Raw genomic sequence first — 144179 nt, 5'->3', positions numbered from 1 at the left:
CTCTGAACGCCCCAAAAAAGGCAAGGGAAAATGCAGTACTAAACAACAGAGTTTCATAATCTGACTTTGTAACACTAGCCAGCGCAACTATCAACTGCCTCAATAGACTCGCCTCTATAGGCCTATGATGATCCTCAACTGATGGCTGCTCCCTCGCCCACCCTCTCATGGCCTTTGATATAAGAAAACCCTTTGTTACGTCATTAAACCCATATAAACGGGCCATAAAGGAGATGCCCGCTAACATGGAGGACATAGCCGCCTTAGATAAACCCTCCTTGAAACGTTCCCAAATAAAAGCGTCCATATCCTCTTTCTGACCTCCATCTTGTCGACCCTTTGATTCCAGAAATCTACACCACTGCTGCCAGGCTGCATGATACACTCTCCTGGTAGAAGGGGCCAACGATCTTACAGCTAGATCTTGCAAGCCTGTTCGACAATCTGCCAGGTAGATGGGGACACGGGGAGCCAGTGAGCTTAGCCTGAGGAGCCAAAGTTCTAAACCTTGCCCATTGAAAGCGCGATAAGGCATCTGCTATGTTATTGTCTACGCCTGGAACATGCCTAGCGCTAAAAGTGATGTCCTTGTCCAGGCAGCGCAGTACCAAATGTCTTAGTAAGGCTATAGCGGGAGGAGATGAAGAACTCTGCTTATTGATGCATTGCCCCACCCCCAGGTTATCACACCAGAAAACGACTTGTTGACCTACCAGCCTATCAGACCACAATTCCACCGCAACCACAATAGGAAAGAGTTCCAAGACCAGCAGGTTTTGAACTAACCCTCTAAGCCGCCATAAATCGGGCCACAATGCAGCACACCACTCCCCGTCAAAGTAGGCTCCGAAGCCTGTCGAACCCGCTGCATCGGTGTGCAGGTTCAGCTGCTCATTAGAAGCGATGGGACTGGGCCAAATACGAATACCGTTAAATTTAACCAGAAATGACAACCAAATGCGCAAATCCTCCCTAATTTCCTGCGACAGTGTCACCCAAGCATGAGGACGAGTGAAACCAATGATTGCCATTTGCAGCTTCCTGCAGAAAACCTTCCCCATAGGTATTATTCTGCACGCAAAGTTAAGAGACCCCAAGAGAGACTGTATGCTCCGCAACTTCAGGGACCTAGACCGCATGGCCATTTGAATTAAAGTCGTCAGCTTGGTAACTTTTTCCAATGGCAACCGACAACATCCCTTAACCGTGTCAATCTCTATGCCCAGAAACGACAGGCAGGTCATAGGTCCCTCAGTCTTGCCCTGAGCTACTGGAACCCCTAAAACTGAAAACAAATACTGCGCATCACGCAATACGTTGGAGCAAACTGGGGAATTGGCCGGCCCCATGAAAAGGAAGTCGTCCAGGTAGTGAGCAATACCCGGATGACCAGATCCTGCCTGCACACACCAGTGAAGGAAGGAACTGAACTTTTCTAAATAAACGCACGAGATAGAACACCCCATCGGGAGGCATAAGTCCACATTTATACCGTCTGGAAGCCTAAAGCCCATATAACGGAACGACTCTGGATGCAGGGGTAACAACCTAAAAGCCGATTCTATGTCTAGCTTTGCTAACAACGCCCCTTCCCCAAATGATCTAACCAACTCCAATGCCTCCTCAAACGACTGATACAACACTGAACTATCTTCCGGGTCAATAGCGTCATTAACTGAACTTCCTTGGGGGTGCGACAGGTGTTGTATCAATCGATACCTCCCCGCTTGTTTCTTTGGGACTATGCCTACTGGTGATAACACTAAATCCGCTAATGGAGATATTTCAAACGGACCTGCCATGCGACCTAAAGACACTTCTTTTTGAACCTTCTCTAACAAAATCTCGGGAAAAATATAGGCAGACCTCAAATTCTTTGCAGCCTGAGCGCACACAGCACCCTTGATGGGTAAACTAAAACCATAACTAAATCCTCTAAATAAAAATTCTGCTAACTGTTGGTAAGGGTGAAGGCGTAACCATCTAGTCAAAGCTTGCACCTTCACTGGTGAACGTGCTTTACTGCTTAGCACCTGATGCCTGCCCTCCTCTGCCTGCCCCTTCTCTAATTCTTGTGCAATCCCGAGCCGGGTGAGTCCCTCTGCATAGGGTGCAAATGTGTTTGTATTTGCAAGCGACTCCCCTTGTACATGTACCGCTATTGAAAGCGAAGCATTTATTGCGAGCGGGAAAGGAGGCCCCCTGCCTCCCCGGCCCTGGAAACCTGGGTACAGCGTTACTTCTCAACTCTGAGACTGAACGTCTAACCATATCCATCCATGTTTCAACATCCTTGGTACCAAACGGGATGTCCCTCTTACCACTTAACCTTTCTCTGAACACTTGATCATACTCTCTCCAGATAAATGGGGCGTCTGACTCGTACATTACCGTTATCATATGCAGATAACGCAGAATATCACGCATGGCATCCGGTCTGGTTTCCAGATATACCGCGGCAAATGAGCAGAAACCAGAATTCCACTTGGTAAACGTTTTGTATGCCTCCTCACCCATACCTCCTTTACTTGCCGCTTTTTCTAACTCTTTTTTAGCACGCCCCGTGATTGAAAAAATGTCTACATAAAAACCTTTGTTTATTCGGTCCCTTATGCATGGCCTAATACCGGTAGTAAGCCCTGTGTTAGCGCAACGCACCTTGTCACTGCCATCACCTCCTTCTTCATAAACGGGTACTGCGCCTCCTGAATTCCTAAACCCTTTTGCTCCGCCAAAATGCTGCTGCAACACTTTCATGAGCTTGCGCGGCCCAGCTTCTGTGTCAGATTCGTTGCTAACCGAGGAGGACATGGGAGGAATACATGAATGAGCTATCGGAGAAAAACAATTTAAGTACTCACCGCTGCTTGCTGCTTCCTGCCTGGACGCAGGCGACGCCTCCCTGGTTCCGTGCGACGTTGAAGTACCGCCCTGTGGACCCGACTCGACCCGACCACCAGCAGAAATGCACTCGCCTCCTGGCATACTCTGTAATACTGAATGACAAGACATATCAACAGCGGGACTGCTCCCCTGTAAATTCACCCCCGCACCCACCCCCCCACTGTCAGAACTGAGAACTTGACCTGGGAATGGTACTAAGTTGAAACCAGGCGGCATTGGGAATTGGCTGGACGGTACTTGTGATTGACAGGCAGAAGTCTGCATCATTTGAAGGTGGGCACTATGTACGGTAGCGGATATCGTGCCAGCATAGGGGGTAGGCAAAGACATGGGAAAATTAGGAGGGGGTAAGGGGCGGACCATTCCCCAATGGCATCACCTCTGAGCGGCATTCCTTGCTGAGACTGTGTCTGCGTAACGGGACGAAACTCTACCTGTGTGGGCTGGGGAAATGGGCCTCGTAACGGTAGGTTAGGTAGGAACCGGGACCAACTAATGTCTGAGAAGGCATATACCATGTATGCGGTTGGGCCTGACTATGAAACACATTTTCCACGGGACCTAGCTGTGGGAACCTTGTCCCGTTACTGTGCCAGCCTGTCGTGTGAACCTGAGGGATGGGCTGGGGAGGGGGGAATGGGGTAAATGAGGAACCGCTAACATCCCGTGAGAATAATAAAGGAGACATTCCCTCCGCTTGATAGCTAGAGAAGGGGGGCTGTGTGTTAAGAGCTGCCCTCTCCCTGGCCTGATTCTGAACATCACTGTCCTGTGATTGTACGTTTTGGTTCAACCTGGGGTCAGGTATCTGAGCAGGCAAAACAAGATCCCTTGCAGCCTGAGACACAGCGACTGGCGGTGGAAAACATACCAAAGACATGATAGGGGGGGCGCTGTTGGGCCTCGTGTTCTGCGGCTGCCTCTGCCTCACAGTCCCTACTTCTGACCGGGCATATGATGGGCTAGCTCCATTCCCCTGTTGCCTGTGAGCCACGGGCCTCTGCCCACTACCCCCCGCCCCCAACGGGTTAATAGTGTAACCGCTACTGTTCTCAGCAGACCGAGCAACCACGGGAGAGGGGGACCCTCTCCTCGCCGCGCTCAGCCTGACCCTCCCCGAAGCTGTAACGCCGGAGACAGGTGGCACGGCCTCTCTCTCCGGCGCGTGCGTCCGCCTACCAATGGCCTCCGGAGTTGCGCCACTCCCCCTTGATGAACGGCCGCGGCGGGAAGAGCGTCTGTCCCTCTCTCTTCCCCGCCCGGCTGCCCACGCTGCTGTGCGCTTCGCCCCACTGCTCCCTCGGCGTGCAGCCATAGTGTCAGCGCCGGAGGAAGCAGTGGTCTGTGGAGGAGGCCAGGGGGACATTACGGGGAGGAGAACCAGCGCCCTCCGTGAATCTAGAGGGGGCAGGGGCGCTTCTCTTCGGGCGGGACATGTCCTTTTAGTAAAAATGCAATATGCAGGTGTAGAACTCAGCAAGGGAATGATTAAAGGCACAATGAAGAAATAAACTTATATAGGTAATGGGGAGAAAATTTAAACACAGCTAATCGCCAGTAATCACAGAGAAACGACAGTAAATACAGTCACACTGTTCACATAAGTTTAAATGCACACCACTACAGAAAAGACAGCTAAAATGCAGCTAAATCACAAAATGCAGCTGCTCAGCCTGACACAGCTACTCCCTGAGGATTTCTGCGACGGAAGAGCCTCAGCATCCTCTGCGTGAGAATATATGGGCACACAAACCTAAACACTCCCACAGGATTCTATTGGCTGGAGATGACCAACAACTTAACCCTCAATGGGTAAGTGCTATGCTTCTGAACATGTGGATAAGTTTAAGGACGTTTGGCTTTATGTGCCTCACTTCTCAGTAAAGGCATGCCAAACTCGAGCGCACGCAGCCACTTTCAAATCAAGCTTTGGGCATTTCAAATGTACTAGTTTTTCTGCCGTATCTCTTGCTCCAGCTACAGGGCTTGTCAAAGTCCCTATCAGTAGGGATGGCAGATGCATATGCATGCTATAACATGTGTTTGCAATCAGGAGCAACTGTAAACATGTTTTGCATGTTCGGTAGACATTAAGAACATCCTAAAAATGTATTTCATGGAAAAAATATTTTAAAAAGACACTTTTTTTTAACTGTTTTATCATTAATGCCTTTATTATTAACAAGTAACATTAATTGAATAGGTTTTTTTCTCTGTGCATTCTTTTATGAATTTATATCCCATATAGGTATTGGACGAATCCTGCAGTGTCTTGTGTTACTACAGCTGAACAGACCTACACCTGAATTCATCAGCGTATATACACTATATGGACAAAGGTATTTGGCCACACCTGTTAATTATTGAATTGAGGTATTTCAATCAGATCCGTTGCCAGAGTTGTATAAAATCAAGCACCTAGCTATGCAGTCTCCATTTGCAAATATTTGTGATACAAAATGAGTTGTTCTGAAGAGCTGAGTGACATCAAGCGTGGTACTGTGATAGGATGCCACCTTTGCAGTAAGACGGTTTGTGAAATTTCATCCCTGCTGGATATTCCACAGTCAAATGTAAGTGATATTATTAGAAAGTGGAAGCGTTTAGGAACAACAGCAACTCAGGCACAGTGCGTAAGACCACGTAAAATCACAGAGCGGGTCAGCGACTGCTAAGATGCATGGTGTATAAAAGTCGCCAGCGCTCTGCTGATTCCATAGCTGAAGAGTTCTGAACTTCCACTGGCATTAATGTAAGCACAACACTGTGTTGCGGGAGCTTAATGGAATGGATTTCCATAGCCGAGCAGCTGCATGCAAGCCTCACATCACAGAGACCAATGCCAAGTGTCGAATGAAGTGGTGTAAAACTCACTGACACTGGACTGTGGAGCAGTGGAAATCTGTTCTGCGGAGTGACAAATCACGCTTCTCTGTTTGGCAGTCAGATGGGCGAGTCTGGGTTTGGCGTATGCCGGGAGAACATTAACTGCCTGACTGCATTATGCCTACTGTGAAGTTTGGTGGAGGAGGGATAATGGTATGGGGCTGTTATTTAGGGTTTTGGGCTAAGCCCCTTACCTTCGATGAAGGGCAATCTTAATGCTTCAGTCATTTTGGACAATGCAATGCTTCCAACTTTGTGGCAGCAGTTTTGGGAAGGCCCTTGTGAAGATGGTGGTTCCCAAATCACTCAGACACGGTATTAGAGGAAAAATAGAAGAATGATTTATTCTGTAGAAAATCATTAAATACAGCACGGCTCCCTAATGATAGCAGGCCCAACAAGTGAGGAAATCAGTTCAAATAAATCCAGTGGGATAGGTACAGCATGGTCCGTTTAACAATAGCAGGTCCAACAAGTGAGGAAATCAGTTTAAATAAATCCAGTAAATAGGTTCCACAGAACATCTCTGGCCACCTTGGGAACTGCCAGCCCAGGGGAGTTGCAAAAAGTCTCGATTTGTGGGCTTCTCACACTATCCAGCCTCCTCCCCTACCTTTCCCAGGTGTCTTCCCTCAGGTGACCACTGCTAGGTCTGGCTCCTGGCTGCCTGTATAGCTCACTAGTGGACAATAGGGAGAAAACAGAAATAACAATGGTAGCTCAATTCACTCAGTGTTCCCTGTGAAGGTGGAATCTAAGCCATGAAGTACTTTTCCAAGGAGATCTAAGCCACAACTCCTAACAATGGACATTTGAGACAAGTGGTAATTACCTTAGCTAACACAAGCAAAATAACTTCTGTTGTCCTGTCATTTTCACACAATATGGCAATATTCTTTGTATTTCTAATACATACAATATTGTAGGTAATAGCCAGGCCCTCAGTCCAGTAGCACCACGTTTTGTGACAGCCCTTTTATATTCTAACATGACTGTGCCCAGTGCACAAAGCAAGGACTACAAAGACATGGTTTGATGAGATAGGTGGAAGAACTTGACTGGCCCACACAGAGCCCTGACCTCAACCCAATCAAACACCTTTGGGATGAACAGGAACGGAGACTGCGTGCTAGGTCTTCTCGTTCAACATCAGTGTCTGACCTCATAAATGATCTACAGAATGAATGGTCACACATTCCCAAAGAAACACTCCTACACCTTGTGGAAAGCCTTCTAAGAAGAGTGGAAGCTGTTATTGCTGCAAAAGGAGAACCAACTCCGTATTAAAGTATATGTATTTGAATACAATGTCATTACAGTCCCTGTTGGTGTAATGGTCAAGCGTCTGAATATTTTTGCCCACATATTGTATCTTCAGATCCGCTCTTTGTTGAATTCAGGTGTGTGTATGCTCAAATTCTTTGCTTTTAAAACAAAGCAAGCATTGCATTCAGTATGTGTGCCTTGATGAATCAGACCCTATTTAAAGCAGCAATCCCATGAAAAAATGGGCTGTATTTTTTTAGATAAATCTTGTGCAGTGGCAAGCTATAAGAAAAAGCAATTTTTCATCAATACGTCTCTGCAGTTATTAATAATTTATGATTATACCTAGTCTCTGCAATGTCATGTAACTACCATGGCAACCATAGTCACATGGCACATGGAGGACCAAGCAGATCTGGACCTATCTAAGCTCTGTCTGCATGGTAAAATCCTTCCTCTTCTTCTCCCTCCTCTTCACATGACATGCTGAGAGTTTGTTTGTGTGTGTGAACGGTAGCCATACTTGTCTGCCCTCCAGAGAGATTTTGAAAAGGAGATAATGATTTGTTGGAGGACAGCTAATAATAAATACAGATGCCTGCTTAAAAGCTACTTAACTTATTATTTAACTTTTTAAAACACTACTATTGCATGCACACCATTTTCGTGGCCAGCAATAATATTTGTTACTGGAACACCTTAACTTATGTAATGTTGCTTCATTTGTAGATAAAAATAAATTAAACTAAAAAATTATGACATATTGGATCGATATAAAAAATGAGCTGTAAACATTAAGGGGCTGATGCAGAGTTAGCCACAAAATAGTAGTACATTACACAATATATTTGAATATTTCCACTCATATGCAGACCTGTACACATACCGAGAAGTGTCCACCTCCACATCAGCAGCATATCCGTCTCGTTTACAATAAGTCATCATTATTAGTGAGTATTTGCACCTGCCCTCTAGCAGGTGCAAGGATATGCCTCATAACAGGCGTATATGTATGTTTCGGCAGGTCTGCTTAGGCCACATTTGCATAAACACACCTTTACTTTTCTAGGCGATCATCAGAGCGCTTTGCATCCTCTGTCCTGCCTCTCCATGAGTAGGCAGGCATAAGTGCCAGAATTGTGCAAGTCTGCATGGGCACATATGTGTGCACCTACTTTCTGGGCATGTTCAGAGGGATTCATGTAAGATACGCTATGCAAACTGGTCTACGTCCCAAACTGCATCAGCCCCTAAAAGCTATATGGCCCAAAGCAGTGCATTTCAATATATACATTTCAGTATATTCCAGTATATCTGCATTATTATACCAAAGGTTGTCACACAATAACGTATTAAATAATAGTATATCACAGTAAAAAAAACTGCATAGATTGTATATCATGTTGTGTGAAACACAACTACAACTTCAATAAACTTTTTTCTCTAGATTACAGGGATTTTTAGGTTTTGTTTTGATTACCATTAATCTTTTGGGAAGAACTAGAGATGAATAAATTTGTGGCGGAATTTCATGGAAATTGATTATCAGGGTGAAGCAAAAAGCTGTTTATCAGAGTTGCAAAGTTCCACCAATATAAACTATGAGCTATGCTTTATACCGTGGAATGGCATTCTGCACTGTATTTTTAAATTCTGGATTTTGCAGAAGTTATGATGCCGGTGACAATGCATTCAGCTCTGTGGTGTGGTCTTGGTAGGAGTAGGGAATCCCACTTGGACACTTGGGGCCTGATTCATTAAGGATCTTAACTTAAGAAACTTCTTATTTCAATCTCCTGGACAAAACCATGTTACAATGCAAGGGGTGCAATTAGTATTCTGTTTTGCACATAAGTTAAATATTGACTGTTTTTTTCATGTAGCACACCAATATCAACTTTAAATTTCAGTGTACAAATAAGCTATCAAGTATTTGTGTGCTACATGAAAAAACAGTCAGTATTTAACTTATGTGTCAAACAGAAAACTAATTTGCACCCCTTGCATTGTAACATGGTTTTGTCCAGGAGACTGAAATAAGAAGTTTCTTAAGTTAAGATCCTTAATGAATCAGGTCCTTGGAAGTCTAATCTGCCAGACAAATTTGCAGAATGAGGTGAAAATTCCACATAGCAATTTTTAAATTCCATTTGTTTCTAAGAACCATAAATGTAATTGTAAGTAATTTGCAGTGAAAATAGATTTATTGACATATTTAATAAGTAAATCATTGACAGTATTGAATAAATGTTTTGCAGATGCATCAGACTTTATTGCAGTAAATAGTACACCAAAGCACAGAATATGTTTGCAGCCAACTTAAAGGTTGCAAGTTATTTACATCTAAACTAATCAAAAGAATCGGACAGTTCTCCATATAATGCTTAGCCAAGGTGCACCATTCCCTACATTAGACTAAGCTCAATTTATAAATGGTTAAAATAAAGTCTCGCAGTAGCAGCACATGCCAAAGTTTATAAACATGATTCAGGAGTCAACCTCCCATGTCTTACATTAAGGAATAAAATATCATACTAACTAGTAATAATTTACAAAGATATTAAAACCACAAAGTCACAAGAGATTTGAATGAGTCACTATCTTGCGCTTTTCCTGCTAGTTACTCTAGTATTGCAGTATTGTACCACATCGCATATGCAGTGACTCATCATTGCTATGCCGCCATGGCTTATAGTCTCTGAAACACAGGTTCTGTACAGTTCTACAATTGGTAGCCCTCCAGGAATCTATGTTTGCCAGTACATACATCACTAGTCGAGCAGTCATTTAGTGATTGCAGGTCCATCTGCCTCAGATTTTTGTTGGGATTATCATCACGAGACATACTGAAATGTTTGCAGCTTAAAACAATAGATGATGTGCATGATTTCACATCGTCGGTTAACCTCATAAAAATATGCTCTGGGATTTTACCAAAAATACTGTAATCTTCAAGTTAAAATAAAACAGCAGAAAGAAAAAAAAATTAGCAGCTCAAAAAGGAGACATTTCTAACAATGACAAATATACATGTAAATGTATCCAGACCTTGCATGAACCCAAAACATTTGACCTGTTTGGGTAACAATTTACCTGGGTTTCTGTCAATTGGATTGGCCATGGCTTTCCATCTCCTGGGGGTATATTTACTAAATAGCATGTTTGAAAAAGTGGAGATGTTGCTGATAGCAACCAATCAGTTTCTAGCTGTCATTTTGAAGATTGTACTAAGTAAATGATAACTAGGGGCCTGATTAATTAAGGATCTTAAATGAAGAGGTATCTTATTTCAGTCTCCTGGAAAAAAACATGTTACAATGCAAGGGGTCAAACTAATTTGGAGAATACAGTAGCTTGATGAGAATGTGTCTGGTTGTCAGGATAAAACATGTAAATTGCTCCAAAGACAGAAACAGCAACAGCACCAAACTGTAGGTTGGATAAAAACTATGGGCCTGATTCATTAAGGATCTTAACTTGAGAAACTTCTTATTTCAGTCTCCTGGACAAAACCATGTTACAATGGAAGGGGTGCAAATTAGTATTCTGTTTTGCACATAAGTTAAATACTAACTGTTTTTTTCATGTAGCACACAAATATCAACTTTAAATTTCAGTGTACAAATAAGCTATCAAGTATTTGTGTGCTACATGAAAAAACAGTCAGTATTTAACTTATGTGCAAAACAGAAAACTAGTTGGCACCCCTTGCAATGTAACATGGTTTTGTCCAGGAGACTGAAATAAGATACCTCTTCATTTAAGATCCTTAATGAATCAGGCCCTACAATCTGATTGGTTGCTATAGGCAATATCTCCACATGTTCAAACTCGCAGTTTAGTAAATATACCCCCTGATCTAGTTTTTTGGGTGTTTAAACTGTAATGTGTCCTAGATAGTTATTGGTACAGTATATATACACCTTGACATAACACTATATGTTAGCTTACCAAGACAGGCACTTTTTACTAATTTATGCTTTCTTATCTTGTTCCTGTAAGGCAGTGGTGCCCAAACTCAGTCCTGAGGAGCCACCAACGGTTCAAGTTTTCAGTATTTCTTTAATCATGCACAGGTGAGTTAACTTATCTTACTGGGTCAGCAATTATCCCACCTGTTTCTACAGACAGAAATCCTGAAAACATGACCTGTTGGTAGCTCTTGAGGACTGGGTTTGGGCATCTCTGCTGTAAGCCATGCTTGCCAGCTGTTGTGAACCTAGACTTACTTGCATACTTTGCTAGCCTTTGCTGGGATTTGTAATATCACAACAGCTGGAGCCTTCCTCTACAATACTATTGTCACCTTTTCCTACTTTTAAAACTTGGTATATTTTTTGTTACCATTTTTTATTGTTTTTTTTATGTCTTGTCTACTTTTCAATTTTTTGTACTGTGAGTAGCAATATAACATTTAGCTTATCTGCATATATAATACAGCAGCCCCTTCTATGGAGAATATGTGTACCCATTTGTCATTGAAAGTTATACTATTGCAGTATATTTGTCTAGATTAACCTGATGCTGTTGTTGGCCCACATAACATTTCCTGCAGTTTGCAGCTGAATTTTTGATGAATAGAAGCTGATGAGTTATTTTAAATAAAAGTATCTTATTTTTAATGATGAACATTCTAAAATGTTAATAATGATAGTCAGATCCACTGGAGAGTCTTTATTCACCTCATTTCCTCTGCATAGGCAATACAATACGTGCTTGCTACAATAAGTCTGATACTTTAGCTTTGTGTATATCCCACAGAGACAGCTGACAGTTAGGCCATATTGCAAAGGAAGTACATCTGTCCGTAAAAGCATAATTAGTTTGGTTAAAATAAATGGGGGGACAAGTTATAATATGGATACAAATAGTCAAGATATGTTTAAAACCAAAATCCCAAAAAAACGAAAGGTGATGCTTTCATACGTGCCACGTGATTCGTGTACGGATTCAACTTGCAAGCAAGTTGCGTTTTAAAATAGAGCACGGAACTTGAGCGTAGTTCCGACCGTATTCAAATCAAAGTGGATCTCAAGGTACATTTCGATTTTGATTTCAAGTACGCTCTGCCTAAACGTTACTTGCCGTATGCTAACAGACAGAACAGACTGCAGTATACGCACAAGCCTATGTGCAATATAAGGTGACATTAGAACGCATACAAAAAATATTCAATTCTAAAATAATTACTACTACAACAATTTTTTATAGTATATCTTACTTGCATACACATTCTGTGCTAGTCAGTGGCACGCATTCGTGTAGTTTTTAAAACAAAGACTATGCCGTGTCAGTCATCACTATCAGTCGGCACTTACCCCTGACCTGTAGTGGACGCAAATTATATGTCTGAAACCAAACCTACTTACAATAAACCCAAGACATGAATCAGCCACATCTGTGTCAGAACACCCTCGACACACCCTTACTGTATGTTACTACGCCTCTTCCCTTCCCATTCTGTTCTTCTAGTCATAGGCTAGGGTTTCCCAAACCCAGTCCTCAGGGCTCCCTAACAGTGCATTTTTTCCATATCTCCTTGCTGGAGCACAGGTGTATTTATTACTGACTGACACATTGTAACAGATCCACAGGTGGTCCTAATTATGTCACATGTGATCCGGAAAACCTGCACTGTTAGGGAGCCCTGAGGACTGGGTTTGGGAAAACCTGTCATAGGCTATTTTAAGTGTCATGGTGGTGAATTTATTTTGCTGTTCGGTGTGATTACAGCAGTATTGAGAACAGTTCAGCCAAATTCTGCCTACATTTAAAATTTTGCCAAATGCAAAATGAGAAAAATATTTTGCTAAACAGTTTTGTCAATTTCACTTATATCTACAGTATATGTGAGTAATCACAACCAATCAGATTTGGACTAGCAAATTGTACAGAAAAATAAATAGTCACAACCAATTAGATTTGGAATAGCAAATTGTACAGAACTACAAATAGTCACAAGCAATCAGATTTGGACTAGCAAATTATACAGCAAAGAAATAGTCCAGTGTGGGAAATTTCTGTCATTTCTGTCTCGATAAAGCTTGAAAATGCACCACCCGTCCTGAACTGGTGTAGAAGAGGATTTGTTTAAATGGGTGAATGCAAATAATATTAAGTACATTCAGTTAAGTCTCTCAGATATGTAACTAGATATTTTGTTGCCCTGGGCAAGAGTGACTGGTGTCCCTTCTCCCTTCCCACACACACACGGGTGCTCACCCCCAGAAGGCTTAGTTGCTGCTTTGCCAGAACCTGGAACATTGGGGTCCTGTTTGGAAAAGAGATAGCTACTAGTATTCACCTAATGGAAAGTATGATCATTATCTAAACACTAGGCGACCCTAACCCAATCTGACCAATATTAAATCATTGTGTTCAATAAACAGGCCATCTTGCACTCAATCAGTCCCAGAATGTATTTAATAGCATTCACATTTAACAAATATTTTTATTATCCCCCCCATATAGCCCCAACATTAAATTAAGTTAATAGTATCCATGTTTAATAATTAGGCCTACTTCCCCCTAACCAGCCCAACATTAAATAGTGTTTCCTGTTTAATAAATCAGCCTCCTTACCCCCATCCAGCACCAACATTAAATTAATAACATTCACATTTAATAATCCAACCAATTTCTCCCCCTACCAGCCCCAAAATTAAATTAATAGCATTCCCATTTAGAAAACAGACCCACCCCATCCCATCATCCCTGTCAATATATTGGTTGCATTCTCATTTAATTAACAGACTTATTTCACCCCTCATCAACCGTGACATTAAATTAATAATTTTCACATTTTTTAAAATGACCGATTTCACCCCTCACCAGCTACGCCAGTATTCCCATTTACACAGAGTTCATGTGGGCCACCCCAAGCTAATACTATGAATGCATATATTTGCAGTTTCATATGACTAGTAATTAGCTTGCATATGACACCTCACCGTTCTAGAGGGTGTCAGAGAAATTGTTACCTACATGACAATTTTCACTGCTCATCTGACACAATGCTTTCGATTTGACACGGTAATCCATCTGCATTACCATGGTGGCTCCCTTTTCTGCGCTAAACAGTAAAAGTATATTGCTGGAGACAAGGGCGGTGCAAGGTTTCTCTGCACCCTAGGCAAATTTTCAAACTACCTTTCCCCCCCACGCGCGTGCGAGCACGCACACACATCCGCCCACCCACACACACCCACCTCTTGCACACCAGATACCCACTTTCTAGACCCTCACACACATGTAAAGAAAAAGAAGACAAAAAGATTAGCCTTACCTCCTCCAGCAGTCCAGATGCACTGATGTTTGATGCAGAATGCTGTCCAGGATTTCTAGAGGGGAGGTATCTAGTTGTTTGATTGCAGAACAAAAAATTTGACACAATACACTTACAACAGACAATTTTTAGTGGTGATTTGAGTCCTAACATGTCCCTGCATCACATTCCTGCCCCTGTGTCACACTCCTGCCCCACCTCCATCACACTGCCCCTCCCTCAGCACACAGTCTCAAATCCCCCCTTGCAGCACAATCTCCCCCCCAGGCACCACAATCTCTCCCCCTTGCAGCACAATCTCCCCCCCTTGCAGCACAATCCCCCCTTGAATCACACTGTCCCCCCCTTGAATCACATTGACCGCCCTTGAATCACACTGCCCCCACCTTGAATCACACTGCTTCCCCACCTTAAAGCCCACTTCACCCCCCACCTTGAACCACACTTTCCCCCCCCCCACTTTGCAGCACATTCTTCCCCTCCTATCGAGCACTTCACTTACCTGGCTGGTTTCTTCATGCAGCTGTTCCTCTCCTCACTGACTGTCGGGATGCGATGATGGCATCAGTCCCGACAGTCAGTGAGTGGAGAAGGGGAGGGGGAGAGGGGGGGTGAGCGAGGAAGGAGGGACAATTATTCCCTACCTGCCCTCACACAGAACAGATAGTGCGTCTCTTCGGAGGGGAAGGGGTGCAGGCAGTGTTGCTGCATGTCGCCCCCCTCCTCCTGCGGTGGCAGGCAGCTGTGGAAGGTATGTTCGGCAGCCGCCGCCACCCAGCAATGTAGAGGACATCGGTGGCACCCTCCAGAGCACGGCGCCTTAGGAAGCTGCCTAACGCTGCCCAATGAAAGCGCCGGGCCTGGCTGGAGAGTGACGCTCCACCTGAGCAGCTTCTCATTGTCCCCAACCACCTTGTGCAACCAGCTGATAGGTTTGTGGTCTGTGACCTGCTCATGTGGATCAGATGTTCCTTCCAGATCTGGCCAAACACAGCAATGTCATCTTGGTAGGCTACTGCATACCTCTCTTGGCCCTCTAGCAGGCTATCAACAAGTCACTGGCAGAAGGCAGGAACATTTTTTTATGCCAAAGGGCATGACCAGAAACTTATACAGCCCAAAATGAGTGATAAATGCAGACTGCTCCTCAGCCTCGGGCATCAGAGAGATTTGCCAGTACCCAATACACAGATCCATAATGGTTATATAGAATATTAGCTAATCCTTCTAGCAGTTAATCTATCCTGGACATGGGATAGGCTTCAAGCACAGTAGCCTCATTTAACCTCCTATAATTCACACACAACCAGGTGCCTCAGCATTTTTGGGGAGATCAGCACTACTGGGGCAGCTCAGGAGCCATGGAAATTGCTAATTACCCATAGTTCCAACATTTCTTCAATCTACCTCTTCATGTCTGCCTATACCTCCAAGGAAACCAAGGCTGTCTGTCTGAGGGGAGACTGATTGCCTGTCTTTACATGATGGGCAACTAGATATGTCCGCCCTAGCTTCCTTGTAAAATGATTCTGATGGGGCCTTAATGTCACAAACAGCTGGCCCATCTGCACTTCTGTCAAAGTCTCACTACGCTGAGTGTCCTCTATCAATCCCACCCATTTAGCAGGGGCCACTAAGTCTAGTAAGGGGTCTGGCTCCTGGTCATCCTTAGGTTAGCTGCATAAAGCTAATACAGATGCCCCTCTTTCGTGGTAGGCCTTGATCATCTTCACATAATTTATCTTGTGCTTCTTCTGTCCCTCATCTATTGCTACAACATAATTGACATCATTAATGCATTGAGCTATTGAGAATGGCCCTCCCTAGCAGCCTGTAGCTTTTAATGTAGCATAGGGACCAATACCAGAACTTTTTGTCCCACTTTGAAAATACGCTCCCTAGCACTGCAGTCATACCATTGTTTCTGCTTATTCTGGGCAGCCTTAAAATTAATATGCACAATCCCCATTAGGGTTTGCATTTTCCCCTGAACTGCACCACATAATGAACCACTGAGGCTTCAAGGGTGATACATTTCCCTTTCCACTACTCTTTGATCAGACCTAAGGGATCAAGCACCCTGCATGTATAAAATAGTTCAAAGTTGGAGAAACCAATGGATTCCTGTAGCACCTCCCAGTAAGCAAAGAAGAGAGGAGTCTCAGTCTCTTCCCTGGGACTCCACAAAGGTTCTGAGCATCTGTTTGAGGGTTCCATTAAAACACTCACACCAACCATTAGTCTGGGGATGGTAAGAATTGCCTATGAGGTGTTTTACATGCATCTTTTTACAAAGACTCTGCATTAAATTAAACAAAAACTGTGTGCCATGATCAGTTAACATTTCCTTGGGAAATCCTACCACAGATGAATGTGGGTATCTGCCAACTTGTCTGCCCGTATGGATGAGAGGGCCATTTCTCATCCATATTCTCATATCTCATTTATGCATCTCATTCTTCAGCTTCTTTTTTTGCTTGCTGCTCAGCTTGGCATTCTGCAGCCTCCATGACAGCTTGTCTCTCTGTAGCCTCAATGGCAACAAATTCATCTAAAAAAGAGATTGAAATCAGTAGAAATGGATAAAATATAGTTGGGGTATGTGGCCAGTCATCCTTAAAACATGTTTTTTTACACACAGATATAGACACAACATACATCAGTGCAGCAATATAAATGTTATATTGTTGATGGTCTAAGCAGTTATGGTCATGTTTCCTCATGAGAATTCTTCAGAAGCCTGCATTCCTCAGTGGTGGTACTGACCTCTTCATTCGGCGTCAGTGGTTCTCCCAGTGGGAAACAAGGGTCTACATTTGGTGTTAGTTGCCCACATAGATTTTTGAAATAAACCTCATTAAAAATATACAACCTGAAGAATGCTATGCCTGCATTACACTTCTAAGCTATACCCAAGCATATTATCAGACAGAAGAGGTGAGGAAAGATGGTTTGGCATTTAGGAAATAGCCTTGTATAGATATCTATTAATTTTAGATAAGGAGGTTACTTTAGTTAGCAAATGTTTGAAGAGGTTGTTAATCTTCACTAATAAACATGGCCAGGTCTTCTTACAGACACTCAGTCTGAGTGGCCCAGCCATGGGCGTAGCACAGGTAACAGAGTGAAAATATTTTGCAGATATACCCTGTCAGTTTATACTAACTTCTTTTCAATGTCATGTTTTTCTGACTGTGTGGTGTCAAAAAATGTAAAAATATGTTGTTACAGTGAGCAAATGATTCTGGAAACCTTACAACCCAGCCTGTCTCTGCACGTCTATAGAGAAAATAAAAACTCTACAATAAACAAAGTAAGCAGAAGTGAATTACCAGAAACTGCAATGTAAACAATGTCCAGTTTGTGTGTTGCTTACATAGTTATGTAGTTAGTAAAGTTGAAAAAGACACAGGTCTATCAAGTTCAACCTTTCATAGCTTCTAGTTGTGTTGATCCAGATAAAGTCAAAACAAAACCCCTGTGAAACAGTTGCCAATTTAGCCTTAGCGCAGTGGGAGGGGAGGACTGGGGGAAACCTTTTGCCCATCGAATTAGCAATCTGATTAAATATCTGGATCACTAACTCATGCCGTAAGGATTTCTATAGCTGAATCAACCTTATAGTAATAAACCCCTTCCTAAGTAAACCTTCTTTCTTCCATTTGAAATTAATCACCCCTTTCTCCTCTAAAAGATTTTTGTTGCAAAGTGGTTCTTGGAACAGTTGATCAAATTGGTTTTAAAGTTTGAAAATTTAAATTAAATTCTCAAACTACAGAGAGATAAACATTTGAGTTAAATTCAAACAAGGCAAACAGGTCAAACATGTTGAAGTTCAAAATTCAAAATTAGAAATACTATACAATATAGATATTTCAGCTTGAATTCAGTAATGTCTACTGTTCAAATGAAAAAGAAAATGTTAAAAATACTATAAAATGTAGCCACATAGGTAACACTATATAATATACAAAAAGTATTATCTCAGAAGCGCTTTCCCTGTATTAATAAAATGTGGAAAGAATATAAAATACAAAAATACCAGTGTACAGAAAAATGATTGTTCAAAAAATACCCCAAAAACTCCAAATAAAGTCATCAAAAACAATCTCCAGAAAAACGATTCCTTCCTTACTATGGCAATCACTTTTGCTTCAATGAAGTATAAAAAAGAACAACGCAATTTACAGTTTTGGAAAAATATATCTCAATCCACCAGTGAAACAATAAATATAATAAACATGTGAAAAACCCACTACCCGTTGTGAATACACTCACATTAAGGTTTTCACAAATTAGCCTGTAGCATAGCTTTATGTTGATTACACCTCCATATTCAGGTAATACAGGCACAGCATACAACCATGGTGAGTCTGTTTTTCAAAGTGCTACCTTTTCAGTATATTGGTTTTAAGAATATAATGCAAATAAGTGGAAGGAAAAAAGGAGGATTTAGCGTAATACATTTTAAAATGCAATAAAAACAAAAATGATACTGCACTCACATTGTAACACTGAAATGTGCAGATAATTTAAAACATAAAGAGTATCCATATCTATATGAATTAGTCTCCTACCAGAGAATGATCACATTCTCAAATATGCAGCAGCTGAGATGGAACCTTGTACAGGCTGTAGTGTCATAGGTAGAAAAGAAAGAGGAGGGGTAGCAGTGTTCTTCAAATTCTCCAGTGACATTCAGGAGAGCTCCATTGCTCCATTGCTAATTGTCATTGCTGAAATAGAAATAATAGGTCTGGCAGGCTTGGTCTTCTAAATCTGCAGTCACTTTGTACTGTGTTATCAAAATGGATTCACAGCAGTACACAGAAGACCAGGAGCCCCAAGCAGCTGCTGGCACCAGTCATGATGATAGTAATCCCTCTACGTCATATGCTAAAGCCTATGTTAAAGTGCATAGTGTTTTTAAGTCAGGGAAACAAAAATGTAAAAAAACACCTTTTACCTTGGTCAGGAAAAAAAGACCTGTAATCCATTCAAAGTTATCTGCAGAATAAAATAAAATTGCCAACATGCCATTCTACACACTCAGTGGCAAGGAAAGAATAAGGCCTTCGCCTTTCTCTATAAGTGCTAGTTCTGCAACTGTCACTGAGGCATCTTCTTGTAAGGTCAGTCATGGCCAAGCAAAACCTTGTCATTTTGACTCCAAAAGTGGTGTCCAAATACTTTTACGTGTAAAAGCTGAGCTGGAAGACAACAGTAAGCCATTAGAGGAAAATGTATGTTCAGATTCAGAAAGGACACAAATCCCTGAGGAGAGTCTATCCACGAGTGCTATGTGTAATCCTGACCTGTCTGATAGTATACCCATAAATAAGGCCCCTTTCAGCATTTCTGCAGATGTGTGCATGAACAGCCCAATTGTAGCCAGTAATGCACAAATTGAGGACGCCACCTTGAAATTGCAACAGGATGAGGGGGATATTTGTGTAGCCGACAACGGCGCTAATTAGGATGAGGATGATGTTTGTGTAAGTCCTGCACCAGTGGAAGCAGTTCTTGCATGTGATAAGAAGAAAGACATTGTCATGCCTGGACATAAGATCAAAAAATCCACCTATTATGTAAGGAATTATTTTTACAGAAATCCTGACAACAGTTGTCTAGCCATTTGTAGCGTTTGTAAAGCCACAGTAATGAAAGCATGGATGTCTAAATAGACGTGAATATGTATTACCTTCCACTTTGTTGATGTTTCATCAGTATTGCACAAAGTGTTTGCAATCTTTACGTCAAAGGTACATAACTATATTATATTTTTTGGGGAATTGGGGCTGATTCGAAGCTCAGTGATGAACTTGCTTTTTGCTGTGAATTACAATGGCTCTTTTTAGTGCATTGTCTGGCACCCTGGATTGGTCTGGGTCTGATAAAAGCACGCATCCGGGGGAGAATGGTTAGCGCTCGTCGCCATGTATTAGCTGTAGAATTACCACAGTTATCCAAGGAATGGGTGGAGCGATCAAATGAACCATAACTGATTTCATGATCCAAAGACAATTCCATCTTGAACCGCTTTTCTTTTCTGCCACTGCTGTGTGGCAATATTTCCCTGATGTGCTATGAACTGCCGTGTGGTTGTGTCATTGTTCTGTCACTTAGCATCCAGCCAATTTGCTGCAGTCTTTGTTTGAAAGTGTATGAAAATAATATTGTGACCTGTGAGCTGGTCAAAATTGATTGCAAATGATTTGAATTTAGTGTTATTGAGGTTAATTATAATATAGGGGGGAAGCAAAATATGTGATTTTAGCAAAAACAAATAGGAATTTTAGAAAAAAAAATCGGGATCCAAAACCAAAAGCAAAACACGCAAGGGCGGTTTTGCCAAAACTAAGACAGGAAGTTAATCCAGATGCAAAGCCAAATCCAAAACCAGAACAAGGAGGTCAGTAAACATCTCTACAAATAAGTAATAGAAACACCTATTTTTATCTAGAATTCCTCCACTTCAAAGCTCTTTGTCTGAACTATCCTTTAATGTCAGTTGTTTTCCCCTCTGTCCCAAATGGTAGCTTCGGGCTCCTGTTCTTTCTCTCTTCATGTTGTCTCTCTCTCTATTAGGAATCTAATCCTAATTTGCATGTGACCTGCAGTTCCTCTATGCTACCAGAGGTGCTGCTGTTTTGCCATTGGACATTTTCACCTCACCTGCAGGAGTTAACTTTCTTCCCTTATCATTACCTCAACCTTTTCCACTGCCTTATATACCCGCCCTAAACATTGCTTCTTGCAGTTCATCAATTTGTTTGTTGCTTCTTGTCCCTGTCAGTACTCCTGTGAATTGTGCCTGTTGCTCTCCTGATTATCTAACTTTTGCTGTTTTGCATCTTTGTTATGACCCAGACCCGGCTCCTGTCAACTCCCTGGTATTTTTTGTAGAGCTCCTGGCTACTGACCTTGACTTGCCTGACTCTCCTTTTGCCTGATTCTTCCGTGGATCATCCAGTGCCTCCGGACATCCATCCTCTGCAGTCTACTGTTTAACTTGGAAATCCAGAGTCTGCAGCTTCTCAGACTTATCTGGCAATCCAGACATCCAATATCTGTAGTCCACTATCTAGCTGGGATAACCAGAATCTCCAGCTTCTTAGCTTGATCTGGCAATCCAGACATCCAATATCTGCAGTCCACTAACTTGGAAAACCAGAGTCTCTAGCTCCTAAGCCTTATCTGGCAATCCAGACGTCCAATATCTGCTGTCACCTGTCAAACATAGAAAAGTAGAGACTTTAGCTTCCAAGCTTAACCTGGCAATGCAGACATTCTGCATTACCAAGTCTTTAGTTCCTGATTGATCCAGTGTGCCTTTGTCCCATGACCTGATTCTGCCAAATACATTCTGCTGTGAGCTCTTCATTTAATCAGGCAAGTGTAACACTATTTTGTACTAACCCCTGCCTGTCTGATTCTGAGTTCTTCAATACATCTTACCAACATTATCTGTTTTGCCTATGGACTTGTGATACCTGTATTAGCATTGACTGCATTTTGATATTACCTGTGTGACCTGTATTCAAAATAAAGACACTCTGTTTGCAGTACCTAGTAATACTTTCTGTTGTATTCATACTGGGAGCAGTAATACTCTCTCACTGCTTTGCTGCTATTTTTTCTGCTTTAGCTCTTCTTTTCTCTCCTCTCACAACCTTGGTATCTTCCTCCCATAGCTGCTCCACACACTTCTCTTCCATATCACTCCTCACAGCCACTGTCACAATAGTTAATCATCATTAGGTTCCCTTTGCTTAAAAACAATTGTGTAAGTTCGATGTCTACAGACCTTGTGGAGCCAACACTGGCAGGGGACTCCGGAGAAAGATGGCTAATCTATCAACCCCTGTTTACGCCCCTGAGAGATTAAGGCTGCCAACTGGGTAGCCAGCAGTGATAGCACCTTCTGTGTATCCAGAAGCATGGGAACTGGAGCCAGTATAAAAGGCCATACCCGGAGACCAAAAGTTAGATGCAGTGGGGAGATCATGGAAGCTAGATGTCAGAACTGGCTAGGGATTAATGCTTCTGCTTAAATAGTCATAAAAGCTAGTGCAAAGTGCTGCGAGGAGAAATCTTCTGCCTTCATCCTCATTTCATGTGGGTCTTGTGAATCTGTGTATCCACCAAAAGCAGGGTAAAGCAGGACCTGGAGACGAGCCTCTCTTTCAATGAATTGAGACAGATACCCCAGGATTAGCTATAAGGAGACCGGTATTGTATTGTACTGTTTTCCCTGTGTGTTATATTACAAATTTTATACTGTGATTTAACCCTTTCATAAATGTGCTACAGCTCTGTTGATAATTTCTGTTAAATAAACGTAAGAATTCTTTATTCAGATATTTCCATGGCTGCGAAAATACGTTCTCATGTTCACTGTACTAGGGACAGGTGACTGGACGTGGGAGTCTTTGCCAGGTAACTCTGCATCAGTTGGCGTAGGCAAATAGCCTGTGGGTGATTCAGCATATTAACAATATGTTCCATGTATAACCCTGTTTCTTATATCTTTCAACTAGTTCTCTAGTCATGTACACACTTTTCCCCCAAAACCTAATACCCTCATTGTATGGAACAGACTGTAATGTTGCAAATGCTTTAGCAAAATCTATAAGTGTAATGGTGCTTTTTTTTTTGCATTAAATTACCTAAAAAAAAATGTTTGCTTCATGAATAAATCTTACCCATACCTGCCTACTCTATCAGAATGTCTAGGAGACTCACAAATTTTGGGAAGGTCTACTACTGGATGAGTGTATCAGACTCTTTGAAGGGTAGGTCAGCCACCTGTATCAGGCCTGATGTACTTGTGCAGTCATGATACTCTAGTGATGCGATTTACTGCAAATTGTGTCATAGTGGCCATGCCACCAGCTGCGAGATGACAAGAATTGCGACATTGCACAGCGGGGGTTGGGGCCATTATGGCAGGAATTGCGCCAGCACTCTCCCCACACTTGCCCCTTGGACCCCCCTACAATAGGTATAAAATTACAGATAAAAAAAATAATAATGTGAATTTCTGTCACAAAAAGCAGTATATATATATATATATATATATATATATATATATATATATATAAATATGTGCTAACAATCAAGCATCCTAAATAAAAACTTCCATTACCATGTTGCTCATATATCTCATATATATATCATAAACATTTGTTTGTATAGCGCCAATATATACAGTAGCACTTTGCTTTCTTTAAAGTGCCAATGCATATGTGTAATTTCTACCGCCCATAAGATCAAATCCCGTTTGTGCATATCTTGCACAAACTCAGTTCTGCCATCAAAAATATTGACTATTCCATATTGAAATATTGAATATGACTTTCATCCCCAAATCCTTTCACATTCAAACCCCCTCCCATCCCCTTAAAACGAACATCAATTTTGCGTGCACTTAACAACCTTCACTAGCAGAGCAGTCCAAGCTATCCTTGCAGTCAAGGGTAGGACAGTCACCCAGAATCGGGACTTTCCCACCAGAATCAGGACAGTTGGCAGACGGCCCTGCACTCTCTTACATGTTAGCTCAGTTGTTGCTTGTCTGGATAATGAAATGTTGGTCCCTGTTTGGAAAAAAGGATAGGTACATGAAATATGGAAAGTCTAGCAATGAGAGTATCCTCTAGACCTCCCTCTCCTGCACCTGCCCTGATGTTAAATCAATAGCATTCCATTTAATAAATGGGTCTCCCTCTCTTGTAACCAACCCAACATAAAATTAATAGCATTAGCATTTAATAAATAAACATATTTCACTCCAAATAGTCCTGACATTAAATAATTAGTATTCACATTTAATAAATAGTCTTACTAGCTGCCCCCTTCCCAAATAGCCCAACATTAAATTAATGACATTCCCATTTAATAAATACTCATAGTTCTCCCTCAAAGAGTCCAGACATTGAATTAAAAGCATTCAGGTTTACGAATTAAACCCATTTCCCCCCATACTGCTCCAGATTTAAATAATTAGTATACACATTTGAGAAATAGCCCTCCTCCCCCTAAACTTGGCCCCAAGTTAAATTAATAGCTCCAAAACCACCACAAAATTTAATAAATAGTCCTATCTCCCCACTTAAAATGAATAGGCACTATCATGATCCCACTAATAAATTTAGTAGCCCCACTATTAACATAATTGTCTCTACCAATAAATAAATATGTCCCACTTCATCATTAAATTACATAGCCCAGTCTCCACCGCATTAAAGTAACAGACTTCCTCAGACTAGTTCTTCTTCCTTCTTCTATCTTCTGTTCTGTTATCTCTATGCTTTTTCCACTTGGTGCAGTGTTGGAGAGGCAGACTCTTCTGCCTGCCTCTCTTGTTTCCTGGGAGTGGGAGAGCTTGCAGGTCATGTGGTGTGCAACCCACGTGCTATTGGATGTCAACTAAGGTGGGGAAGGCACATGCTTTGGAGAAGGAAGGAGAGGAATGGATGTACAGATCCGTTCCACTGCAGATCCTGATGCACAAAGGGGCAGATTCATTTAGCTGTGTTGTTCTTTTTTTTTGTTTTTGAAAATACATTTTTTATTGGTTTTTACAAAGTAAAAAGGTGAGTATCAAAAATAAGCCAACAGGTATAAAGGTACATTGGTTATCAACAGGTCAGGATTAAAAATACATAAATAAAGGCTTTATACCAAAGTTTTTAGAGAAAAGACATACAAAAAGCAGGGTAGTCGAGAAAAGATAGGGGAAAAGAAGGGCAAATGCAAGAGTAGAGGAGTGATGTTGATCAGCAGTGAAACTTTAATGTTGGGACGGTGGTTGGGGAGAGTGTAACAAGCGGGAATATGTTGTGGCTAGAGGAGGAGTAGTTTCATAATGAGTGGTCCAGGATGATCAGACCGCTTGGAAAGTTGTAGGTGTATCATGCAACTTGGGTGTTGTTCTCTCCATACGATATGTGGCCCATATGTTCTGAGTAGTACTGGAAAGAGAAGGTGGGGAGATGTTTTTCCACTGTGCGGCTATGAGACATGTTGCTGCATTTATTATTTGACAATCAATTTTTGTGAGTGGTGAGAGCTATCAGGGATAGGCCTGGGCAACAGTGTGTGTAAAGCTGATGGGGGCATGTTGACGTCAGGGATGGTTATTATGAGTGAGTGAATTTCCTGCCAGTAATGGCGTATTTTCAGACAGGTCCACCATATGTGCGGCAGCGTGCCTCTCTATCTGCAAGCCCGCCAACAGAGATCCGAGGACAAACTGAGCGAATTCGGGTGGTGACCCAGTACCATCTATAAAAAATGTTGTGAGTGTGCTCTTTGATCCAAACTGATATCGACATTTTAGCCAGATTAAGTCTGATTTTGGCCCATTCTTTCAGGTCCCGCACTTCCTCCGCGTCATGCTCCAACACCAATTCGTGGGGGTCTTTTGGGGGCTGGTTTTGTTGGAGCAAATCCTGATATATAGTGAAAATAAAAACAGCAGAGAGTTTCCAGTGGAGAACATTTCTCTGAAACTAAGGGGAGTTTGAAGTAAGTAAAGTAGTGTCGGAGTTGAAGGCATTGGTAAGATACCTGTTTGGGGAGTTGCAGTGTATTCCTGAGGGCTGCCAAAGTGGGAAAAACGCACCTGGGAGCGAGATCTCGCACGAAGAGCAGGTTGTGTTGCGTCCAGTGATTTAAAAGTTGATGCTGTCGTCCCGGGGGGAATTCAGGTGAGTTCCAGAGTAGGGCGAGCAATGTGTAGCAGTGCAGTTGGTAGGTGCGTGTGGCTACTTCCCAAGGGAGAATTTGACCGTGGGAATGTGGTTGATTGCTTTAGGTCTCTGGTTTGAGGGTGTCCATAGGAGGGAATATGGTGAATAGTAAACTAATAAATCTGATTCCATCCTCTTTGATGTGGCAGGGAGTGCCAAGCCAAATATGGAGAAAGGTGAGTAGCCAGGTAATATTTCCGCAAGTGAGGGACTCCCAGTACCCCCGACGTCTGGTGTTTATGCAGGATTCACATTCGTATTCGAGGTTTTCACCCTGCCCAAATAAATTTTGTTAGGGATAGCTGCAGATTCCTCAGGACAAGAGCTGGGACATAGATGGGGAGTGTCTGCCAGATATAGAGTAATCTAGGTAGGACATTCATCTTAACACTAGCTATGTGCCCAGACCAAGAGATGAGGTGTTTGGTCCAGGAGGTTAAGTCGGATGTGATAGAGTCTATGAGGCGGGAAATATTGGCTGCGTATAGTTGGGAGTAGGTTTTAGAGAGGTATATTACTAGATATTTAAGCTTCTGAGGTTGCTATCGAAAAGAGTAATTTGCCTTGAGAGTTTGTATGAGAGAGGCAGGTATGTTTAGGTACAGAATTTCAGATTTATCTGCGTTTATTTTGTAATTGGACAGTTCGCTATATTTTTGGATTTCTTGGAAAAGGTTTGGTAAGGCAATGTGGGGGTTGTGACAGTTAAGGTGGTATCATCTGTGTATAGTGCAATTTTATAGTTGCGAGTATCCCAGTGAAATCCGGGTTCAGTCTAATGCGGGCTGCTAAAAGCTCCATGATTAAGGTGAAGAGCAAGGGGGATAATGGGCAGCCATGGTGAGTGCTATCACAGATAGTGAATGGGGCTGTGGGGAACCCATTTGCTAGTACTGAAGCTGAGGGATTGTGGTACAGTACTCTATAGAAGGCTCCCTGTATCCCCATGCTCACTAAGGTGCACTGCATGAACAACTAGGCCACTCTATCAAAAGCTTTTTCTCCGTTTAAGGCCACCACCAGAACAGGGAGAGCCGAGCAGGAGGCAAAATGTATTAAGTTAGTAAGCCTGCTGATATTATCTGAGGCCTGTTTATTGGACACAAATCCCACTTGGTCTGGGTGGACTAGCGAAGGCTGAACTCTACCGAGTCTAGTGGCCTGTATTTTCGCAAAGAGTTTCAAGTCACTGTTTAGGAGCGAGATCGGTCTATAGCTGCCAGGATCTGTTGGGTCACAATCCGGTTTGGGGATTACCACTATTCCCGCTCTGGTGGTAGCCCCATCGAATTTCTCGCCAGCAAGCATAGTACTAAACAGGCTAGAAGCACAGGGACATGGGACCCCTTGGAATTCTTGTAATAAAGGGCAGGCAATCCATCTGGTCCGGGAGCAGAGCATCGTTTGAGTGTTTTAATAGCTTGAAGTATTTCCTGTGATGTGATTTCCGTGTTTAGGGATTCCAGTTGGGCTCTGGTGAGTTTAGCTTTATGTTGAGCGGGGTCATTTGTTGCTGTTGGAAGTTTATAAAGAAAGGCATAATAATCCCTAAATCTTTGTGCTCTAAGTTTCTGATCATATGCTATGAAGCCGCCTGTTGATTTCAGGGCCATTATAGGATTGCGGGTGTGTCTGGCTTTAAGTTTTCGGGCGAGGAGGGTGTTGGCCTTATCCCCTTTCTCATAATAATGTTGCCTCAGCCACTGTAAAGTAATTTCTGCAGTTTTGGAAAGCAATTCATTTAATTGACCTCTAAAGGCTATTATCTTGAGGTAGGTACGTTTATAGGATGTGTGTGGTGTAGGTCTGTAAGTTCCTCTATCTGTTTTTTTAGGTCTCTCACACGTTCCCTCTAAGCCAGCTTCCAAGTCACAGCCAGTTTAATCAAAATACCCCTAAGAGTAGCCTTGTCAGCCTCCCATAGCATTGCCTGCGAGATCTCTGGTGTTGCATTGTTGGCTACATAGTCTGATAAGGCTTGTGTTACCTCAAGGATATTTTTGCTATGAAGCAATATCGACGCGCTGAGGCACCACTTGGGACGAGCGCTAGGAGGCTCGCACAACCATCTCAACTGCTGAGTTGTTGGACCAGGAGATGGGTAGGATCTGGAGGCCAGTAATAGCTTGAGTTGTTGTGTGATCTATAAAGAATTAATCAATTTGAGAATAGAGATTGTGCTCAGCTGAATAATAGGTGTACATTTTGATCACAGGATACAAAACTCGACACGCATCATATAGGTTGTGTAGAGTTAACTGCTTGCTCAATTTAGATGATTCTGCTATGTGACTTGATTAGATGTGAGCAATGGATGATAGACCTAGAGTAGGGTCTAGGATTGTATTAAAGTACCCATTTCCAATCCGTATACCTGTAGGGGTTGGAGTGAGGCGCTAAAAAAAGTCATCATAGAAGGCATCCTGCTGCACATTAGGGGTGTAAACTAAAGCCAGAGTTATTGGGGTGCAGTCTAGTAAGCCTGTGAGGATTAGAAATCGGCCCTGTGCATCTGAGATCTCAGTAGTGATAGTGAGCGGTAGTCTATTGTGAATAAGTATGGCTGTACCTCTGCGTTTGGTGTCTAACGTAGAGTAGTAAATGTGAGGGTACTTCTTTAGATGCTAAAGAGGGGTGGGGTGTTTTGAAATGTGTTTCCTGGAGAAGAATGATGTCTGAATCTTGTCTATGGAAATATTGGAGCACTATGGTGAGTGTAGTTGGCAAGTTAAGGCTATTGACATTAAGTGACAAGAGTTTCAACGTCATGGTGGGAAGTGTGGGTGGAGCTGCTGATCACATAGGCAGACAGTTGATTTCTTTAGGGGTTTTCGGGCAAAGTGGGGGGGGTTGTAAGTGGAGAGAAAAACACTAGGGAAGTTCAAGAAGGAGGAAAGGGTGTAATCTCATGTCCAAAGTGGGGAGAGGGTCACGGTACAAAAGGAGTCAGTGCACAAAAAGGACTCTCCTTTAGAGTGGGAGGTAATGATCTGTCACATTCGGAAGGCGTGTTCAGCATGAAAAAAAAGTGACTGCAGGGGGGAGAACATGTGCTTTGCTACACAAATGTACAGTTTAAAACAGTAAAAACAGGAGAACCATAAGAATAATGCATGAAAATTGAAAACAGTAAGTAACAAAGGGGACTCCTGGTCCGGCCGTGCCACTAGTTCAAATAGATAAATCTAAGAAAAGAGCCTGAGCATGAATATTATCAGACAGATTTACATTGATGGAAGCAAGAGCCATAGTTATGGAATATGTGAATTTGGACCTGTGAAATATAGCTACTGAAAATATGAGCGTCTGAAGGTCGTCCCTAATCCTCAAGCCTGCTGCCACTCCATTGCGGGACCTGGAGATCTAGCAGGTGCAACTGGAGCTGCATGACATCGATCCGAGGAAGTATCTGGTAGGAGCCGAAACCGTTTGAGGATATCTAGTGCCTGTTTCAGTGTCTTCATAGAGAGGTGCGGCCATTTTTAGTCACAATTAGTTGAAAGGGGAAACCCTATTTGATTTTACTGAGTGATTACACAAAGCCTTTATAACAGTCATTATGTCTCTGCACTTTTTGAGAGTGGAAGGCACCAGGTCTTGGTTAAGTTGTATTTGGGAACCAGCGCAAAAAATGGAGGAAATATTACGTGACGAAGCCATGACTTGTTCTTTCATTTTGATAATAATGAAAACGGATGACCACATCCCTAGGGGGTTGATTTGAGTTCGGCTTGGGACGAAGCACCCTGTGCGCTCTATCCAGGTGAAGTGAGTCCTTGGTTAAATCTGGAAGCAATTGTAGAAACAGTTCCTCCAAGTATTGCGGGAGGGCATCCGGGGGGACTGTCTCCGGAATATTTTTAATTCTAATGTTGTTGCGCTGATTGCGATTCTCAAGATCATTAAGATGATCTCTGAAGGAATCAAGCTTGGTTTGCAAATCCGATGCCTCCATATCAGTGACTGGCAGACGGCGCCATGTTAATTCTGTATGAACGCCTATGTCAGAGCGCAGTTCTGACACGATTACCCTCATTTCAGACTAGATGGTTTTCGCTACAATTGCAATGACATCATTATCCGTCAGTGGCGTGGTCGCCACAGATGTCTCATCAGAGTCTGAGCTCATGTCTGTGGAATCCGCGTTGTTCTTTAAACCAATGCAGCTGTGCATTGTTATCGCTACTATGGTAATTTTTTGCTCGCAGCTCTGTGAGCCACGAGAATAAAAATCAGCAGAGATTTTCTGTCAATTCCAGCGGCTGTGTATCTGCCCCAAAGTGCAGTAGCTGGTCATATGATACTCGTCGCAATGCTGCAGAAAAATGTACATATATATAAAAAGGTGGTGGAGCCAGGCAACGGTGGGTCCCCCTAGTCTGCCGGGATCCCTTACACCTGTTCCTCCCCTAACCCCTGATAGCGGCTCATTCCCTAAGAGCTCCACAAAAATAAGAGCAATGTTAAACAATACTTTTCATTAAATACAAAAATATATATTTTTAACACTAATGTTTATACACCTGAAAAGCTTTATTTGCACCTATATTAGTAGAAAATAATTTTATATTTAAAGATGTCCCACAAGGAACATTAGCAGAGTTCCATTGGTTATTGTCTTTTCATTTCTGGGAATGCCTAGATGACACTGGCAATTTGGGTTGCAGATTAAAGCAAATTAAGAATTAAACTATAATTAAAAAAAGCAGTTTTGAAATTGTAATATGATTAGGTATTTCGGATAAACTGGAACGCTTTAATTAATGATTAAAGTTTCATGTTAATTGTACCATATAAACCAAACTGAAAGTGACGCATTGCTGAAAGACCTTACACCATAGTTTTACATCCATGTCACTTGCAGCTGCTAAAACAGGACTTTAGAAATGCTTGCATTGCACGCACAGAAAGGGTTAACTGTTGCCAATACCATGCATCATGGATGGTTCTTAAATGTAGGGAGGTACAACATAATTTCAGATTTTTTTTTTTAGCAAGTTACCGTAAGCTTAACCAAACAAATACTTCAGACCTGCTGCAATATGTCATTTATAAACCGAGCAGTCAACATCATCTTAAATTTCATCTTGGCCGATTCCTGCATCTGGAACAGCCGAAACCACCAAGAAATTTCCTCACGTCAGTACCACTTTTCTTTGTTTTGTTATTTCTTCTTTTTTTATGTATTTAATCCCTAGGCCCTATGTCTAGCGTTATGATGTCAGCAATGGAAGTGTTAACCCTTCACAATCTACAATTGATTTACGGGAAATACAAGATTGTGCATTAAAAAAGCTGACATACCAATAAAAGTTAGATCTGTAAAATATAATATTAACCCCTTCTCTGCTAACATTTTCCTTCATCTCTGTGCAAATCCTGTTTTCTCACTTTTGCGCTCATCCAATTTCAATATCAGTAATCTTTCTGTGCAGTGCACACACAAACCATACCTTGATGTTTTCTTTATAACCCAAGATTAGAATTCACAATAATTTCCAGAAAGCCACAATAACAAATCTAGACAACGTACTTCATAAAATAAGGAGGCAATTACCTTTATAACTCAAACCTGTAATGTACAATAGTTTCCAGGAGGTGGCGCAATAGGGAAAAAATGTTCACATTGTTAATTTATTTACTAAATGTAAGTTGAGCCAGTTGATAAAGAGAGTTTGTCAAACCTTTCTGAATAATACTTTTATTTACATAAATATGTGTTTCAATAATCAAAAGACAATAAATAGCAAGAAGCTCCCAAGAGCACTCAAGCTTTAAAAGGGGGACTTTCTCATTCAGAACAAGGGTGCCCCCAAGTTTTTCTGAGTAGGGATACAGAGATCAAGGTGCTCATATGCAAAAATCTGCCCCTTGCTTTTTTTAATGTAATTTCTGCACAAATTCACCTATTCATTAGTACATTAATCTGCACATCAAGATGACAGCTTCTGTAGATAGGTCATAAATGCCTACTCTGCTGGAATTTCCGGGAGGCTCCCAAATTTTGAGGAGTCCTCCCGAAATCCCAAAAGAGTAGGCAAACTCCCGGACAATTGTGGTGCCGAGGCTTAAGTCCCATTGCCACTATTCAATGCCGTGAATTTCAGCTTTTTTACAGTACAGCATCACCATGCCCCTTACACTTGTCACATGACAGGTTTTAAAAGTTGGCAGGTATGAGATAGGTGTAAAATGTTGAAATATTTAAAAATATCTGATGGTAGGAAATGATGAATTGGAACGTTCCTAACTACATACCATTCAGATACGTTTGATGGGAGAACATTCAATTATATGCACACAAATATTAATGTTATATTAAACACACTAAAGTGACACAAGTAATAAAGACAGTCTCACTGGTCCTCCTCACTGGTATAATGATCTGATTGTGTAATGAGCAGTATTTTAAGAGAGAAAAAATATAAGTTGTAATTATTGAATGGGGTGGTCTTAAGGTGATAGTAGGCACAGTTTCGGACTGGGGCATGAAGGGCGCACCCGGGGACTACAATGCTAGGAGCCCACCAGAGAGGGTGTGGCCAGCCATAATAGAGGCGAGATCAGACACTGGAGTGGGAGTGGTCAGCCCACGAAGGACAGCTAGCCCATAGTGTAGTATATAAAAAATGCAGTATGTATATAAAGAGTACACAGTCTTGACTTGCCCCTTAGATTGGGCAGAACAGTTACCAAAAATCGGGATTGTCCCACTAGAATCAGTACATTTGACAGACTGTCCTGCTCTCTCCAACCTGTTCTTGTCACTTTCACCACCTGTTGCTGCTGGTTTCTTTAGTTGCAGCTTGTCTGGATCCTGGAATGTTGGGGACCCTATTTGGAAAAAAAAATGGGTACATTTAGAAAATTTCAATGAGCTCGGGGGTTAAATCAACAGGACCCACAATTAATACTAAATACTTCCTCCAGCCCCAACAATAAAGTAATAGTATTCCCATTTAATAAATAAACCTATTTTCCTCCCTCCAGTCACAGCAATAAATTAATAGCAATTGCATATAATAAATATACCTATTTCCCGCAACCGTCACTGCCATTAAATAATTCATATTTACATTTAATAAGTAGTCCTCATGCTCCTCAAACTCAGCCCCACATTCAATTAATAGCCCCCAAACCACCTCATCTTAAATGAATAGTTCCCGCTATAAAATTAAATTGCCCCACCGTCACCTCTGAAACCAAACCCACCCGAACTTTGGGGATCCGAGTACCGAAGTCTCGCGCCTATTCGGATTCCAAAACGAGGCAAAACGTCAATGTGACATCATCAGATCTCGGATCTTGGATCTCGCGAGCTTTAGAATCAATAAATACCCGCCTTCACAGCGATCTAGCACCATTTGAGAGAGGGACAGAGAAGGGTTAGGTCACAGTATAGAGCAGGAATAGAGCAGTATAGAGCAGGCATTTTTCTGTATTTGCACTACAAAGTGTTTGGGGTCTTATATACCCCCTTCTAAAAAAGCTGTATTTTCTGAGTGCTGAAATTCTAATATAGCACTGTATTTTTCTGAATTTGCACTACAAAGTGTTTGGGGTCTCATATACCCCCTTCTAAAAAAAAACTATATTTTGTGAGTGCTGAAATCCTAATATAGCACTGTATTGTTTAGGGAGGGCCTAGCATGGATTAAACTGTATTTTTCTGAATTTTCACTGATAAGTGTAGGGTCTAATAAACACCCAAAGACGAGTGCTCAACACTTATTGTTACACTTTATTGTACCATAGCTCACTCAGAAACAATAGAGGTGGCAGGGTTCAGTGCTGAAACAGAAATTGTAATAATAGGGCTGTCAGTGTTCTTCAAGTCTCCGTGACATTGTATTGTGCCATAGCTCATACATAAAGCCTATGTTGAAGTGCATAGTGGTTTTAAGTCAGGTAAACAAAAATGTAAATAAAAGCTTAGACCGTTTTAAAGAAAAAAAATAACCTCTCTAAAAAAGGTGAAAGTTTATTGTAGAAAAACATAAAATTGCCAAGATACCATTCTACCCAAAATATTACCAGGCATACCAGCATTAGGTAGCTCCCTTCTCTTAGCTAGATTTCAGCACCTGCTGCAATCTACACTGTCATCATATTCACCCTCATCATTGTGTACATCTTCCTCAAACAATACTAATTCATCCCTGCTGGAATCCACCATCATAGAAGTCTATGTACTTTGATGTCATAGCCGATAATGGCCTTCCTCATGGAATTTGTATTCATTTTATGGCAGAGCTGACATGATTTTTGGGCAATTCTTTTAGAGCAGAGCAAATATCAAAATGTTGTGCTGACTCATCTGTATCACCACTGGGTATCTTGGGAAAGCTACGTTTTTTCCGACAAGCAGTTGCCTGAGAAACTGAAGGAGTAGACGTTATTACAATATGTTGATAGCTCTTGGATCCTGGTGAAGCAAATTAAGTACTTAATCTACAATTACAATATAGTTAGCAGATTTACTTTGTTTTATTTAATCCGTAAAATTTCTCTAGCTGCTTCTCAAAAAGTATAATTAAGGCAATCACTTGACTCAAGCTAAACGTGTCTGCACTTTCTTCACAGGTGGCTACTTCGCTGGACTAAAGTACATTCCCCTCAAATGCTAGTCTTCTTGCAGCTGCTGCATTCTCCTACATGCTATTGCAGAATCCTGAAAATGACCCTAAATTTTTTGGGACACAAACAGCATCTCCTGCATGTCATTGTCATTTTTTAAAAGTTCTGTAACACCAAGTTCATTGTGTGAGCAAAACAGGAAATTTGATGGAATTCCCCCCCCCCACTGTAATGCTCTAACAATATTGGGGTCGTTATCAGAAATCACATATCCTCAGGGAAGTCCAAGCAAGATGAGCCATGTTGAAATGACATCCCTTACTGTTTGTAACAGATTGTCAGCTGTATGCCTCTTACTGAAGCCGCTGATACACAGAGTAGCCTACTTCTGAAAAATGTGACGTACTTGGGTACATGCTGCTGCTGTTCCTGCTGGTGACCCAGTGGGTTGTCACAGTTATATAATCTTTAGTTTGCCTAGTTCCACTTCTCCATATCTGTGGTTAAGTGTACAGTGGGTAGAAATGCAATTTGTTTCCCAATAATTACATTTTTATGAACCTTCTGGTAGAAGTGAGTAATAGCTTTTTTATTAAAATGGTATTGTGATGAAATTTGGTAATAGGGACAGAGGACCTCAAGTAACTGTCTAAAACCAGCTGTATTAATAGTGGACATCTAATACTAGCATAGTCCCCATGGCATCTCTGATCCGCTTTGCGACTGGGTGACAGCTTTCTTACTTTATTCCTCTGGCAAAGGATTGTTTAACAGTCAATTGTTGTAAACTACTACTAGTCTTCCACCCCCAGCAGCAGCAGTGGACTACCACTCAATAATTCTTCGGAGGAATCATGGTTAGTGGAGGAGTCATCTAGAATTAGGAACTTGGATGCAGGACTAACTCCCATCACTTCTGGGTATATTGATGATGAAGGTGTTGGGGGTGTAGATTGCAGGTGCTGGGATCTAGATGAGTGAAGGGAAGTAGATGATGCTGGACTGCTTGTTGTTATTTTTTTAACATAAGTTTCTGATTTTCCCAACAGATTTCCATGACCTCGCTTCAAATGCCGTAACATGGATGAGGATCCTAGATGGTTAAGGTCCCTACCTCTACTGAGTGTGGCTTTAAAAACACTACCAATGGCTAGACAACTGTTGTCAGGATTTGTGTAAAAATAATTCCACATTTAAGAGGTGGATTTTTGGTCTTATGCCCAGGCATGACAATGGGCTTCCTCTTATCACTGGCAAGAACTGGTGCAATCTTTGTTTGAAAGTGCATGAAAATAATATTGTGACCTGTGAGGTGGTCAAAATTGTATGGAAATATATGGAAATTAGTGTTAGTGAGGTTAATAATAATGTAGGTACAAAATAATACCTAAATTATGTGATTTTAGCCCAAAAAATTTAATTTTGAAAAAAATAGGAAAACAAAACCAAAACCAAAACAAGCAAGGGCGGTTTTGGCAAAACCAAAACCAAACCCTGAAGGTAATCCATATCTAAAACCAAAACACGGGGGTCAGTGAGCATCTCTACCTCAAACAAAATAGCACTCATTATTTAGCCACTACCTACCACACTCACACATTACATTGCCACAAGCCCGCTGTGCCATCACACACACATTACTGTGCCCCTTCATAACAAAATGGTCCCCTCTTATGAGCACACTGCGCCCCCATGCTGCTTTTGTTCCCCCCTTCTCTTAGCCCCCCTTTATTACACTGTGTCATGCTGAATTTTCTCCCCACTTCTCCTGGCCCCCTTTCATCACCCTGTGCCATACTGCTTATGCCCCCTATTCACACTCTGCCATGCTACTTTGGTCCCCCTTCACACTCTACCATGATGTTTTGGGCCCTCTTCACATGCTACCATGCTGCTTTGGCCCCCCTTCACACTCTGCCATGCTGCTTTGGCCCCCCTTCACACTCTTCCATGATGTTTTGGCCCCCCTTCACACGCTACCATGCTGCTTTGGCCCCCCTTCACTCTCTGCCATGCTGCTTTGGCACCCCCTTCACACTCATGCCTCATCCCTCTTTCATACCTCATGCCTCCTCACATATCCCTCTTTCATTCCTCATGCCTCACCCCATATCCCTCTTTCATATCTCATGCCTCATTCCATAATATCCCTCATTCTTCTCTCCTCATCCGTCTCTGTTAAAAGGACAGGCTGGTTGCGCACTTATTTTCTAAACTGTGCAAAGAAATGGCTCCTGCATTCTACCTTCACACTTCTCTGGGCAGCTGGATATCCGGAACTCCTTCTCAATGGGCGTCTCTTCTCATCTCCCATGCTCAAAGTGAAAAACACACTACCGCGCAGGTGAAGAGAGCCCAGACACGGCTCTCTGCACCTGCACGGTAGTGTGTTTAACGGAAGTGTTAGGGACTTGAGTCGACAGTCGGCTGTTCTGTTAGCTCTGCCCTGAAAACGGAAGTGGCAGTGCTATAACGCGGCAGGGTCAGTTCAAGCCTGAGTAGGCAGGACTTTGAAGTGATGTTTTTTCCTGTTTCCTGACAGACAGGGCCTGATCAGCCAATAGGCTGACCAGGCTGCAGCCTGGGGCGCTGGAGCCAGGGGGGCGCAGCATCACCGAGATGTTTTTGTTTTTTTCCCCTAAATGTGGCAAGCGGAGTCATCGGGTCCTCCCCTGGTCTAAAGGAGCGGTCCCGACCGTCACTATCACATGACAGGCAGTCTTGGCAGCGATCGCTGCTAGCTGCCTGTTGGTGTGGCCGCGGGCGCTTCTTACTCTGGTCACGTGAGATCAGGACTTCCACATCTCACGTGACCAGAGTAAGAAGCGCCCGCGGCCACACCGACAGGCAGCTAGCAGCGATCGCTGCCAGACTGCCTGTCATACACAGCGCTGAAGAGAGGACTCCACAGCAGGTAAGTCCATTCTAATGTCTCGGGGGGAGGGGCGGCAGATGGGCAGGTGAGGTAGCTAAAGGGGGCAGGTGAGCAGGCTGAAGGAGGCAGGAGAAGTGGCTGGAAGGGGGGTGGGGGCGCTACGGCTGAAATAGCCTAGGGCAGCCGGAACCCTTAATCGGGCCCTGCTGACAGACCTTCAATATTACAAAAGTGTGGGCAGGCTGATTCTAATTGGGGCAAATCCAAAAACCCTTTCAGGCCACCTCTAATGTAATATCTCAATGAGCTGGGTGCCACTTTTCAGAAACAGACAATGTGGGAAGGGTCAGCTGACTTGTTATTGTTGAGTCATTTCTGACAAATATATAGATTGATAAAATAGTGGCCATCAAACGTTACTATACAACATCATGTAGGGACACGTTTGCTAAGGCAAGCTGACATCTATAAAACAGGTCATACTTCATCAAGCTAAACTCTTAAACAAGTATGATATTTAGATGAAAGATGAATTATACAGATTAGTGAAATATTCAAAACTGTTCTGAAGTTAGATGTAGAATTTTGCATGCTTCTATGGCAAAATTTGTTCATAAGTGTTCTATATAGACTACATATTACTCATAGCACAGAATTTACAATAAAGCGTGGAAAGGTGAATTTCAAAATTCGATTGCAACTTCACTCATCTTTAAAGAATCAGTCCTTTATTATATTGTAACAAGGCAACAAGTGCAAGGAGGATTAATTTGCTTGTTGTATGCTTATATCTGAAGTCTCATGTTTATTAAATGGCAAGGGATTGTTCCGAGGCTGTGATCAATAAAACTATACCCCACTCTTCTCGTGACAGCGGAAGCACCAGGCAACAAAAGACACACTTTTAATCAGCAGTTTCCTTTCCTTTGATCACCTCTGCTCCAGCTGCTGAATGCCTGCTGGACCAGGAATCATGCTGTTACTTGTTATCAAACTGTAACCTCCTGTCAAAGACGGAGGTTAGGAGTCTGACCTTGAATGCCCCCAAGAGGTTCTTTCAATCTGGTGATGGTGTTAATTAGAGTCTAATTGAGTGACTAACATGAACAATTGCCCAGAGAATCGATGAACTGTCACTGGCAGACAACTCAATTTTTCTGCTTTGCTTGAAAATGTGGAAGTCAAAAGTACGTATATATTGAGTAAGTAGAACTGTAGAACGTCATTAAGAAGGGTAGTATGAATGGTATTTAAGATTAATTCCATACATTATTAATTACATCTTAAATATACACTATAACATACAACATTTTACATTAAATAATATTAATACTTTTGGAAATGTCCTTTAAAAAATGCACACACCCCCCTCTCCTGGGACCCCATCTCCTACACTGGAGGGGACCCCTGAAGAATTTGATCCTCCACAAAGAGTAGTGTAATGTTCTGTTGCGCCACAACATCATGTCTCGGCTTCATGTCAGCAAAATAATGTGATGTTAAGTGGATATGTCCTTTCATGTGGAATTTCCTTTATTTAATAGTGCCTTCTAAGAGGTGCAGTAAAATATTTTACTGTGGGCAATATCTTTGGTCAGCAACCAGCATAGCAATCTATAGGTGTGCAGGGCCAATATATGAAATCACAGTCATGGCAGAGAAACAATTTATTTAGGGAGTATTGAAAAGGTTTGCAAAACTGTAAGGGTTGTTTCTGAATAATATTACAATTAAATGCTTTCAGCTTAACATTTGTGAGAAAACTATTTATTTAGAAATATTCTCATCATTTTAATTTTTGATATGAGAATCATTAAAAAATGTATGGATTTTTGTTCAAGTGACCAGTGTTTATTTTTTTTGTTATAATATTGTATCTGCTAGTTCTACATTATGTGCATTTTTACTGGAACAGCTAATTAAACTTGTGCGGCGACCAGGTATGCCACAAAGTTCTTTGAAGACCCATAGTCCGGCGTCCAAGCTAGCCATATTTGTAGTCGCTTCTACCATGCACATAGGATAAAATTCGAAGTGACACAAATTATAACCATGCTGATGTTGGAATCACTTAACAGTTGAAGTATACTTAATAATATATATAATACATAGAAACTGCTGTGTGGATATAAACAGGATAAAATGCAATACTTAAATAACAGCTCTGCCATTAAAAGCATCAAAAAACAGAGGAAAAGCACTCAGGATTTGCTTTTGAAAATGTAAATATAAATATAATATACATATTAAATAGCTTAAAATTAAATCATTTCAAGTTATGCCCAGTAAACAAATCAAAAGTATAAACCAATATATTGTGTGAGTCAGGTTAACTTACAGAAGACTTCACCATAATGATTACACTTAGAGGTGAATGACACATCAGAAATTAAGCTCACCATGATGCCCCCAGTTTAAGGTCAAAATTCGAGAATCATGGCAAATTTCTCAATCTTGGTGTTAGTACTACAAACCAGGGGGAATCAGTGATTCACAAATAAAACAGAGAAAAATGTTGGATTAATTATTTATTGTACTATAAGCAGACAGTGGTAGTCCTGTGAATCCAGGAGACAAGATGGAGTGGGGGGGAGCTTGTTTTGTTATCATTGTGGTATCAGCTTCAATAGGAAATATTGGTACAGCACTAGTGCTTCAGAGATAGATTGTTGCTGGTCACCACTGCTATGTATAGAGTCCTTACAATATACTAGACATGAGCCACTCGGATTCCTTGGAATCGAACTAAATCCAACGTTGGGGATCTGAGTGAAATTGAGTCGTGTCTCAGTTTCTCCCGCCAAACTTGAATCTCAAAACAAGGCGAAATGTCATTTCAAGCAATTTTCTTCAGTGCCATTTTAGAACAGACAACGTGTATGAAGGAGGTTAGCTGCGGTGCTCTGCACATAAAATAGTATGTAAGTGGATTGTAAGTGGATATCTCATTCCCCTTATTATTGTAAGCAATGAAATAATTAGGAACCAAACTACTAACTATATTATTTGCCACCACTGGTAGCTACTTCAGTGACGTCAGCTGCTGACGCAACCCGACATCCCTTGAGAAAGTCTATGGAGAAATGTACATTGGGTTGTGTCAGTAGCTGATGTCACTGAATCCAGATGTAGCTGCCGGCGGTGGCTGAATAGCTGCTTATATCGTCAATAGTTTCTCTGTCTTCCAACATTTTCTTTTACATAACTTAGCTCTATTTGATGGAAGGGCACTCCCTATGTGAAATATTTGGAAATTTACCTGTGATTATCACAAACATTGGATGTCCCTATCCTTGTGTAATTTCAACTCTATGTTACTATATTGAATGTGTTGAATGTGGCTGAATTTATCAATCTGTCAAATTGATCTGTCCATCCATATTTATAATTCATCCAATTTATGACACTAATGCTTAAATTATTTAAGTCTCAGAAATCCTTTGAGAACCAATACATAAAGGACATAGGATGTTACCCAGTTTGGCAAACCACTGCCTCACAATCCAATTGCCAGTAATGTACAATGGACTGAAAGATTTCTGAGGAACTCAGCATTGAGTTCTGTCACCTGTGAAAAAAAGTCTCGGATTTCAATCATTCCTGTTTTGTTCCTAGGCATATAAAGAAACAGTCTAAGTTAAAGTTTAATATTACAGTCCATTTCCTTGATGACCTGTCCTTTTCCATAAAGAAGTATATTCAAATCCTATAAATCAATTATAAATTAATTTCAATTTATAATCGATTTATACTTGAGATTTAGAGCATGAGTCCCTATCAATGTCACCAATGTAGCCTGAATTAAAGTGCAAATGAGCTACACCGAGCATGAATAAATTAATGGTTAAATAATGGAAAGTAGCTAATGATGCACAAATTAAAACAAAAATATGGAACACGTAATTATTACAGTCCAAAGGGATGAGGACCCAGGTACTAACCCTGATTGACGCTGGCAGGTCTAGAGGTGCGGAGTCTAACAGATTCCCCGGTATTCACTAAGAACCGCCGCTAGGCAGGATGGACTTTGCTGCCGGTAAACCGCAGGTCGCGGCCCTCCAGGATGCCACAGGGAGTAGTACAGCAGAGACAGACAGAAGTACGGTACGCAGAGTGTAATCAGGGATGAGGTCAGCAGAGAGAAGTCAGAGCGAGGACAGTAGGCAGAGGTTCGGTACATGAAGAGTAATCAGAGCGTGGTCAGCAGGAAGTGCTGAGTGGCAGCGCAGATAGACAGCGCTGGAGCGAGGGCTAATAAGTAATACCTAATTTTGAAAAACACATCCCGAGCTGCCGTCACATGAGCCGCCACCCGGAAGTGTCGAGAAGAGAAGAGAAGAGAATTGATTCAGAAAGGCTTTAGAAGACATATATGAAACACGTTCGGAATGCGAACGGAAGGTGGCAATTCTAATCTGAAGGCTACCGGGTTAATGATCTCCGAGATCTTGAATGGCCCAATAAATCTGGGTGCCAGTTTCATACTATGGACTTTTAACCGGATATTCCTAGTGGACAGCCACACTAAGCCTCCAGGAGCCAATTTAGGAACCGCACGCCTTCTTCTGTCAAAACTTGTTTTGGAGCGATTAGAAGCCTCCTTTAAATTTCTTTTGCGTTCTGCCCAAATAGAACAGAATTTGCGGAAAAGAGGATCCACTGCAGGCACTGGAGATTTTGAAACATGGGATAATGTGGGAAGTTTAGGGTAGCATCCGTACATCACGAAGAAGGGGGAGTTAGAAGTAGCCTCATGAAGGTGATTACTATGGGCGAATTCCGCCCCTAGGAGAGAAATTCAACTCAGAGACATACATCCGCAAATATTTCTCCAGTTCCTGACTGGTTCTGTCGGTTAAGCCATTAGGTTGTGGATGGTAAGCGGACGAAAAATCAAGTTTAATTCCCAGTTTGTCGCAAAGAACTCTCCAAAATTTAGAAACAAACTGTGCACCACGGTCAGATACAATGTGAAGAGGGCACTCATGTAATCTAAAAACTTCTTTAATGAACAGGTCCCCCTTTGAGGGGGACAAAATGAGCGGCCCTGGAGAAATGGTCCGTGATTACCCATATAACCATATGTGCTTTAGAGGGAGCCATAGACAAGTGGGACCAAGGAGTGTCAGGAACAGGTAAAGGTATGAGAGGGCCTCAAGGTTTTCCACGAGGAACTTTATGCTGGGCGCACACTGCACAAGTGGATACAAAAGCCTTCACATCTTTGCGTAAAGAAGGCCACCAGTAATTATGTGAGAGAAGCTCCCATGTCTTCCTGATTCCAGCATGACCAGAAAAACGGGAGGCATGAGCCCAACGAAGCAATTCAATTTGTAGATAAGGAAGAATGAAAGACTTCCCGGGGGGACAACTGGAGTTCACGAGTGGAGTGGTAGCCAGGATACAATTAGGATCAAGAATTAATTTGTTCTTTTCGGGAGGTTCACTGTCAGAAAAATCAAAGGACCTGGAAAGGGCATTGACTTTTTTTATTCTTGGGTCCAGAACAATATGTTAATTTAATGTCAAACCAGGAGAAAAAAAGTGAACATCTAGTTTGTCGGGAATTCAAGCATCGTGCTGAACGTAAGTACAAGAGATTCTTATGGCCTGTAAAACTGGTTCCTTGAAATAAAGCCCCCTCCAAAATATGCCACCACTCGGAAGGAGGCAATTTAATGGTTAGTAGCTCTTTATCCCTGACTACGTAGTTTTTCTCAGCAGGCAGAAACATACAGGAGAAAAAAAACACAAGGACGGAGTCTACCCACAGAATCCCACTGAGACAGGATGGCACCAACACCATAAGAGGAGACATCAACTTCTACGAAGAATGAACACTGACAATCGGGTTGTTGCAGAATGGGTGCAGAGGAAAAAGCAGCTTTAAGTTGCTTGAAAGCCTTGACAGCTTCTGGGGTCCAAACTTTGGTATTAGCCGATTTTCTGGTTAAAACCGTGATGGGAGCAATGATGGAAGAATAACCCTTAATAAATTGCCTGTAATAATTAGAGAAAAACCCAGAAAACGTTGAATAGCTTTCAACCCGGTGTGGCCAATCAGCAATAGCATTCACCTTAGCAGGATCCATTTGAAGTCATGTGCCAGAAATAATGTAGCCCTGGAAAAGCAACTGCTCCTGTTCGAAGAGACACTTCTCAAGTTTACAAAACAGTTGATGCTCCCTAAGGAGAGAGAGTACCTCTGCCACATGTCTCCGGTGAGAAGGAAGATCTTGTGAAAAAATGAGAATATTATCAAGATAAATTATTACAAATTGATACAGAAGGTCTTGAAAGATCTCGTTCATGAAGTTTTGGAAAACCGCTGGTGCGTTGCACAACCCGAAGGGCATCACTAGATATTCAAAATGACCATCATGAGTGTTAAAGGCCGTCTTCCACTCATTTAATGCAGATGAGGTTGCAAGCCCCTCATAAATCCAGTTTAGAAAAGACGGTAGCTCCTTTAGTGCAGTTAAAAAGCTCGGAAATAATTGGTAGCGGATAACAATTTTGACCTATCAATCTATGCGAGGACGAAGGCCCCCATCCTTCTTTTTTACAAAAAAGAAACCTGCTCCTGCAGGAGAAGAGGACTTCCTAATGAACCCTTTTTTTAGATTCTCCTGAATATATTCGGACATAACCTTGGATTCCGGAAGAGATAAACATGTCCACGAGGAACAGGTCTCCCTGGGAGAAGGTCGATGCCACAATCCCAAATCCGATGAGGAGGAAGTCTGGTCACCTCCCGTTCACAAAAGACATCAGCATATTGAAGAGGAAGGGAAGGAGGACACTGCGAAGTATTGTTAGGAACTCCCAAGACAGTACAGTGAAACTCGGGAACTACTCAGAAGGCAAGGTGTTCACCGGAGCCCCTAGTGGTGGGGACAGACTGGGCTGCCGGCCGACCGAGGGTCGAGTAGCGTATACTGACTTAAAGGAGTTTCCCAGAAGTGGAGTGATTGGTGGACCGTAGTATAAGAGAAATCCAAGGTCCAAAGGTCACAGGCACAGATGCAATATCCAAGGGCAAGCGAAGGGTCAAACTCACAGGCAGAGAAGCAAAATCCGATTTCCAGGCAAAAGGTCAAGGTCAGAAGAGAAGGGTCACAGGTCCAATAACAAGCAGGGGTCAAACACGGGTGGTCAAATCTAAGTTAGCAGGAACCTAAACAGCTAGTACAAGCAGGCAGCAGGACTGAGGACAGAACGCTATAACCGGCAGTGAGGCTGCAGACCTCACTGCCTTAAATAGTACAGATGGCCAATCAGAACCCAGTTCAGAATGTGTCCTCAGCTGCAGTATAATGGATATGCAGAGCCTGCAGCCAATCATGTCTAGAGAGTGCCAGTAATAATGAAGCCAAAATCAGCCTTGATTGGCTGAACTTGAGAGACATGCAGGGCTGGCCCTACCTACACTTATGCGCACGCGCCCGGCTGTTTGACAGCTGGCCGGGCGCAGAGTCAGTGAGACCAAGGTGTCCCGGTTGTTGCCCAGGCAACCGGGACACAGAAACCGGAAGTGACGCCCTGGTTGCCGTAGCAACGGCCGGAACGTCACTAGGAGCAGCAGGAGAGTCGCGGAGGTGCCCGGAGCCGCCGCGACCACTAACAGACTATAGAGGAATCACCTTGGCCAAACAATTGGAATAACAGTGAGCACTCCAGGAAAGGACCTGAGAAGTTTGCCAATCCAGGTTAGGGGAATGGAGGCGAAGCCATGGGAGACCCAGAATTAGGGTATTGATGGCCCTAGGAATTACCAACAGTGCTATCTCTTCCTTGTGTAAAACTCCAACTTGAAGGAGGAGAGGAAGGGTCTGAGTTAGAATTATACCATCGCTGATCCTGCTTCCATCAATCGCAGTAAGACGTATAGGTCGTTCTAAAGGGACCGTAGGAATGAAGAATAGTGTAACATTATAGGCTGAAATAAAATTGCTGCAGCACCAGAATCCAAGAGGGCAGGGAAGAGAAGGCTATCTTCATTATTAGAGCTGGAGAGAGACAAACTATTTAGACCCGGTGAGACCTCCCTTTGGCTCGTTAGGCCTAGTAGTTTCTCGGGCGTATAGGACAAGTACCCAAAAGATGGCCATTCCCACCACAATACGGACAGAGCTTATTCTTGAACCTGTGTTTCCCTCTCCTCAGGAGTCAGACGTGCTCTACCCAATTGCATGGGTTCCTCATCAGGAGGAGATGGAGCCTGCAAATGAGGAGCAAGGCAGATGATACTGCGTCGAGACTGCATCTTCTCAAGAGACCTTTCTTTCAAGCACAAGTCTACCTTAATACAGAAGGAGATTGTCCAGATCTGTATCCTGCAGCTCCTGTCTGCCAGGAACAATGTTGGACCTTTTGTATATATATACATCCTGCCTGTACTACCACTGTACCTGCCAGAAATGCTTTGCTACTCCGGGATGATTAATACCTGTCTCTGGCCTACAAAAGCCTGCTTTTCCCAGCAGTCTTGGCCAGATCATCTGTTGCCATTACCTGTGTTGCTGTTCCTGTGTTCTCTCCTGATTGATCTCCTGGAATGGACCTCTGCTCGTCCCTCCGTTTTTGTGCCTCTGTCTGTGATCCCTTACTCAGCTTGTCCGTGACTTTGTACCTGCTTTTAGCTTTCCAGTGTTTCTGAATTATCCTGCTGCAGAGTATTACCACCAATACCTGCTTACAGCTCTCCAGTGTTTCTGTATTATCCCGCTGCAGAGTATTGCCAATAATACCTGTTTTCAGATCTCCAGTGTTACAGAGGACTAACCTGTTGCAGATTGTTACCAACAGTCTCCACTACCTTGTGGTAAAGTCTTGCAGATCATCACATCCTGTGACTGTTACCTTCAGTGCCTTGCTCTGCAGACCATCGTACTTTGTGTGTAATCTCCACTACTTCATGGCAAAGTCCTGCAACCCATCACATTTAGCATATGTTGTTTACTGAGTTCTTTTGCTATTTCTGCCATACCCTACCATACTGCATCCTGAAACCTGTGTAACCGGTGTTTAATAAAAACCACTTCATTAACTATGCTCTCTCTGTGGTTTCACATTGGGAATCCTGACAGAGATAAGGTCATCAAGATTGGTAGGAAGTTCTCGTGAAGCCAATTCGTCTTTAGTTCGATCTGACAACCCCTGCCAAAAAGTTGCAATCAATGCTTTGTTGTTCCAACAGAGCTCGTAGACCATAGTTCTGAATTGAACAGCGCATTGGCCGATCGTCTGAGAAATCAGAGCGTGGTCAGCAGTCAGATGTTCAGTACACGTAGAGTAATTAGAAGAGTTTCCCAAAGGAAGAAGGCTGGCTAGACACAGGGATCCAGAACCAGGGGTCAGGAGCTGGCAACATAGTTGCTCTTATACTAGCCAAGTGTCAGAGCGCTGATTACCCTGGCAGGTTTTGAAAAGCCCGCCCCAACATCAGTCATGTGAGCGACCACCCAGAAGTGCCGAGCGGCAGCACAGACAGACAGCGCTGGCGTGAGGGCTGTTAACTTAAACAGAAGTTTGAAAAACAAGCCCCGAGCTGCCGTCATGTGAGCCGCCACCCGGAAGTGCCGGGCAGCGGCGCAGTGAGATGGCGCTGGAGAGAGAACAGGTAAGTCGTGACAGTAATATTATTTAACACAAATAGTTCCATTTAAAAGGACATTATTATTAATGTGTATAGCATTCTATAAATGTTTTTTCAAAGATATCTTCAATCTTCTACACACTAAAGATAGGTGCATTATAAATCAAACCTCTATACTTTTTGTTTGACAGCTATCAATAGCTTATACTTTTAATCAGTGTTTGTACTACATTATAAACAAATGAATACCTAACATCTGTTGTTTATATGACTTTAAAATAGCTCAATATCATAGTTCTAATTTTTGTAGGACTGTCCAGATTTTCAGAGCGAGAAAGAGGTGGGGATCAGCAATCATGTTCATGGCATTGGTACATATGGCCGTGATTTGGATGAATCTGAGGAATGACCTGAGTGGATGTGGGGCATGTTCAGATTTGTGCTGATTTTCGACCTTGAAATGTTGGGAGGCTCAAAAAACCCCAAAAGTGATTTATTTCTTTAGTGCTTCAAAAATAATGTGTTTTTTTATAACATTGTTTTGCAATTTAAACTTAAAAAATAAAGATTACAACAATTGAAGATGTTGCTAAAATAATTTATTACGGTAGGTTACTAGTAGATATTAGTTTCTTAGAGTAATCCTCTCTCAGCAGTTCTTTAAGCACATTTTTGTATGGAAGTTAACATCTTCACATTATTCTTCATAGAATTTTGACAGATATTTTATCTATGCAAAATTTAAGAAAATCTTAATGAAAATTCACTCTCACACCTTTCTTGCATGAATTTTGCTTTGTCATATTTTGAAAATAATCCCTATTGAGATGAATGTCCTGCTATTTTTTCCCAGGTTTGTTGTTGGTAAAGAAATGCAGATCTGCAGATAAGATAAGCAAAAGCCATTATTGATCAATTACTAGTATTTATAAATATTACATATTTATTGCTAAGGTGGGCTTACCATAATACACAGTGCATGGGTTTAGGAATAAGGTTTTTAAATTGTATGTTTTTTATTATAACCACACAGCCGTCATGTTGGCACTGATCTTCCCTCACCCACCTCTTTCCTCTTGTCTAAGTAATTCCATGCCTTTGGCCTGTGGTCAAGTGAAACACCAACTTACTGGGAGGGGGTGACAGAGACTTCTCTAAGGTCCGAGTTTAATAAACATCTATCTGAACCTGAGGTCCTCAGAATGTTCTTTAGATAGATCGGAACACTTGGAATTCCTGGCTAAATATACTCAACCACATAACCTGAGGTTTGGGCTGCCCAAGATTTTGGAACCTTGCCTGCGCTAAGCCATTTATAGACATCATTCTTTAAACCAGAATACAGCACATGATACTTTTAAGACCATAATTGAAAGGGCATTAGGTTTTACTAAATAGAAGGCTTAAATTATGCAAATGTAATTGGTATTTGTATGCTCAAATGTACACCAGCAAGATAAGAAATTTGTGGGTTTAAGATTGTATTTAAAAAGCCAACTTGCCTTAATTTATAGAGTGTGACAATCAGATTGTTAACAGATCTGATTGGCTGCTGTATAGTGTGTATGTCCCAAATCATCTAATGGTTACTAAAGCAGCAAAACAATTGTTGTATCCCAAGATCTCTATAATGAAAGCTAATACTGCCAACCACTTATGGCCCACTATACTGCCCTGAATTCTCCCAAACACTTTCTATATGTTGCGGTGTCAGCTCTCTACCAATCTAACCATATTTGACAAACAAGTGAATGCAAGATAAGTTGTTCTTTATAACAAAAAGCAGAGACTGAAATCACCTTGACTTCAGTTTATTTTGAAAGGTCAAGTCACCACTATGCAAAAACAATAATCAAACCTTGAGTTTAGTTGCTGAGTCCAAATTAGTTGGAATAAAACACAAACAGTAATTTAAAGAGAGATTAGGAAAGAAGTGTTATCAGTTAATGGGGTTCTGAGATCTTACATGTAAACTATTTGGGAAAGGTATTAATAATATGACAGATTTATCTGCAGAGCTACTAATAGCAACTGGCAAGGAAATGAGAGGATGATGCGGATTTAGCAATTAAGGTTTGTGAGTGTCCAAATGACATTTAGTTTCCGCTTTAGACCATAAAATTGGGATTATATGTTGAATTGTAGCTGTTACCAAAAAGAAATTCCCGGCCAAATGCAGTAATGTTAGTATATTTAAAATGAGCATTGTTATATTTCCTGTGTTCATTAAAATAACTTGTGGTTTTTGTTTGTATTTCTGTCTATTGTACAACTATTTAGTGGAGAAAGATTTCTCAATGTCTAGTATAAGACTGTAATTACTGTAGGTTCATACTGTCCTAAGCATAGATCTATTTCAGATCATTTGCATTTGAATTTATATTGTACAGCTTTAAGGGGGAACTATAAGGAAAAAAATAATGACTAGCAGTCATTTATATTTAATCATTCAGATTTGTCACTATTTTCATACTTTACCTTCAAACACGCTATTTTCATTGAAGTGCTTTTATTTCAAAAAGATTAATGAATGGACATTTCCATAAAACATGCATTGTCCACCAACACATATATTCCTTCTTAGTTTTGTAAATTATGCTATCCCATATAGCTGTATACTGCTTATAGATGGAGCGTGTTTCGTGTAGACTAATGGTGCGATCTGGTGACCTTCGGAATGTAATGATATCACTAGATTGGTTCGCAATAACCATTGCACAACTTCCAAATGTTCTGAGTTACACAGTAGAATTCCTGTTATTCCTGCAAAAAAATATTCTTCTGATCTGATCTTTATAAATCAATATTGATTCTACAGGAGCATTAAAGATGCATATAAATTACATTATAATTAGTTCCAAAAGGCATACCATGGTGGGGATTGTAGTCCACGAATGTCTACCTAAACCATCTGTACACAGCAAGTTGAGATGCTCTGACTCAGCACCAAATGTTGGCAACTATGCCCTTATCACATAAAAATGATAATATCCCTCTCCTTGTGCCTCTTTCCCTATGATTAATAACTGCACTAATACTTTTTCCTAGTACTGCTGCAAATGTGACCTCCAGAATAGCCAACTGGAGTAAAGATCACTAAACAGAACTGATCTGAATTCAAGGCAAAGGTAGCAGTGCTTATTGGCAGGAGCATTAAATGCAATTGGGAATAACGGTGTTTATAACCATGGGGAGGGAGAGGAAAGATTGGTTGGTGACAGTACTATTACAATTTTGGTGGGTCAACACTGGACAGCACATTTTGCCCTCCAGCCCCCTGCACTTTCTGAGCCACTGTGCATTGATCTACCCCTGGTGTGAATACTCCATTCACTACATTCAAGCAGTTCAAAAACCACAAGTTGATTACATTTTTCCTGTTACCCTACCTATATTATATCTGTACTGTTTCTTTAGTGTGAGCTAAGTTTTACAATAAGTTCCTTTTCTCTAATCATTTAGGAAAATGTATGATTTAATTGGATTTGTGAAATGCAGCTCTCCAGTTACATGAGACTCCACTAGAGAATTTGTGTTAAAGTAAATTTAACTTCCCAGTTTATAAGTTGAAAAAAGCAAAATGACTTGAGAGGGCCATAAAATTAATTGCGTATTTATTGTTCTCTCCGATTTTTATATGTGTATGTTACTAGCTTTTTAATAGTTTTAAAATTACATATAATATTTACATCTCTGTTTTATATCAGTGTGATCCCCACATGACTATAAATAATTACTATTGTTAGGAATCGTTACTATAAAAGTATGTTAGATGGTGGAAAAAACAACATTTTGCAGAATCCACAAGTTCATCAATTGTGAGCTTTTTCTTCCACATTTTTCAACTTGTAATTAAGAAAGTGTTCTTAATTATATTTGTAAATGTCATAGCCATGTCAGATCCAATGAATACCTTATTTATTATAACAAAATATTGTAAGCAGAATACACGATCATTTCCTAACTTTTTTTATTTCTGCTGATCAATATGAGCCAATCTAGCTAAACCAGGATGTAAAGGATCTTGTTTTATGGCAAGTTCACTTAAAATAGTTTTACCAAGCAGAATACAACCCTATACAAATGTATTTGTGTTCCTATCAGTGGTATGATATAATGTTCTGTACACAAACTAGTTAATACAGTGTGACACAAAATGAATAATAAATAACCATTAAACCTAAACGTAAGATTACAAATAAAAATTGTTACGAACATGCTCCCAGCTGCTGTGACTTTGGGGGTGTTTGCTGTATGAGGTCACAGGATTCCAGTCCGCAGTCTCTCTTTACATGACACATTTTTCAATCACCATTTGCATATTACCTGATTTACTAACCAATTCAACTATGTGACCTAACTTTTCGGTGGAGCATCACACAGATCCAATTTTATCATTAATAACTATGACTCTGTCCATCTTTTGATACCAAACATGATGAAATGTTGACAATGTGACATACCTTTTCCAAAGATATGTGATTTTAGCTGTTCCCGGATACCACTGTACCTGTCATTCACAACCCTGGTGTGATTTCTGCTCCTCAGCATGGTGTGTCTCCCGGATTCCCCAAAATATGAACTATTAAGACATTTTCCTTTGAAGCTTATATTTCTATATACCTATATAGGCCTTCAAAATGCTGCCTTGGGCTGCAATGATGTCCAGCTGTGCTCGACCCCACAAAGTCTATTCAGGAGTCCGAAAACTAACTTGTGTCAGGATATATCTCACAGCAAGTGCTCTTTGAAGCTGCCACAGGTGACACTCCTATCTTCTCAGACTGGAATGTGAAAAGCCATCAAATAATTTACAACAGACTTTCTGTCTTCACATTTTACACTTTAGTAGCTGAACTTAGCAATGGATTCATTTGATATAACATATTTACACTGCACTTATGATTCCTCCCTTATAAATAACTGTAAGTTCCCTATGTTCACGACAAAAATGTAAAGGCATTGCATGGCTTTAATTCAGTCTTGTTTATGGCATAACCATTGGTAAATGAAATCACTGAGCAATTTGACCAGACACGTGGATGCCCCTATTACAAGGATCAGGTTGTCCAGGCACTGTGCTGGCAAACAGAATAAAAATGCAAGGAAAAGCTCCTACACTTGGTGGTCTGACAATGGCCCCCACATCCAGAGATGGTGGTCATCTTTCAATATGGTTTCTCACTCTACAATATGAAATCAAATGAACACAGAGTTTGAACATGTATGAGAAGCCTAAATTGATAAATGAAAGCATCCTTGCCAACTTTTAATTATTAAAGTTTGGGAGATCCCAATCGGGGGGCATGGTGGGGGGGCAGAAGTGGGCAGGATGCTGCGAATCTCATCATTTTGGCCTCCAGGTCGAAAATGTCATTTTGTTAAAGGGTTGAGCCAAAATGACGTTAAAGTTCCTATCATGCCCACTTCACTAGGAAATGGGCAGGATGCGGGAGAATTGCCTGTTCTCCCAGGAGTTCTGGAGACCTACCCGGATTTCAGGAGTCTCCAAGACATTCCGGGAGAGTTGGCAAGTATGAATTAAAGTGTTATGTGTAGCTGCAAAACTTAGGAAACTGGTCTCATACCAAGATCATGTTTAATATTATATTTAATTACTTTAGTTAATTGAATACAAATGATTGCTCTCTTAGTGTTATGTTACAAGTAAAGTGAGTATTATATTGTGTATGGTTTCAGATCAATGTAATTGATGAAACTTAGACAAGAGCTCTATATGGGAGTTGTCCATTCTTAAGAGATTTCTGGCTCAAGGAGATGACATTTATCAATTACACATTCCAATAGGTCTCCTTGGACATCTCTTACTGGTTTTGTTCCTCATTGGTGTGGTAGAGCAGGGTGTCTCTGCAAAATACCAATGAATCCTCCTTAGATTTATCTTCTATGCTTGTCGAACCCTCTTACATACCTGGGTCATCGCCCGCATCTTCTAGAATACTCTAATTTAGTATTCTAAAGGGTGATATATATGGTCAGAGGATGCCCTCACAAATACTGTACAATTCATGAATAGCAGTATGATATTCAACTGTGTAGCAAGTCCTTAAAATACAGTCCAACTAAACTGGTGGATAATGATTAATATATATATATATATATATATATATATATATATAGATATATATAGATATATATCTATATATATATATATATATATATTCTTACCCACCAGTTTAGAGGGACTGCTACTCAGTTGAATATCATTGATATCATTATCATCATCATTAGTTATTTATATAGCGCCACTAATTCTGCAGCGCTGTACAAATCACTCATTCACATCAGTGCCTGTCCCATTGGAGCTTACAGTCTAAATTCCCTAACATAGACACACAGACAGACAGACAGAAAGAGAGAGTGAGAGAGAGAGACTAGGGTTAATTTTTGATAGCAGCCAATTAACCTAACAGTATGTTTTTGGAGTGTGGGAGGAAACCGGAGTACCCGCAGGAAACCCACGCAAACACAAAGAGAACATACAAACTCTACACAGATAAGGCCATGGTCTGGAATTGAACTCATGACCCCAGTGATGTGAGGCAGAAGTGCTAACCACTAGGCCACTGTGTTGTCATTATCATGCAGTTCATGAATTATATATAATTGTCATGTGCTGGTCATTTCATGATGTGATTGGTTACACTGGCCACAAATGCTGGGTGTAATGTGTGAGTAACAAACAACAAAAAATTATTAAGAGGCCTGAATTTTGCAGAACCAATTTGCTTGCATTTACTCCAACTCATTTTCCTGAAAATAAAAAGTAAAGAACATGAATGTAATGATGACTTTTACATCTATTGTTTCTAAAACCCGTATTGTGCAGGGTCTGATTTCTCCCAAAAAAACATAAAAACAGGATATAGTGACTTTCAGTTCTTTCTCGCATATTGGTCAATATTTAAAAAACAACACTTGCAGTTTTATATGCTTTGCCTGAAATACACAGTGGAGGAAAGAAAAATCCACATTAGTTGTGTGAGCTTAATATCAAGTAACACATAATTTACAGTATTCACGTACTCTGTAATTACATGGCCACTAAATAATACAGACAGGAATTGGTTATTTCTGCTACATACTATTAAAATATTTAATTAGTTTTGAAGTTCTCCAGCAAAGTCAGGCTCCAGTTCAAACTGACCAGAACCCTCTTGTAGCATAAATGGACTAGAGATTTAGGAGACAAGGATGTTACTTTAAAAAACCCTGCGTGGTTAGAAGCATATTAGTTTATGTACAGAAGCTAAGAAATGTCAGCTTGAAGTTGTCAAAAACGGTAAGTTTGAAAAGTTTTATGAAGGCAACAGGGAGCTTGTTAAACTTGAAGTATATTAAATAATTTTTCCTTTTATTTAGCCTTGTCTACAAGACTATAAGGTTTCTGTACTCGCAGCTCTGGTCAGTCGGCCCTGTCGCCATATAACTGGATCTGTGACCTATTGGGGTATACACGTGTAAGACCAAATTTCACATATAAGGTGCAGGAACCATTGGGCTGAATCCTTCCTTTTCCCCAGCTGTGAATGATCAGGGTAATCCTTCAATTGGAGTTCGGTATATTGGAGAGGGCCCACACATATTATAATTCTGGATCAAATCTGGTCAAAATTGACCTTGCTGACCAAGCCAGATTTGCCCATGTGTAGACAGCTTTATGCTATCTGACACAGGTGTAAGGTAATTTTGCCTTTTGTTGCCAAATGAACTGCACATTACCATTTAGACCAGGACTGTTTCATAAGCACAAACACTACCACAGTATTGTAAACCTAGATTGTGATTGTGCCACAATTTCAGTTGATAACCTGGCAAGCACAGTATTCCAGTACTGGGTCATTATTTTTCATTATTCTATTTTTGTTAAGGTTAATTAGTAAATGTTCCTCTATACTTCTATGTGACCTGCTGTATTGTTTAATGAAAGCACACAATTTTGCATAGAACAATTATTAAGACCTCGTGGAACTTTCTTGTGTATTTTTTTGTATAATGGGATTTGAACTGGAAGAGTTCAGCTTTCACTGGTGGCCCAGGCCACCATACTGCCACGTGGTGCTCTTTTTTAAGTTTGACTAAGTGACATCAAGTGTGTAGTGAACGAATGATAAAGTGAGAAAAAATGTCACCCTCATTAGTGCTTGAATTTTCTATGCTTGCTGCATCAATGTAACATTATCACAGAACACAATTTTAAAACAACTATAAAGTATTTTAAATATGTAACAATAGTAAATATTTTGTCCATCAGAAATGAAATTCATATTAAATTATCTTCTAAATAACTTATTATTTAATAACTATCTATTTTTTTTAGAAGTAACATGTTACTGACCCATCTGGTATTGAGAGGTTTGATGTGAATATCACAGTGCAGCAATAAGGGAGAATTATTTCCAGAAATTCAATTGAATAGATTTCTTATTATTATCACCGGCTGGAAAATAAATAAAGAATAACCCCCCCTTCATTGCTGTAATTAAGAGTGATAAGCCTCACTGAGTACTACAGACTGAGGCACTGATTCCCATGTTATACAGTGATACAGTGTCCTGTGGTAAACACTAGAAGAATGATTGATTATGCTTTTAGAACGCAATACAAAATTTGTGTCACTCACCAGACTGTGAGTGCTTCTTCCCGTGTGTTTAGGAACCGTGGCCATCCACCATCCTGAGGGTCTGCGCATGCGCAGCCCTTTCCAAACCTTCAGTACCTGTTCCTTTAACTTAATTGGCTGATCAGGCAACACTCCCTATTTAAAGCACCTGCTGTCCATACCTCGTTGCCTGATCTTGGAGTCTCATTCCCCATGAGCCTCTGAAGGTGTTCCTGTGTTTCCTCGTGTATTCAGCGCTGCTGATTCCTGTGGTTTCCAGACCACTTCTACTCCTGTGGTTTCCAGACCACTTCAACTCTCCTATGTTTCATCGTGACTGTTAGCTGATTCCTATCTGCTGCCTCCGTGCACTACAGTCTTCAGACCACTTCAACTCTGCTGTGTTTCATCGTGACTGTTAGCTGATTCCTATCCGCTGCCTCCGTGCACTACAGTCTTCAGACCACTTCAACTCTGCTGTGTTTCATCGTGACTGTTAGCTGATTCCTATCCGCTGCCTCCGTGCACTACAGTCTTCAGACCACTTCAACTCTGCTGTGTTTCATCGTGACTGTTAGCTGATTCCTATCCGCTGCCTCCGTGCACTACAGTCTTCAGACCACTTCAACTCTGCTGTGTTTCATCGTGACTGTTAGCTGATTCCTATCCGCTGCCTCCGTGCACTACAGTCTTCAGACCACTTCAACTCTGCTGTGTTTCATCGTGACTGTTAGCTGATTCCTATCTGCTGCCTCCGTGCGCTACAGTCTTCAGCTCATCTCAACTCTCCCGTGTTTCCTCGAGACTGCTACAGCGGATTCCTATCCGCTGCTCTCCGTGCTCAACAGTTCCAGCTCAGCTCTACTCTCCCGTGTTTCATCGTGGCTGCACCTGCTGGTTGCTATCCGCTACCTCCGTGTACCTGCAGAGTCCTGCTGGCTGCTACTCCTCAGTTCTTCTCGTGTCTGCAGCAGCTGATCCGCTCTCCGTGCTTCTCAGTGTTCCTGCTGGTCTCTACTTGCCAGTCTGCATCGGATCTGCGCCTCACTGCTTTCATCTCGTCTAGACCATCGCTACTCTTCAGGGTCCTCCAGGAGTCCAGTTCTACATACTACTGCTTCCTAAGTATTTGTTCCCCTGCTGGTCTACCTACCTGTGCGCTGCACCTACTTGATTACCGCTTCACCCTCCAGGGACTTCGCATCCTGCCGGCCTCCAGCCGTTCAGGTATCTCTGCACTCCTGTCTGACAGCCTGCTCCTGAACCACGGTATGCATACTTCTCATTGACTGTGCTGGTGTATTGCATATCTTGCTGGACTGAGTTGTTCTCCTCTGGAGCTTACTATCCGCTGAGACTTTTGCCATCATTGACTGTGTTATCTTTTGCCCGGATAGTTTCTATGACTTTGTATTATTGCAGTGCTGTTCAGTCATTACTATATTGTGCATGTCATTGTGGATCAAGTTCAAGGTGCCCGTGTATCCTCTGTATTGCAGTCTCTCCCCGTGCTCCTCCTCACATATATATTCAGTGGTACAACTTGCTAGAGGCAGACCACTGATTCCTGTTTCCAGTGTCACCTGTTCCAGTGTCCTCTCACATAGCAGTGGTACAACTTGCTAACGCAGACCACTGACTTCCCGGATACCTTCACCTGGATCCCATTCCTTCACCCAGACAGCGCTACAACTTGCTAAACGCAGACCGCTGACTCTCATCACCTCCTCGTTTCTGTTGGACATTCCTCCTCACTATAGCAGTGGTACAACTTGCTACCGCAGACCACTGACTACCCTCACGTGTCCTTTGTCCATTCAGTTTCTCGTGTATTACTACATATATATTACCAGTGCTGCTAGTCATAGACTTTCCCGAGCATCTCTATCATCTGCTGTCTCCTGTTCCGTGATCACCCCGCTACCAGAGTACCATATTACCACCTATACTGCTCTGGTAAGCTTATCACCTGGTGATCCCTGGGTAAAGACTCCTAGTGCCCGTGACAATTTGGTTCACTTTTTACATAGAGCAACTGGTGACAGTGGTAGACGAATACAATGTCAGGTAATGTGACCAACAGGGAAATAGGGAACTCAAATTAAAGTCAAGGTGGGTAGCTAACAAGAAGATTGGTAACACACACAGGTCTATACATGTGATAGACTGGAAGAATGGTAACAAGCAGTGACCAGTATGGATGGCAGACAGGATAACCAATAACTTACCAAGGATGAGGAGGGTAGCAGAAAGAATATAGTGGTCAAACATGAGCATGATCAGTTAGGAACCTGAGACAGAGCACAGATACTTAGGCTGGCTAAGTGCTATTACAGTCTCATGGTGCTGGTGCTGACAGCCTTATAAACCCCCAGCAGCGGATACGTCCAGTCCTCACAGTGCTGAAGAGCAAGGTCCAGCACCTGAATGAGGGAACCAATATAACAATTCAAACAGGCTGAGAAGCAGTGGAGTCTGCCACTGCCTCTATCCCAGCCTCTATCTGCAATCCCAACAATCCTGCTGGGAATCCCCACTCTAGTTGTTGGTGATAAAGCCGCTTCCCTGCACATGACTTGAGTTCACTATCACCAATTCCCTTACTAAGTATGCAAGACCACTCACATTCACAGCAGCTATGACCAACAATATTACTCCCATGAGAGTACTCTATTTTACTATTGAACAAGAGCTCAACAAAATGTTGTTTGCTATTTGAGATGGAACTGTAAGTGCTACTACCCAAGGTGCAAAGTCACATCTATGCTCTCCCTTTTTTTTTTCTCACTGCTCATTTCACAATAATATTGCAAATAAACCGCTCCTGATACTAGTGAGAAGACATGGGTTCTGTGTATCTTTCATCATCATCATCATCATCATCATTTATTTATACAGCAGCAGTAAATTCCATGGCACTTTACAATTTGGAACAAACACAGTAATAAAACAATACTGGGTAATACATACAGACAGAGAGGTGAGGGAGCCTAGCTCACAAACTTACAATCTATGGTAAAATGGGAGTTTGATACATGAGGCTAGATGCTACATATTGCATATTGGTCCAGCCAGATTGTAAAGGTAAAAAGTGCTTAGTATGATCCAGTCTTGTGTGAACTGTGTAAAGGGTGGTAATAAGGTAACCCAGAGAAGTTAAGCAGGTGATTGAACAATATTATTAGCTTGCCTGAATAGGTGCATTTTCAAAGAGCACTTGAAGGTTTGAAGACTAGAGGAAAGTCTTATTGCACGAGAGAGGGAATTACAAAAAGTGGGTGCAGCCCGAAAAAGTCCTGTAACTGGGAATGAGAGCAGGTACTGAATGTGGGTGAAAGACACAGATCTTGTGCTGAATGGAGGGGTGGAGTTGGGAAATATTTTAAGACAAGTGAGGAGATATATGATTTACCTAAAAAAAAAATATAGTCTACCTAGTTAGAACAATTTGTTTGGGGAACTGAGCCAGGAGTTTATGAGGTAATTTTTATGCTATATCAGGTCTATGACATTGACACAATACTGTGTTTTTTAATGTGGATAGATATTGCAATGCTCATCCAGTTTGTAGATCTGCTATCTGAGATTTAAGACCTGCAGGGTCCATTAATCTGCCAGAGAAACTAAAAATTTGTATGACTTAATATGACTTTGTACAAGTGAGTTGTACATTTATTGCAAGGCCCTTTTTTCAACCAATGCTGCCCAAGTCACAGTGAATAAATATGCCCTAAATGCCCTAAGTCTGCTCATGATGCAATCATCAATGCTCTCCACTACTGCGTCATCACCAACAATCTTTAATCGATAAGTGAGCCTTTGAAGAGACTAAGGGGAATGCCCAGAAAGATGTCTAAGAGGAAAGATGCGGAAGGCTAACTAACGTATAGTCTGGATTTGTTCGCATAATTGCAAACAGATGCAGACCACTACTCAGACGCATATACTTCTGAGAAAGCCATATTATTTTTAAATGTGGTCAAGGGCAGGTGCAAATAGTGGATTATGATGATAATAACAGTCATCATCACTAATGATCCGCCTGTGATTGGCTGTGAATGCTCTGCTTTTGACTAATAGCTAATAAAAATAAATGGATAAAACATGGGTGTAAGTTGGCCGTAAATGTATGTGGTGTATGTCCGCTGTACACCAAGGGCATATGTATCAGTATTACAGTGCAGCAGTCGGTTTGGAGCAGAAAACATAATAGCAAGAACTTACTCATTGTATAATTTTATTTAACATGGAAGAACCAGAAGATCACCCTGAGGCATTCTTATCAATAGAAACAGTATAGTATTGGCTCTAACTAGTGAGCCAAGATGATACCTAGGAAAGGCATACAAACTGGAACACTTTTTCTAATGTCCTATAACTTTTAAAGGACACACATTAATCGGAACAACATGAGAACCTAATCTTGATAGCATATCAAAGTTGCAGACACCATTATTGCCAAATACAGCACTAAATATTTAAGTAAGCACTTCAAATGTACAATTTCCTTCTGCTGGTAGCAGTTTTATTTTACAATCCACAGTGTGCAAAGTTTCTAAAAGCCATTGGAATATAACATAACTTTATTCGTTGGGACCCTCCCTTCATAAATGAGTAGGGAAATGGAAAAGGGTTGTTGCTGCATAAGGGAACGTGGGGATGTTATGTTGGAGGCGTGGTCATCATGGGGCGTGGCAGCACCCTCTTTGGACATGACAAGTTATGTATCAAAAGTGAGTTGCTCTCACCTACCTGTTATTGCAGCTTTCACAACCTGGTACTGGATTCTTTTATGGATCCTGAAATTTTGGGACCTTTTTGGAAAATGTATAGGTACATGAATTATGGAAAACTGAGCAATAAGTAAAGACAGAACACAGATCACGCAGTATATAATACATATATAATAATAAAACATTACATTTATCACACCTTCTTCAACCACACCATTCTCTCCTCAGCCATATCATGCTACCACCCAGCCACATCACCACCCCCCAACCACATCATGACACCTCCCAGAAACATCACGACACCCCAGCCTCACACACACCACGACACCCTGTCCCCGACACATCACAGAACACCCTCCCCAGACATCATGCCACCCCTTTCCCAGAAACATCATGACACATTCTCACCAGACACATTATGACAAACCATCCCCAAGACACATCACGACACACCCTCCCCAGACACATCATGACATCCCCTTACCAGCCACATTGTCACCCCCTCCCCAGACACATTATGACACACCCTTCCCAGCCAAATCATGACACACCCTCCCCAGACACATCACGACACACCCTCCCCAAGACACATCATAACACACCCTCCCCAGACACATTATGACACACCCTCCCCAGCCACATCATGACATCCCCTTACCAGCCACATTGTCACCCCCTCCCCAGGCACATCACGACACACTTTCCCCAATACACATCACGCCACACCCTCCCCAAACACATCATGACACACCCTCCCCAATACACATCATGCCACACCCTCCCCAAACACATCATGACACACCCTCCCCAGACACATCATGACACCCCCTACACAGACACATCACGACACACCCTCCCCAATACACATCATGACACACCCTCCCCAGACACATCATGACACCACCTCCCCAGACACTTCACAACACCCCCTCCCCAGACACATCACGACACACCCTCCCCAATACACATCATGAGACACCCTACCCAGATACATCATGACACACCCTCCCCAGACACATCACGACACACCCTCTCCAATACACATCATGCCACACCCTCCCCAGACACATCATGCCACACCCTCCCCAGACACATCATGACACCCCCTTACCAGACACATCACGACACACCCTCCCCAATACACGTTATGAGACACCCTCCCCAGATACATCATGACACACCCTCCCCAGACACATCACGACACACCCTCTCCAATACACATCATGCCACACCCTCCCCAGACACATCATGACACACCCTCCCCAGACACATCATAACACACCCTCCCCAGAAACATCATAACACACCCTCCCTAGCCACATCATGACATCCCCTTACCAACCACATTGTCACCCACTCCCCAGACACATTATGACACCCCCAGCCCACTGTACTTACCTATTCTGTGCTGGTGCTGCTGACATCCATCAGGGTGGGAACTACCTGTAGAGCGAGCAGGGAAACTCTTAGACTACCTAATCTTGTGAAACTTAGAGCTCTTTGGCTTGCTCTGCAGGCTGTCCTGTTTTCTTCCTTAACATCCCCCTCTCTCGGTGCCCCTGATGGTACAGCACAGGGATTTGCATGGCAAAATGTTGTACATTGTGGAAAGCAAATTTTGTGCAAAATAATAGAAGGGTGGTTGCCTGAGGAAGGCCATACTTTGTGGTGAGATGTTTACTTGTACAAGACATGCAAGTTTCAGCCCCATCTTTAAAACCACAATGTTTCCTTTTATAAAATAAATATAATAAAAATATATTTATTCCGATGTGCCAGAAACAATACTTAATTATTGAATCAATAATATAAAATTTACAGGTAAACACGTCACATGAATGTGAAAATTTATAGTTGGGTCATGAAGGCATAAAAAAATACAGTTGGCCATCATAGGATTAAATACATAACAGAGGCCGGTTATTTTTATGTCTGAATACAGCTAAATAAATCTTGGAATGCTTGAAGCAAACTGTCCTATAACAGTCAAATTAAATGCTGCTTACTCTTGTAACTGCTAAGTTTTAAAGCTGTGCTTTCTAGTTGCAAAGCATGTCCTCCGAATTGCATGGCACATTTCTATTTGATCCTGCATAAAGCAAAACGCCAACAAACTCAGTTGGGCCATTAAAATGAATTATGCAAAATAACATTTCCATTGTCTTATTGAAGCCTATCCATTGTACGCTATTTTTGTTTATTTTGCTTGTACACCTATAGGGATCCTATAGGGATCTAAGGGAGCTCCTGTACCTGCAGGAGATGTCAAGACAGTCAAGACAGTCAAATATCAGTGCACCTTGACATACTAGACTTTGTGCTATTGGTGAAAGCAATGTCAATGTATTCATAGATGGTTCCAAAGAGCCAGTGCTGTCTAAAATAAATGTATAAAAGTAAATAAAGACTAAGAGACATCACCTGTATATAACCTTTATAAGGCACTCACTCATTACAATCTTTGCATCAGCGAAGTTGGGATTTTCTTTCTTTGCTGGTTTGTCAAGAGCCTTGTTTCACTTGCCTTTTTATGAACATCGACTCTACATTATCCAACCAATAAACTTTTACTTTGTTCCTTATGATTGTACCTTCTACAACCAATCACCTTCAGCTTTGTCCCTCGTGACCCATCCTTTCAGAACTAAGCAGCTTAGCAGGTCATGGTTTGCTCTGATAGCTACCCCAGCCAGTTAGTTCTCTTCTGGGAGCAATCAGCACTGTTATATTAGTGAATCTTATGTTCAACCTGATGGTTACTAAAAAAGATTGATTTTGTTTCTTGAATCAATTTGTCGAATTTTCTCTAAAGTTCAAAAATTTGTGATAATTCTCTAACTTTAGAAAGATAAAACACCTGAAACTAAATTTGAGAAACGTGTACAGGTTCAACCATGTTTCAGCTGGTTTTAACATATTTGAGCTTGTTGAAGCTTAAATGGCTACATTGTTTAGAATTTTTAGCTGCTTGCTATGAAAGTTTTGAACTCATACACATTAATATTTGGTGCTCGAATTAAAAACAAATGTTAAAAATACTCTAATATGTAGCCAACTATGCTAGAACAGGTAACGTGTAGTTACTGTGAGGTGCAAACTTGAATTTCAAACCAAGACAGTAAAACCTAAATCAAACCAGCCCAAAAATAGTGATTATACATCGGACAAGTTCAAAGTCCTTGTACCTGCCTAATTCAATCAAATTGTGAACCTGTTCCAATAATTCAGGCATCTCTAAGGTTTATAGAGGAATATGGAAATGTCTTCAACTAAACAAATCCCAGGGCATTGTAATAATCTAGAGCAAAAACAGCAAGCACATACTGTGTATCAGTTTTGGAATTCATTCTTTATGATTATAGTGCTTTCTCTAGTACAATTTATTCTCATTCACTTTTAAATAATAATATAACTTCACAAACGGCTGTCTGCCAGTTTCCTCTTGTACAGAACTAATATTTTTGGGTTGACAAGAAAACATTTCAGTATAAATCAGAATAAGTATGTTGAGATATTAAACATCATTATTACGAAGAAATTCTATTTTTGATGTGGCTAAAAATATTTCTGCATTTAAACCCTTGACTACTACTGCGCAGCAGGCTGCAATGGACTCTAGCTATTGAAAGTAAGAAGCAACAAGATCAGAGAATGAGCAACTCAAAGTCATTATTCTACATGACAAGAGCAGTTAGCCAATATTTTATGAGGAGGGGTTAAGAGATTTTCCTATGACTCAGATGTAAAGGTTCCACTTGGTTTGCCCTTGAAACGCTTGAGAATCCAACTCTGCACTGTAGTTCAATTATGTGATCAGAAATTCAGAAATCTGATATCTAAACAGTATTTTAGAAATTCCTGTTTTCCACATAACATATTTCTTTTTACTTTGATTCATAAAGAAAAAATAACTGTAAATGGAAATAATGCGATAAAAAAACTAAAGCAATTAATGCTCTTCGTAGTATGTAGTCTCTAGATATATGGGAACCAGTAGTGGAATATTGTAACTGTAGGTTCTATTATTTTACTACATTTTTAGTGCCTACACCAAGTTCAGCCTTGGATAGATTTGCAACAGTTATTAGATGTGTTTCACCTGTCAGGGCTCAACCTGGGAGAACCCCAGGCTGTCTCATCCATGACATCAAGTAACAATTTAAGTGGTAAGAGGAAAAATAAAACAGTGTATTTATTTTAACTTAAATTTGTGAAAGCAGGCTAGCACTGGTAAAACAAAAAATTACAATGTTGTGCAATGCATAAGCTAATTGTTCTTAATAACCATGTATATGTACTTAAACTGTTATAGTAAAATTTTAGTATGAAGTCAAAAATCTTAAGCAAAGATCCAAATGTGATCATCTTTGTTTAGGCATGCAAGCATGGCTGCAACAATTCTAACAAGAATCTTCATTTACAGTCATATATACCTTTCTTGTTACTGGACAGATTTTAGTTACACACCTTGTCCTGGGACCCCGACCCCCTATACTATGTTTAACCTTGCAAGGGCCCACAGTTCATCTGGTTTCATCTGGTTTCATCTGCTTTCTCTTGTAACCTGGTATAACCAGGTAGAGGAATGTGTCTTATCTCCCTCTTTGTTAGAAACCAATTTGAGAAGACTATTCCTTGTGCATGATATTAACTCTTATTAAATAACATTACCTCTTCATTAAGCATTAGCATATGCATACATTGATTTTTGAATTCATCCAAGTTCCATCAAATTCATAACAAACTAATCCTCCAGAGTAGGGCTCTAGTATGTAATTCAATTAAAACTAACAGTTGATGCTGACTTGGATACATCTGTGTTCAAAATATAAGGTCTTAAAAGCACAAGCAAAGTGTCAAAATCCGATGATGCAGTAGGACCCTCGGGATCAGCTTGGCTTAGCACCACCTTGATCTAAATAAAAAATATTGATAATAAAGCAGATATAATATTACTTTTCCTGTGTGAATTGAAGTAGCTAATACATTTTTTAAAATACGCCCACAAAATCATATAATATGTGCATGACCAATAAAGAAAGTACCTATCAGCTTTTCGAGGTGAATTTGCAATGAGCTAATAAGAAGCTGGCGACCATCATCAGCATCACCATCATCAGTTTGTTTTTGCACCAGACCTCAGGCACCCACAATTGATACAGTTACGCTGGTAATACCAACATCTCCTCTTCTCTCCAAGTTCGATGCCTGGGTATCACCCTCAACTCCTCCCTCTCCTTCACCCCCACATAAAATCCCTTGCCCAATTCTGACTCTTCCATCTCCGTAACATAGCTCAGATCAAACCCTTCCTCTCCATTGTTGCCACCAAAACTCTCATCCAATCTCTGATTATCTTCAGTTCATTCTCAATGCTGCGGTCTAATCTTCCTCTCTTGCTGGTCTTCATCTGCCTTCCCTCTCTGTCAAGCTCTATACTGACAACCCCTCCGTGACAGAGTCCTCTTCAAATGCCTCACCCTCACCTATAATGCTCTCTCCAACCTGATATCCATTCTGTCACGGGCACTAGGAGTCTTTGCCCAGGATATCACCAGATGACAACGGAACAACGGAACAGGAGAATCAGCAGATGGTGAGAGAATGCTCAAAGAAAGTCTATGACTAGCAGCAACTGGTAATGAGTAGATGAATGTACACGAGGGACCAAATTGACATGTAAACGTGAGGAGAGTCAGTGGTCTGCGTACAGCAAGTTGTACCACTGCTATAGTGAGGAGGAATGTCCAGGAGTAGCGAGGAGGTAGTGAAAGTCAGTGGTCTGCGTATAGCAAGTTGTACCACTGTCTATAGTGAAGGAATGGATTCCAGGTGCAAGTAGGTAACGGGGAAGTCAGTGGTCTGCGTATAGCAAGTTGTACCACTGCTTATGTGAGAGGATACTAGAAACTGGTGTCACAGGGAAACAGGAGTCAGTGGTCTGCGTCAGCAAGTTGTACCACTGCTATATATATGTGAGGAGGGGCACGAGGAGATGAATGTAATGCAGAGGATACACGGGGCACACGGAACTTGATCCCACGATGATATCCACAATACAATAATAACTGACAAGCGCTGCTTGAAATATACAAAGTCACTAGAGCGATCCAGGTAATAGGACACAAAGTCAATAGTCACAATAGCTTTAGTAGATAGAAGACTCCGGAGATGAACACAACACAGTCCAGACAGATATGCAATACAAAAGCAAAGTCAATGGAAGGTATGCATACCGCTGTTCAGGAGAGCAGGCTGTCAGTGAGACGTGCAGGGATACCTGAACGGCTGAACGCCGGCAGGAGGAGAGACCACTGGAGGCTGGAAGCGGTAATCAGGTTGGTGCAATAAAACGAGGAGCGAACTTCATAGATGGGACCCTCAAACGAATATTTTTGGTTGATAACCATACACGATCTCCGATTTTAAGTGGTGGAATAGCCCGTCTCTTTCTATCTGCAAAAGACTTATATCTGGCAGATGTCTTCTTTAAACAGGTTTTGACCTGAGACCAAATATTTTTGAAGGTCTGACAAACAGTCTCTACAGCAGGAACTTGGGTGGGAGGGAGGGCAGGAAATTCCGGAAAAGACGTATGGTGACCGTAAACCACAAAGAATGGAGTTTTAGAAGATGATTCATGATACATGTTATTATGAGCGAATTCAGCCCATGGAAGCAAATCTACCCAGTTGTCTTGGTTGGCTGAAGAAAACATCCTTATAAAAGTCTCAAGATCTTGATTGACCCTTTCGGTTTGTCCGTTTGATTGAGGATGGTAGGAGGATGAGAGTGATAATCGGATACCCAAGGTCTTACAGAGGGCCCGCCAGAATCTGGAAACGAATTGTACTCCTCTATCTGAAACAATCTCGGAAGGACATCCATGAATACGGAAGATTTCTTTGATGAAATAATCAGCCAGAGTAGATGAAGAAGGTAAACCTGTCAAACGAACGAAATGTGCCATCTTCGAAAATCTGTCCACCACTACCCAAATAGTATTGCACTTTTTACTAGGAGGAAGATCAGTAACAAAGTCCATACTAATATGGGTCCACGGCTTGGAAGGAATGGGTAGTGGTTGAAGCAAACCCGCTGGAATTCTGCGGGGAGTCTTAAACTGGGAACACAATTCACAAGCAGCCACAAAATCCTTGACATCTCTCCTCATAGAAGGCCACCAGTAACTTCGAGAAAGAATTTCAAAAGTCTTGCGTTCCCCAGAATATCCAGAAAAACAAGAAGAGTGAAACCACGAAAGGATTTTCTTCCTAAGAGCAGGAGGCACGAGGGTTCTCCCAAATGGTAGCACCTTAGTGGAAGAAGCAGCCAGAGAAACACATTTGGGGTCTAATATAGAGTGGTTGGGACCATCTTCAACGTCTGAGGACGTCACAAAAGCTCGAGATAGGGCGTCTGCTTTTTTATTTTTCGCAGCTGGTTTGAAGGTTATGATTAGTTCAAAACGAGAAAAGAAAAGAGACCATCTTGCTTGACAAGGATTCAAACATTGAGCAGACTGTAAATATGACAAATTTTTATGATCAGTAAAAATTGTCACAGGATGACAAGCTCCTTCCAACAAATATCTCCATTCCTCTAATGCTACTTTTATAGCCAGCAACTTCTTGTCCCCGATGGTATAATTCTTCTCCGCAGGCAGAAGACCCCGAGAGTAAAAGGCACAAGGATGGAATTTTTGTTGCTCTGATCTTTGGAAGAGAATGGCTCCTAAACCAAAATTAGAGGCATCTACCTCTAGGAAGAAGGGAAGCAACACATCAGGCTGTCGAAGAACAGGAGCGGAGGAGAAGGACTCTTTGAGAAACTGGAAGGCTTGAAGGGCCTCAGAGGACCATTGTTTAGTATTGGCCCCTTTACGAGTTAGGGCCACAATAGGAGATGCAATCGAGGAAAAATCTTGAATGAAGCGTCTATAGTAATTGGCAAAACCTAAAAAACGCTGAATTGCACAAAGAGAAGTTGGCTGAGGCCAATGTAATACAGCATTCACCTTTTCTGGATCCATCTGAAGACCAACTCCGGAAACAATATATCCCAGAAATAGAATCTGGGGCAACTCGAATGAATATTTTTCTAACTTGCAGAATAATGAATTTTCCCAGAGTCTGGAAAGAACCTCTGCCACATGTTGATGATGAGAAGGCAGTTCCTGCGAAAAGATCAATATGTCGTCCAGATAGACGACGACACAAACATATAACAAGTCCCGGAAGATCTCATTAATAAAACCCTGGAAAACAGCGGGGGCATTACATAACCCGAAGGGCATTACTAAATATTCATAATGCCCGTCTCTGGTGTTGAAAGCTGTCTTACATTCGTCACCGGACCTGATTTGAATTAAATTGTAGGCACCACGAAGATCCAACTTGGTAAAGATCCGGGCTCCCTTGATACGATCAAATAACTCAGTAATTAAAGGAATGGGATACCGATTTTTGATAGTTATGGCGTTAAGTCCACGGAAATCTATGCAAGGACGTAATGATCCATCCTTCTTTTTTACGAAGAAAAACCCTGCTCCAGCGGGAGAGGTAGAAGGTCGAATAAATCCTCGCTGGAGATTCTCTTTGATGTACTCAGATGTAGCTTGAGTTTCAGGTAACAAAAGTGGATACACACGACCCCTGGGAGGAGTCTTGCCAGGTTGAAGATCAAACGGACAGTCCCACGAACGATGAGGAGAAAGACGTTCAGACTGAATTTTATCAAATACATCGGCAAAAGAAGCATACTGAGGAGGAAGTCCCGGTGAGGAAGGTGAAATGGAGGATTACTGTATTTTGAGAGGAACGACTTGAGAGAGGCAACGATGATGACATTCAGGCCCACAAGACGTAACTTGAGGAGTGTGCCAGTCAATCTGGGGAGAATGACGTTGAAGCCATGGAAGGCCTAAAACAATCGGACTGGTAGTAACAGAAAGAATTAAAAATGAAATTTCTTCCTGATGTAATACACCAATTTGAAGGGTTACTGGAGACATACTCTGGGTGATGAGACCATTAATAATGCGTGATCCATCGATAGCAGTCACAGTAATAGGTATTTTCAAGGTAATCACTGGTAGGGACCATTGATTCACGAGGGATTTAGAAATAAAATTTCCTGCAGCTCCAGAGTCAATAAGTGCTTATGACTTGAACGATTTGGTAGCAAAGGAAACCGTAACATCAAAAGCACAAACTTTTAATTTCGTAGAACATGGAGAGGACTCCAGGGACCCTAACTTCACCTCTCCAGAACTGGTTAGGGCCTGGCATTTCCCGATTTTTTAGAGCATGAATTGAGCATATGAGTAGAATCAGCACAATAGATACAAAGTCTATTTTTTACTCTTCGGTCCCTCTCCTCTGAAGTTAATTTGGAACGACCTATCTCCATGGGTATCACCGGAGATGAAACTGGGCGAACTTGAGGACTTGAGCGAAGAGGTGCTTTAAATGAAGTTGTTTTTTCAGACTCTCTTTCACGAAATCTCATGTCTATACGGTGGCAAAGAGAAATCAAATCTTCTAGAGAAGTAGGTAACTCTTGAGTAGTCAGTGCACCTTTAATTTTATCAGAAAGCCCCTGCCTGAAGGCGGCAATTAACGCTTCAGTGTTCCACTGAAGTTCAGAGGCTAATATCCGAAATTGAATGACGTACTGGCCTACAGTACGAGAACCCTGACGTAGACGGAGGATGCTGGATGCAGCGGAAATAACACGACCAGGTTCATCAAATACACTTCGAAACGTGGAAATAAATTTGGCACTATCTTGTAATAATGGATCATTCCTTTCCCACAGAGGGGAAGTCCATGCGAGAGCTTGTCCGGAAAACAAGGAAATGAGATAGGCCACTCTGGAACGATGAGTAGAGAAATTGTGAGGTTGAAGCTCAAAATGAACTGAGCATTGATTTTGAAAACCCCTGCATGTTTTGGGGTCTCCATCATATTTTGAAGGAGTAGGCAGGTGTAGCGTGGAAGCAGTAGAAACCTGGGATGGCACTGGGGAAACGGAGGAAGGCACAGGAGCATCAACAGTAGCTGTGATATTTTGCGCAGACGTTCTTTGGGAGGCTAATGCCTGGCAACATTGCAGCAATTTTTGTTGGCGAATAACCTAATGTTCTATACGGGTAGCCAGATACTGCAGCATCTCTTTAGCTGTAGGTTCCGCTCCTGGGTCTGTCATGGCCTGATCTTACTGTCACGGGCACTAGGAGTCTTTGCCCAGGATATCACCAGATGATGTACTTACCAGAGTAATATAGCTGGTACTATGGTTCTCTGGTAGCAGGGTGACAACGGAACAGGAGAATCAGCAGATCGTGAGAGAATGCTCAAAGAAAGTCTATGACTAGCAGCAACTGGTAATAAGTAGATGAATGTACACGAGGGACCAAATGGACAAGTAAACTTGAGGAGAGTCAGTGGTCTGCGTACAGCAAGTTGTACCACTGCTATAGTGAGGAGGAATGTCCAGGAGTAGCGAGGAGGTAGTGAGAGTCAGTGGTCTGCGTATAGCAAGTTGTACCACTGTCTATAGTGAAAGAATGGATTCCAGGTGCAAGTAGGTAACGGGGAAGTCAGTGGTCTGCGTATAGCAAGTTGTACCACTGCTTATGTGAGAGGATACTAGAAACTGGTGTCACAGGGAAACAGGAGTCAGTGGTCTGCGTCAGCAAGTTGTACCAATGCTATATATATGTGAGGAGGGGCACGAGGAGATGAATGTAATGCAGAGGATACACGGGGCACACGGAACTTGATCCCACGATGATATCCACAATACAATAATAACTGACAAGCGCTGCTTGAAATATACAAAGTCACTAGAGCGATCCAGGTAATAGGACACAAAGTCAATAGTCACAATAGCTTCAGTAGATAGAAGACTCCGGAGATGAACACAACACAGTCCAGACAGATATGCAATACAAAAGCAAAGTCAATGGAAGGTATGCATACCGCTGTTCAGGAGAGCAGGCTGTCAGTGAGACGTGCAGGGATTCCTGAACGGCTGAACGCCGGCAGAAGGAGAGACCACTGGAGGCTGGAAGCGGTAATCAGGTTGGTGCAGCGCACGGCAGGTAACCAGTATCAACGGAGCAATACTCAGGAAGCAGTAGTAAGTAAAACTGGAAACATGATGAACACGGGAGAGTTGAGGCTGTCTGGTATCCGGCAGTAGTAGCGGAGGCAGCGGAGGGAAGACACGCTGAACACGGGAGAGTAGAGGCGGTCTGGAATCCGGTAGTAGAAGCAGATAGGAATCAGTGGAGAGCAGACACGAACACAGGAGAGTTGAGGCGGACTGGAATCTGGCAGCAGTAGCAGATAGGAATCAGCTGAGTGCAGGCACGATGAACACAGGAGAGTTGAGGCGGACTGGAATCCGGCAGCAGTAGCAGATAGGAATCAGCTGAGTGCAGGCACGATGAACACAGGAGAGTTGAAGTGGTCTGGAAACCATAAACGTAGTAGACAGGAATCAGCAGGAGCTGAATACACGAGGAAACATAGGAACACCTTCAGAGGCTCATGGGGAATGAGACTCCAAGATCAGGCAACCAGGTAATGATCACAGGTGGTTTAAATAGGGAGGGTTGCCTGATCATCCAATCAATTAAAAGCAACAGGTACTGAAGGTTTAATAAGGGCTGCACATGCGCAGACCCTCAGGATGGCGGATGGCCACGGTTCCTGAACACAGGAGAAATGGCACTCACAGTCCGGTGAGTGACACATTCATACTCTGTTGCCCTTTACGTCCAGCCAAAAATTACCGTGTCATCTCCCATCTGGTCACCAAGTCTTACACCCTGTCACTCACCGGACTGTGAGTGCTACTTCTCGTGTGTTTAGGAACCGTGGCCATCCACCATCCTGAGGGTCTGCGCATGTGCAGCCCTTTCAACCCTTCAGTACATGTTCCTTTTAGTTAATTGGCTGATCAGGCAACACTCCCTATTTAAAGCACCTGTGGTCAATACCTCGTTGCCTGATCTTGGAGTCTCATTCCCCATGAGCCTCTGAAGGTGTTCCTGTGTTTCCTCGTGTATTCAGCTCCTGCTGATTCCTGTTGTTCGTTTGTGGTTTCCAAACCACTTTAACTCTCCTGTGTTTCATCGTGACTGCACCAGCTAATTCCTATCCGCTGCCTCCGTGCTTCTACAGTTTCCAAACCACTTCAACTCTCCTGTGTTTCATCGTGACTGCACCAGCTGATTCCTATCCGCTGCCTCCGTGCTTCTACAGTTTCTAAACCACTTCAACTCTCCAGTGTTTCATCGTGACTGCACCAGCTGATTCCTATCCGCTGCCTCCGTGTATCTGCAGTGTCCTGCTCATCGCAACCCTCCAGTACTCATCGTGTCTGCAGCCAGCCGATCCGCTGTCTCCGTGCTTCTACAGCGTTCCTGCTTGTGTTAACTCGCCTGTCTGCATCGGATCAACGCTCCGCTGCTTTCATCTCAGCTAGACCGCCTCAACTCTCCCGTGTTCTCCAGGTGTCCAGTTCTATATACTACTGCTTCCTGAGTATTGTTTTCATCCTTGCTGGTCTAACTACCGTGCGCTGCACCTACTTGCTTACAGCTTCCACCCTCCTGGGACTTTGCATCCTGCCGGCCTCCAGCTGTTCAGGTATCCCTGCACCTCTCTCTGACAGCCTGCTCTCCTGAACCACGGTATGCTTACTTCTCATTGACTGTGCTGTGTATTGCATATCTAGCTGGACTGAGTTGTTCTCCTCCAGAGTTTCCTATCCACTGGGACTATTGCTATCATTTGACTGTGTTACCTTTTAGCCTGGATAGTTCTAGTGACTTTGTATATTTGTGCAGTGCTGCTCAGTTATTATTATTGTGTGCATATCATCGTGGGATCAAGTTCAGTGTGCCCGTATATACTCTGCATTGCATTTATCTCCCCGTGCCCCTCCTCACTTATATATTTCAGTGGTACAACTTGCTAGAGGCAGACCACTGTTCCCTGTTTTCTGAGTCACCAGTTTCCAGTATCCTTTCACATAGCAGTGGTACAACTTGCTAACGCAGACCACTGACTCCCTGGATACCTTCACCTTGATTCCATTCCTTCACCCAGACAGCGGTACAACTTGCTATACGCAGACCGCTGACTCTCATCACCTCCTCGTTACTCCTGGACATTCCTCCTCACTATAGCAGTGGTACAACTTGCTATACGCAGATCACTGACTACCCTCACGTTTCCTTGTCCATCCAGTTCCTCGTGTTCAGTTATCTACCTATTACCAGTGCTGCTAGTCATAGACTTTCCTCGAGCATTCTCTTATCACCTGCTGTCTCCTGTTCCGTGATCACCCCGCTACCAGAGTACCATATTACCAACTATACTGCTCTGGTAAGTCTATCATCTGGTGATACCTGGGTAAAGACTCCTAGTGCCCGTGACAGTAAGATCAGGCCATGACAGACCCAGATTCGGAACCTACAGCTAAAGAGATGCTGCGGCATCTGGTTACCCGTATTGAGCAACAGGAAGCTCGCCAACGGCATTTGCTGCGGTGTTACCAGGCGTTACCCTCCCAAAGAACGTCTGTGCAAAATATCACAACTACTGTTGATGCTCCTGTGCCTTCCTCCATTTCCCCAGTGCCATCCCAGGTGTCTACGGCTTCTACGCTTCACCTGCCTACTCCGTCAAAGTATGATGGAGACCCCAAAACATGTAGGGGTTTTCTTACTCAATGCTCAGTTCATTTTGAGCTCCAACCTCAAAATTTCTCTACTCATCGTTCCAGAGTGGCCTATCTTATTTCATTGTTTTCTGGACAAGCTCTCGCATGGGCTTCCCCTCTGTGGGAAAGAAACGATCCATTATTACAGGATAGTGCCAAATTTATTTCCACGTTCCGAAGTGTATTCGATGAACCAGGTCGTGTTATTTCCGCTGCATCCAGCATTCTCCGTCTTCGCCAAGGATCTCGCACTTTAGCTCAGTACGTCATTCAATTTCGGATACTAGCCTCTGAACTTCAGTGGACACTGAAGCGTTAATTGCCGCCTTCTGGCAGGGGCTCTCCGATAAAATTAAAGATGCACTGACTACTCAAGAACTACCTACTTCTTTAGAAGATTTGATTTCTCTTTGCCATCGTGTAGAGGGGAACCGAAGAGTAAAAAATAGACTTTGTATCTATTGTGCTGATTCCACACATATGCTCAATTCATGCCCAAAAAATCGGAAAATGCCAGGCCCTAACTAGTTCTGGAGAGGTGAAGTTAGGGTCCCTGGAGTCCTCTCCATGTTCTACGAAATTAAAAGTCTGTGCTTTTGATGTTACAATTTCCTTCGCTACCAAATCCTTTGAGTCCCAAGCACTTATTGATTCTGGAGCTGCGGGAAATTTTATTTCTAAATCCCACGTGAATCAATGGTCCCTACCAGTGATTACCCTGAAGACACCTATTACTGTGACTGCTATTGATGGATCACGTCTTATCAATGGTCTCATCACCCAGAGTACGTCTCCAGTAACTCTTCAGATTGGTGTGCTACACCAAGAAGAAATTTCGTTTTTAATTCTTCCTGTTACTACAAATCCGATTGTTTTAGGCCTTCCATGGCTTCAATGTCATTCTCCCCAGATTGACTGGCGCACTCCTCAAGTTACGTCTTGGGGAGCTGAATGTCATCATCGTTGTCTCTCCCAAGTCGTTCCCCTTAAAATACAGCAATCCTCCATTTCACCTTCCTCACCGGGACTCCCTCCTCAGTATGCTTCATTTGCCGATGTATTTGATAAAACTCAGTCTGAACGTCTTCCTCCTCATTGTTCATGGGATTGTCCGATATATCTTCTACCTGGCAAGACTCCTCCTAGGGGTCGTGTGTATCCACTTTCGTTACCTGAAACTCAAGCTACATCTGAATACATCCAAGAGAATCTCCAGCGAGGATTTATTCGACCTTCTACTGCTCCCGCTGGAGCCGGGTTCTTCTTTGTAAAAAAGAAGGATGGATCACTACGCCCCTGCATAGACTTTCATGGTCTTAACGCCATTACTATCAAAAATCGGTATCCCATTCCACTGATTACTGAGCTATTTGATCGGATTAAGGGAGCTCGGATCTTTACCAAGTTGGATCTTCGTGGTGTCTACAATTTAATTAGAATCAGGTCCGGTGACGAATGGAAGACAGCTTTCAACACCAGGGATGGGCATTATGAATACTTAGTAATGCCTTTCGGGTTATGTAATGCCCCCGCTGTTTTCCAGGGCTTCATTAATGAGATCTTCCGGGACTTGTTATATGTATGTGTCGTCGTTTATCTGGACGACATATTGATCTTTTCACAGGACCTGCCTTCTCATCACCAACATGTGGCAGAAGTTCTTTCCAGACTCCAGAGGAATTCATTATTCTGCAAACTAGAAAAATGTTCATTCGAGTTGCCCCAGATTCCATTTTTGGGTTATATTGTCTCCGGAGTTGGTCTGCAAATGGATCCAGAAAAGGTGAATGCTGTGTTACATTGGCCTCAGCCAATGACTCTTCGTGCCATTCAGCGTTTTTTAGGTTTTGCCAATTACTATAGACGCTTCATTCAAGATTTCTCTTCGATTGCATCTCCTATTGTGGCCCTGACTCGTAAAGGGGCCAATACTAAGCAATGGTCATCTGAGGCTCTTCAAGCCTTTCAGTTTCTTAAAGAGTCCTTCTCCTCTGCTCCCATTCTTCGACAGCCTGATGTGACGCTTCCCTTCTTCTTAGAGGTAGATGCCTCTAATGTTGGTTTAGGAGCCATTCTCTCCCAAAGATCGGAGCAACAAAAATTCCATCCTTGTGCCTTTTACTCTCGGGATCTTCTGCCTGCGGAGAAGAATTACACCATCGGGGAAAAGGAGTTGCTGGCTATTAAAGTAGCATTAGAGGAGTGGAGATACTTGTTGGAGGGAGCTCGTCATCCTGTGACAATTTTCACGGATCATAAGAATTTGTCATATCTACAGTCTGCTCAATGTTTGAATCCTCGTCAAGCAAGATGGTCTCTTTTCTTTTCTCGTTTTGAGTTAATCATAACCTTCAAACCAACTGCAAAGAATAAAAAAGCAGACGCTCTATCTCGAGCCTTTGTGACGTCCTCAGACGTTGAAGAGGTCCCCAACCACTCTATATTAGATCCCAAATGTGTTTCTCTGGCTGCTTCTTCCACTAAGGTGCTACCATTTGGGAAAACCCTCGTGCCTCCTGCTCTTAGGTAGAAAATCCTTTCGTGGTTTCACTCTTCTCGTTTTTCTGGACACTATGGTGAACGCAAGACCTTTGAGATCCTCTCTCGAAGTTACTGGTGGCCTTCTATGAGGAGAGATGTCAAAGAGTTTGTAGCCGCATGTGAATTGTGTTCTCAGTTCAAGACTCCCCGCAGAACTCCAGCGGGTTTGCTTCAACCATTACCCATTCCGTCCAAGCCATGGACCCATATTAGTATGGACTTTGTTACTGATCTTCCGTCTAGTAAAAACTGCAATACTATTTGGGTAGTGGTGGACAGATTTTCGAAGATGGCGCATTTTGTTCTCTTGGCTGGTTTGCCTTCTTCTTCTACTCTGGCTGAATATTTCATCAACGAAATCTTTCGTATCCATGGATGTCCGTCCGAGATTGTGTCAGATAGAGGAGTACAATTCGTATCCAGATTCTGGCGGGCCCTTTGTAAGACCTTGGGCATACGATTATCACTCTCATCTTCCTACCATCCTCAATCAAACGGACAAATTGAAAGGGTCAATCAAGATCTTGAGACGTTTATAAGGATGTTCTCGTCAGCCAATCAAGACAACTGGGTAGAATTGCTTCCAAGGGCTGAATTCGCTCATAACGACATGTACCATGAGTCATCTTCCAAAACTCCATTCTTTGTGGTTTACGGTCACCATCCGTCTTTTCCGGAATTTCCTACCCTTCCTCCCACCCAAGTTCCTGCTGTAGAGACTGTTTGTTAAACTTTCAAAAATATTTGGTCTCAGGTCAAAACCTGTTTAAAGAAGACATCTGCCAGATATAAGTCTTTTGCAGATAAAAAGAGACGGGCTATTCCACCACTGAAAATTGGAGATCGTGTCTGGTTATCTACCAAAAATATTCGTTTGAAGGTCCCATCTATGAAATTCGCTCCTCGTTTTATTGGTCCATATAGGATCATTCAAGTGATAAATCCAGTTTGTTTCAAACTTCTACTTCCTAAGAATCTTCGTATTTCCAACGCCTTCCATGTGTCCTTATTCAAACCTCTCATTATCAACCGTTTCTCGGTCCCTCCTTCAGCACCTCGGCCAGTTCAAATTCATCAAGAGGAAGACTTTGAGATTACTCATATATTGGACGCAAAAATTTCGCGAGAAGTTCTCCGTTTCCTCGTTCATTGGAAGGGCTTTGGTCCTGAGGAGCGTTCATGGATCAAGGCTGAAGATCTCAACGCTCCAGCTCTACTTAAGTAGTTTTATTTCAAGTTTCCAGACAAACCCGGTTCCAGGTGTTCTGTGCCCACTTTAAAAGGAGGGCTACTGTCACTCACCGGACTGTGAGTGCTACTTCTCGTGTGTTTAGGAACCGTGGCCGTCCACCATCCTGAGGGTCTGCGCATGTGCAGCCCTTTCAACCCTTCAGTACATGTTCCTTTTAGTTAATTGGCTGATCAGGCAACACTCCCTATTTAAAGCACCTGTGGTCAATACCTCGTTACCTGATCTTGGAGTCTCATTCCCCATGAGCCTCTGAAGGTGTTCCTGTGTTTCCTCGTGTATTCAGCTCCTGCTGATTCCTGTTGTTCGTTTGTGGTTTAAAAACTACTTTAACTCTCCTGTGTTTCATCGTGACTGCACCAGCTGATTCCTATCCGCTGCCTCCGTGCTTCTACAGTTTCCAAACCACTTCAACTCTCCTGTGTTTCATCGTGACTGCACCAGCTGATTCCTATCCGCTGCCTCCGTGCTTCTACAGTTTCTAAACCACTTCAACTCTCCCGTGTTTTATAGTGACTGCACCAGCTTATTCCTATCCGCTGCCTCCGTGCTTCTACAGTATCCTGCTCACCTCAACTCTTCCGTGTTTCATCGTGACTGCACCAGCTGATTCCTATCCGCTGCCTCCGTGTATCTGCAGTGTCCTGCTCATCGCAACCCTCCAGTACTCATCGTGTCTGCAGCCAGCCGATCCGCTGTCTCCGTGCTTCTACAGCGTTCCTGCTTGTGTCAACTCGCCTGTCTGCATCGGATCAACGCTCCGCTGCTTTCATCTCAGCTAGACCGCCTCAACTCTCCCGTGTTCTCCAGGTGTCCAGTTCTATATACTACTGCTTCCTGAGTATTGTTTTCATCCTTGCTGGTCTACCTACCGTGCGCTGCACCTACTTGCTTACCGCTTCCACCCTCCTGGGACTTCGCATCCTGCCGGCCTCCAGCCATTCAGGTATCCCTGCACCTCTCTCTGACAGCCTGCTCTCCTGAACCACGGTATGCTTACTTCTCATTGACTGTGCTGTGTATTGCATATCTAGCTGGACTGAGTTGTTCTCCTCTGGAGTTTCCTATCCACTAGGACTATTGCTATCATTTGACTGTGTTACCTTTTAGCCTGGATAGTTCTAGTGACTTTGTATATTTGTGTAGTGCTGCTCAGTTATTATTATTGTATGCATATCATCGTGGGATCAAGTTCAGTGTGCCCGTGTATACTCTGCATTGCATTTATCTCCCCGTGCTCCTCCTCACTTATATATTTCAGTGGTACAACTTGCTAGAGGCAGACCACTGTTCCCTGTTTTCTGAGTCACCAGTTTCCAGTATCCTTTCACATAGCAGTGGTACAACTTGCTAACGCAGACCACTGACTCCCCGGATACCTTCACCTTGATTCCATTCCTTCACCCAGACAGCGGTACAACTTGCTATACGCAGACCGCTGACTCTCATCACCTCCTCGTTACTCCTGGACATTCCTCCTCACTATAGCAGTGGTACAACTTGCTATACGCAGACCACTGACTACCTTCACGTTTCCTTGTCCATCCAGTTCCTCGTGTTCAGTTATCTACCTATTACCAGTGCTGCTAGTCATAGACTTTCCTCGAGCATTCTCCTATCACCTGCTGTCTCCTGTTCCGTTATCACCCCGCTACCAGAGTACCATATTACCAACTATACTGCTCTGGTAAGTCTATCATCTGGTGATACCTGGGTAAAGACTCCTAGTGCCCGTGACACACCCGCACTTAAGATTTCTCCCATGCAGTCCCCTTCTCTGGAACAATCTCCCTCATTCCATCACACTTTCCCTTAGCCAGCAAAGCTATAACACACACTTTTTAACCCATCTGTTCAGAGAAGCCTGCCCTTCCTCTGTCTAACATTTCCCCTGCCCTCCTCTTCCCCTCTTCACAATCCTTCTTCTCTAACCGTATTATACCTCACCCTAATTCTTCTTCAACTTCTACTTACTCTTGTTCATCTCTATCCTCAAAGTTCTAATCCCTTGACCCTCTGTGTCTCTTACCAGTCTCCCCCTCCCCTCTAGATTGTAAGATCACTAGAACAGGGCTCTCTTATCCCCATGTCCTCTTCCTCCTGCTTACCTTTGCCTTTGGCTCCCCAGCCTCTTTTCTACAACTCGATTCTTCACTCTTGTCTCTATTTTTCTCCCTTCCTTTGCAACTCCGTCACTGCCCTGATCCTGTTAGTGGCACCCACACTGCTGGGCACAGGGTCTGCCTCTTTTAGTTCACTCCCCAGCTCCCTCCATGCCTTTCCCATTTTCTCTTAGTTTTGGCATTCACCTTTACCTCTTTGCCTGTGCACCTGTTCTCAGCTGAGTTTGTATTTATTGCACTTCGTTTTTGTACTGTCCTGTATGCCGTGTTCTGTTTTGTCCCGTGCTCTATGTACGGCGCTGCAGAACCTTTGTGGCGCCTCATAAATTAAAGATACTAAAATATAATAATAAGCTACTGACAGGCATATATGTGTCTCTGTGCAGGTCTGCCTCAGTTCGCAATTACGCGAACACATCCTTTCTGTATTGGATCTGCATTTGTTGTTTTCTGGCGGGTTTGAAAAGTAGAGATGTTGCCTATAGCAACCAATCAGATTCTAGCTATCATTTAGTTAGTACATTCTACAAATGAGAATCTGATTGGTTTCTATAGGCAACATCTCCACTTTCAAACCCGCCGGAAAACTCTCAGCTTGATACATTTACCCCTAGGTCTCCTTCAAACCACTAACCAATGCTCACTTACATTTCTTTTAGGGCCTAATCACTTTCAGTATAGCAATCTATGCTGGCTTATTCATCTTCTCCAGACAGATTTGGGATAAACTGTTCAACTGAATCATAATTCATTAAAAAGTTATAATGGTTATAAGGTACTTAGCAAGGTTTTGCCCTATGGATAAGGTAAAAAGGCCCCTGTTAGGGAAAATGTTGTGGTGTCTTTGGTCATACTGCTCCTCCCCTCCTGCAATCTAGTATAAAGAGGGAGTGTCCTGGAACCCTGGGGCACTCAAGAAGTGGCATTCATAATCTGGAATCACCAGCTAGTTACTGGTTGTTATCACCTGTGGTGGCTAGACTTTGCAGTTGCTGCAGATCGTGTTCCCCTGCCATCCTCTCACTCTAGTCTATTTAGAAGAGAGAAGCCCATGGGAGGTGTACTTTACTAGCTACTGCTCTCTTGGATTTTCCTCAGGGCCACAAGGACTGCCCAGTGAAATGCCCAACTGGCAACCCTGACCAGCACCAATCCATAGAGTGCTGCACTTAGTTATTAGAAAAGAAAAATATAAATTCCAATTAGAAAGACCATTCAAGTACTGACCAGTGAGAACATTTTCCCGTCTGTTTTTTAGTGAAGGCTATTTAACAAGTATTGCCTCAATATTTGTTCTGTTATCACTGCCACGGGATGGCAAAAACAGAAGAATGAATGAATTTATTATTTGAATAACTCATTTCTTCAGTGATCAAAGCAAAATTTTTGTCAAAAAGTTTTTCTTTTTAATCACCACTGCCTTATTGACACATGTTTATAAATCTCCTCTTCTGTATCCAAAGACCTATTGCATACAGTAGAAGCATTAGTACAATGCATAGTACCAATATTAAAGTATAGTGTACCCGTAGGTAATATGTATAGACCTTACCTACTTGTGCGCTAAGGGGACACTATACTTTAACTTACCTATTTAAGGGTTGGAACTACCCTTACAAATCCCATTCCCCCTAAGCAGCATCCCCCCCCTCTTTCCCCTTATCTCTCATATTACTATGGAGCGCTCACCAAATCCTATATTTCTGCATAGTACCAATGGCCTGCATGTCACCATGTAACCATACAGCCTATCTATAACTGACTGTCACAACCTGCGCTCACTTGAGCCTGCATGATCTGTGTGTAGCAAAGGGTTAATCACAACAGTTTGTCTAAAATGATGAAATCCCGGTTTTTATAGCACATGCTTATTTTTAATTCAAAACTGCCACCACCAAGATTTAATTTCAAAGTCAGCACTTCCCAGAAGTCTTCATGGCTCCCTTTACTCAAAATACCATTACAATTTCTATCCCACTATATTTGTACTTAATTTAACCACATCTATTGTTACACAACAATATCTCGTATTTCAGTAGCTTTTTAATAGAGTTTTTAAGTTTCCTCTCAAACATCACAAACTTATAATAATACATGCAATCAACAGAGTATAATATTACCTACGTGTAGACATGAAACATCACTAAAATCTGTTGATTATTATTGGCAATACTTCATTTCTATGGAGTTAAACTGATCGCTTAGTTTTAAAATTTTGTGCACCTTTTTGTCTTTAGGATAAAATTATACAGGGGACATATTGTATATAAATGATGAACAATATTGCTTTGTATTTTATCATATAAAATCATGAGGCCCGGATTTATAATGATCACAGCACTGTCCTTTTTGAAGGTCCTTTTCGGTGCCTGCTTATAGCCCTTAATTTGACATACTGATTTAATCATTTAAAACCACATATACAGGTGTGAGTAGTCAATTATCGTCATCATCGTCAATATTTATTTAAATATCGCCAGCAAATTCCGTATCGTTATATATTTCATATTTTATTTTAGTCCTTCCTGGCTATGTTATACTTCACAACAATTACACATGTAACCTAATATGTCACAATAAGTCCTTTGATTGTCACTATCTATAATGTCCCATACGCATACTTACCTATTCTTGCATCCAGGATCTTAAGGAAGGGGAGTATTAAATTATGCAATATATCTATACATCTACCTAATACTGATATCTAACTTCAAATTGATATCATACTGCTCCATAACAAACAATGTAGCCTTTCACAGGTATTTTGGATGGATATGTGTAATGCTCTATTCTATTAAATTGTTTGAGTGGCTGTTCCATGAACCTCTTGCACTTTTTTTTTGCTACATTCTTTTCAGTTTCTTAATCATTCTTTGTCAGTGACTGGCTCCTGAAGACTCGCTGTGTGACAGAATATGTAAACTCTATAAACCTTAACCAATTTTAAATGTATCTGAGTGAAAGTTGATGAGGGTGACATTTGGAGAGGAGACCATGAATAAAAACACTGTATCTTCAAGTTTTTCCACTGGAGAATTGGTGCAGTGGGCCATGGAAAATGTGAACAAATGTATAGGGCTCTGAAAATATCACGTGGTAACCACCCAGCCCACAAAATGGATAGGTTGGCTCTTCTCCAACATTCTGTTTATTATTATACATCAACTAATTCAATGTGAAAATAAACAGCAGCCTGATAAATCAGAGCAATCTTTCTGACCCTTAACCCCTGCCCCTCCAAAAATCTCCCAGGGCTTGATTTAAGGCATGGTGGGCATCAAGTCAAGCTGCATGTGTGGATCTCCCAAATCCTTCTGGGATACCAATCTACTGAGCAAAAGTCAAACAAACACGCACAAGGCAGACATGATGGACAAATTTTATTCTTTTCTGCTGTCAAAATCTGTGCTTCTATTTTTCTAGGTATCCGAGCAGCCACAACACAATAATCTGAGCTTTTCAATCATGAATGTAATTTTCTGGCTAGACTTTTGCAGAAACATCTTGCCTGCTGTGCAACTCTCAAAACTAATGTGCAGTGTTAAAGCAATGCCAGCCACTAGCAGCCTGCTCATATTCATCTGCATTATGACAATTTAAGGCAGTTTGGTGTAAGACATTGTTTATGATAGTGGATGGTGCATTTGGCACAGAATATTTTTTGCAATTATTTTGAATGTCCTGAACTATTTACAACTAAACCAAAAATAAATTTGGAGAATGGATTGTCGACTTAATCATTAGCTCTTGTGCAGTGTTCCCTGCAAATTCTGCCCTCTCCCACTGTAGCAATGAAATCAAATATCACAGCATGTGCTATAGGTCACAACACATTTGTGCCATTTACAATTTTATTTTATGTGTTTTGCCATAAAGTGCTAGATCTACTTTTTGCTATTTTTGATATTTGCTTGCAATACATATTTCACTTATTTTATTATATAAGGTTGCCACATTGGGACAAAATGTCCAGGGACACTTCACTGGTGTGATGTCAACGAATGGTTAGACAAGGGGGTAGTATTGCAAAGGGAAATTATGGAGTAATATGGCCCAGTAAGATGTCTCTTAATACTTTTATCATTTATTTATAATAAAATGGCAAAAAAACATAAATACAAAAGTGACAAAACTGAATAAATACAAACAACAAATCAACATAATTATATAACTACAATCTGCAAAATTACATAATTATGTAAGGAAAACAATAGGAGATAGTTCCCTGCTCATGAAAGCTTATATTCTGGAGTGGTTGGGTAGCAGTAATGCCCAGTAAGAGACTTAAAAATAACAGTAATGCCCAATAATATGACCATTAATAGCAGTAATGCACAATAAGATACTCATCATTAAAAGTAATGCTCAGTAAGATGTTTATAAGTATCCGTAATGTCCAATAAGATAAACATTCGTAGCTGTGGGGATGCCCAGCAAGATGACCATTTATAGCAATTACGCCCAGTAAGATGACCATAAGTTGAAGCAATGTCCAATGTAATGATCATTAGCTTTTGTAAAACCAAGATGTTCATTAGGAGCAATACTGCATAAGAAGATGCTCTTTGATGCCAGTAATGACTACCAGAATGCCCATTAGTTGCAGTACTGCTCACTAGAATGTGCATCAGAAAATATACGTCCAGTAGGATTCACCCTCCTGCTATTGTTTACCTGTCATCCTCATTCCAGTGCCCTGAGAGGGGTAAACGGATTGTTGGTCTTACTCAGCAGCACTCAGTATCTTCCTAAATGTGACAGTTATCATCATATTGGAAATAATTTCCAGGGACACTTTGCTGCTAAGCATATGGGTCTAAGTACTTCAAGTATTATACTTTCTACGCAGACCTTGGTGCAATACAACCCTTAACATCAGAATTTTTTTTAAAAATTGGGGGGCATTTTAAATACTCCCCTTCAATAATTGAACTTATAAGGCTTAGGCCCATCAGTGTTCTTGTTAATGCAGCTTTGATTTTCATTAATTTAAGCAACTGCATGCATTTGCTGTAACTGATTATCAAATGTCATTAGCAAATTGACAGCTATATATTATGCTCATGCACATACAGTACATTACATAAACACCCACACGTCTGGTTCCTTTACAGACCGACAATATGCGAGATGTGAAGGACTAATTAAGAGCACTGGTTGATGATATAGTGATGTAAAGGAGTACGAGACTGGAGACTGGCAGTTACTGCAATAAAAGCATCACTTTAAATCAGTGATAAGCAGATGAGAGCAGATGGCCTGAGGGCCTTCACTTCAGAAGGTTATCACATGGAGGGATGGGAACTCTGGGGTAATATATCACTAGTCTTCTCTGCACTTCTATACAGTGGGCAAAGAAACAGCTGTGTGGTTAAAAGACAGCGTGTACATAGTGTCCAGTAAAGTATTTTCATAGGATATGTTGTTTCTGGGTGGATGCATACATCACACCCTAATAATGAAATACAGTTGCAGTTGGGATATGATAAGCAAACATAATACAGCACAGAATGCTGCCCTTTTTCTGTTCCACTTTATACCCCCTCATCAATGCCATAACTTCCAATGCATCCCCAAGCTACACAAGTGCATCTTATCTGTATAAACTAAATAAATGGAAATAATGTAACCATAATTTAACCCATTGGTAATGTATGATGTGTTTTGCTATGAATCTATCAAATTAATATAAAAAAACTTTTAAAAATGAAAATGATGTGCTAAGTGAGCAGAGATCCTTCCTTGCCTCCATAGGTCTGAGTTTACATGGCCTATCCAAAATTCCAGCCCTCCAATGCTGGTGGTATTTTAAGTGTGCGCAGAATTCGTCGGACCTATTGGAGACTGGGGATGTTTGTTTGTGTAACCAGCCAGGTATATTTTTCCCATGAATTCAAATTGGTGGATTGGGAACCTGGTATTTAAATAAGCAGAAGGGGAGTTGACAGTGGTAGACAGTGATCAGCATTGCAGCCTCACTGGGCCAGTGGGTTCAATTCTGACCAGGGGGTAAATGTATCAAGCTGAAAGTTTTTCGGCGGGTTTGAAAAACCAATCAGATTGTAGCTATCATTTAGTACATTCTACAAAACGATAGCTAGAATCTGATTGGTTGCTATAGGCAACATCTCCACTTTTCAAACCCGCCGGAAAACTCTCAGCTTGAAACATTTACCCCCAGATCTTAGTAAAATTATCTGTTGCCCAGACATGCTACTTAATTGTCAGTGGTGTTACAATAAGGGAGGCCAAGTGCAATGTCGGTTGTACACCTCTGGCGCCCACGCTCCTCCCACTCTCCCCGCTTTGCTCGCAAAAGAATAGAGTGGAGACCTCTTCTGAACAGAACATGCTCTATTAAGAGCAGAGTGTAGGTCCAGATCCAGAGTGGCCAGAATGAGATCCCAGGGTCCCTACCCAAATTTTGCTATTGGGCTTGGCATACTGTTCTGCCCCTGTTCTGACTATACTGGCATGTGTGTGTGTTTGTGCGATTGTCATAGGGGATTAGATTGTATGTTCTAGTGGGATAGGGACTAATTAATACGCCTGTTTAAATATAGAAAGATTCAGCGCTGCAGAATTTGTTAATGCTATATAATTAAAAAAAGGTTTTGTACAATTTGATTTGTATTTTCGACAGAGTAATATGAAATGAATGTTATTGGTGGAGAATAGCAATGGATATCACAAGACGAGAAGGGAGTCAGAGATTTTATAGCATATAGGGCAAAGGCAGTCTGTGCAAGACAGACAGTTCTTATCTGCTGTCAAATTCACATATAAATCCTTTAACTTCTCACGGACATTAGTCTTTCCCCATGGGCCTGTCTTGAGCTCCAGCAAAATAATCAGATCAGAATAGAGACAGATATGTTTAATTGTAAGGAACTTGGAATGCCCTTTCATTGTCATGTTGTCGTCTTGGCAGTCATATTTGTTTTCATACTGGCTGGAAAAAACATCACCTGTGTAGTTTTGTACTTTATAAAGATAAAGATTTAAATTAGTGAATTACAGAGACTTACAGAGCGAAGTGTGTGACATACCAAGAACTATATTTTGAAGTGCACATTTGTTGTAACACAATAAATACAGTAAGAAACATTCTACATTTTAAAGTAAACTTAAGGAAATACATATTTAACAATACAACAAAAAACTGTAACGTGTAGAGTCGTTGTTTTGAAGGTTTTGCCAACATTATGCCCCCACTCATATGTATTCTTCAAAATACAACTAGTTTAATTCTATTATTGTACTGAATAATTTGGTGGGTATTTTATAGGTTTTTCTTTTTAATGGTAATATGCAATATATTTTATAAATACAAACGTTTTTATGACATAAATGCATGTCTGTACTTTTATTTTAAAGTTGCTGGTCTTCTTAAAAATTAGAATTTATTAGTTGTGTTCGTCAATGAAAAATTGCTACATTTGCGCATGTCCAAGTAGAACGTACATATTGCGCTTGATTCTTAGAAGTACTTGTTGTCAGTCTGCTAATGTTAATACCTTGTGTAACATTTCAAAACTATGTAACAAATTGATCTCTTCAGTTTTTGCAGATGTCAGCACAGATAATATAGTTAAATATAGATAACCTGACAGATTGATAGAAGTGAATATATTATTATAAAATATTTATAAAGTTATTATTTTCACTCAGCACTGTACATAAGGGGATCATATTACAAAAAAATTATTTACAAGAACTTGAAGGTAAAGAGGTGGATGGGAGTTTGAAAATTAGAAGTTATTTTAGAAATACATTATAAGTATGTTTAAAAATAATAGTATGACCTAGATTTAGATAAGACCTATATTCATATAAAAAATACTTTGCCATATCATATTTGATTTGATCCCTTTATTCACTAAAAGGGATGGTGAAAGATGTTTATAAAGTACAAATGTCATCAATGTCTGGAACTTGCAGATTATGGGCACATGCTATATGTGCATGCTTTTAAAGCAGCCACTGTGACCAGGCACATAAGCAACGCTGCAATGCTGTATTCCTGTACATGACCACTATATACATATATATATATATATATATATATATATATATATATATATATATATATATATATATCATCGAACCAAAGCCTTACTATACTAGCTGACTATAAAACTTTTACAAAAGTCACAAATATTTCTTTTCAACACATAAAACAAACATGTAAGATTCAGCAAAATATGCGATTGGGAGAAAGACATAAATTAAAAGTGGTTTCTGCCTTAAGATTTTCTTTTTCTATTTGACATAATATATGGTTAAAGCCATACAGTCGTTCAACTCATAGACTTATTTATATTCCAAGTGTTGCCACGAATCTCAATTACTCTGTGCAGAAGAAGTGGCAACTGTTTTTTTTACTATTTTCTCGCTTCCAAAATGTGCTCAATTATTTATTGGATCCTGTGGCCCGGTGCTCTACATATTATTCCACTAGAATCAAGGGAATTTCAGCTCTGACCAGCAATTTCTAAAGGTTCTTTGTGGCCAGTAAAGGCCTGAAAAACCACAAATTACCATTGGAAAGGGGCTGGCTCCAGCAACCCCCCCAAATTTTGAAATTTACAGCATCTGTGTAAATAAACATTCCCCCAGCTCACTGTAAGGGAATATTTAATGTGAATAAATTCCACACAAATCGAGCTGTAAAGGTAAGGCATACACACTCCAGTAATTATACATACAAAAATCTTCCTATCTGAGCAAAACAAAGTATATATTTTTTATAAGGAAAAGAAACAAAATATAATCCTCAGCTTAACAGATAAATCTCCTATAGAAAATGATACAGCTGGATACACCTTAATTGCAAGCTATTTTCTTTCACCGTAGAAGAGTATGAGTGTGTGCCCTACCTAAATATTTACTCAATGAGATTTATTGTGAGTATCTATCTCGAAATATGCAAACAATTATTTAAACAAACATAGGCAGCAGCACTTACACTTGTAGTGAAATAAGATAGATATTATAAATTAACAATAATTATTGCATCGGTCATACTATTATATAAATTGGTAACAGTCACAACCAGAAAGAAGTGTCTGCTTCCAATATTATGCCACACTGCACCATACCACCAATCACACACACACACACACATATATATAGACTATATATATAAATATTTTTTTATACATTCACATGCAAAGGGTCACTCACAAGAAAACCTTAATAGTACACATAGAATAGTAATTTAGTATAGTATAGTAATTGTGAAATTAAATTTTCTATCATGATCAATATTGAAGTTCCTACCATGACAGGTGGTGTGCAAAATGTTAAGAACAAAAAAATGTTCATACTTTATACAACATGATCTCAGTGATTTGGGCATAATATTGATTTTGAGGTAAAGTGACAGTAACAAAAAACAAATCACTTTTAATATATTTAAAGACAAGCATTTCTTGCATCTGCCTATGATGTTTTGTGATATTATCCAATCACAGCATGGTGAACACAGAAACTTTGGTAGTTGTCCCCAGAGATTGTGGCTCCCTTTGTTACATGCAATAGACAATGCATGTGCCACTGCTTTGTTGTTATGTAGACAGACTATACCTGTTGAACTAGTAATATCATCAGTCTGGGATATAGATTGTAAGGAGTCCTGGGGCCTATTTATCAACCTATAACGATGCATTGAAATTGTAACAAGGCTATTCATTAATAGGAGACGGCAGCAGACATCTCCGATTTCTGTAAATTCAGGCGCTTAATCCCGGTAGCTAACGCCATCTGAAGATGAGGTTAGCCATTATAAGCTATGGGAAGAGCATCGGAGGAGAGGGAACTTTGGATCACTTCCTGACAGGCTTCATGCTCTCCCTATCGCAAATTCAGCCATGCCATAGAAACCTGTAAATAAAGTGATTGCAATTGCGATCATTTTACTATAGACTATTTGCAGGGACAGGGTCCTATCAGAGCCACCCTCCCAGCTAATTCATTGTAATAAATAGATTTTTGTCAATTAAGTTGTCGTTGCGATAAAAAATTTAAATCCACATGAGCAATTTGTGTTTGATCATAGATAGATCCCTCTGTCTGATATCATGTAAAAGCACATGTAAATACTGGTAGTGTCCTTAATATTATGCCCTTTATTAATTTTCTACTAGCACAATGTATTGAGTAGAGCCCTATATATATATATATATATATATATATATATATATATATATATTCAACTACAATTGCAGTGGTGTATGTGTTGGAAAGTTATCAAAAATGCATCTACTTGCGCTAAAGCTTAATGCCCTGGGCTTTGCATAGACTAACATTATACAGGGTAAAATACAGGAACACTGAGTTGTTCCTTATTGTGAAACTAGTTGCTGGTAATCTAGAGTGAGGAGAATGCATTCTAAATTCTATATATAAATATTTTGCATCAAAAACACATTTTCCGGTCAACCTTCTTCCATTGATTTGAGCCAAGTGTAGCGCTTAGCTGTTCTTATTTTATAATTGTGACTTTTTTTGTTAAACTATTTGAAAAAATTCAGGTATAGAATTTAGAATGCATTCCGCTCACTCTAAGATTACCAGCAACTAGGTTGACAATAAGCGCTCACATTTCAAGCTCTGTGCTAACATGAAGTTAAGCTGGAAAGCTCAGCGTGCTGAAATCATTTTCTTGCTGTATCCTCCAACCAATGTACATCAGTGCCATTCTTATTTCTCAGGAGATCTTCTCTTACAGACAGATACAGCATTTTACTCATAAATTAGAGTAGAGTTTTATTGACAGCTATTACATTGAATAATTAAAATCAGGTAAGTCAATTAAATATGCACCCAGTACCATATCTAAAATGTGTACAGTGATATTTAGGTGTTGCAGTAAAGTGCATGGATCAGCTCCTTGCTATTTAACCTGCAAATCAGATTTCCATCAAGTGGGGGCAGCAGGTTACTTTGTAAGGGCTCATCCTGTCTGTTTAAAACTGAACAGGTATGTGCAGCATTGGTGTGAAAATGTTGATTATTACTCTACACTCTGCAGCAGGCAAATTCATCTTCAATATGTTCTAAATAAGAGAAGTGCTCATTCATTAGTTGAAAGTAATTTTTTGCTGGAGCTTTGGAAGTCACATGTCTGTTTTGTAAAATAAATGAGTGGCTTAGGTAGTCCAGCAGGACGCTTTTAACAATTTCACCGATGACAGTTTTATATAAAGCTTCTATCGTTATTCCTCTGGCACAAATACACTTAATCATTTTTTAATAGGTGGTGGCAGATGTTGTTGAAGTACAAGGGGGTTCCATAGATAGGCAGATGTTTTATGAGGAATTTAAATAAATGCAGTATGAAACCAGACCAATAGTACCAATACCAATAATGCATACATATGGTAGTCATATATTCTACCCCAATATGTCTGTGCAGACAGTCAGAACTTTTGTCTTGAATGCCAAAATTGTTGGGAGTTATGTCCTGCTCACCGTCATTCTGCACTGCAAAGTGGTGGTGAGGGGTGCCAGGTGCACCTGCCACTGGTGTGCACAGCTTTTCCAGCATTTTATTAGGGGAGGAGGATTGGGGTGGCCCAGCACTTCAAAAATGCTAGCCTGCTTCTGAGAGAGGTGGCACACACTAATCATGACACGGCCAAGCCTCAGAGTTTGTCTCCATTCTAAGCATTGGAATGTTGGGAGGTTTGCTGTTACGAGTACAATGCTTAAAGGGTGAACAGACGTCTGCTGAGAAGCTACAGGTACTACTGAACAGTTATGAGTTCTCACACAGACAAGGACTATTACAGGCCAAACCACATGGTCACAACTGTTTAATGCAGAGTCTGCATCATCTATGGCAGAGCTTGTAACACTCAGTTCACCGGTAGAAAAAATAATTGAAAGTATGTCATTAAGTAAGGTAATACTGTTATTTGACTCAGGAGACGGAGTTTGAGTGACCCAACGGGGATACCCGCAAGTATATTGGTAACATGTTAAATACTTCAACATGCAACAATAACTGAATGTTTTACTTTGACTTAATTAATTAAGGATTATGCTCCCATGTAATTATACTAATTGGAACTTTTGGTTTACAGCCATTTAGGGACATCTGTCTGCTATACAAAATCGGTAATTGCTGCATATTTTGACAGACTTTGTTGATACATGCACTATTTTCATCGATATGTATTTATTCTGATTAAGGGATCCCTTTTATCTTGATTGATATTATACTGCATTTATTCAGATTTGATAACATAGAGAATTGCCTATTTGTTTGTCTACAGGTAGTTTGGATTAATAATGATTTAATGCAATGAATTGTTTGATATATTTGATGATTTTTTATTATGTTTTATCACTTGTATTTCTGTAAGCTAATAGCACTGTCCTTTTGTGTGTTTTTTGTATTCTTCAGACTCCTCTATACAGCTGCTGTAACTTGAAACATTTATACCATTTAGCACCTTAGTTGTCTGAACACCATTACCTACTACTGAATTACTGTGTAATGACATGGCCTGTTTGACTGCTTGTGGCCCTGATCATCTTCCTTGCTACTCTGTTTTTCTTCTGCGCTGAGTTGTTTGCCCTGAGTTTGGTATGTAATGACCATTTTTTTATCAGCAGTCACCTAATGAGACTTTCCTGAAGACCATGCCCGCATGACTACCAGGGTAGAAGCTGTTATGCGGACTCTCATTTTATGGGCTCGTGTAGCTGCATGATACGGGCCTTGCTCTCCTCTGCCACCATCTCTGAGTACTGCACTAAGAGGAGAATAGCGTGGTGTGAATAAACTCCCCGGTGTGTGACTGCTGGACCTCAAAGCATTTTAGATCCAGGATGCCATGCATGCTCTCAATCTAAGGCTTCAAAATTAAATTCTGCTCAGAGGTGAAGAGGTATTCTCTTCCTCTCTGAGCAGACAGTAGAGAGACAGGTTCAGACGAGCATCAGACAACAAGAGGAGATGGATGGCCTGTTCCTAGAAGCTATAAAAGTCCCATCAAAATGTTGCTATTAAGCCCACCAGTTTCTCCTCCCCTGTCTGCATTGGTGTATATAAAAAAAGAATAGTGGATATATATAGTTAACTGTAAGTACTTACTTTTTGTATACAGCCTTTTTATATTTTAATCCTAATTAGTGGTTTCACTTGTTTTTCAAGAACTGTCTGTTACAGCACTGTAAGGTGCCTGTCACCACCACTACTGAGATGGGTGGGAGGGCTTCAAGTATAAACTAGACCAAGTCAATGATCAAACAACAGCTATCTGGTCCAGTTCATATATAAGCCTGTCTGCTGTTAGGATTATCCTAGGGACATAGCAGTGTTATGTTCCTGGACTGCAGAACTATATTATATTCAATATTCTATGTACGTCGCTGCATAATATGATGTCACTATATAAATAAATGATAATAAATAACAAATAGACTAGACCCCAGGCTGTCAAAGTGTAAACCCTTTGCCCTTTGAAGGTAGCCTGTCCCGTCCAACATGGTATAAGATACCACAATAGAGAGAAAACAGATGCCATATGAACATTATGGGCCTGATTCATTAAGGCAAGTAAAGCAAAAAAAAATGAGTAACCTTGAACCTTGGCAAAACCATGTTGCAATACAAGGGGTGCAAATGAGTTAATTATCTTGCACATAAGAAAAATACTGGCTGCTATTTCACGTAGCACACAAATACTTCATAGCTTTATTTTTACACTAGCATTTAAAGTTGATCTAGGACATGCCCTATCTCAATTATAAATCTATCCTCACATTTTAAATTTACCTTTTACATGGTTTTGCCAAGGTGCAATGTTACTCAATTATTTTGCTTTATTTTCCTTAATGAATCAGGCACAATATGTCAATGTTTAATAATGGCTGATTTTATGTTCTACAGGTTACTTATAAAAGGAACTTTATTAGGAGAAATGACAATGGGCCTGAACAACAACAAAAAACACCAAAGGAATTAATATTTAAATTCTAAGTACAGGAAATCTGCTCAATAATGAGGATTAAACAGCACAGTGAATTATTGGCAAAAGGAGAGGAGGAAGAAGCTTTAAATGAATAATCCTTAAGAATCAAGAGCTCTTATCTCTCCGTAGACCCCTATCCAATGTCTTACCATGTAGGCGTAATGTTTTCTGTATACACTTAAGAGTCTTTAATGGTTTAGTTTTAACTGTGCAGGAGAGTGATTTGTCTTCATGCTGACATTATTCAAAAAAAGGTCATTTTACAGAAGTAGAGTTAGAGCCAGCGACAGATATTCATCTGACATCTTATGAGTGTTGGGTATTTCAAACCACCCTGGAAGATAGGTGGTTAAAATTAGTGAGCAGGTATACAGAGATAAGGGGTATCCATCATATAAATAGTAGCAAAGGTTTGACCACTGCCCTGGAGAAATATGTAATGCAAACAGCTAATATTCAGTTAAAAAAAAACAAGTACTGCTCTTTTCAACTCCAGCTGGTGGTCGCCTTGTTTAATAAATTTTATTAACAATAATTTATATAGCACTTACCTGAGGAAAGCAGATATGTGGGAAATACATTGGGCCTGATTCATGAAGGCACGTATCTGCATATCATACTCAAAATCATTCTGCGCACGCCCAGAACCAGGTGATATGTCCATGAACGCAGCCATGTCGGCCACAAAGGACACTTAATACAACCTATGATTTCAGGGAGTGAACAGGGCAGAGAAGGGGCGTTTTGATGTAGTCAATTTACAATAGGGGCATACCAAGCTAATGCGCACGCAGCCACGTCCGAAACCAGGTATAGCCATTGAAAAGTTACTTGTTTTTCTGCCGTATCTCTTGCTCCAGCTAATGGGTTAGTCTGGATCAGCATTACTGACAATTTTGTATGCATGCTATAACATGTGTTTGCAATCAGGAGCAACTGTAAAAATGTATTTTCTGCTCAGTAGACAGTAAGGACATCCTAAAAAAATGTATTCCATGGAAAAAGAAAAAGAAACAGGTTTTTTTTACTGTTTTATCATTAATGCCTATTTTAGTAACAGGTGACATTAAATCCAGATTATTTTTTTTACTGTGTGTTCTTTGGTAAAAATATAATCCACATAGATATTGGATGTATTCTACAGTGTCTTCTGTAGTACAGCTCAGCAGACCTACACCCGATTTCTACAGCTCACGTATCTTGAGATCCATACTGTCACGTACTAGGAAACTAGAGGGGTCGCTTGCTGATTTTAGCGCTACTCAGCAGAGAGGTGCGGAGTCTAACGTGCCCCAAGTCTTTGCCAGGGAGTTTAGGTTTAGCTGCGGGAGGCACGCAGATCGCGGAAACTGCACGGCATACTGACCGAACCTTGACGGAGATTCAGAAGGCTTGTTGCAGCAGAAGAGACTCGTCCTGGTTCATCGAAAATCTTCCAGAACATCTCAATGTAGGAGACTGAGTTTTCCAGAAGAGGATCGTTACGCTCCCAAAGTGGAGAAGCCCAGACGAGAGCCTGACTTCTGAGCAGAGAGATTTTGAATACGACTTTGGTTCGTTCCGAGGAGAAGGCTGCAAAATTGCATTGAAAGTGGATAGAGCACTGGTTCAAGAATCCTCGGCATCTCTTAGGGTTTCTGTCATACTTCTCCGCAATCTGCCTCAAACCACACAAGAGAAGAAGGTACCAAAGTAGAATCCGTAAACATAGTCAACAATCCGGGTCAAACACTGGAATCAGAATAAGCCAAGAGCAAACACAAGCAGGTCAGGAGCAATAGCCGGGTCAAAACACTGGAAACAATCAGAATGCAGAAACACAGGAAGCGCAGGAGCAGGGGAGACCAATACTCTGGCACCTATCTACTGCCAGAGCCTAGAATATATAGAGGAAGGAAGAGGACTAATTAGCGGCGACGGTGAAATGGAAAGCCGCTGCCGGGACCAAGAGTAGCGTCCCGTTGCTTAGCAACGGGGCGCGCATGCGCCGACAGTTCAGAGAGCCCCTGGAGGAAGTGCGTGAAGACGCTGTGAAGACGCAGGGACAGCGCCTGACACATACTTTGATGATTTCTGGAGAACGCAAAGCCTAAATATGTGCGTTTAATACTAAATGCAGGTTGCGTTAAGAATGCATACCTTGATGAAACAGGCCCACTGTATCTGAAGACTGAATGAGAAATATTTTCAGCTATATATATTTTATATTCTGTGATGATTTTGAAAAAAAAAATATTATCATGTTTTATTAATGTGATTTTGCTTAAAATCTTTTCTGGTTATTTTTAATTAGAAATAAATCTATGTGTCCACAACATCCAGAAAATCAAAAACTCGGAGGATAAAGCATCCCTTGAAATCTGATCTTTGGAATACAAGGACCAAAAGTGTTACTACATATATTCACCGGAAAACATCAGTAAAATAATGTCCGAAGCGCATAGACCACCAACAATAGTTTAACGTCTCTTCAACATTTGAAGAAAATTGATGAATCACACAGTGTACACTATTTTATAGATTTTTGTTTTCGGTTTAGGACAGGAGTTTTAAGGATCTACACACGTCAGAGCAACTTTTCCATTTAGATGGCACCGGCATATTCTACAACACCCAAATGAGGAAAGAAGAAAGAGGGAGCAAAATCTGGTTAGGGGAAGCAGGGACAGGCTGGGCTGGGGGGAAGGGGGGCATCTGCCCCCCGGGCCAGTCCCATAATGGGTTACCTTGGGCTGGGTCACTGGGCCACCTGCATTTTGTTTCTCTTTAAAATAGGATGCTGAGTCGAGTCTTGCCTCCCGGGCTGAAGTTTACCAGCCCTCCCCTAAGGGGAAGACCAGTAAGAAGGGGATTGCAATAGTTAATATGGGAAATAATGATTCATTAAACTTTTTGCATTGTCTTATTGTGGGATACATAGGTATTTGCAAAAAGGTTTCATAGATATAACATGATTTGGATAGAAATCAGGTGTGGGGTACAAAAGAGTTCTTGGCAGTCTCTTTAATGTCAATTGAGGGAATGGTCTAGCTGACGGTACATGTGTTTAGGTAAAGATCAGTTGAGCGGCATGGAGTTAATAAAAAACCATCTTGTGTTAAGGTATCAAGACCTAATATTTCTGACATGTATGAAATGCAAATTAGCTCACAGCTGCTGTGAGCTCAGTACAGCTTATGACGTAATCTACATGTACATCAATGGATTAAATTAACAACAAGAAAGAAGAAAGAAAGAGGTTATATTAGATTTAATAAAGTAGCAAATGCGGTTTGTGGTGTTTATTCAGTTAAAGTTTATATTAAAATGTTGTACTTATTTTTATGATATAAATACATATAATAAATGGCCAGCATTACTGGGCTGGTTTGCAGGGAAACAATGAGAGTGGGATTCCCCTGCTATAGTGAAAGCCAGTACCGGGCTGGTCAGTACAGGGCTGCTGCCTCTATAGGGTGAGGAGCCTCAGAAAACAGTGTGCACCCCCCAAAGAAGAACAGACTTGCACTAAAAAGCTTTAGAGCTCATCAAGGTCCCCCTCGGCTGTGGGATTCAGGATAATTATGAGGCTGGGAACCCATGGAAACTTTGACATATCAGTGATCGCACTATAAAAGTCAGGGGTCCACTAGCGTAGCCCATCCCTTGGCGTTTATGTTAATTTCTAACCTCTGTTATCCTAAGCTGCCTAGTGGTTTATACTCTTTAGCTTTTCATTATTTCACTTACCAAGAGTTATCCTACCTTCATAAAATAATGACACAAAACACTTGTTTGGCGAATGAAAGGTCACAGATTTTATTGAAAATTAAATTGAATTGAAATGGGTGCAAATTAAAGCAGGCCAATCAGCCATATCAATAAACCATAAAATTATTGAACTAAAATATTCAGACACTACTCTTCCATCTCCTTACACTTAGCTATCGTATCTCTACTCCTTTTTGGACCTTCCTTCACATATTTGAATGTCAATTTTATGTCCACCTCTCTGTGATATGCAAGTTTTTAAACCATGTGATTGTCACCTAATACAATTGGAAGATGTACCCCATACCCTCCTACCCCTTTTCTTTCTGTACCTCCCTCCCCATCCCCCATTTCCTTTTGATATAGATATATATATATATATATATATATATATATATATATATATATATAAACATATATTCGGACACTTCTAGATGGTGGAGCCCAACTCTACCCAGTTTTAGCTCACTACCTGAGACCTGCCCGACCAGGTGGTGTCCCATAACTCTTTGAGAGGTAATATAACTAATTGAACCTCCCTATTAAGGGAGAGTGTCCAACCACCACCCAAATGTGTCATTGAGGTTCCTGACTGGACTGCTTTCCACCACAGCTATCACTACCCCCGCCAAGAACCTAAGCCTGCCACCACCATGACCTCTCAAAGCCCAAGAAGGAGCGAAAATATGACATTCCTCAGACAAATGAACCTCATCTGCTTATAGAATTGCAGGAATCTAGCTTTAATGGCTGGATAACTATCCACTGAAACCCTCAGAACTTAATAAATAAATAAATATACATAATTTATGTATCTAATATATAAAAGCCTAGCGGCGTGTGTTAGTGTGTATGTGGAAAAAACTACTGGGTGACAGAGTGCTCAAGCTGCAGCGCCACCTTCTGGGCGGAGTTATATACTACACTGACCTACTAAATTCTTAGCATTATCTTCTAATATATAAAAGCCTAGCGGCATGAGTTAGTGTGTGTGTGTGTGTGTGTGTGTGTGTGTGTGGAAAAAACTATTTTCTCAGAAAGGGCTCATCCAATTGACCTGAAATTTGGTATACTGACATTATTTGACAAAAAAATTATAATAGTGAAGTCAGTTAACTTCCATCATCCCCCCTTCCCCCCGTAGGAGGGGTAGTAAAAGCTAAATTTACGAGTTGAGGGCTCAAACTCATTTTCGTGAGGTAATTTTACCTCATGAACACACATGCTGTGTTAGTGTGTGTGTGTGTGTGTGTGTGTGTGTGTGGGGAAAAAACTACCGGGTGACAGAGTGCTCAAGCTGCAGCGCCACCTGCTGGGCAGAGTTATATACTACACTGACATACTAAATTCTTAGCATTATCTAATATATAAAAGCCTAGCGGCGTGTGTGTGTGGCGATGAAGATGACAAGAACCTTTTTAACACCTTAAGTAGCTTGATTTGACTAGAATGCATGAGTATCATGCACAGGTTAACTTGTGTATGTATATATATATATATATATATATATATATATATATATATATAAATAAAAAACATGCCAGCAGCTCTATTAACCTTAGAACGAGCCTTGTTGAGACCAATCGGATTATCAACACCTCTCCACGGTAACTAGGGATAATATTTGACCATACTAAATGGACCAAGGGCCATCGGGATCTAATCACCTTTAACATCACACTTAATGTGCTCAATAAGATCCAATCCCTTTAATTCAAGTGGAGGACTAATATACCAGGATGCAAAAATAATATCTAAAAGTGAACCTGGAACATAAAGGTAAAATAGACATGAGCAGAAAGTCAAAGCAACATATGAACAAAAAACAAAACACAGCCAGTGACACACACGCACAGGATGAAACACATGGAGGTAAAACCACAGAGAGCCACAAGCCAATCAGGCCCCTTTTAGAGGAAAAATTAGGTAATTTGCCTCCTTTAAAAAAGGCAAGCAACGTGTGTCATGGGTCATCCTTGCTCGGAGCAGAAACTAGTCCTAAAGCACGTCAGACTGCCTGATATATCTCTTAAAACAACCCGATTTCCACCTGTCCAAAGCCAAAATAGTCTGAACCTAACAAAATTTTGAAGCTGCTACAGTTGCAGCACCTATCCTAAAAGTAAAGTACTTCTGGAAAAGCAATTGAAATTGCAATTTAGTTAAAGGAGACCAATAAGGATGCCTCAGACAATTAACACAGGGAGCAGGATCCTTGCCCAGATAAACTGAAGCTACCTGCATCAGGCAAACAGTGACATCCTCCCTGCACTGCAATGAGATCCAGCACGCCCTTTACCGAGTGGGTCCAATTTAGACCTGTGGATCGTACAAACTAAACAATCACCCCTGGCAATCACATTCTTATGAGATAAAACTGAAACGGATGCCAACCAATTCTCTGATTGTAAAAGCTACAAATAAAGCCATTGAAAAAGCCAAACGAAACTAGGAAGCTTTAAACATATCAATAGCTATCTCTGAAACAACTCCCAACAAGCAGACCAAAAGGCCCCCATCAATAGGCTTCCTCCCGAACCAGAAAAAGCCTGGCACAAGCTTTTAAGGCTTTGCCGACCAGAAAAGATTTGGTAACATTATGGTACCCCTTCCAATGTAAAAATAAAGAAATGCCTGCAAGAGCCGGCATCATGAATGCCTTAGACTTACCGGAAGCAAAACCATCCCAAACAAAGGCCAAAACATGTTGCTCTTTCATCTTACCTCTAAAATCCCCCATGGAACAGAATCCCTCCCAAGATGACCAGGCATCCCTAGACGGGGCTACTGCATACCCAACCAGATCTTCTATATAAGCCTGATAATCTGCCATAAAGTATCGGGGCATGGGACCCCTAAACATTAGCTGCAGCTCTAAAAACAAAACTTCACCTAATCAAAACCTGGCAAGGCATCAGCTATCACATTAACTGACCCCACAATGTGCCTCACTTTAAAAGCAATATTGAGGCACAAACATTTATATACCAGATGCCTTAACAACCTAAGTTCAGGACTAGAAGTGCCCTTCAGATTATTAATAGCTTGGACCACCCTTAAATTATCACACCAAAAAATTATGCTCTGGCCTCGCAAGCAGTCAACCCACAGTTTGACCGCTACAGTATTCAGAAACAATTCCAGCACAAGAAGATTTCTCGTGAGACCATCCTGTTGCCACAAAAAGGGCCAAGGAGCAATCCAGGTAAGCACTAAAGCCACATCGGTAAACAAGTGAATATCCCCACTAGTGGCAGAAGGAGTGGTCCACCAGTGAGCCCCATTGAAATGCTACAAGAAAAGACGCCACATAGCCAAATCCTCCCTAATCTCCCCGGAAAGCCTAAAAAAATGGTGACTTCTAACTACGCCAGCAGCAGCTCTCTCGATTTTACAGCTAAAAACCCTGCCCATTGGAATAACCCGACATGCAAAATTTTAAAGGCCATGAAGGGACTGAACCTGCTTCAACTTGACCCTTCGATCTCAGTAAACAAATCTAGCAAGTCTCTCAAATTAGCCACCGTGGCAACCTGCAACACTCAGAAACAGTATCAATTTCAATATCCATGTGCGACAGTGGCACAGTCGGGCCCTCAGACTTGCCTGGCATGACCAGCACTCCCAGAACAGTGAACAAAGACAGTGTGGCAAACAATACTTCCTGGCATGCATTAGACTCTGTGAGACCAACGGAAAAAAAATGATCTAAATAATGGGCCACACACTGATGCCCTGTAGCATCAACTATACACCAATGGAGAAAAGAGCTAAAGCACTCAAAAAAGGCACACGACACAGTGCATCCCATAGACAAGCATTTGTCCACATAGTACCCACCAGGAAACAAAAACCCATATATTTGAGTAAATGTCTAAAGGCAGATTCTACATAAAACTTCACCAGCAATGCGCCAGACCCACACGCTTCAAGGCTTTCTCAAACTGGAAGGACAAACCCTGTCTTCTAGAACTTTGTTGCTTCCTCACAGCACCTCCATCATGCAAACCAGCCCGAGGCTGCATTACAACCAACCAATCTTCAACATCTTTGCAACCCAAGTCCATCACTCGCAAACTATCTTGTTTCTTGTGAAAGGCCTCATCATAGTGCCTCCACATAACACCTTTAGAGCGCATGCATATCCCCTAAATGAAATAAATGTACTTTTACCACATTCAAATGGTCCTCAGGCCTCGTTTCCGAATACCAGCATGCCTTCTAACAAATAAGCAAAAACCCCAATATGCATTTTCTCTAATGCCCGAGCACGCTCTAGCAGCAGACAATGCAGCTTTAGCCTTGCCAATAATGGCAAACATGTCCACGAAGCGGCGAGCATGGATTCTATCATGCACTTTACTTATAATGTCCCTAAGGACTACTGTATTTGCATAGCACATTACATCCTCATCCTCATTACCCAGCAGGCCTTTCCCTGAAACCCTAGAACTACAGAGGTGACCACCAAGCTTTTTCTTGAGGAGACGTATCAGCCTCTTATTTTTGTTCCTATACTCAACCGAACCATTGCCCTCTGACGAAAATCCCAACCCCAGGCTACAGAGTTCCAAATCACCATCCACAGCATGCTAACTAGAGGCAAACTGCTCCTTCCATTCCTCTTGAACAGCTTGGGATGACATCCCTTGCCCAGCTGAACCCTCTGTTTCCAACCCAGCCAAATGATGACTCCGAAGTCGAGATGATTCACGTCCTGTAGAGCCTGTCATGGAGGAAACAGAAACAGCACTCCTTGCCCTAGAAGTAGCGCTCCAAGACACCATCAGCCGTGCAGAAGTAACCGCTAGAGCATTTGACAAAACAGACACTGACAACACATTCTGCCCTGACTGCTGTCCATTAGGAGGTATCACATAACCAACTGCACCACTACAACCCAGCACAGTCAAAAGGGTGGATGTATAGCCCATCCCCATACCTGCTCCACCAGGAACCAATGGCACAGTGATAGTATCCAGGGACCCAGGGGGTGCAAAGCCAGAAGCCTGCAACAGATCTAATCTTACTGAAGCTAAAGAGGACACTGCAGACGAGGAAGGGGCCAGCTGCAGCAAGCTAAGATTAGAAATAGGTCCAGGCTCAGACAGAATTGGGACCCTGGCTGGAAAGGTGAATTAATTAAATGGGAACCATTCAGATCCAAAAACCAGGCAATGTAAAGTGGGGTATGCAAAATCAGTAAAAGGGGAACCTCCAGAGGCAGGGCCAGCAAGAAAATCAGGGGAATCCAGCATGCAAGGGATGCAATATTTTAATCACAGAGTATCCAGGAACCTTTGTTGGAGGAGGAGCGAACCCAGACCCACCCATTGCCATAGCATTAAAGTCAGGACAGGTGCCCAGAGTGGCGGTATGCATCTCTGGAACAGTCCACGGAGACACATTGCGCTGATGTTCAGGTTGAAATCTCCGCTCAATTTTCCTCGCACACTATAGAGATGTGAGGACAAATGGGGAGATACCTTACTACAATGGCCTGTTAATGTTCGCAACTGTACATCGCGGTGATGTCCGAGGACACATCTCCCTCTAAATGGTAATCTCCAGCCAGAATGCAGAATGAAAATTCGATAATTTTCTCTACTGCTCAATGACAGTAATTCAGTTACCTACCAAATATTGGTTAACTGCCTGTCTTTGGAAAGTAATGTTAGTGTATTAGTATTATTATTAGCCTTTATTTATAGGGCACCAGAAAATTATAGCAGCGCCGTACAAAAACAGAGATTGGACCATACAGGGTAAAACAGTACAGAAGATTAAGCAAAAAACACCAGGACTTCAAACGCTCTAAACATAGCTAGCATAGGGAGATTGGAGCAGAAGAATATGAGAGACAAGAGGGAAGAGGGCCCTGCTTGTAAGAGTTTACATCATAAAGGGAGGGCAGACAGACAGGAGGCACAAAGGGAGTCAGAAGAGGGGATCAAGCACAAGGCAGCAAGTAGCAGAAGGGGCATGAGAGAGGGTGAGGTATTCAAGCACGGATTAGGAGGAAGGCTGGTAGGCTTTGAGGAACAGATAAGTTTTGAGCACCTGTTAGAAGGTGCACAAATTAGGGGACAGTTGGATGCAGCATGGGAGATCGTTCCAATGGAGGGGAGCAGCCTGGGAGAAGTCTTGGATTCTGGAGTGGGATGAGGTGATCAGGGTGAAGGAGAGGCGACGGTCATTAGCCGATCGCAGGGAACAGAAAGGAGTGTGAACGGAGAGAAGGTTATAGATGTAAGAGGCAGTGGAGTGGGAGAGGGCCTTGTAGGTGAGGGTGAAGAGTTTTTGTGAAAGATTCTGCAGTGGAAGGGAGGGCAAGGCAGAGATGGGAGGCGGGGGAGGAGTGGTGGGAGAGGAAGATGAGTTTTGCAGCCGCACAACTCATCTTCCTCTACTATAATGCTGTAATGCTAGACACTTTCACTGGGACTTTCTTGGATTCATTTTCTCAAATAGACTGACACATTATCTAATATGTCACCCATGAATGCTTGGTATTTTCTCCTTGGAGCTTAGAAGTTTTTTGGATGGTGCCCATTTCTTCATACACTATACACATTGTTAAAATATTGCCATGGACATCAACACTGAGACTTTGAGCTAATGAGATTTAACAACACAACAAAACATTTGGAGTAGCCTGTCACTTTGGCTGGATATCCTTTAAAATGCTCATTTCAACTCCCTGGTGCCAGCTATGGGTTGTGTTTTGTAACTGTACACATGATTACTGAGTGGTCTTACTCAAAACACATAAGGGCTTTTATTTATAAACCCCAAGTTTGTGAACTGTCATATTACAAAGTTGGTGTCCATCTGGAAGTGAAAAGTGGCATTTGGTCTGAACTGCACATGCGTTTTGTGGTAGAACTATCATCTTTTCAAAGGCTATGACAAGAATACAGCACACAGGGTGTTTTCAGCTAATTACTAACTTTACATTGCTGGGCTCCAGTTACATGGGAATGCAGGGATGGGTAATAGTAAATGGAGACACAGGGACAAGCAATATAAATGGAGAGAATGACTGGTAGAAGGTGAGTGGCAGTAGATACAACAAACAACTATATACAAGCTTATTCATGCAAGCACACGCTGTGCTGTACAGTAAAACCATAAATGAAAGATAAACACAAGGTCTTTCCAGCAGGTAAAGAGTTTATACAGTGCTACATTAAAAAGGCCCAGTTGGAGCCAAATCCCTGGCACATAAAAAAAATGTGAGGGAGCAAGCAAGACGCCTACCTTCCTTCAGACCTTTCAGACTGTGGGCCAGGATTCAAGTAAAATATTATGTGGGCGTGTACATCTACAGAACACGTTCGGTTGTCAAAGCAAGTGTGGATACACAGGACATTTCTAGAAATAGGAGATCTATGTTATCCAAATAAAAGAAATGAAAAATTTGTCTGGCTTGAATTTTTTTTTGTACATTTCTATTTTTTTTTTTACTTGTGTTTGCAGAGGTTGCCAGTGTTTGGTAAGAACTAGCGAGGGAGAGTATTGCTGTGCTAAATATACTTATCTAGTTGTTTTGTGCCTTGTGTTCTGTGTGCAAGAAAAGTATATTCTTTCTGCAAACAATGCACAAGGAGTCTGTTTTTATGGCTAGTTGCAAAAGATAACTCAGAGGTGACAAGAAATATTCAATAGAAAAAATAAGTGGGGCACTCAGATGTCTATTATGCCTAAAATATATATATATAGTTATTATGTTCCAATTAAAACTACATGTTTAGCCTCAGAAGTATAAAATAACATATGAAAAAAAGTGATTATGTGATTTTAAACAATAAGGAGGAAATTTAATTCCGGGGAGACCTATTGTGGCAGAGTTTTTAACTCTAATCTCCGCTCATTTTCCCTTGCATCCCATAGAAATGCGAGGAGAAAATGAGCGTAGTTTCTGTACCGTATTAGGCGTTAATGTGTGCGGATGTCCAGCAGCACCTCATGGCTAATGGAATTCTGCCTTAAGAATTTTTAAAATTGTGACATCTAAACTCAGGTTTTGCTCAACCCCATATTCTGCTTCATCTCAAACTAATCCATATATTTACCCCCTGAATACAGGTCTATTTATTAGTATACTTTAGTATGCATTCGCAATTGTGCCTCCTTTCTGTTTGCCCTCCCGTTAGGATGTAAGCTCTTACGAGCAGGGCCCTCTTCCTTCCTGTCTCTATACCTATTCTTCTGCTCCAACTTTACTGTGCAAGCTTTATTTGGAGCTTTTGAATTCCTGGGGGTAAATGTATCATCTTCCGATTTATTCAAGTCGCCGGGAATCAGCGACTTTGAAGTGAAAGTTTAAAGCGGCGATGGCTTGTAAAGGCAAGTTTACCTTTACAATTCATCGCCACTTTAAATTTTTACTGCAAAGTCGCCAATTTCTGGCGACTTCGGAAGATGATACATTTACCCCCTGGTATTTTTTTGTTTATTGTTCTGTACTGTTTTCCTCTGTATGGTCCAATATCTGTTTTATGTATGGCACTGCAAAACCTTGTGGCGCCTGATAAATAAAGATTAATAATACAAATAATAATAATAATAATAAGAAGAAGAAGAATATGCAGGGAAACATATATTTTCTATTTCCGCTTACAGCAGCAATAGAAAATCTATTATCAATGCAATTTACCAAGAAAAAGTCGCCTGGCAATAATGGCTCTCAGCAGTAATTGGAGTCTTACTGCTTTGCCATCCAGTCTTGGTCCATTGGCGAATGCGTGTCCCAGCTTTCTAGTTCATATTTGAACAGTGGAACCGGATAACCACACTTTTAGTTCCACTTATTAAAAAAAAAGTTACAAAAATATTTAAAATGAACAAAAATTATTTAACTAAATAAATAAATATTTTTTTTTCCTTTTAATATGCTTGTGCTATTGCTGTCTCAGATTAATGTAGCCTGTTATAGATTGGGGAAGCCCTCTCTCCCTAGAAATCACACATTTTAGCTGGAGATGGGGCTTTCTCAGATTCATAAATAGACTCCTAGGGCTAGATTTACTATCAGGCGTGTTTGTAAACCCGCCGAATTTCGGCGGGTTTGGCGGCGGTTTAGCCATCGCCGGATTTACTAAGGCTAAACCCGCCGTCCAAACGACCAGAAAAGATGTTTTCAAACCCGCCTCTGTATACATCGCCATGACGGTTTCAACAATGTTCAACATACAAACAGCCGGATTTACTATTAGGGGGTTTATAAAGCCGCCGGAAAACCGCCATTCAATAGACCAAAATGAAAGCGCTGCTTGTGAGCGGCGAGATTGCTCAAACAGTGTGCTGTTTCTGATATTTGGGCAATCAGAACAGAAGGAAAAGGGCCATTTCATGTACAAATTTTTTTACTTTGGGATTGTATATGTTAAAAGGCCAGTGTCTTGTAATTGCAGTGTTGTTTTGGTTTCTTTTTCTCTTGTGTCTTCCCACCATGCAATTTATTTACTGATTTAGTAGAGGTGTGTTATAGCGTACCTTTGTACTTTGGTAAACTAGATTCAGGTTACTAGAATAATCGGGTTGTGTGGCTATGTATGCACCTGAAAAGGGGTCTGAAATTATCCTGGCTGGCTGTTTGATACATAATCTAGCAATACATCAACTTACCCCACCGATTATTGCAGTAGACAGTGAAGAAGAAGGGGTCCGTGTCACATCTGGTGATGTGCAGAGCACAGAGGGCGGAAGGGAGATTAGAGACCGTCTAATTGCAAACTACTTTACTTGTAAGTACATAGTATGAAAAACATTTTTTGCTCAAAAATGTGTTTTATGTGAGTGCAATTTTAGTATTTTATTGTAAATTTTTTGTACATTGGAACCTTTAAAAACAGGATAGTGTGTACTCCTCATGTGGTAAATATGAACATCCCTGGAATGTGACAGTCAGAGGTCAATGTTTACATGAAATTAGTGCATAGTTGTTAAAAAATCAGAATACTCTTGTTTAATGTGCAGAAAAGAAAGACTGACACAATAGAAATTTAACTGCATTTATTGCAGAACACAATAAATAAAAACGTATAATCGTTATAGAAACTTGACAAAACATTAATAAATAACAAACATTGTGCTAGCGATGTCTTTTTGCAGGCATATCGCTATGCTTGGTGCCACTCTCTCCCCTCCCTCGCCCACCCCTGGTGCGAGCACCTCTCCTTGGAGGAGTACTCTGTAGAGATGTGGTAGGCGTGCTAGCGGCACTGGTGAATGCCGATGAAAAAGGGGCCGGCAAGCGGGCAATCAGTTCCTGCTGGAGTTGGCCTGCCAGCCGGATAACGTTGGCATTCCCCTCGCGAATGGAGGAATGCATGGCGTCCACAGACCCAGACATTTGGGCCAGCTGCACATTTGTCTGCTCCAAAGCGCTCGCCAGCCGGTTTATTGCAGCAGGGATTTGGCTCGTGGAGCGGTGTATTCGCCTCAACTGGGCCGCAATTTGTGACATGTGCCCAGTTTGCCTGTCCATGAATAATGTCTGTTGCTGCTGGAATGCGCCAATAGACAGCGCCATTTCTCTGGCTGGGTCCATAGGTGCAGGTGCAGGTTGCTGGTGTGATGGTTCAGCAGGGCCAGGTGAAACTTCCTGGAGGCCAGACACAGGGGCATCCACTTCTACCAGGGTGATGGTTGTTAGATCCTCTGGCTCAGGGGACATTTCCAGGGACTCCGCCTGAGGTGGCTGGTATGAAGAGGGCCCTGTGTATGAAAAATGACGGTAAGTATATAGTATATAATATGTTTGTATATTGCATTCTGAACACTGGATAGGAAAGAATAATCTTTAGCAACTACAGGTTCTTTCACAATGTTTGCATTCCTGATTTCTAGTCCTATGCTACCTGCTTACGGATGCACTTATTATCCTTTTAATACCCATTATCATTAGGACTGTGTAGTACATGCTGGGTTATTTTGACTAAAGTGCATGCTATCAAAAGTGGAGATGTTGCCTATAGCAACCAATCAGATTTTAGCTGTCATTTTGTTGAATGCAATAAATAAAGTAAAGGTATATTCTGATGGGTTTCTATAGGCAACATATCAGTTGAGTAAAATGTAGCCCTAACTTCTCATTGCAAACAATAAAAAGAAAAAAAAAAAACAACATTGACAGCAACATTTGCACAGAAAATCAAGTAACTCCATTATTTCTCTCCTAAACAGAAATCACGCACCTGCTTGCTCGTCTGTGCCCGAATCTCTCGCTGAAGGTGGAGGTGTAGGTCTGGCACTGGGACTGAACTGCGGTCCTGGCGATTCTGGATATATTAGAAAAAGCATACAATGTATTTCCAGAAACAAAAAAAATCCAAATATACTGTTTATTGCACAAATGTGTTTACAATTTTTTTTTTTTTTCTATGAGAAAAAAAAACCTTTACAAACTATTAGAGGCAAATATACACTTTGAAAAAGAAAACAAAAAATAAAAAAAAAAACGTTTGCAAAGAGAAAAGCAGTTTTAAAAAGAGAAAAGCAGTTTTAAAAAGAGAAAAGCAGTTTTAAAAAGAGAAAAGCAGTTTTAAAAAGAGAAAAGCAGTTAAAATACTGTTAGGGTAAAAAAAACAAATAACTCACCAACTACTTGGCCAAAAGAGGGCGAGTCGGTGTCCTGGACATTTATGCCCTCTACAATTTCTGCCGGCATTATCTGGCGCAGCTCCTCCTCGTACGTGGTGTACTCCATACGAAGTGGGGGGCCACCACCCGTGCGCCTTGTCGACCTCCTTTCCTGGGCCATCTTCTCTTTAAGCCTCCTCTTAATATCAGAGAAGCGCTTGTGGCAGTGTGCCACTGTCCGCTTCAGTGGGCCCACCGCGTTCACGGCATCACAGACTCTCCCCCACAGTTGGTGACGCCGCCTTAGAGGAGTCCGGGCTGCCAGGTTCCCTAGGATGACCTCGTAGCAGGGAATGATGTTGTGCACCAACACACAATTCTCATCATGTGAGAAGCGCACATTCCTCCCTGTCTTGGTCTTCCTGCCCTGTCCTGTCTCCTCAACCTCTCCCTCTCCCTCCTCTGACCCCTCAACCTCCATCTCCCTCTCCTCAGCCTGTTCTCCCCTCCTATCTCTGGACATTTTTACCCAGAAGACAGAAAAACACAAAACACTGAAGGACTTACAAACACAAAGAACAAACTACACTACCTACTAGGGATGAGCGCACTCGGATTTCTGAAATCCGAGCCCACCCGAACGTTGCGGATCCGAGTCGGATCCGAGACAGATCCGGGTATTGGCGCCAAATTCAAAAGTGAAACTGAGGCTCTGACTCATAATCCCGTTGTCGGATCTCGCGATACTCGGATCCTATAAATTCCCCGCTAGTCGCCGCCATCTTCACTCGGGCATTGATCAGGGTAGAGGGAGGGTGTGTTAGGTGGTCCTCTGTGCTGTTTAGTTCTGTGCTGTTTAGTTCTGTGCTGTTTAGTTCTGTGCTGTTTAGTTCTGTGCTGTTTAGTTCTGTGCTGTTTAGTGCTGTGCTGTGCTGTGCTGTTTAGTGCTGTGCTGTGCTGTGCTGTGCTGTGCTGTGCTGTGCTGTGTTCTGCAGTATCAGTCCAGTGGTGCTGTGTGCTGTGCTCTGTCCTTCTGAGGTCAGTGGTGCTGCTGGGTCCTGTGCTGTGTCCTGTTCAGTCCAGTGGTGCTGTGTCCTGTGCTCTGTGCTTCTAAGGGCATAGTTATTTCCCCAATATTCCCCTGTGTTTAAAAAAATAAAAAAAAGTTTTTTTAAAAAATACCAAAAACTACTTTAATATTTTTTAATTACCACAAAATTTTCACAACCAATCCTGCAGTATAAGCCCATTGGTACTGCAATATTACCAAGTTCACACATTCAGCAGTAAAAGTCCAGTGGTACTGCACTATTACAAAGTTCACACATTCTGCAGTATCAGTCCAGTGGTGCTGTGTCCTGTGCTCTGTCCTGCTGAGTTCCGTAGTGCTGCTGGGTCCTGTGCCGTGTCCTGTTCAGTCCAGTGGTGCTGTGTCCTGTGCTCTGTGCTTCTAAGGGCATAGTTATTTCCCCATTATTCCCAAGTTTTTAAAAAATAAAAAAAAAGTAAAAAATAATAAAAAATTTAAAAAAAAAAAAATATATAATAATTATAACCAAATTTGCAAAACCAATCCAGCATTATAAGTCCATTGGTACTGCAATATTACCAAGTTCACACATTCTGCAGTATCAGTCCAGTGGTGCTGTGTCCTGTGCTCTGTCCTGCTGAGTTCCGTAGTGCTGCTGGGTCCTGTGCCGTGTCCTGTTCAGTCCAGTGGTGCTGTGTCCTGTGCTCTGTGCTTCTAAGGGCATAGTTATTTCCCCACTATTCCCAAGTTTTTTAAAAATAAAAAAAAAGTAAAAAAAAATTAAAAATTAAAAAAAAATAATAAATATAATAATTATAACCAAATTTGCAAAACCAATCCAGCATTATAAGTCCATTGGTACTGCAATATTACCAAGTTCACACATTCTGCAGTATCAGTCCAGTGGTGCTGTGTCCTGTGCTCTGTCCTGCTGAGTTCCGTAGTGCTGCTGGGTCCTGTGCCGTGTCCTGTTCAGTCCAGTGGTGCTGTGTCCTGTGCTCTGTGCTTCTAAGGGCATAGTTATTTCCCCACTATTCCCAAGTTTTTTAAAAATAAAAAAAAAGTAAAAAAAAATTAAAAATTAAAAAAAAAAAAAATATATAATAATTATAACCAAATTTGCAAAACCAATCCAGCAGTATAAGTCCATTGGTACTGCAATATTACCAAGTTCACACATTCTGCAGTATCTTGTGCTACATATAATGGAGACCAAAAATTTGGAGGATAAAGTAGGGAAAGATCAAGACCCACTTCCTCCTAATGCTGAAGCTGCTGCCACTAGTCATGACATAGACGATGAAATGCCATCAACGTCGTCTTCCAAGCCCGATGCCCAATCTCGTAGTACCGGGCATGTAAAATCCAAAAAGCCCAAGTTAAGAAAAAGTAGCAAAAAGAGAAACTTAAAATCATCTGAGGAGAAACGTAAAGTTGCCAATATGCCATTTACGACACGGAGTGGCAAGGAACGGCTTAGGCCCTGGCCCGTGTTCATGACTAGTGGTTCAGCTTCACCCACGGATCTTAGCCCTCCTCCTCCTCCCCCCCCCTACAAAAAATTGAAGAGAGTTATGATGTCAGCAACAAAACAGCAAACAACTCTGCCTTCTAAAGAGAAATTATCACAAATCCCCAAGGCGAGTCCAAGGGTGTTGGTGGTTGTCAAGCCTGACCTTCCCATCACTGTACGGGAAGAGGTGGCTCGGGAGGAGGCTATTGATGATGTAGCTGGCGCTGTGGAGGAACTTGATGATGAGGATGGTGATGTGGTTATTGTAAATGAGGCACCAGGGGGGGAAACAGCTGATGTCCATGGGATGAAAAAGCCCATCGTCATGCCTGGTCAGAAGACCAAAAAATGCACCTCTTCGGTCTGGAGTTATTTTTATCCAAATCCAGACAACCAATGTATGGCAATATGTAGCTTATGTAAAGCTCAAATAAGCAGGGGTAAGGATCTTGCCCACCTAGGAACATCCTCCCTTATACGTCACCTGAATAACCTTCATAGTTCAGTGGTTAGTTCAGGAACTGGGGCTAGGACCCTCATCGGTACAGGGACACCTAAATCCCGTGGTCCAGTTGGATACACACCAGCAACACCCTCCTCGTCAACTTCCTCCACAATCTCCATCAGATTCAGTCCTGCAGCCCAAGTCAGCAGCCAGACTGAGTCCTCCTCAATACGGGATTCATCCGAGGAATCCTGCAGCGGTACGCCTACTACTGCCACTGCTGCTGTTGCTGCTGTTAGTCGGTCATCTTCCCAGAGGGGAAGTCGTAAGACCGCTAAGTCTTTCACCAAACAATTGACCGTCCAACAGTCGTTTGCCATGACCACCAAATACGATAGTAGTCACCCTATTGCAAAGCGTATAACTGCGGCTGTAACTGCAATGTTGGTGTTAGACGTGCGCCCGGTGTCCGCCATCAGTGGAGTGGGATTTAGAGGGTTGATGGAGGTATTGTGTCCCCGGTACCAAATCCCCTCGAGATTCCACTTCACTAGGCAGGCGATACCAAAAATGTACAGAGAAGTACGATCAAGTGTCCTCAGTGCTCTTAAAAATGCGGTTGTACCCACTGTCCACTTAACCACAGACATGTGGACAAGTGGTTCTGGGCAAACGAAGGACTATATGACTGTGACAGCCCACTGGGTAGATGCATCCCCTTCCGCAGCAACAGCAACAGCTGCATCAGTAGCAGCATCTACAAAATGGCTGCTCATGCAAAGGCAGGCAACATTGTGCATTACAGGCTTTAATAAGAGGCACAACGCTGACAACATATTAGAGAAAATGAGGGAAATTATCTCCCAGTGGCTTACCCCACTTAGACTCTCATGGGGATTTGTGGTGTCAGACAATGCCAGTAACATTGTGCGGGCATTAAATATGGGCAATTTCCAGCACGTCCCATGTTTTGCCCACACCATTAATTTGGTGGTGCAGCATTACCTCAAGAGTGACAGGGGTGTGCAGGAGATGCTTGCGATGGCCCGCAAAATTGCTGGACACTTTCGGCATTCAGCCAGTGCCTACCGCAGACTAGAGGCACATCAAAAAAGCTTGAACCTGCCCTGCCATCACCTCAAACAAGAGGTTGTGACGCGCTGGAACTCCACCCTCTATATGCTGCAGAGGATGGAGGAGCAGCAAAAGGCCATTCAGGCCTACACAGCCACCTACGACATAGGCAAAGGAGTGGGGATGCGCCTGAGTCAAGCGCAGTGGAGACTGATTTCCGTGTTGTGCAAGGTTCTGCAGCCATTTGAACTTGCCACACGAGAAGTCAGTTCCGACACTGCCAGCTTGAGTCAGGTCATTCCCCTGATCAGGCTGTTGCAGAAGCAGCTGGAGAAAGTGAGGGAGGAGCTGGTAAGCCATTGCGATTACAGCAAGCATGTAGCTCTTGTGGATGTAGCCCTTCGTACGCTTTGCCAGGATCCGAGGGTGGTCACTCTTTTAAAGTCAGAGGAATACATTCTGGCCACCGTGCTCGATCCTCGGTTTAAAGCGTATGTTGTGTCTCTGTTTCCGGCGGACACAAATCTACAGCGGTGCAAAGACCTGCTGGTCAGGAGATTGTCCTCTGAAGAGGACCGTGACATGCCAACAGCTCCACCCTCATTTTCTTCCACATCTATGGCTGCGAGGAAAAAGCTCAGTTTTCCCAAAAGAGGCACTGGCGGGGATGCTGATAACATCTGGTCCGGACTGAAGGACCTGCCAACCATTGCAGACATGTCTACTCTCGCTGCATTGGATGCTGTGACAATAGAAAAAATTGTGGATGATTACTTTGCTGACACCATCCAAGTAGACATGTCAGACAGTCCATATTGTTACTGGCAGGAAAAAAAGGCAGTTTGGAAGCCCCTGTACAAACTGGCTCTATTTTACCTGAGTTGTCCCCCCTCCAGTGTGTACTCGGAAAGAGTTTTTAGTGCAGCGGGGAACCTGGTCAGTGAGCGGCGAAGGAGGTTGCTTCCTCACAACGTTGAAAAAATGATGTTTATAAAAATGAATAATCAATTCCTCAATGAAGTACAGCACTGCCCTCCAGATACCACAGAGGGACCTGTGGTTGTGGAGTCCAGCGGGGACGAATTGATAATGTGTGATGAGGAGGAAGTACACACTGTAGGGGGAGAGGAATCAGAGGTTGAGGATGAGGACGACATCTTGCCTCAGTAGAGCCTGTTTAGTCTGTACAGGGAGAGATGAATAGCTTTTTTGGTGTGGGGGCCCAAACAAACCAATCATTTCAGTCAAAGTTGTTTGGTAGGCCCTGTCGCTGAAATGATTGGTTTGTTAAAGTGTGCATGTCCTATTTCAACAACAGACCTCTCAACTGCAGCTCATCCCTCCTCTGCGGGGATAATGTCTCCTGTGCTCTGACACGTCACTCTGTGTACTCTCAGCCTCAGGATCTGACACTACAGCTACCATGCCTCTTGTAGCAGCCCTCACTCCAGGGCCTCTTCCATGTGCAGTGTCCCCCTCTCTCTTGGGTTCACTATAGTGGCATGGAGTTCTCCCCCTCATCCAGGGCACACATTCCTTGCCCTGGCTCAGTCACCACGCTCAGACTTCCAGGCAATGCTGGGGGAGCCTGGGAGCTTCCACCCCAGGTCCCCAGCTACAACTCTCCTCTCCTGTGTCTTCTCTCTCTTTCTGACACTTTAAAGATCGTGCCTTTAAATGAAAAAGTCAGTCTTCATTGCACGACTATGTGCAAGTGCAACAGGGACATTTTTTTGGGTTTACAAAGTCAAACAATAACACTACGACCCTGTCTGCCTGGGGTCTGTCAATGACGAATTGTCTGGAGCATGTTTGGAGGAGGTATTGTGGCCCCGGTATCAAATTGGGTACCGGGGCCACCCCACTATGCAGTCCAGATACTTGTTTGGTGGAATTCCGACACGTGGAGGGTTTTTAAATTATATTGTGGCCTCGGTACCAAATTGTGTACCGGGGCCACCACACTACGCAGTCAAGATAGATAGATGCGTATTGCGTATCATAGATAAAGTACATTCAGTGGTGTGGGGCAAATTGAAAAATATTCCAAATGCACTGACATTATCAAAAACAAGAGGTTGTCACACGCTAAAACTCCAACATGTATATGATGGAGAGGATGGAGGAGCAGCCGTATGTGTAGTGTAATGCAGATCTGTTGAAGGTTTTTTATATATTTTATTGTGGTGCCCAGTGCCCACTCCTCTACGCAGTCCAGATACATTTATTGGTGCGAATCATAAAAGTTCAGGGTTTTTAATATATATTGTGGTGACCCACTCCTCTACGCAGTCCAGGTACATTTATTGGTGCGATTCATAAAAGTTCAGGGTTTTTAATATATATTGTGGTGACCCACTCCTCTACGCAGTCCAGGTACATTTATTGGTGCGAATCATAAAAGTTCAGGGTTTTTAATATATATTGTGGTGACCCACTCCTCTACGCAGTCCAGGTACATTTATTGGTGCGAATCATAAAAGTTCAGGGTTTTTAATATATATTGTGGTGACCCACTCCTCTACGCAGTCCAGGTACATTTATTGGTGCGAATCATAAAAGTTCAGGGTTTTTAATAGATATTGTGGTGACCCACTCCTCTACGCAGTCCAGGTACATTTATTGGTGCGAATCATAAAAGTTCAGGGTTTTTAATATATATTGTGGTGACCCACTCCTCTACGCAGTCCAGGTACAATTATTGGTGCGAATCATAAAAGTTCAGGGTTTTTAATATATTGTGGTGACCCACTCCTCCACGCAGTCCAGGTACAATTATTGGTGCGAATCATAAAAGTTCAGGGTTTTTAAGATATTGTGGTGACCCACTCCTCTACGCAGTCCAGGTACAATTATTGGTGCGAATCATAAAAGTTCAGAGTTTTTAATATATATTGTGGTGACCCACTCCTCTACGCAGTCCAGGTACAATTATTGGTGCGAATCATAAAAGTTCAGGGTTTATAATATATTGTGGTGACCCACTCCTCTACGCAGTCCAGAAAGATACCTTGTTGCAACGTTTTGGACTAATAACTATATTGTGAGGTGTTCAGAATACACTGTAAATTAGTGGAAATGCTTGTTATTGAATGTTATTGAGGTTAATAATAGCCTAGGAGTGAAAATAAGCCCAAAAACTTGATTTTTAAACTTTTTATGTTTTTTTCAAAAAAAATCCGAATCCAATACCTTAAATCCGAACCGAGACCTTTCGTCAAGTGTTTTGCGAGACAAATCCGAACCTCAAAAATAACGAAAATCCGGATCCAAAACACAAAACACGAGACCTCAAAAGTCGCCGGTGCACATCCCTACTACCTACAGACACACTCTCCACACAGTCACACACAAGTAACACAGACAAAGGACAAATACAAAAAATACAAGACAGAAAATAAATGAGAAAATAAATGTACAAAACAGGCAAAAACCACAGGACTACTCACACTTCAAACAGATATCGCTCCACCAATCCACCAAACTCCAACTCTCACCAACTCTCAGCAAACCACTATCCTCCAAACTCCTCTCAAAAAACTCCTCAAACCCCTATCAAAGAAAAAGTGTCAGGCCAGTGGTTTATATAGGGCTTGTGATGTCAAATCTCCTGATTTTTAAAATAGCCAATAGTAACAGGCCAGGAGACAGGTGTAATTTTCAAAAAAACCGCCTTTACACAAAAGCGCCGTCATTTAAAGCAAAAGCGCCATGTTCTATTCAAAGCCGCCGGCGGCTTTGAGCATTACATCCCGCCGTTACATCGCCGGCGGCTTCGAATTGAAGCTGACAAGCGCCCATTAGTAAATCCGGCTGTTTGCAATGCAAACACGCCGGAAAACCGCCGCGATGCATGGCGGTTTGAAGCCGCCATGCATCACGCCTGATAGTAAATCTAGCCCCTAGGGCTAGATTTACTATCAGGCGTGTTTGTAAACCCGGCGAATTTCGGCGGGTTTGGCGGCGGTTTAGCCATCGCCGGATTTACTAAGGCTAAACCCGCCGTCCAAACGACCAGAAAAGATGTTTTCAAACCCGCCTCTGTATACATCGCCATGACGGTTTCAACAATGTTCAACATACAAACAGCCGGATTTACTATTAGGGGGTTTATAAAGCCGCCGGAAAACCACCATTCAATAGACCAAAATGAAAGCGCTGCTTGTGAGCGGCGAGATTGCTCAAACAGTGTGCTGTTTCTGATATTTGGGCAATCAGAACAGAAGGAAAAGGGCCATTTCATGTACAAATTTTTTTACTTTGGGATTGTATATGTTAAAAGGCCAGTGTCTTGTAATTGCAGTGTTGTTTTGGTTTCTTTTTCTCTTGTGTCTTCCCACCATGCAATTTATTTACTGATTTAGTAGAGGTGTGTTATAGCGTACCTTTGTACTTTGGTAAACTAGATTCAGGTTACTAGAATAATCGGGTTGTGTGGCTATGTATGCACCTGAAAAGGGGTCTGAAATTATCCTGGCTGGCTGTTTGATACATAATCTAGCAATACATCAACTTACCCCACCGATTATTGCAGTAGACAGTGAAGAAGAAGGGGTCCGTGTCACATCTGGTGATGTGCAGAGCACAGAGGGCGGAAGGGAGATTAGAGACCGTCTAATTGCAAACTACTTTACTTGTAAGTACATAGTATGAAAAACATTTTTTGCTCAAAAATGTGTTTTATGTGAGTGCAATTTTAGTATTTTATTGTAAATTTTTTGTACATTGGAACCTTTAAAAACAGGATAGTGTGTACTCCTCATGTGGTAAATATGAACATCCCTGGAATGTGACAGTCAGAGGTCAATGTTTACATGAAATTAGTGCATAGTTGTTAAAAAATCAGAATACTCTTGTTTAATGTGCAGAAAAGAAAGACTGACACAATAGAAATTTAACTGCATTTATTGCAGAACACAATAAATAAAAACGTATAATCGTTATAGAAACTTGACAAAACATTAATAAATAACAAACATTGTGCTAGCGATGTCTTTTTGCAGGCATATCGCTATGCTTGGTGCCACTCTCTCCCCTCCCTCGCCCACCCCTGGTGCGAGCACCTCTCCTTGGAGGAGTACTCTGTAGAGATGTGGTAGGCGTGCTAGCGGCACTGGTGGAGGCCGATGAAAAAGGGGCCGGCAAGCGGGCAATCAGTTCCTGCTGGAGTTGGCCTGCCAGCCGGATAACGTTGGCATTCCCCTCGCGAATGGAGGAATGCATGGCGTCCACAGACCCAGACATTTGGGCCAGCTGCACATTTGTCTGCTCCAAAGCGCTCGCCAGCCGGTTTATTGCAGCAGGGATTTGGCTCGTGGAGCGGTGTATTCGCCTCAACTGGGCCGCAATTTGTGACATGTGCCCAGTTTGCCTGTCCATGAATAATGTCTGTTGCTGCTGGAATGCGCCAATAGACAGCGCCATTTCTCTGGCTGGGTCCATAGGTGCAGGTGCAGGTTGCTGGTGTGATGGTTCAGCAGGGCCAGGTGAAACTTCCTGGAGGCCAGACACAGGGGCATCCACTTCTACCAGGGTGATGGTTGTTAGATCCTCTGGCTCAGGGGACATTTCCAGGGACTCCGCCTGAGGTGGCTGGTATGAAGAGGGCCCTGTGTATGAAAAATGACGGTAAGTATATAGTATATAATATGTTTGTATATTGCATTCTGAACACTGGATAGGAAAGAATAATCTTTAGCAACTACAGATTCTTTCACAATGTTTGCATTCCTGATTTCTAGTCCTATGCTACCTGCTTACGGATGCACTTATTATCCTTTTAATACCCATTATCATTAGGACTGTGTAGTACATGCTGGGTTATTTTGACTAAAGTGCATGCTATCAAAAGTGGAGATGTTGCCTATAGCAACCAATCAGATTTTAGCTGTCATTTTGTTGAATGCAATAAATAAAGTAAAGGTATATTCTGATGGGTTTCTATAGGCAACATATCAGTTGAGTAAAATGTAGCCCTAACTTCTCATTGCAAACAATAAAAAGAAAAAAAAAAAACAACATTGACAGCAACATTTGCACAGAAAATCAAGTAACTCCATTATTTCTCTCCTAAACAGAAATCACGCACCTGCTTGCTCGTCTGTGCCCGAATCTCTCGCTGAAGGTGGAGGTGTAGGTCTGGCACTGGGACTGAACTGCGGTCCTGGCGATTCTGGATATATTAGAAAAAGCATACAATGTATTTCCAGAAACAAAAAAAATCCAAATATACTGTTTATTGCACAAATGTGTTTACAATTTTTTTTTTTTTCTATGAGAAAAAAAAACCTTTACAAACTATTAGAGGCAAATATACACTTTGAAAAAGAAAACAAAAAATAAAAAAAAAAACGTTTGCAAAGAGAAAAGCAGTTTTAAAAAGAGAAAAGCAGTTTTAAAAAGAGAAAAGCAGTTTTAAAAAGAGAAAAGCAGTTTTAAAAAGAGAAAAGCAGTTAAAATACTGTTAGGGTAAAAAAAACAAATAACTCACCAACTACTTGGCCAAAAGAGGGCGAGTCGGTGTCCTGGACATTTATGCCCTCTACAATTTCTGCCGGCATTATCTGGCGCAGCTCCTCCTCGTACGTGGTGTACTCCATACGAAGTGGGGGGCCACCACCCGTGCGCCTTGTCGACCTCCTTTCCTGGGCCATCTTCTCTTTAAGCCTCCTCTTAATATCAGAGAAGCGCTTGCGGCAGTGTGCCACTGTCCGCTTCAGTGGGCCCACCGCGTTCACGGCATCACAGACTCTCCCCCACAGTTGGTGACGCCGCCTTAGAGGAGTCCGGGCTGCCAGGTTCCCTAGGATGACCTCGTAGCAGGGAATGATGTTGTGCACCAACACACAATTCTCATCATGTGAGAAGCGCACATTCCTCCCTGTCTTGGTCTCCCTGCCCTGTCCTGTCTCCTCAACCTCTCCCTCTCCCTCCTCTGACCCCTCAACCTCCATCTCCCTCTCCTCAGCCTGTTCTCCCCTCCTATCTCTGGACATTTTTACCCAGAAGACAGAAAAACACAAAACACTGAAGGACTTACAAACACAAAGAACAAACTACACTACCTACAGACACACTCTCCACACAGTCACACACAAGTAACACAGACAAAGGACAAATACAAAAAATACAAGACAGAAAATAAATGAGAAAATAAATGTACAAAACAGGCAAAAACCACAGGACTACTCACACTTCAAACAGATATCGCTCCACCAATCCACCAAACTCCAACTCTCACCAACTCTCAGCAAACCACTATCCTCCAAACTCCTCTCAAAAAACTCCTCAAACCCCTATCAAAGAAAAAGTGTCAGGCCAGTGGTTTATATAGGGCTTGTGATGTCAAATCTCCTGATTTTTAAAATAGCCAATAGTAACAGGCTATGAGACAGGTGTAATTTTCAAAAAAACCGCCTTTACACAAAAGCGCCGTCATTTAAAGCAAAAGCGCCATGTTCTATTCAAAGCCGCCGGCGGCTTTGAGCATTACATCCCGCCGTTACATCGCCGGCGGCTTCGAATTGAAGCTGACAAGCGCCCATTAATAAATCCGGCTGTTTGCAATGCAAACACGCCGGAAAACCGCCGCGATGCATGGCGGTTTGAAGCCGCCGTGCATCACGCCTGATAGTAAATCTAGCCCCTAGGGTTAGATTTACTAAGAATCGTGTTTGGTGGCGGTTTGAAACCGCCACTCATCGCCGGCGGTTTAGTGGTTCAAACCGCCGCATTTACTATAGGGCGACTTGAGGCTTCAATTTAAAATGACTGGCGATGTGTGGCGGATTGAAAAAGCTAAACCGCCGGCGGTTTTGTCCAAACCGCCGGCGGTTTGGATGAAACCGCCACAAAACCGCCAGCCAAAAGACAGGACAGGACAGTTTTAATACCTGCTTCAGAATGGCTTGATAGCTTAAATATGCTGTTTGAACTATTTTGACATTCAGAACATTAGAGAAAGTACCATTGACATTTAAATTATGTTGGCAATCATTATTTATTAATTAAGGGGCAAAATGAATAAAATATTATCTTATGAGGGAATAAAAAAATTTCATTATATAAAGGGGATAAAATTATTTAATTATTACATTATTTTGACAATATGTCATGACAAATTGTGCAACATAAATAATTATATCCACCATTAACAATCAGTTATTAATATTATATATTCACATTTTCTACAAAATATAATGCTATAACAGTGTCCCTTTAAAAAAAAAATATAAAAAAAAATTATTTCATAAATTATTATTACATTTATTTTGTCCCTTTAGCAATAAATAATGATTTTCCAAATGATTAAAATATCAAAGGTGCTTTCTCTTATGTTCTGATTGACTAAATATCTGAAACAGCAGCTGTTTGAACAATCTCGCTGCTCACAAGCAGCGCTTTCATTTTGGTCTATTGAATGGCGGTTTTCCGGCAGCTTTATAAACCCCCTAATAGTAAATCCGGCTGTTTGTATGTTGAACATTGTTGAAACCGTCATGGCGCTTTATACAGAGGCGGGTTTGAAAACATCATTTCTGGCCGTTTGGACGGCGGGTTTAGCCTTAGTAAATCCGGCGATGGCTAAACTGCCGCCAAACCCGCCGAAAGTCGGCGGGTTTACAAACACGCCTGTTAGTAAATCTAGCCCCTAATATTAAAATAGGATATCTCTCATTTAGAAAGGAGATCCTTGTTCCACACAGACATTCAGAGAGGGATTACAATAAGACACTAAAGTGAAAAAAACAGAAAGTAAACTTACATAAATAACAATATACATAAATAACAAAAGAGGATAATTTGATTATTACAAACAAATTGTGCACTTGATTATATTTAATTAGCAGTGATGTTCCTCCAAACATCACAGCTACTCACATTTGCAGGTACTATGGTACCTCAACATCACAGTTTTATCCTCGTACACCCGTGGAGTGCCGTTGTGTTCCAGAGGCACTCCAAAGTTAATTGAATATGCTCCTTGGATTGGAATAATATAGAAGCTGAGTAATATCTGTAACAGACAATATAATCTACATGTACTTTAAAGTACTTTGGATTGTTCCCATAAGGAAACATAAAGGGTGTTTAGTTTGGATGGATTATTTCATTTGAAATAGCACTAAAGGAATATTAGGATATTTCCTTGGAATTAGCCCTTGCTAAAAAAAAATTCACTTAAATTAATAAAAATAGTTAGTTATTATATGTCTATTTTTTAAAAAGTGCATTTTTCAATAATAAGCATTTCTATGTTATTTTTTAAAATCCCGATTCAATCATATTTTTTGTATGTAAATTGCATGCTAGTTACATTTTAAAAAAATATTGAAAATAACAAGCTGCATTTTTAAAATTGGACAAAGGTCAGAAGACAAAAAAAACAATAAAATGGTCTGTGTTCATTATAACTTTTTTGGGTTTGTTTTTTAAGACACAAAAATGAAAGATGTTTTAAAAAAAATACGCTTGTGCAAGGACTCTTATTCTACTGCAGGTATATGGTGAAATCACTACATGATTTGTCACCCATTGTGATTTTGATGAGGCATAGTTGCTATTGTTTTTCAGTGCTCTCCATTACAAAAACATATTAAAGCCATAGTTGCCTACTCTCCCGGAATGTCCAAGAGACTCCCGAATTTCTGCAGGGAATCCTCCCGGTTCCTAACCACCTCAATAGTAAAGTGTCAGGTGGTGGGGTTTCAAATGTGAATTTCAAATGAATGTGACCCCCCCCCTGTTGTAATTGGTCAGAAAATGTGATGTATGTTTAGGGCCAAAATCTGCAATCCACCTGGTCCTGCCCCCAACATGCCCACCTCACCCCAATCTCCCAGAGCACTCCTTGTCAAAGTTGGCAAGTGTGGTTAAAGCAATTATACAAAACATTAATATTTTATTTAAAGGAGCACACAACTGTACAGTAAACACATACTGATCACACAGTACATAACTAAACACATATTTAGTTTATTGTGTGTGACCTTTTATTTTAATATAAATAATCAGAATTTGTTGCCTACCATGTGTGAGGTTTCTTCCTCTGTATGGTGTGCTTTAAAAGCGGCTGTGGTTCCTTCCCTTATTTTGTATGTGTGAAGCTTTATTAGAACCTTGTAATTTATTTCAGCTCCTCCGCTATCCAAAATAAACATTTTTATGATATTTGTTGCTGCAGAATTTACATGTTTGAAATGATTCAGCTTTCATTACCTCCCAATGATTTGTGAGTAGTTAATTCTGAGTGGTCTGGCTTGTATTTTTTTCTATTCCTTCCTTCTTCCCCTAAAGTTATCTACCCATTAAAAAACAAGGATTAGGCAATATAGAATAGATCTTTGCTTAGAATTTCAGCTTACGCTGGTATGGCATTAGAATTCAATATTTCTGTGTGGTAACAATAAGACAGTGATGTTTATATTCTAGTAATAAATATACACTAAAGTTTCAAACTACAATTACCCTTTTTGTGTCACAGCAGACATTTTATGGTTATGAATTAAGCTTGTCTAGATCTTGTGATCTAGTAAATTAAACACTTAGGCTTAGGAGGTTAAGATAGTGTGCTAGGAGGTTAAGCCTTGGAGAAAATGAATGTATAGCTGAATGCCAGGGCTGCCATAAGAAATTGTCGGGTCTGGTACAAATGAAACAGACAAAGCCCTGCTTTATCGCTCTGAAAATAACATTGGCATGTCCAAATCACTGGTCCCAATCCCCCAAATCACTTATATTAAAATGCCATCACATGGATGACAAGGACCTTTACAGCATTCCATGTTTATATATTTAAATTATTTATTTGTACTCTTTTTTGGTGGGGGACGGGGGCACTTTAACTTCTTTTGTACTGGGGAAACCTGATTCTTGTCTTCCCTGTCCTTCTGTCCTAATGTGCCCAGTACTTCAGGGAATTACTCTAGGTGATGTAATTATGTGTTTCACAGCAACCCTAATGTAGAAGCAATGCAGTGCATTTTAATTGGGCCTGGCTGTAGTTATCATGGTACTAAAGCAAAGTTCATGGCCAGGGCACAAAACATCAGAAGGTGACCTCTACCAATAAACATGTACAGCTACTTATAACCCAATGCCCCCCTCCCCCCTCCCCAATGCATGTACCTTATTGTTTCTATGCCCCTGTTCTTCCTCTATTGCTCAATTCCTTCTTGACGTGATGTGGTGGCTCCCAGTCACTGACAGGCTGGAAGTACGCGCACAGTGCTGAGGTCACTGCATGATGCACTCTTAGCCTATTAGTGACTGGGAGCTTCCACAAAGCAATGATAAAAGTAAAACACTACAACTAAAAAAAGGGGGTGGGTCAAGCAGATCATGATGCACCCCTAGTCAGTCTAGATACCTCCTGTGGTGGCCCTGCTGACTGCCTACAGTGTGATTTTGGCTAGTCATTAGTTTTACCGAATTGGCCAACCATTGTATTGTCTGTGGGCTTGTATGTGACTTTGTATCTATTGAAAGATGATTTCCCCATTGTCAAGTGTGAAGGGATGTGTTTGGCCAAAAAAAGCAAGGGCGCGTGTCAATACAATTCATTCAATTCAATCAAACCATCCATTGGTTTTGTTACATTTGTGTTGCCTTAAGACACAAGACCACATTAAGTCAATTGTCATACTTTGGTTGGAAATGTATATACACTTAGGTGGGATGTATCAAAGAGCAGTATTTTAGTGATTTTAAAACCACCATCAACTGGATGAAGTTTTCAAACACAAACTGCAGTTTTTATTAATGTGTGGTTTGTGTAAAATCTCATCTGATGTATTTTGGTTTAAAAATACGCATACCACATGAGATTTACTGCAAACCACATATACAAAAAATGATTTCTCCTGATTCAACCCTTTGTGGTGCATCCAATTTTGACTACCATGTATCATTAAGATTCACCTTCAAAGAGGCATATCTTTGTGTGTCCCATTGTCATGGGACACAATATTACTGTCTGATGATGATGGCATATCAAATATGTTACATTAATGCTGTGGATGCAACTGTATTTTTAAAGTTGTAAATAACATAATATTTGTGTTGTTTATCTCTGTATAAGCTTCAAACAATTTACCAAGCTTCCCAACGAGAACCAGTTTTTCAAACCGCTGCTTGATATATTACACCATTTGCTTGGCTCCAGGACACAAATCCAGCATGGTGGTTTGCCAGATGCGGCTTGACGTGCAGTTTTTATAAATCGCATGCTTTGAACACCGCACGAAAAGTAAAATTAAAAATTTCTATTTGGAAAAACCACACTTTGATACATCCCCCTTTAGCTTCAACTCTGATGACAGTTCCAGAAAGAATTATGTGTCTAAAATACAAACAAGTTTGTTATATATTTATGGAAGTAATGTTCTACCCTTCAGTCTAGTCTTATAATAAATGGGCAGTAGAGCTGTTTGCATGCTATCTCACAAGTATCATATTATCAAATAAGACAGAAGAACTAAGCATGCACAATAACGCGTTCAAATTCAATGTAACCTGCAGACATCTGTGTGTGAAAATTTGTTGGTCTGATTCTCCCATCACGATGGGCTCATTTAGTTTGATAAATGAACACAACTTCATCACTTGGCTACTTTAAAACATTCACTGCCAAAATCCGTCCAAGTAAGTAAAAATGAGTGAATCAGTGGAAATGGGAACAGTGTCAGAATATGTGTATTTGGTTCATTTAAGGTGTGGTGCCTATGAGTTCTTTGCCAACTTGTAGCAGTAAGGGATGGGCTGTGTACAAAGTGGAATAGCCTCATATCACACCCACCACTTGGCTAAGTCCAAGTGCTCCAAGCACAGCCATTTGGACTGACAGTTCATATTGTACATTTTATGAAGGTAAAATAATATGAGCTAATTAGTCTATGTTCATTATCCTCAAGCAGAGAGTACCTTGCCAGGTCATTTATGCAGTGCTGTCCAACTATTATTCTATATGAGTCACATAATGAGGCTGAAACCAATGGTATTTTGGCTTCATGATTGGGAAGGGTGAGAGCACCAAGCTTAGTCTGTTGGCTATGTTTTCAGCAGACTAGGGTGGTGAGAGAAGTAGTGTGTTACATTACAAAACTGCTGAGTGTCTTCACAGGGCCAGTAGCAATGAGGATGCTGACACATTTGACATATTAAGTATGAATAGGGTTTTATATACATTGTACATAAATCCTGTGTTCATTTGAATAGAGCCCTAGCCCTACAATACCAGGATATCCCTTTGACACAAAACTTTGTTTAGTCTATAAATGTCAACACTTACTTAACTTTAGTTGTCATATAGTATAGGTCAGTTAAAAGATCTCCTATCTGACAAGTGATTTTATTCAGCTATAGGTGTATCACATATAAAGAACCATCATTCACATGTATGAGGCTTCTTTTTTTCCATTGCGTTAGAGCTTTTTTCATTCTTGAATTGGGCTGAGGGGTCCCTCACATCACAATATTGCAGTTATTAATGCTATGTAATTTGTCTATACCTCTGGTATCTAGAGAGTAAATGGCATATATAGCAAGCAGGGAATAATTAGGGTCACAGAGATCTAGATTGAAAACTCCCTTTCAAGCCTGTTCCATTACAATGCTTCACAATGGACTGGCCCCCTGCTCACTGATTTCACACAAGTTTTGATGTTTTACAGTTTCTCGCATCAGGTAAAGATAAGAGTCTTACTAGAGTAAATGCAGAGAGTGGAATATGAGGGTTGTCTGACAGTGGTCAACTCATTTATTAATTTACTATAAATAAAAACAAGTTGGATATATACATTTTGTTTTACATAGAGGTTTGTATTACGATAGTTCTCCTGAATCCGCTGCATTTTAATTTATACTAAGCTAAGTCCATCCTTAAAAGTATGGCAGTGGCTGTAGGGCATTATTGATTACATACCTTATCTTATGTAACTGTTGGTCCCTTTCTACTAGAGATGCTCAGGCTCGGTTCCCCGAGAACCGAACACACCCGAGCTTAGCAGATCCGAGTACTGAGTCGAGCCGGCTCGGTACTTTCGCGCACCCTCGGAATTGAAAACGAGGCAAAACGTAATGATTATGTCGTGGGATCTCGGATCTCGCGAGCTATGGATTCTAGAAGTACCGCCCTCCACGGCGATTCCAGCGCCATTTCACAGAGGGATACAGAAGGGGTAGCACAGTTCTTGCCAGTCTCTAGTGCAGTTGGGAAGCGTCATAGGTGTAAAGGAAAGAGGAGGGGGTAGCAGTGTTCTTCAAAGTTTCCAGTGACATTCAGGAGAGATCCATTGCTCCATTGCTAATTGTCATTGCTGAAATAGAAATCATAGGTCTGGCAGGCTTGGTCTTCTAAATCTGCAGTCTTTGTTTGAAAGTGTGTGAAAATAATATTGTGACCTGTGAGGTGGTCAATATTGACTGCAAATGACTTGAAATTAGTGTTATTAGGGTTAGTAATAATGTAGGGGGAAAAAAAGCAAAAATATGTGATTTTAGCAAAAAAGAATAGGAATTTTAGAAAAAAATCAGGATCCAAAACTAAAACCAAAACAGGAAGTTAATCCAGATACAAAACCAAAACCAGAACACGGGGGCCAGTGAACATCTCTACTTGCTACACTAGCTGCTCTCTGCATCTTTGTCTAACAGTCAGTCTACAGAGCAACAGGTTTAGCTCCTCCCATAGGGAACCAGCAGCTACAGAATGAGAACAGGACTAGGATACAAGTACCTCTCAATACTATCCTGTCATCATATGCTACATGATCGCTAACTCTATTGCAAGTGTACCATTCAAATTTATAGGAGAGTGAGTGACATGGCGATTATTTGTTTCGAGCTAAATTGTTACACGTAGGCTGAAATTTCCATCTCACAAGTAGATAGATCATGAATAAATGGTAATTCTTTCTACCAGAAGGCAAAATTGTTAAAAACAATAGCAAAAATTGATCTTGATTTGTCGCCCTAGTTAATTCTGCCTAATGTGGAGCTATTTTGGAGGCAGAAACAAGGGGAAGTTCAGTAGCAAACTTTTAGATAAAGGTTAGTGGTAGTGATAAATACTTCCAGAGAATAAATAAGGCATGAATGGCTAAGGTTCTAAGTAGAAATAAACAGACAGGAAGGATGGACAACACAACAATGGTCGGTGAGGAGTTGATGAGTCATGGATCATGAAGAACACTGGTTCTACAGTACCATGGACAGCAGCAAGACTTTCCTGACCTGTCATTGGTTTTTGGTGCTGAAAAGGGACTGGTGCTATATTTATGCATTATTATAAGAGTTTACAATATAGGATAGTACACAATGGAAAACTCTATACCATTTGTTTGTATGGAAAAACATGCAAATGAATGAATTTGTGAGATACTTGATTAATACTATCAGATGATATTTATACAAAAGAGATGACAGTCATATTGTCCTTCTTGGTGTATAAGCACCACTAATTGCTATTGGAATGAATTCATATTAATTTTGGTTTACTTACTGCAATTGTAACTATTTTTATACTTTTTTATATCATTTATATTAACACTTGTGCATGTATTTATTGCACATATATTTATTGATAATTAATATGCAACACATTTGCATTACACACTGTTTTGTTACATCGGATAAAGAAAAAAATATACATATGCTGTTGCTATATACTTTTCAATTAATGCAATATTTTACGGTTTAAGTTATCCAGTTCAATTAATAAACTATATATTGTATAATAATTATTAATCATTATTTATACTTAAAAAAAAAAAATGATTTGGGATATTACTGTTGCTTAGTGGATTGCAAAGAAAACTTTTATATAATCACCAAGTGTCGGAGGGTGGGTCACCTCTGAAATATAGTGCCCTATCTTTTTCTGTCTTTTCCAATCCTGGAACAACTTACACTTAGAAGGATTTTTTTTTCACTCAACACCTGTGTACTGCCTTCGAAAGTTTGTTCTATCCAAGGCTGTATACAAGTTTATGACCGCTAAACCTAATATGCTGATTACTCTATTTAAATTTAGCATCCATACATGTATATGCAAACATTGACTTATATAAATAAGAAAAGGAGCATTATCCTGGAATAGAGATAGATACAATATTCCCTGAATGAAATCACGAGGAATTAAAAATTCTCTAATTCCTTATGCCACAATATGATTCAAATAATTTCATAAAGGAATTACTAATTAGCTAACTTTGTGCTTTTATCTGTTTCTTTCCTAATTTTACCTTTATTATATCATCTCAATGTGGTTACTGGAACTAAGAGATTCATCATAGTTGGCACCTGAAGAAGTAACCCTTATAGGCTGAGCTACCCTGCGATGTCAGCCACTGACAGGCTAACAAAATTGAGCTTTCCTAAGTTCTGCAGCACAGAAATCAGTGGACATGAGGACATAATTACCAGCTGTCTCTAGATTCCAGGGCAGTCCCAGGTTTTACACACATTTGTCCCTGGAAATTTATGTCAGTGGAAATGCCCCTGTTTTTTGATGTTGAATAACAGTTTAGTACAAATTCTCTTTCTGTATGTAAGATGTGGCCATCAGTTGTTCTTCTCTAAAATATGTATATATTTAATTATATATATATATATTTTAGTAAAGATAAGCACTTAAAATGCAAAAAAAAAAACTATAGCAATGTTTAGTATAATGCATAAAATGGTCATACATAAATGCTCAACACCACAACGAAGACTAAAAGACATAATAAAGACAAAAAAACAAATGGAGTATCAGTGAGGGGATTTAGTTATTCATTAGATAAGGAAATATGTTTAGAGTGGTCTTACTCTTAATTTTGACCTTTATTTACTTTGTATTACTTCAATGTGAGTTTTATGGTTTGTTTGTGTTTTTAGGGATTCTTTTGGTAGTATATTGTATTGAATATTTATTTTATAGGCCAACTACTTATGTAGCCCATTTACATATTTGAAATGGGCAGAAATAAATGTCACTTATTTATAATACATTACTTGGATATATTTATGCAGATAGTGCAGTCATTATGTACTTAAGGGGAATGGAAGCATTTGTCTTCGTGTGTGCTTTGTAATGTGTATGTGTGTATAGTTTTTATTTTAATCTTTTCTTTTTTTACTCTAATGAGAACTCTACCCTTAGGGCTGCATGGCAAATCTGCTGTTCAGTGTAACCCCACACAGTGAAATTTTTTCTGACAAGTAAAAATGTAACACTGCAGATTGTAAGCTTGCACGCAGGGCCCTCACACCTCTGTCTGCTAATACCTAGTCTTGTTTTATGTTTGTTCTCAATAGTCTGTAAAGTGCTAAGGAATATGCTGGTGCTGCATAAATACATGTTAATAATAAAATAATAATATTAGCACTGTCTTTTCCAGATGACTCAGATTAAAGGTTAAAAATATGTTATCTCCCTAATCTACAGTAGCTACTATATTTTACGTGGCATACAGTATGTAACTATAGCTGTGGCAGTCCATGCGACTGCCAGGGAAGGGCTGGCAAGACTTGACTCAACAGCCTGATAGGAGCATTTTAAATGAAAAAAAAAATGCAGGTGGCCAGTGACCCCACCCAAGGTAGCCCTCTATGGGACCGGCCCAGGGGGCAGATGCCCCCTGCCCAGCCAGCCCCTAGTAACTGTTATAGGGCCTGACAGCATATGGGCACTGTCTCAGAGGAAAAATTGTACCTTAAAGTCCTTAGTATGGGTTCATAATTCATTTATCCAGGCAGTTGTATGATTGCTATGAAGATAAAATGACCATATACATATTATTCAGACTACTAATGTAATTAGAACTCTGCTTTATTGAATACCAACTATTATTATTATTATTATTATTATTATTTTATTAGGCGCCACAAGATTTCCGCAGCAAATACAAAATACAAAACTTTGGAAGCTCCAGGTATGGCTATTATAGTGACGTTGGAGCAGAAGAGTAGGTATAGAGACTATAACTAGATATGGAGCAGATATTGTGGTGTACTGAGGGCCCCATAGCTAAATTGTTATGGGGGCCGCCAGACATTTCTAGTTATGCCCCCGCGTAGAACACTGTGTTTATGTGATCTCACAGTTGGGCGCCAGCTCCTGATAAGCGTATTATAACCAGAGGCTGGCACTGATGTCTTTAAACATAACATGCATTATTTTACATCAAATAAATTCAGATTTCACAAAACCACATTAAGGAAAAGAAAAAAACAAAAATGGACTTGATGACACATTAATATTAGGGGCATTTTTACTGTATTTAGAAAGTAAAATTTTGGTCTGAATGTACTTCCTGTAAAAACTATTTCCCTTAAATAGCAGCAAGGCCACATACACAGAGCCACCTACGTTAATATGATTCCTCGCGCTTATAAGACACTAGTAAAACACAAATGTTTACTGACACAGCATGCATCCTCGTTAATGACCAGTACCCAAATTATTTCTCCTAATTTACAATGTGAAACAGCTGTATAAGAACATTGCCCACAGCCCAAGATGTAACATCATAGTTAATTTTAGTCACACACCAGTCCAGCAACACAGTACAGGAGCCAGAGCCGTCTAGTCAGGTCTGAAATTTGACTCACGTAACAGAATATGAATAGCTGCGACTTGTTAGCCAAACGAAAATGTAGATTTTGGCACCATCAGACAGGACGTTTTTATTTTTTTCTTGCTCTATGTGGAGTCCCAGCACTCTACTCAGGCCATATTAAAATGAAAAAAAAAAGACTTTTTAAAAATATATCTAACTGCTACTTGACATACATATAAAATCAAATTAACCCCATGAAGACTAAAATAAAGTGTGGAATAATATTAGACGCATGCCAGATTTAGCACTTGGCAGCAGGCACAGCGAACAAAGCGGAGATTTCTACAGTAAAAATAAAGTCTTGTTCAGCGTGTAATTTACAGCTTACACAAATCTCGCCATAGCCCTGTATGGGAGGATTTGTATAACATAAAACAACAAAGTTGTACATTTCAATGTGAAAGACATAGTCAATGCTTTCAGTAAGTTTTATGTTGTACAAATAACAGCTCGATCATCCCGCTTCTCCTGTGCACCTGGAGTATGTTTGGCTCCTGAGTAGACTTTATTTTTGTAGCTCCTACATGGTTATATGCTATTTTTGTTTGGCAGGCTGCTTGATGGATACATTTATTTAATGTGACAGCGGGGGTGGTAGACTCTACCACGGAAGATTTGTAGTGATGTTACAGTGATCATGGTACCATGCACATCTTATTGGCACAACCAAGTGGGCAGTATGGTGTTATTTCTATGTGTTTTGGAAAGTGCAAAAACTTTAGCCTTTTTAATAATGAAAGGCACATTCATGTACAGAGATGAGTGAATCTCATCTCTCTCTATGCTTGAATTGTTTTAAATTGTTTCTTATGAGCATATAACCTGTGTAATTTATTTATTTTTTCCATTTATTATAACCAAATTTGGAGTGTAAAAAGACTATATTAAATGGCAATTATGTTCCCAATTTTTTTTAATCTTGACCAGATATATAAATACTGAAATTAACAGAGACTGTGTTGAATCATTTTGCTCATATCTTAGTCAAACAATATTATCTGTTTAGATGAAAAAAAGATTGTAAAGATAAGCGAAAAAGCAAAAAACTAATCTGTGTAGAGATGTAGGTGTTACACACACAAAGGTGTATTTACTAGTGCGTAGAAGTGCAAATCTGCTTCTTTGTGATGTCAGCACCCATCTTTGTAAAAGTGCGGCCAATTTTCTTTGACAGAAAATCCGGTGATGGCAGAATGTCGGCATTCAAGTTCGGCAGATAGGGGAATTTCTTGCTATGTCCGGATTGTGCACCTAGTTTTGCACTATCATAGACTAAAATTGGATTTTTTGAGTGATAAGATTATGAAAATGAGCTAATAGGAGGTGTTTCTAATTTTATTTGTAGGGGCACACATCTTTTCTGACTGCTCAGAGGTGGCATCAACCAGGCCTCATGCTATACTTTTAATCATCATCATCATTTACCAATTACCTGCAATCATGATTTTGGAGTGTGGGAGGAAACTGCAAACAAACACAGAGAGAGCATACAAACTCCATGCAGATAAGGCCAGGGACTGTAATCGAACTCATAACCCCAGTGCTGTGAGGCAGGGGTGCTAACCACTAAGCCACCGTGCTGCATTTCTAGGCATGAATCGAGCAATGTAACATATACCGTCAAACACACAAAGTGACAGTCCCAATGTACCACTCTCATAATTAATTTAACACAATTTAAGGCATGAATGAAGCAAAATTAGCAGCATTATGGTAGAGGGGGGAATGGAAACACTTAAATGAAGCTAGTAGATATGGCTTGATAGTAGAGATGGTCACTGACCCCCGTGTTTTGGTTTTGGATTCGGTTTTGGATCTGGATTACCGTCGTGTTTTGGTTTTGGTTTTGGTTTTGCAAAACCGCCATTGCGTGTTTTGGTTTTGGTTTTGGTTTTGTTTGGTTTTGTTTTGCAATTTGTTATAAAAATTACATTTATTGGTGCTAAAATAACATAATTTAGGTATTATTTTGTAGCTACATTATTATTAACCTCAGTAACACTAATTTCCAGTCATTTTTTATTCAATTTTGAACACCTCCTATGTCACAATATGATTTTCATACACTTGAAAAGAAAAATTGCTGCAGTTCTTGCCAGTGATAACAAAAAGGCCATTGTCATGCCTGGGCATAAGACCAAAAATCCACCTCTTAAGTGTGGAATTATTTTTACACGAATCCTGGCAAGAGTTGTCTATCCATTTGTAACATTTTGAAAGCCACACTCAGTAGAGGTAGGGACCTTAACCATCTGGGATCCTCATCCATGTTTCGTCATTTTTCAGCGAGTTATTGGCAAACTGTTGGGAAAATCAGAAACTTTGGTTAAAAAAAAATTAACAACAAGCATTCCAGCATAATCTACCTCCCTTCTCTCATCTACATCCCAGCACCTGCAATCTTCCCCCCCAACAATTGGCAAGTAAACAATCCTCTGCAAGAGGAAGCAAGAATGAAACCTGTCACCCAGTCGCAAAGCGGATCACAGACGCCCTGGGTACTATGCTAGCGTTAGATCTGTGTCCAATGTCCACTATTAATACAGTTGGTTTAAGACATTTAATTGAGGTGTTATGTCCCTGTTAGCAAATGTCATCACTATACCATTTTACTAGAAAAGCTTATTCTCTCCTGTACCGGAAAGTTCCTAAAAATGTCATTATTGGGTGACAAAATGGTATTCTACCCACTGTACACTTAACCACAGATATGTGTACAAGCGGAACTGGGCAAACAAAAGATTATATGACTGTGAAAGCCCACTGGGTTGGTCTTTCGCCTTCCCCAGCATGGACAGCAGCAGCATGTACCCAGGTGCATCACATTTTTGAGAAGTAGGCTACTCTGTGTATCAGCAGCTTCACTAAGAGGCATACAGCTGACAAACTGTTCCAAAAACTAAGGGATGTCATTGAAAGATGGCTAATCCTGCTTGGAGTCTCCTGAGGATATGTCATTTCTGATTACGACCCCAATATTGGTCCAGCATTACAGCGGGGCTGAATTCCATCACATTTCCTGTTTTGCACACACTATCAACTTGGTGTTACAGAACTTTTGAAAAATGACATGCAGGAGATGCTGTTTGTGTCCATAAACATTTAGGGTCAATTTGTGGTTTCTGCAACAGCATGTAGGAGAATACAGCAGCTGCAAGAAGACTAGCATTTGAGGGGAATATACTTTAGTCCAGCGAAGTAGTTACCTGTGAAGAAAGTGCAGACACAGTTAGCTTGAGTCAAGTGATTGCCTTAATAATAGATTTTGAAAAGGTGCTACATAAAATTATAGTGTGCAATAAAACAAAGTAAATGTGCTAACTATATTTTAATTGTAGATGAAATACTTAATTTTCTTTGCAAGGATCCCAGACTTATCAACATCTTGTTGGGACGTCTTCTCCTTCAGTTTCTCTGGCAACTGCTTGTAATAAAAGAAATTGCTTTCCCAAGACACCCAGTGGTGATGCAGATGAGTCCGCTAAACATTTTGATATTTGCTGTGCTGTAAAAGAATTGCCCAAAAACCGTGACAGCTCTGCCCTAAAATCAACTAGTCATTCCCTTTGGAAGGCCATTATCAGCAATTACATCATACTACACAGACATCTATGATATTGGGATATTGGGATGAATTAGTATTGTTGGAGGAAGATTATCACTAAACCCTGCCACCTCTCCAGTTTCGCAATGAGCTATGGTACAATAAAATGTAACTGCAGATTTAGACCAAGACTGTCAGCCCTATTATTTCTATTTCAGCAATTACAATTAGCAATGGAGCAATGGAGCTCTTCTCTTTGGGTGTTACCTATATAACGCAGCACAATTTGCCTGCAAATTCTACAGACAAGCCTGCTTGTCTTCCTCTCCATCAATGACTCTTAGCAATTGAGCACTCGTCTTTGGGTGTATATTACACCCAAACATTATTAGTGAAAATTATGAAAAATACAGTTTAATCCCTGATAGGCCCTCCACCATCCTTTGCATGTTAATAGTAGGATTGGTTGGAATTATGGTCAAGGTCACACATTTTTTTGACAAATCCTTCAAACCAGCCCAGATGTCAAACTGTTGTGGTCTGCCCCCTGCGTCATCCCTGCTTGTGTTTGGAAAGTGCATATTGGTGCCAGAACCTCACATGCCAGAACTGCTCCCACTGGTGCCACACTGCTGCAGGACTTACACAATCAACCGCATCCTCATCGTCGGATACCCAAATCTCCCCCACATCCTCTTCTAAAGACAAAGTGTCATCCTCACTTGGTGTATCACCGGCTACACTCGGGCTGTTCAGGCACACATCAGCAGAACTGCTGAAAGGGCCCTTCTTTATGGGTAGACTAACAGAATGGTCACGATTAGACATCCCACTGTTGGATGGACTCTCCACAGGGATTGTTGTCATTTGTGAATCAGAGCAAATATTCTCCTGTAATGCCTCACTGTTATCTTGCAGCTCGGCTTTGACGCGTAACAGTAGTTGTGCACCAATTGTAGGCTGGGTAACTTTTTGGGATCTGCCACTAATAGCCAAAGGTGAAGGCCTCATTCTCTCTTTGCCACTGCGTGTGTAGAATGGCATGCTTGCAATTTTTTTTTTATCGTCACTTAACTTTTGCTCAGTTACACTTCTTTTTCGCTTCAATACAGTAAAATTTTTTTGGGTTTTTGTTTTTTGCACTAATTTGAAAACACTCTGTTGTTTGACATCGCCTTGGCCAGATGACGTACTGGGAACACTAACATCAGGACTGGTGACAGAACCTGGTTGCTCATTTAGATCATATGTGGACTGCTTTGAATCCATTCTGAGCGCAAACCACTGGGGAGTGCTAAAAATTATTTAGTAGATTCTGCTGACAGTTATGACTTTTGACACCCAGAAATATTAATGCACAATTAGGGAGGACACCCCAAAAACACTGAGGTGTGCTACAAATTATTTAGTAGATACTGCTGACAGATATGACTTTTGACAGCCAGAAATATTAATGCACAATTAGGGAGGACACCCCAAAAACACTGAGGAGTGCTAAAAATTATTGAGTAGATACTGCTGACAGATATGACTTTTGACAGCCAGAAATATTAATGCACAATTAGGGAGGACACCCCAAAAACACTGAGGAGTGCTAAAAATTATTGAGTAGATACTGCTGACAGATATGACTTTTGACAGCCAGAAATATTAATGCACAATTAGGGAGGACACCCCAAAAACACTGAGGAGTGCTACAAATTATTGAGTAGATACTGCTGACAGATATGACTTTTGACAGCCAGAAATATTAATGCACAATTAGGGAGGACACCCCAAAAACACTGAGGAGTGCTAAAAATTATTGAGTAGATACTGCTGACAGATATGACTTTTGACAGCCAGAAATATTAATGCACAATTAGGGAGGACACCCCAAAAACACTGAGGAGTGCTACAAATTATTGAGTAGATACTGCTGACAGATATGACTTTTGACAGCCAGAAATATTAATGCACAATTAGGGAGGACACCCCAAAAACACTGAGGAGTGCTAAAAATTATTGAGTAGATACTGCTGACAGATATGACTTTTGACAGCCAGAAATATTAATGCACAATTAGGGAGGACACCCCAAAAACACTGAGGAGTGCTACAAATTATTGAGTAGATACTGCTGACAGATATGACTTTTGACAGCCAGAAATATTAATGCACAATTAGGGAGGACACCCCAAAAACACTGAGGAGTGCTAAAAATTATTGAGTAGATACTGCTGACAGATATGACTTTTGACAGCCAGAAATATTAATGCACAATTAGGGAGGACACCCCAAAAACACTGAGGAGTGCTACAAATTATTGAGTAGATACTGCTGACAGATATGACTTTTGACAGCCAGAAATATTAATGCACAATTAGGGAGGACACCCCAAAAACACTGAGGAGTGCTAAAAATTATTGAGTAGATACTGCTGACAGATATGACTTTTGACAGCCAGAAATATTAATGCACAATTAGGGAGGACACCCCAAAAACACTGAGGTGTGCTACAAATTATTGAGTAGATACTGCTGACAGATATGACTTTTGACAGCCAGAAATATTAATGCACAATTAGGGAGGACACCCCAAAAACATTGAGGAGTGCTAAAAATTATTGAGTAGATACTGCTGACAGATATGACTTTTGACAGCCAGAAATATTAATGCACAATTAGGGAGGACACCCCAAAAACACTGAGGAGTGCTAAATATTATTGAGTAGATACTGCTGACAGATATGACTTTTGACAGCCAGAAATATTAATGCACAATTAGGGAGGACACCCCAAAAACACTGAGGAGTGCTAAAAATTATTGAGTAGATACTGCTGACAGATATGACTTTTGACAGCCAGAAATATTAATGCACAATTAGGGAGGACACCCCAAAAACACTGAGGTGTGCTACAAATTATTGAGTAGATACTGCTGACAGATATGACTTTTGACAGCCAGAAATATTAATGCACAATTAGGGAGGACACCCCAAAAACACTGAGGAGTGCTAAAAATTATTGAGTAGATACTGCTGACAGATATGACTTTTGACAGCCAGAAATATTAATGCACAATTAGGGAGGACACCCCAAAAACACTGAGGAGTGCTAAAAATTATTGAGTAGATACTGCTGACAGATATGACTTTTGACAGCCAGAAATATTAATGCACAATTAGGGAGGACACCCCAAAAACACTGAGGAGTGCTAAAAATTATTGAGTAGATACTGCTGACAGATATGACTTTTGACAGCCAGAAATATTAATGCACAATTAGGGAGGACACCCCAAAAACACTGAGGAGTGCTAAAAATTATTGAGTAGATACTGCTGACAGATATGACTTTTGACAGCCAGAAATATTAATGCACAATTAGGGAGGACACCCCAAAAACACTGAGGTGTGCTACAAATTATTTAGTAGATACTGCTGACAGATATGACTTTTGACAGCCAGAAATATTAATGCACAATTATGGGGGACACCCCAAAAGCGCTGGGGAGTGCCAAATATGAAGAAAAAATAATAAACCTCTATCCTCCTCTCTGCACTAGCGATTTTGGTTAGAGCAATTGCAAGAACAATATGGTATTCTCTGTCCCTGCTCTAATTAGCCTATGACTACACCCTGCTCTCTCCCTCTGTCAAATGGCGATGGATTGCTGTGGAGGCGTGTATTTATAAAGTTGAAGTATCGCGAGAACCGAGTCCCGAGATCCGACGACGTCACAATGACGTTCGGCCTCGATTTGGATTCTGAATGGGCGGGAGAGTACCGAGCTGCTCAGCTCGGTACTCGGATACCCAAAGTTCGGGTGGGTTCGGTTCTCGGAGAACCGGACCCGCCCATCTCTACTTGATAGTGACATTTTTACAGTTTACCCCATGCACAATTTCCAGAGCTTCTGCAAACCCACAGAAGTGGCTTTATGGTTTATGCTAGCTGCAACTGGATCTTTTTATTTATATATTATATATTATTATATTATATATATTTTTTTAAATTTACATAAAAATTCTTTTTTGCAACTATCCAGTCATTTTCAGTGTAGAAATAATGGAGGACAAGGTGTTGACTAATGTGAGATGAGTATATGTGGGCCTTTGGGCATACTACCTAGGCTAGTAGCAACTTTGAAGTACAATCCTCTGAGTCCAGCAACAACATGATCAGTTTTGCATTGTTTCATCAGATGGCATCCACTCAAACAAAGTTCACTATAAAAAATGCCCTGTTCTTTTATTAATAGCAAATATTCATCCTCCAAATGATTCCTTCTTTTGCTTGATGTCATCAAATAAAGTAAATAGCTTTAGCACTCATTAGCATTGCCTCATCAAGTTATAATTCATCCTTATGAAGTTTAATTCACTAAGGAGACTTGAAAAATCTAGATTTTAGGAAACTAGTGAATCTGTAGCTATAAACTAATGCTGCATAACATTTTAAATGAAGAATGCTAAAAAGCTTTGCTCAGTCAGAGAAGCAATCAAAAATGTACGCTGCCAAGCCTATAAATCAATAAAGAAATGCTCCATTATAATTAGGGGTGTGCACCGGCCACTTTAGGTATTTTGTGTTTTGGGTTCTGATTAGCTTGAGGTTTTGGGTTCTGATTTGTTTTTCCAAAACACCCGACGAAAGGTTTTGGTTATGATTTATGATTTAGGGTTTTGGGTTCTGATTTATTTTTAAAAAAGCATAAAAAGTGCTAAAATCCCGGGTTTTTTTTTTTTTTTCACTCCTACGCTATTATTAACCTCAATAACATTCAATAAGAATCATTTCCACTAATTTCCAGTCTATTCTGAACACCTCACATCTATCTGGACTGCGTAGTGGAGTGGCCCCGATACCCAATTTGGTACCGGGGCCACAATACCTCCTCCGACTGGTCTGAATTCCACTGCACAGATGGCTGCTCCTACCTCCTCCAACTGGTCTGAATTCCACTGCACAGATGGCGGACACCGGATGCACGTCTAACACCAACATAGCTGTTAAGGCCGCAGTTATCCGCTTTGCCAAAGGATGACTACTGTCGTACTTTGTGCTCATGGCAAACGACTGTTGGACTGTCACATAATGCCAAAAAAAGAGGTGCAAGATGGAATTGTCCTTGGGCCCTCCCACCCACCCTTATGTTGTTGAAATAGGACATGCACACTTTAACAAACCAATCATTTCAGCGACAGGGCCTACCAAACAACTGTGGCTGAAATGATTGGTTTGTTTGGGCCCCCACACCAAAAAAGCTATTCATCTCTCCCTGTACAAACTAAACTGGCTCTACTGAGGCAAGATGTCGTCCTTATCCTCTGATTCCTCTCCCCCTTCAGAGTGTACTTCCTCATCCTCACACATTATCAATTCGTCCCCGATGGGCTCCACAACCACAGGTCCCTCTGTAGTATCTGGAGGCCAGTGCTGAACTTGATTGAGGAATTGATAATTCATTTTTATGAACATCCTTTTTTCAACGTTCTGCGGAAGCAACCTCCTTTGCCGCTTACTGACCAGGTTCCCCGCTGCACTAAAAACTCTTTCGGAGTAAACACTGGAGGGGGGACAACTCAGGTAACTTGGGACTGCACAAACAATGAACGTAGTAATAGAAATGGCAGTTTCTCTTTTTTGGAACTACAGAAACAATGAAAGTAGTAATAGAAATGGCAGTTCCTCTTTTTTGGAACTACAGAAACATTGAACGTAGTAATAAAAATGGCAGTTCCTCTTTTTGGGGACTGCACAAACAATGAACGTAGTAGTAGAAATGGCAGTTCCTCTTTTTTGGAACTACAGAAACAATGAACGTAGTAATAGAAATGGCAGTTCCTCTTTTTTGGAACTACAGAAACAATGAACGTAGTAATAGAAATGGCAGTTCCTCTTTTTTGGAACTACAGAAACAATGAACGTAGTAATATAAATGGCAGTTCCTCTTTTTTGGAACTACAGAAACAATGAACGTAGTAATAGAAATGGCAGTTCCTCTTTTTTGGAACTACAGAAACAATGAACGTAGTAATAGAAATGGCAGTTACTCTTTTTTGGGACTGCACAAACAATGAACGTAGTAATAGAAATGGCAGTTCCTCTTTTTTGGAACTACAGAAACAATGAACGTAGTAATAGAAATGGCAGTTCCTCTTTTTTGGAACTACAGAAACAATGAACGTAGTAATAGAAATGGCAGTTCCTCTTTTTTGGAACTAAAAATACAATGAACGTAGTAATAGAAATGGCAATTCCTCTTTTTTGGGACTGCACAAACAATGAACGTAGTAATAATAATGGCAGTTCCTCTTTTTTGGAACTACAGAAACAATGAACGTAGTAATAGAAATGGCAGTTCCTCTCTTTTGGGACTGCACAAACAATGAACGTAGTAATAGAAATGGCAGTTCCTCTTTTTTGGAACTACAGAAACAATGAACGTAGTAATATAAATGGCAGTTCCTCTTTTTTGGAACTACAGAAACAATGAACGTAGTAATAGAAATGGCAGTTCCTCTTTTTTGGAACTACAGAAACAATGAACGTAGTAATAGAAATGGCAGTTACTCTTTTTTGGGACTGCACAAACAATGAACGTAGTATTAGAAATGGCAGTTACTCTTTTTTGAGACTGCACAAACAATGAACGTAGTAATAGAAATGGCAGGTCCTCTTTTTTGGGACTGCACAAACAATGAACGTAGTAATAGAAATGGCAGTTCCTCTTTTTTGGAACTACAGAAACAATGAACGTAGTAATAGAAATGGCAGTTCCTCTTTTTTGGAACTACAGAAACAATGAACGTAGTAATAGAAATGGCAGTTCCTCTTTTTTGGAACTAAAAATACAATGAACGTAGTAATAGAAATGGCAATTCCTCTTTTTTGGGACTGCACAAACAATGAACGTAGTAATAATAATGGCAGTTCCTCTTTTTTGGAACTACAGAAACAATGAACGTAGTAATAGAAATGGCAGTTCCTCTCTTTTGGAACTACAGAAACAATGAACGTAGTAATATAAATGGCAGTTCCTCTTTTTTGGAACTACAGAAACAATGAACTTAGTAATAGAAATGGCAGTTCCTCTTTTTTGGAACTACAGAAACAATGAACGTAGTAATAGAAATGGCAGTTACTCTTTTTTGGGACTGCACAAACAATGAACGTAGTAATAGAAATGGCAGTTACTCTTTTTTGAGACTGCACAAACAATGAACGTAGTAATAGAAATGGCAGGTCCTCTTTTTTGGGACTGCACAAACAATGAACGTAGTAATAGAAATGACAGTTCCTCTTTTTTGGAACTACAGAAACAATGAACGTAGTAATAGAAATGGCAGTTCCTCTTTTTTGGAACTACAGAAACAATGAACGTAGTAATAGAAATGACAGTTCCTGTTTTTTGGGACTGCAAGAATATATTGCTCTATAATATTTTTTATACTTTTTCAATAATTTTTTTATATATTTTTTTAAAAAACAATTGGTATTTTTTTGGTATTTTTTTTAATTTTTTTTAAAGATTTTTGGCTAATTAACAAATTGCTATGGACTTATCAGAAAAAAAATACAGGACAAAAGCACCACTGGACTCAGCAGCACAGACACGGGCCAAAGCATCACTGGAATCAGCAGTACAGAGCACTGGAAAAAGTACTACTGGACTCAGCAGGACAAAGCACCACTTGACTAAAGTAATCAGCAGGACAGAGCACTGGACAAAGTACTAATGGACTCAGCAGGACAAAGCACCACTTGACTAAAGTAATCAGCAGGACAGAGCACATCAACCTCCCTCTTCAGTAACCACAGGGAGAATGAAGTTGGCAGCCGCGAGCGGGGCATTTATGAGATCCGAGTCTCGCGAGATCCGACGCGAGACTTGGATGTCATAGCCTTGTTTCCTTTGGCGGCCGGAAGTACCCGAACAGTGCTCGGATCCCGTCGGATCAGCACTGTTCTGGTGGGCTCGGATTAGCGAAATCCGAGCCCACTCATCTCTAATTATAATAAAGTATAAGCAGGTTTCCGCACCCTCTATATGCCCATTTTCCTTGCAGCATTTTAATTTTGTTTGTTAGACAATCTAAGCAGAGTAATTATTTCCTCTTCATATACATACTACATAGCATCAAGCCCGGTCATTAACACCTGAGATTACATAGTGAAACTAAGCTTGTATAAAATACAGTATACAGTATTGAGGGGTAGAGTTACTAATGCTTCTAAAAAGAAAAGAGATTTTGCCCATAGCAACCAATCAGATTATAGCTATCATTTATCTAGCACATTCTAGAAAATAATAGCTAGAGGCTGCTGTGGGCAACACCTTCACTTTTCTTTTTTAGAAGCTTTAGTTAATCTATCTGAATCTTAGACAAATCTTTTTTTGTTATTTGGTGGTTTCCCTGTTCCCAGTGCCACGCTATCAATATGCCCACACATCCGCATGTATAGCATGTAAAATGATAAGAAAATAAAAAATGTGTACTGTTGGGGTATCC

Source organism: Mixophyes fleayi, chromosome 6 (genome assembly GCF_038048845.1).
Source record: "Mixophyes fleayi isolate aMixFle1 chromosome 6, aMixFle1.hap1, whole genome shotgun sequence".
Lineage (NCBI taxonomy): Eukaryota > Metazoa > Chordata > Amphibia > Anura > Limnodynastidae > Mixophyes > Mixophyes fleayi.
Note: the sequence above shows the minus strand (reverse complement) of the source record.